Here is a 116,991-nt window from a genome sequence, read left to right as displayed (position 1 = left end):
AATTCCAAGAAATAACAAAATGCAATCAAAAGGTCAATTCAGCCTAGGACATATTCCTGTTGATTCATGGCCAATATTCCCATTTTGTATCGAAACCGTTCAATCCAAACAGTCATGACTCGACGTCAGTCGTGAGTTAATCGTTTGAATGGTGTTGTGTGTCTGATCGGCATACATATATCTAAAGTTCAATGAACTACTTTCAGGTTTTTTGTACATGAGGTCTGAATGCTTGGCGTTCAGCTGGTGAACACAACCTTATCTGGTATGAGGCTCTATTGTCAGATTTAATTGTTGACTAGAATTAATCGATTTACAATAGCAACGCACATTGGACGAAGTACAGGAAGTTGGCCAGATTGGTATTTCTTTTTTTAACATACTTTAAGGAAAGAAAAAAGTGAACTCGTTTTCAGCATTGCCCCTCTAGTATACTGTAAGGCTATCGGCTGCCAGTAGTCGTTGGTATTATAAATGGCCATTTTCGCGACGCTTACAGATACGCAGTGTTCGATGTTAAACCATGGACGGTTCCCTATAATAAGCCATTATATTAGCATCCTCAAATAATGTTATTAAATACGATTTGCATAAATTAATACGTTCACAACCAAGTCAGCAACAGCGAGACACGAATTTAACTGTCAGTATCATTAGAACGCGCCTGGGGGACAGATGTTTGGACTCTTAAACTTTACATTTCTTTTCTGATCCATCACTTATGGGGGCTCATTTTAAAGTCCATGGTGCAAGAAAAGTTTTCACTGTCTTAATGTTTCGAAAATCGAAAATTTAATTATTCTTCACAGGGATAGCGACCATTTTGAATTTCAAATATCGTTAAATCTTTGGTAATTTGTTTCTGTACTATCAAAATTTGCACGGTGACCCCCAAGTTTTATTCTTGATTTGAATGAGTAAATTCGTTGAGGAAAGTTTAAGCAAAAGTTTGAAGTCTTTCACTTTCGAGGCGCATACTACCTAAATTTCACCCTTTGATGATCAACACCAAGACCAAACTAAACGTTATTGAAAAATGTGTTAGCCCTACTACAGCATTTAGTTATACTACTTAAAAGATTAATTTACGCAGGTAAACATTGGCATCATTTGTATGCCTGCATGCTTACAGGCATGTTTATTTCGATATCGTAAAGCCTCTTCCACTCCTTACTTTAATCTAAGCTCTCGACGGCTAAGATCAGCAGCGTGTGCAAGAAAGCCTCTTGTCGGCAAGACCACACTGTTAGTGCCTTCAGAAAAATTCATGCTTCAAAACTTACAGACGGGTGTCGACCTAAACTAAGAATATGACAATTTGTTGTTCTTCTTAATTTTTGTAACTTTGTTTCTCATGACGTCCAGTATTCGACCACTTTTCTAGGGGCTGGTGGTGGTACGATAGAGTTAGACATGTACAATCCGTGCAACAATATTACGTTCATATGAAGGTTACATATATTGTGTTGTCTCCACACTATTTCACATGTACTTTCTTCCATCAAGTGAACGTCCTTCAGTGAACACGTAGATTTGGCAGTCATATTCCCCAGATTAACTTTCAGTGACGTCATCTGTTACTCCTAGTCAAATAAATCTGTCGATAAATCTGTTCGATAATAGTCACCATGCTAGTAACAGCGTCTGTCCCTGTGTTCTCTCTGTCTGTCTGTCTGTCTGTCTGTCTGTCTGTCTGTCTGTCTCTCTCTCTCTCTCTCTCTCTCTCTCTGTCTGTCTGTCTGTCTCTCTCTCTCTCTCACACACACACACACACACACACAAACACACACACACACACACGATAATGCTTGGTATGCTTCTATGACTAGGTCGTCGTTTTTTGCGTAGGACACGCATGCCTGCAACCTGTACGGTCAAATATCCAACAAGGACACACGATAAATTTCATTGAATCATTCTTTAAAATGCAGATGTATATCAAGCTTAACAGCCTCCTCCCATAATTTATCGTGATTCATAGTCATAATGACTCGGCACTATATATCGGTCATATGAGGTAAAACAGGAGCAAGGTCAAGCCTCGCTTCAGGCTTTTTGAGAACAGTTGACCACCGAGTATACTCAGTGTTTAATAAGGACGCTGTGACCTAAATACAGTTTGACTGTAAGCACTGTAATTCCGCTTGTGGTGTCGATAACAAAGGTTGATCTATAGTATTTAATAGGTCCAACATAATTTCAATGTAAGTCATAGCTTGTGTTCTAAAGTCCACATGCAGTTTACGTTACAAAAGCTTTGATGAGAACCCTGGATGAGATAAACAGGTCAACATGTGAAAGACGGCAAAGAGGGGACTTCACCTGGTTGCCTAATGATGGATATCTGTCTTTCATAGCTTTCAGTCAGAGAAAACCAGTCAGTATGACGCAGCAAATACGGTTTGGCAATAGAAGGAATGACAATTGTTTTGCCAGTGATTTATCCCACGATGTTTACTAGAGTTAGATAAAGAATAGTGGCAAATATCTAGGCGTTATGTTTGAAAGTTAGGTTATACATGGAGTGGTATCCTTAGCATTGTTTTAACAATGTTCAGAAGCGAACTTGCTGATCAGTTTTGATATTGGAAAAATCATAACCAGGTTACAGTGCATATTCAAGTTAACAAAGCGGAAAAGAAGCGAAGCAGGACAAACTGCTAAGTGGCAGGAGCCTGATATAATGATCCCTATTCAATACTGAAGTTGGACCTCTTTACTTTGTAGGGAAGCGGGAGGTTTACGTTTGTGAGCGTTTCATAGACAACGGTTGGACATGGCGAGAGAAGCTATTGGAAGATATTTCATCGTTTGATCACGTAGGTCCAAGACAATTGGGATATGTAAAGTTTGCAAGGGGAAGGATCTAATGAAATCCTGATCCCGAATAATTTACGATAACCTCACGACTAATAGACTTTGTCACCATACCGAAAATATAAGAGAGCCGGAGCAAAAGTTCGTTGACATATTTAAACAATTAGAAAAACAGAATACGTACTATGAACTTAGTGAACTGCTCGTTTCATAGTTTTTGCAATGAATTGCGTCTTCCGGTTTTCATCATGATGTTTGTCGTATTATATTTGCCGATTAAATAAAATCATCTTTTGATAATTTTATATTAAAAAGGGTTGACTATTGGTTTCATGAATGCAAACTTGTCGCTATTGGTTCCAGATATTTCATTCGTCCACACAAAGTTCGACAGATGTGAAACGTTGTACATTTCAATGCACAATATCACATTACTCCATTTACCATAAACTACTGCATGGAAAATGGAATAAACTTGACTATAACATAATTATTTCGGCCAAAAAAAGAAGACGAACACTTTAAAGTTATTTTGGGGGATGCAACGTTACTGTTATAGTTGCACAAACTTACTTCAGAGCTAATCAAGTTAAATTACATGCTCTTGGTAGAGCAGTTTGTGTATAACTATAAAAAGAAATGTATAGAACATTTATGGTAGTCAAACAAAAAATAAAAATATTGCCTATAAAACACTACGATTGGAAAGTGCTAGAGTTGATGTTGGACTGTCGTTCATGCAATTTAGAAAATGGAATAAAATAATCGACACAGTGATATACTGTGCAAAGCGTTATTCAAGTCATTTGTTTATATTTGTTCTGGGAACGGTGCTTTCTTGGAATTGCAAGCTGCGTAAAGAGTAATACAAATATCCTCACGTTAGACTATTTAGCTCTAGGGTCAGCGCCATCTTTACACCCGAGAAGTACACATACATGTTGTTGCTTTGATATTTCTTAGTCACTATATATAGTATGCAGGAGTTTAGTTTCTTGTTATTCATATTCAAGTATAATGTCTGAAAAGCATTGCTATCTGTCGGCCTTACTCTGTCTTTCTTTGTGACGTAGAGCGTGCTGCAGCATAGAGCGTTCTGTCGAGATACTGTATTACTTGACATGGGCATACCGTAAGAGGCACATAACCATAATGCCAAAACATCGCGTCATTATTATATAATTACAACTATCAACTACACACAGCAGAGTCAAAATAGATTGGGTGCTCTTGGTATGCAAATTCAGGCCTCATTTTTTGTCTTTTATTTTGTGAAGAATATCCCTTTGGTCAACTGTGCTTAGAAACTAATGGCGAAATGCTAGGCAAGTAAAGAGCTGTCGCCCGTTATCTTGCAAACGTATATGGTAAGTGACTTGCGTTATATTTATAGAAGGTATTATAAAATTATATGTGTACGTGCGCTTTGAAACTCGACACTTGAAGAAAACTGTCAAACAGCTTGTCGTTTATCATAAACTATCGAGAACGTATGCATCTATTACAGCAGCCGTAATTTTGTATGTCTCGACTCACATAACATAGCAACATAGACGGATGGACAGCTAGCTATGTAAGCAACTACATGCAAGTATATAAAAACGAATACCCCAAATGAAGACACGTTTACATGACCGATTAGCATGTTTACCCCTAGTCAAGTAATATTATTACACCTCCCGAATAATTAGATTATTGTGACCTGCTTACACTTAGCCACGTGGCATATCCATGCAGAGCCGCCTACACTCATCGGGTGGCTCATAGCCATCCGATGAGAGAAGGCGGCTCTGCAGCCTATACGAAACAAATTTGTAGTGGAAATGTAATATTTTAGATTATCCTGATCGACTCAGTTGTGTATTTAGCTCTACTCTAGTATTGAGCATTCTACTCCAGCTGATCTTGAACTAAACAAGTATATATATATATATATATATATATATATATATATATATATATATATATATATATATATATATAATATGTATATATAATACCATTAACTCATCCTGATCAATGTTGTGTTACTTTATCTGTTGCATCATGAAAAGTATCTGGTTGATAGTTTATTTCGTTTACATATAATAAAGGTCTGGCGGGAAAAACTAACCTTGACAAAGCCAATGTAGACATGTTGAATAGTTCACTTTTTCAGATCTGCTGCAGGTAATGGCAAAAATACATTTCAAGAAAGATGAGACAAGGAAGGCAAGCACGGACGTCAAATAGTGCGCGGACATATGCGAATTTAGTTTGTAAGTAGCCACGACATTAGCATTGCTTGAGAAGATGTTCATTGCCAATAATGGAGGCGATGGATTCCTCGTTGGAGATGGGGTAAGTGATATGATTTCACATATCCATCTGCCTCAAAGGAATGTGTTAAAGGGACGATAACGATAACTTTGCTTGGCATTGTTGTTATTTTCTCTCGACATTATGTCGAGACTAGAAGTATAAAAGAGGCCCAAAAATTCTGTAGTGTTGGTTTTGCCAAAAAGCAGCATTTTGTCAAATATGCACTTAAATGTTAATATTGATAAAGGATTTAAAGAATTCATTCGCCAACAACCAAATATTGCGTGTTGCTATGTTGAGTACTTGACTTATCCACATGACTTAGAGAGTGGCACAAGAAGCATATTGTCGGTTCAATCATAGTGCAGAGCATGTAAGTAGGCAGAATGATGAATCAAGGAAATGTCTACGTGACTCACCACAGAGGGCGCCGTCATACTGTCATTGACAAGGAGTCGAGCGTATAATGGGCCACTTCCATGTTCCATTACATGTAATACAATGAATACACGAAACTCGGTAAGTACTCGTACTTTTTCAAACACCTTCCTCTCGCGGATGAGTAATTCTAGGAGGTAGAATAAAGTCAAGCCTTGACATTTTAATTTAATTCTGTACTGTCTTCGATACAGTATCTTCAAGTCATACAATCTCTAGTCCACCTGTCTATTAGTATCTCTAGGTCCAAACTCACCCAAAGTCACCTCCAACGCATACAAAGAACAACAATATGACATTTTTCGATCTTTATAAGCTTAGCTTTCGTTGGTTTTGTTCGACAATTGCGCCTGCTTTATGTTCATGATAATTGTTACTGCAATTTCAATTTCATTTCTGCTTTTCTACTTCCGCAAGCGAACGGAGGTCTGTGCAAGATTGTAATCGTTAACAACGAACAGCCTCCAGGCAAGACACGACAAGAAAACTTCCTTCAGTGTTTGTAGAAGTAGCGCCACATCTTGTCGATGCATGTAGACTCAACAACAGCTTGAGTGATCTATCCAGTTTATCATATAATATCTCACAAGTGACCATTACGCAATCCTAAGAAAGTTAAGCTTGTACTTATTTTATGCATTTAAGAAAAGAAAGGAGTTGGTTACATAGGGCTGGAGGCCTACAGTGCAAGTGGATAAACTATTACTACTATATTACTCAATTTTACGATTTTGTACACAAAATGAGCTAAATTACCCCTGTCTTTGCTATTTTAGGCAAATAACAAAGCCGTAATAGCCGGAAAGTTCTTCTTTAGTTTCAAAAACATGTATTCGTTAATGCAAGTCTAAGGCCTGCTCTGTATTAGGATTGAATAAAACTGACGACTGTTTCAGTAGGTCACATCACGGTCTGTATAATTCTACAAGCGACCTAACGGCCGGTATAGCTCCGCTGTGTTTATGTAGAGAATAACTATTGTGACACATGTTGTTGAAGAAGGTGGAAATCTTTGATAGCTTATTTCAGAGGCCAGAAAAAGGTAGTGGCTAAAATAACTGCAAAAACACACGATTGAAGATTTGAATATATAACACATTGGATCATCCCTAAGAACATATCAACCAAAGCTATCTGACAAAAATGGCAAAAGTTGCCAGAAGAAATAAAAATTGCAGATTTCACCATAATTTCAATAAATCATATATTAAAATAATCACTTGGAACCTGTATACCAAATATCAAAGCTATCAGACTTGCAGTTTTTGAGAAAAAATTTTTGACCAAAAATGGCAAAAATTGCCCTAAAAATACAAAATTGCAGATTTCATCATAATTTCAATATATCTTATTTAGTTTATTTGTAGGAACCTGCATATCGAATTTCAAAGCTATCAGACCAGTAATTTTGGAGAAATACATTTTTTCACCAAAAATGGCAAAAATTGCCCAAAACACAAAATTGCAGATTTCATCATAATTTCAATACATATCATAAAGTTTATCTGTAAGAACCAGTGTACCAAATTTCAAAGCTATCAGATGAATAGTTTTTGAAATACCCATTTTTTGATCAAAAATGGTAAAAATTGCCCCAAAGTTACAGAATTACAGATTTCTCCAGAAAATTAATATAATTTATTATATTACTTTTAGTTTATCTGTAGAAACCTGTATACCAAATTTCAAAGCTATCAGACCAGTCCTACTTGAGAAACACTTTTTTACCAAAGTGGCAAAAATTGCTCCCAAAATACAAATTTGCATATTTCTGCATGATTTTTAAAGAGTTTTGACCAAAGACGACAAAAATTGCCATAAAAATACAAATATGCAAATTTCACCACGATTTGAACGAACATAACTGAAGTCACCCTAAGTAAACTGCATATCAAATTTCAAAGCAATCGAACGAGCGGTTTCAGAGAAGAAGATATTTTTACCAAAAACAGCAAAAAATGCCCCAAAAATACAAATATGCCAAATTCACCACGATTTGAACAAACTGAAGTGAGGTCAGCCCAAGTGAACTGCACATGAAATTTCAAAACAATCGGACTTGCGATTTCAGAGGAGAAGGCAATTGTTGACGGACAAGAGACGACGGACGGACGATGGACGCCGATGGAAAATCAACCTATTTGATAAGCTCCGCATCGCCGACAGCGGAGCTAAAAATACCTGTAGCCAAATATCTTTGTCACCTCGCATCTCATTGAAGCGGTCAAAGTCCTGACTTCGTACCATCAATACCGGCTAGCCAACAACCGGTACTAGGTACCTAATGTTGTTGAAATTTAAAAATTGCAGTAATATGTTTATTTTTCAGCTTATCACTACTTTTTTCATTCCAACGTTGTTACTTTATTTCCCCACGTCTGGTAGCCGACGTTTTGTGTTTTTGTTTCAATCTCCACATTGGGGAACTATGATCTCTGTAATAAACAGCCAAACAATCTTTAAATTGTGCCAATGAATGCCGTTCATTTATGGGCATGTTGAATGCACGCCTGTTCTTTTTATCATTATATTTTCTTTGTAAACGATTCTTTCTTGGAATGAACTTCTGCTTGAGGTGATAGAAAGTCCCTGAATTTGGCTGTCTAGCTCAAAGGTCAATGGTCGAAAGGTAATTTCTAAGGTTGAATGTCTTGCTACAAGTTCCAAGTAAGGTTGGACAAAGGCTGTATCTTTGACCCTTCGTATGCGTGGGCCATTCTACCCTTGGAAGGGTATAGCGTGCTCTTATGAACATTTCATCATTATATATCATCATTAAAACGTTGCGTCTCATGAATATTTAAATTCAACGTCACACAAAAAGCCATTGCATGCATTGACCAACAATCCCCACCATTCACTCTGTCCTGGGTCTTTGCAGTCGAGACACCATAACTGTAGTGCTTGAGACGCTCGTAAAATAATCACAATGCCAAAACATCGCGTCATTTATTTCGATGCAAGGGGAAGAGCAGAACCATCCCGATTGGTCCTTTCTGCTGCTGGAGTTGAATTTGAGGATGTCCGTGTCACTGATGAAGAGTGGCCGAAGGAAAAAGCAACGGGGAGTAAGTGTTTGGTTAATGTCTGATTGCCACACGTGCACACCCCTGTCTGAACGCTATACTTAAGCTAGAATTACCATTGGGTATCGAACATGGGTATCATTACGACCTTCGTTTGCAGCAAATCTTTGTAGCCGCTTACAGTTTTATGCCCTTGTTAAACATGTATTTCCCATGCGTAGGTTTTTAACATCCGGGAATGCCAGTGCAATTGCACGTTTACCTCGAGAGTATGTTGTTGTTACCAGGCACCAGACTCGACAGCTGTTCATTCGGCGCTAGGGAAAAGCAATTTCAACTCTATGAAAGGTCGCTTGCAAGGCCCACAATGCAATGGTATGTCAAGGACAGTGTGGCCTGACAATCACATGACTGTTGGGCGATTATACAATCTTTTTGCGTGTATTCTTTCTAACTATGTCAACACTGGGCTGTGTATAGAACACACTCATGTATGTTTGCTTCGTGATATTGCTGGCAGCCCTGTATGCGTTTAAAGGTTAAAAGTTTGATCTGCTTGTAGAAAAACTACATTTCATTCTAATGAGAACGCGATGCTTCGATAACCGCAACGTTAACTGGACATGATAACCTTTAACCCTCAGTAGTAAAATTATATCCCGCGTGAACAAGGCATCCAGTCCGGTCGCCTTGCGGTCAATATGTGTGTGGAGCCGGGGGCGATAGGAAGGTGGTCTTACCGGAAATTTCTCAAGTTTGACCATAGACCTTCGAAAATCGAGGATCTAAGGTCCATGGCACTATTCTGCTATTGTTCACCAGTGTTTGTCTGATCTATATACATGTATGTTTTATGATGGCAATGTTGCCACTTTAAATCCCCCTCCTCTTCAAGTTCAACGACACAGCCTGAGCGTTCCATAGGCCCATTCAAGTTGTTTTCTTCAGTCGCCAGTCAGCGTGGTTCCTTGAAGTTCCCGACAGACTGCTTTCCTTTAGATCCCCTGTGTAGCTACAATTTCTGTGAGCATTATATTCTTCACAATCGTCCAATTTATGAAGAAGTTTTCTTCTTGCACTCTTAATAATGCTTGGTGACCTACGAGGAGAAAAATGACACTTGAAGCCAATCGTGAAAATTCCTTTTTTACACTTCCGTGAGCGGAGAGTATCCTTGAAAATTTTGATTGTGATAAAAAGGTAATGTTAGAATGTTTATCCGTCAGACAACAAATGTAGAAATTGCTTTGCTACTAGTTTACTGTTTTCTTACTGAGAAGCATGCATTGTAATTGTATTTAGAGAATACTATAAACAATAATTCCATCAATGGATCCAATTTTATTCGTTTTGCAGCAATGTTCGCTGCGAGGTCATAAAAGAATTTCAAAGTTTATTCCGCCGCAGTCGTTAGCTCTAAGGCCACTTACAGTACCAGCGATTTTGTCTCCCCTGAGGATTAGACAAAACAATGCCTGGAAAACGTATCTCTATGGTCGTTATGTCGTGCATTTTCTCATAATAGGCTCAAATATCGATAAATCGACACTGCACGGTGCTGTCACTGTTCTTGATTAAGAGACAAACCTATCTTACCATTGTGCCTGTGGCAAAACCATCAATGGAAAAAATCAGCATTTTATTTTATCATCCGAGTAGCTTCATATTATATTAAAATGGCATAGTGATCGCTGTAGCTATATTTTATTAAGAGTTCATTGAGAATTTACAAAGTTTAATCTTGAGCTCCATTATGCAAAGGAAATGTGACTGTTAACTTTAAATGCATAAGCCACGGTCTTGAACTCCATTATGCAAAGGAAATGTGACTGTTAACTTTAAATGCATAAGCCACGGACTATCTCCTTACTGGTGTTAACACGCACCACGCCATTTCCGAACTCGATGTCTCCGTTATGCGTAGTTTCTTTTACCGATGGAGGGACTATTCTACTGTTGAGACACTCTATTTAGTCGCCAGCATTTTCAAATCCTCCGCCTCCACCCCTGCGACAATGAAAGGTTCAATCTTTATAGATTCTACTGAGAATGGTCAAGTCCAAGAGAGTCGGCAAAATGACTCATACAGCATCTTATAGGTGTATTGTATGATCACATATTGACAAAAACAACACCTTAGAGAACAAACATATGGGAATAGGAATCCTTTGTAAAATATCAGTATTGACTACAGATCAAAGTATGAGGTATTAGTAAATTATGAATTATAATAGCGTTTGCTGTCAAGACGCTGTCAACTACGGTGAAATATTCATCTCCGTTGATCTTCAACAAGAACTTCGTATGGTTTAATGTATCGCTGGAACCATGTCTGCTTAGACCTTGTATTTTGAACTTTTATTGTCTTCTCAAAAGTTTATTTTCATGTGAAGGAAGGCAGAAATGATTAACAGGATAAAAGTTATAATACGAGCATTATCCTGACCTGGTCGGCTCTTTGAGTTAAGTCAAGGTGATAAATTAGAACTGACGATAAATAGTTATGCCAAATATACACCGCACAAACGTCGCGAAAAAGCAATGGTTTTTACTGCTATGCTACAAACTCCATTTGTGATCTCTTTGTTTTCTTTGTTTTGCTTTTTATTTTTAAAGAGTATCCCTTCGGACAAATGCCGTGCTTGGAAACTGACGGCGTAATGCTAAGCCAATCAAGAGCTATCGCCCGTTACCTTGCCAACGAATATGGTGAGTAAATTAATATCTACAAAGGTTGATAGTTTACGCCAGGTAAGTTTGAGCAAATATCCGAAAGTATATCTGAAAGTTATGTTTGTCGCGTATCTGAAATTCTCGATAAAATAACACATTCTTGATTTTACATTCTTGACGCTGCCGATGTTCGTGTATACATGCCAGAATGACATTGTAAGATTATAGTCAGTTGAAAAGGTAAAATCGGGTACGGAGAAAAGCGAGACTCCTAAATGACGTCAAGTTTCAGGTCATACCCTTGTCCAAACAAAATCGTCTCACGTGGTGATCCATGCAGAGATATGCTCTTATCGTTTTCAATGACGGACATCGAACACATAACAGTGAATGTGAGGGTCCTGGTCGAAGTGACACCACAACCGAAGTGAAATGGACAACAATAGCAAATGCGTATCTTACTCTTAGGTTTTATCGCGAACAGTGTTGAGTCGTCTGAACAATTACATTACGAAATGTAGGTCAAATCAGTCTCATGGCCTATTTCTCCAACACAATCAAGGTTTGGCAGGGAAAACTAACCTGGACAAAGCTAAAGTTGACATGGTAACAGACGCATGTGAAGATCTTCACCAGGGAATGGCAAAAATCTATTTCGAGAAAGATGAAGCAAAGAAGGTAACCACGTCAAGTAGTGCAATGACCTCTGTAACTTTGCCTCGAAAAGTTATTTGTATGTTCGTTACCTTAAACGGTTTTATTAAAGGACCAGTAGCTGTAACTTTCGATGATCTTTCACTATTTTCTTTTTAATGTGACCTACAGTTCTCACTCTCATACTCTTTAAAGCATGTTTAGGCTCGCGTTGTTTAGCTTGTAATGTCAGCATATATAGATGTGTAAACTGCATTGTTGTTTTTTGTAACATAATCAAAGTTTACAGCTATTGGCTCTTTAATACATGTATTCTACGTTGTGGCTCAGTGAACATATCCAGCATGCTATCACTCGTTATCCTGAAATACTTAATCAATCACTTATACAAATTATTCATATTCCGTGCTGTATGTCTAGAGTGTTACAGTTTGACATTGCAATAGGGCAGCAAGTGAAGTTACATTTTATTAGTGTCTGGACGTTTCGCATTTGATAATGCAATCATAGCAAAGTATTGTGTCTGGATAGGCTAACAATAGATGACTAGATATGTCATACCAAGGTAAGGACGCGTTAATACAAGCACTGCAGCAGCAAAGTAATAAGTGACTATTTCAACCATTATTTTATTCTGCTTTTCAACTTACAGAAAGAACTGCAGACAGAGTATGGCAAAAAGATAGCCACAACATTAGCAGCGCTTGAGAAGATACTCACCGCAAACAATGGAGGCGATGGATTCTTTGTTGGAGATGGAGTATGTGTCAAATATTCCTTTGTGTAAATGAACTCTTTTAAAAGGACGATAGCTGTAACTTTGTGTGGTATTGTTTATTGCGTTTGATCTCAAACTTATTTTGAAATACAAGGGCCTTGCCAACTTATATCAAATTGTTAAATATGAAGCGTTATTCTGACTGCCAAATACAAGAATTCATTCTCCGACATGCACGCTAGACACGGTGGTAATTGAATACTAGGCATTTCCGCATTATTTGGAGAGTTGAACAGTTAAGAACTTTATGATCCAATCATTACAACAATACTGTAAGATACGTCGTAGGTACCGGAACTGTGGGGAAGCTTCACATACCTTTAAGATGACATTACGGATCTGTGGATGGAAGTATTTTATAAGACATTCATAAGAAAAGCAGAGTCTCATGGTAAAAAACAACACAATATCGTTGTTATGAAATATTTCATTCCCAAGAGAAATTTTTTCTGACACTAATAGACTGTTTTCATAGAATGGCAAGTTTCATAATTGCTGTATCAGTATTTCCAGGGACACACTTCAATTATTCATGAGTTTGGACAGCTAGATTATGTTAGGTCTTCTCTAGAACTGTGCATGTAGTTTACTTTATATACAATCGATCATTCAAGTCAAATATTTTTTATATTCATCCGTGAGCGTTGTTGAATAACGTTTATTATCGCCATTCTTTTTTCTAGGTAACAGTGGCTGATCTTTCATTTTTTGCCCAGATGGAATACAACTTATCGTCTGCCGCCGATCTGTTGGATAGCTATCCCAAGTTGAAGGCGCTCAATGCACGTGTAGCTGCACTTCCCAACATTGCAGCATGGCTTGAGAAACGACCGAAAACACAGTTCTAACTTGCATGTCTTCGACATCGTCACTCCTCCGATATTCTTTCAGAATTTCGTGCCATAAATATCGCTTTAACTCATAGAATGCTACAGCAGTGTCAGACAGCCTCAGTAATTTGAAAAGCTGGCCAATGTATTTTTATAGTCTCCTTACATTACACATGACATGTAAATACTAAATGGCTCAAGTAGTGGGTTGTCCATATTCTTTCGACGAAGCTTAAAAATAAATTTACGTAACATCTTCACAAATATATCATCGTTTTGTTTAATTGACATGCATACAAATTCGGAAACATAATCATATGCATTATGTGATTTTGATAGGTATGAATTAAGGGGACAATAGACATCAAATCAGGTCCAATAATCGTTATCATTCAAGGTAACTAAGAAATTTACCAGGCCCAAGGAACATATTGAAAATGACAAAGGCAATGGGGTCATCTTGAACCACAAAATAGTGGTGGTACCAGGTGTCCGGAATGGGTAAGCGTACCCTGCCAGCTAGCCGCACCCGTCAAGATTGACCCAAAGCGACAAATCCATTGTTATTTGGTGAATTCACCAAATTACTTTTGTGAGTCAAAATTTGGTATGCTGTCACTCATCATTTGAGTAACAGACAGGTCATATTTTGATACAACATCTCCGTATCTACCGTAGAACTTCTTAAATGATTTTACTAATTTACTTTCTGACTTTGATTGTGTATTTTATTTTGGCGTGGTAACAATTCTCAATATTGGAAATGAATTGAGAGCTGATGAGTTTTTTAAAAGTGTGGTCGACTATAGGAGCAAGTTTTCCTCAATATGCCAAAACGACGATTCTAATGGTTCATAGTCGTAATGTCGACAGCGTGTACGTTCATACCAGACATTTATGTCAAGTTTTTTATCAAATCACATTTTCTAACTCTGATCTTCTCTTAATATCACGTACATGTCATCAAATAGAATTCTAAGAAATAACAAAATGCAATCAAAGGGCCAATTCAGCCTAGGACATATTGTTGTTGATTCATGGCCAATATTCTAATTTTGTATTGAAACCGTTCAATCTCAAGTCATGACACGCGATGTCAGTCGTGGATTAATCGTTTGAATTGTGCAGTGTGTCTGATAGGCATACATATATCAACAGTTCAATGAAATACTTTTAGTGTTTTCATTCTCAAATACATAAGGTCTGAATGCCCGGTGTTCAGCTGGTTAACACAACCTTATTTGGTATGGGGCGCTATTGTCTTCAAATTTAATTGTTGACTAGAATTGATTTGTGATAGCATCGCACATTGGACGAAGCATCGTCCCTCTAATACTGTAAGTATAGAAAAGAAAAAGATCGTTGGTATTATAAATGGTCATTTTCGCAAGCCCTATAGATACATAGCGCTCGATGTTTTTAAGCAATGGAGGGTTTTCTATAATAGGCCATTATATTTGCATTCTCAAACAATGTTATTAAATACGATTTGCATAAATTAATACGTTCACAACCAAGTCAGCAACAGCGAGACACGAATTTAACTGTCAGTGTCATTAGAACGCGCCTGCGGGACAGCTGTTTGGACTCTAAAACTTTTACATTTCTTTTCTGATCCATCACTTTTGGGGCTCATTTTAAATCCTCTGGTGTAAGAAAAGTTTTCACTGTCTTAATTTATCGAAAATCGAAAATTTAATTATTCTTCACAGGGATAGCGACCAATTTGAATTTCAAATATCGTTAAATCTTTGGTAATTTGTTTCTGTACGATCAAAACTTGTACGGTGTCACCCGATTTTTATTCTTGAGTTTGAATGACTATAGTTGAAAGATTCGTTGAGGAAAGTTAAAGCAAAATGTTAAGTCTTTCATTTTTGAGGCGCATACTACCTCAAATTCACCCTTTGATGATCACACCAAGACCATACTAAATGTGATTGAAAAATATGTTAGCCATACTATAGCACATAGCTATTCTACCTTAAAGATTAATTTACGTAGATAAACATTGAAATCATTTGTATGCCTGCATGCTTATAGGCATGTTTATTTCAATTTTTAAAGCCTCTCCAGCTCACTGCTTTAATCTGAGCCCTCGACGACTAAGATCAGCAGCGTTTGCAAGGAAGTATCTTGTCGACAAGATCACATTGTCAGAAAAACCCATGCTTCAAAACATACAGAGAGGATGTCGACCTAAATTAAGAATTTGACAATTTGCTGTTCTTCTCGATATCTGTAACTTCGTCTCTCCTGACGCCTGGTAGTGGACCAGTATATTACGCGCATATAAAGATGGCATATATTGTGTTCTCTCTACACTATATGTCTCACATCTACTTACTGTCATCAAGTAAACGTCCTTGAGTGAACACGCAGACTTTAAAGCCACATTCCGCAGATAACTATCAATGACGTCATTTGTTGCTTTTAGTCGAATAAAGCATCTGTTCTATAATAGTCACCATGCTAGAAACAGCGTCTGTCCCCGTGCGCTCTCTCTCTCTCTCTCTCTCTCTCTCTCTCTCTCTCTCTCTCTCTCTCTCTCTCTCTCTCACACACACACACACACACACACTCAGCAGCATAATGCTTGGCATGCTTCTATTACAGGGTCGCAGTTTTTTGCGTAGGTCACGCATGCCTGCAACCTCTCCAAGTTTACAACTAGGGCACACGACAAATTTCATTGAACTATTTGTTGAAAATGAAGAGATATAGGTTAACAGTCTCCTCCCATAATATTTCTCGTGATACATAGTCATAATGACTCGGCACTATATATCGGTCATATGAGGTAAAACAGGAGCAAGGTCGAGCCTCGCTTCAGGCTTTTTTGAGAACCGTTGACCATTGAGTATACTCAATGTATACTTACGGCCGCTGTGACCTAAATACAGTGTGTAAGCGCTCTAACTCGGCTTGTGGTGTCGATAAGAAAGGTTCATCTATAGTATTAGGGCCAACATAATTCCACTGTAAATCATACTTTGTGTTCGAAAGTCCATATACAGTCCATATACTTTGCAAAAGCTTTGATGAGAACCCTGGACGAGACAAAACGGGTCAACATATGAAAGACTGCAAAGCAAAGCATGATAAATTCTTCAACTCATGTTGATATATATCAGCCTATACGTGCGAAAGAGGGGATTTCACCTAGTTGTCTAACGATGGATATCTGTCTTTCATAGCTTCCAGTCAGAGAAAGCAGGTCAGTATGACGCAGCAAATATGACTTGTCAGAAGAAGAAGACATGACAACTTGTTTGCCAGTGATTTATCACACGATGTTTCCCAGAGTTAGGTGAAGAGTAGCGGCAAATATCTAGGCGTTATATTGGAAAATTGGGTTATACACGGAGTTGCATCGTCAGCATTGTTTTTAACAATGTTTAGAAGCGAACTTGCTGATCATTTTTGATATCGGAAAAATCATAACCAGGCTAGATCGCATATCAAATTTACAACTCGGAAAAGAGGTGAAGAGGACAAACTGTTTTGCAACTGAAGCCTGATATAATGACCCCAATTTAATACTGAAGTTGGACCTCTTTACTTTGTAGAGGAGAGGGGGGTAACGTTTGTGAGTATTTCACAGACAACGGTTGGACATGGCGAGAGAAGGTATTGGAAGATATTTCATCGTTTGTTCATTTAGATCCAGTCTACAAGATAAGTGAGATATGTTAAGGGGACAGAACTAATGAAATCTTGATCGCGTATAATTCACGCTCACCTCCAAGATTAACGAACTTTGTCACCATACCGAAAAAATAAGAGAGTCAGAGCAAAAGTTCGTTGACATATTTAAACTATGAGAAACAGAATACGTACTATGAACTTTGTTTACTGTTCGTTTCACAGTTTTTGCATTGAATAGCGTCTCCCGGTTTTCATGTTTGTCGTGTAGTTTACTTTATTTGCCGATGAAATAAATCATTTTATGATAATTTTATGTTAAAAAGGATTAATTGTTGGTTATGTGAATGCAAAGTTGTCGCTATTGACTCCAGTTATTTCATTCATTCACACAAAGTTGGACGGATGTGAAACGATGTAAATTCCAATGCACAATATGACACGACTCCATTACCACATACTACTGGATGGAAAAATGGAATAAACTTGCCTATAACATAATTATTTCGGCCAAAAAAGAAGACAAACACTTTAAATTTTGTTTTGTGATTACAACTCTGAGAAAAGATTTGTACGCAACTTTAAAGTTATAGTTGCAAAAATTTACTTCAGAGCTAGTCAAGCTAAGCAACGAGAATATAATTTAGAAATTACATGTTCTTGGTAGAGTAGTTCGTGTATAACTATAGACAAGAAATATATAGAACATTTATGGTGGTCAAACAAGAAAGGAAAACATCGCATATAAAAGAGTACGGTTGGAAAGTACTAGAGTCGATGTTTGACTGTCGTTAATTCCATTTACAAAATAGAGTAAAATAATAGGCATAATGATAAAGTGTGCCAAGCATTATTCATTTTTTTATACTTAGTCAGGGAACGATGCGTTCTTGGAATTGCAAGCTGCGTAAAGAGTAATACAAAGGTCCTCACGTTACACTATCTAGCGCTAGGGTCAGACAAAGAGCGCCATCTTTACACCCGAGAAGTACATATACATGCAGTTGCATAAGTATTTCTTAGTCCCTCTTGAGTTACGCTAGAGTTACTCTGAATTATAGAGTAACCTTTGTTTGTGTATAGTTTCTTTGAGTCACATATGCCATTTGTAGGTTAGTCATGGAGATTAAAATTTTCTTCGCATTGTGACGAGAATGTGATGTTGTTTCCCAACTTCGCAACTTTTCCATATTGTTTATGAATACGGCCTTTGATGACTTATATAACAAAGCATAATCCAAAAACACACACAACGCAAAGAAAAAAAACCCATCAATCTCAACAATAGGGATCATACACCCGTAAGGCACGGTACCTGCCAAGTTCATTTTAACGAGAATTAAGAGAAATTCGTCAGAATGTTATTGTAAACAAGTGACCCCTAAAACTTTCAACAGAAATTGGGTCAAATATTTGAGATACATTCAAAAGGATAAATTCACAGTAATATAACATAATATAATGTAATTATACCAACTACACACAGCATGGTCAAAATAAATGGGGTGTTCTTGGTATACAATGTCAGGACTGAATTTTGTCTGTTATTTTGTAAAGAATATCCCATTGGACAACTGCCGTGCCTGGAAACTGATGGCGCGAAATGCTAAGCCAGTCAAGAGCTATCACTTGTTACCTTGCCAACGAATATGGTAAGTGACTTGTGTTGCATTTAAAGAAGGTATTATAAAATTATATATGCATGTGTGTTGGAAAAAAGTAATAGACACTTCAAGCAAACTGTCAAGGAGTTCGTGGTTTATCCTAAACTATCGAGAACTTATGCAGCCACTACAGAAGCCGTGATTTTGTACGTCAAGACTCACAGAACATAGCAAGATAGACGAATGGACAGCCATGCAAACAACCACATGCAATTATATGGAACACGAGTACCCCAAATGAACTCACCGTGACGTTAACATAACTGTTTAGTATGTATACCCCTGGTCAAGTAATATTATTACCGTCCCGCATACGTGTACACTCGACAACGGGTTGCGCGATCTATTATAGTATCTCCAAGTTCCACTCTCTCACATCCCCTCTGCGGCTATACCTCAGACCATAATACCGCCCTCGGCAATTGAGCCGAGCGAATCTTGACTCTGCGAGCCAGTGAAGCCGGCGAGGCTACGCTAGAGCCCGGCACAGTCCCTCCATGGATAGAGGAACTGTGAGCCCCGCTTGCTAGAAAGACCGTTTAGGGCGCGTCGCCATATGGTTGAGGATAGAGATGCTTTGCGAAGGAAGGGCTGTGAGAGAGTCGGCTCCCAGGTGACCATTACTCAATCTTAGGTTCAGGTACACATAAGAAGCTAAATTACCTCTCTCTCTGCTATTTTAGGCAAATCAAGCCGGAATAGCCGGAGAGTTACTTTTAGTTCCAAAAATGTATTCGTAAAAATTCTCAGGGTTGCTCTACGTTAGGGATTCACTAAAATTGACGACTGTCAAAGAAAGCGTTTATGTTTGGCCGTCTAGGTAAAAGGTCAATGGTCGAAAGGTAATTTCTAAAATTGAATGGTCAAGTTAGAAGGTCTATGGTTGGAAAAAGGCGTTATCTTTGCGTCTTAGAGTGTGTGAGCCCTTCTACCCTTGGAAGAGTTTGGCTTCCTGCTATGATATAATATGTAACGGCAGAAAAACGTGTGTGTTTTTAAACCTGTAAACTATCGATTGACCTTGAGTTCCATTACTCACCCCGACACCAGGGTTTGCTGACAAGGTTCTGTACCCAGTATGTAAAACATCGCGTCACATGATATTCAAATATAACGGCAGAAAGACATTGTTTCGTCATTCTATACGCTGTGAGTGACCTTTACACTTCATTCTGGCCTAATTCTGACCCTTGGCTTGGCTCTGATTGTATCTTCAGCCAAACAGAATAATGTAATGTAAAGTGGGAGACTAGTTGCACCTGTTTTATGAAACGAAGGGATATTGACTTTTTCCAAACAGAAAGACAAAATAAATTTGCACACTAAGTTTTCTCAGAGAATGACCCTTTTAGTTTGTCATAACTTGCTGCCTAAAAGTTTGGTATTTGCAGTACCTGCAGAATGTGACTTTTACGTTTATTTAATGGTTTCTTTGCAATTTATATTGAAAGATCTAATCGAAATTTCAATAGATATAAGTAATCAAGTATCTAGAGGTTTTATATTATTGCTTTCAGTCAGTACTGAAAAAGTTATAAAAACGTAAATGTTGTGTGTACAAAGCAAACTGAATTGTGGGTAATTTATTGTACTGTGTACCGTAATTGTTCATCAAATCACATTTGCTAACTCTGATCTTCTCTTAAATCATGAACATGTCATCAAAATAGACTTCCAGTCTAAGAAAAAACAAAATGCAATCAAAGGGCTAATTCAGCCGAAGGCACGTTCTTGTTGATTCATGGCCAATATTCTCATTTTGTATCGAAACCGTTCAATCCAAACAGTCATGACTCGACGTCAGTCGTAGGTTTAATCGCTGGAATGGTGTAGTGTGTCTCATTGGCATACATATATCTAAAGTTCAATTAACCACTTTCAGTGTTTTATGAGGTATGGATGCCTGGTGTTGAACTGGCAAACACAACCTTATTTCGTATGAGGCGCTATTGTCGACAACAAAGTTAATTTTTGACTAGAATTAATTGATTGACAATAGAGCAATGGAGCAAGCATAAGAAGATGGCGGGATTGGTATTTCAATTTTCAACATACTTTAAGGAAAGGAAAACATGAACTCGTTTTCTGCATCGTCCCTCTAATACGGTTAGGCTATTAAATGCCAGATGTGTAAATAGAAAGGTCCTTTGTCTTATCATTGCTCATTTTTGCGACCCATACATATACATAGCGTTGCATGTTAAGCCATTGAGGGTCCAACATGATAACCTATTATATTTGCATTGTCAAATAATACCATTTAATACAATTCAGAGATTGAGCATTTGATGATCCCTGCAATATATTGGACACAACCAAGTCAGCAACAGCAAGACAGGAATAGCATCGCTTGATGACACACAAACCACAGACACAGCATAATGCTATGATTCTATGACAGGGTCGTAGTTGTTTGTGTAGGTCAACCTCTACGGTCATGTATTCAACTTGGGCACACGATAAATTTAATTGAACTATTTGTTGAAAATGTAGAAATATATTAAGGTTAACAGCCCCCTCCCATAATATTTCTCGTGATAGCTTGAACAGCTCCTGTATAACTATAGACAAGAAATGTATAGTAAATTTATTCGTTATGGTGGTCAAACAAGAAAGGAAAATATAGCATATAAAACTCTACGATTGGAAAGCGCTAGAGTCGATGTTGACTGTCTTTAATCTCATTTGCAAAATAGAGTAAAATAATAGACACAATGATAAACTGTGCAAAGCATTATTCAAGTCATTTGTTTATATTTGTTCTGGAACGGTGCTTTCTTGGAATTGCAAGCTGCGTAAAGAGTAATACAAATGTCCTCACGTTACACTATCTAGCTCTGGGGTCAGACAAAGAGCGCCATCTTTTTACAAGTACACATACATGTAGTTGCTTGGGTATTTCTTAGTCACTCTATATTGTATGCAGGAGTTTAGTTTCTTGTTATTCATATTCAAATATAACGTCTGAAAGGCATTGCTATCTGTCGGCCTTACTCTGTCTTTCTTTGTGACGTAGTGCGTGCAGCAGCATAGTGCATTCTGTCGAGATACTGTACTGCCTGACGTGGGCATACCTTAACAGAGAAAAACCATCATGCCAAAACATCGCGTTATTTATTTCAATGCTCGAGGAGGAGCAGAACCGTCCCGTTTGGTTCTTTCTGCTGCTGGAGTAGACTTTGAGGATGTCCGTTTTACAAGGGAAGAATGGGAGATTGAAAAACGAACCGGAAGTAAGTGTGTGATGTGAATCGTTGTCGGATTGCCACACCACTGTCTGAACGCTAGAGTTACGCTTGAGTTACGCTAGAGTTACAGAGTAACCTTTGTTTGTGTATAGTTTCTTTGGGTCAAACTGTGTACCCTTTATCAACACATATGCCATGCGTAGGTTAGTCACTGGGAGTAAATTTCTTCGCATTGTGACGAGAACGTGATGTTGTTTCGCAACTTCGCAACTCTTCCATATTGTTCAATATGATTATGGCTTTTGTTGACTTAATTGCAAAGGGTAATCTAAAACACAAATGCAAAGAAACAAAACTAATCTCAACAATATGGATCATACACCCGTAAAACACGGTCTCGAGTTTAAAGCACATAGGCATAACTTGCGTCCTGTTTGTTGCAACTTTACCCACCCTTACCGCATAGACAAGGCATCTCCTGTAGGTAGTTGTCAACCCATCGAAGGTCGGTCACTCTTACCGGATATTGGGTGGCTCAATTCCTGCAATCTCTGTCGAGGACAAATAGTTTACAGAATTCAGTGAGTTGGAGAACGTGGTGACTTCCATGCCATTTATAGTGGTATTGTATGATCAAGCCTTCACATAATTCACACTTTAGACACAAAACAGTGTGAAATGCTTTGAAATCCATTATTTATGTATTAAAATTAAACGTGGTGGTAATATGGTGGCGTTACGTGAAAGTATTGTGTAATTTAAACTGTTGATTCAGAATGATTTTCGTATGATTATAACAGTTACATCTCCGGTTTTTAGATTCCATTTGATGGAGGGCAAACAAGAACTGGCCCCATGATGATCACAAATAATTACTTGAGCTTAACGTGCCAAGATCGTTAAGAGAAATTCATCAGACTGTAATTGTAAACAAGTGACCACGAAAATTTACATGAGCCAACAGAATTTGGACAAATATTTGAGACACATTTAATGGATAAATTTACAGTAATATAACATAATATAATGATACCAACTACTCATAAGAGTAAGACAAATGAAATGTCCTGGTGTTCAAATTAAGGACTGAATTTTTTTGTCTGTTATTTTGTAAAGAATATCCCTTTGGACAACTGCCGTGCTTAGACACTGATGGCGAAATGCTAAGCCAGTCAAGAGCTATCGCCCGTTACCTTGCCAACGAATATGGTAAGTGACTTGCGTTGCATTCAAAGAAGGAATTATATCATTATATATGCACGAGTGTTGGGAAAACTGACACTTAAAGAAAACTGTCAGAGGCCTTTTTCAAGATAGACGGATGGACAGCTCTGCAAACAACGACATGCAAGTATACAGAAAACAAGTACCAAGATGAAGTAAAATTTATATGGCCGATCAGCATGTATACCCCTAGTCAAGTAATATTATTACACCTCCCGCATTATTAGACTATCATGACTCGCTCGCCACGTGGCGTATTAAAAGAAGTAACACGGTTAAGACACTCTTACCTGCTCGGTGAGGTGATTTCGACCACTGCGGACTACCTGAATCTTTCACGCACTGAACTAGGTGTCGTGGACTAGTTCCGTGGCTCGGCCACCGACGTTTTGTTCGGTTTAATAAAATATGACATTTGTGATTCTTTGGTACGCTCTTGCCGTATTCAGCGATCAAAAACAAAAACCTAACGGTGCTTTGTCCATGGGTTGAAACGGACACCACAGCTCAATGTGAAGTGAACGTTCAACAGTGTCACTTGTATATATAATATCGAAGGTATACTCGTCCTGATCAACGTTGTGTTACCTTATCTGCTACATCATAAACTTATCTGGCTGATAGTTTATTTCTTTTACTTATAATTAAGGTCTGGCTGGAAAAACTAATCTTGAAAAAGCCAAGGTAGACATGCTGAACGACACTTTTGGAGATCTGCTACAGGGAATAGCAAAAATACATTTCGAGAAAGATGAGGGGAAGAAGGTAAGCACGTCAAATAGTGCGCAAACATCTGCAAAATTAGTTAGCTTTGTTACAAGTGACACGAATACTAAACAGTGCCTAATTAATATCCATTCATGGTATATTGAGGCTGAAGGAGCAATTCATGAAGCAATCGTTCGTAACTTTTCAAAGTTCTTTAATCACTTGCAAAGGTTAATCACATTCAATGCTGTTTACCTACAGTTCTCTAACCTAATACTGCAAATCACTAATCGAATACCTATGCAGAAGCAGCAAATATTATTTGTTCAGATCATGTATTCACAATTTGATTTGGTGGGTACGAATATTGAGGTATTTACCATGTATGATAATACCACCGCAGCAAAGTGTTACTTCTCGAAATATTTACATAAGTCAAACTAAATTTGCCGTACTTATACTGATACATTGATGCAAAAATCGTAGTCTAAGAGTTATTGGTCATTATTTCAACCACTGCATGATTTGCAGGCAGAATTGCAGTTAGAATACGACAAGAAAGTAGCCACAACATTAGCAGCGCTTGAGAAGATGCTCATTGCCAATAATGGAGGCGATGGATTCCTCGTTGGAGATGGGGTAAGCGATATGATGTCACATTTCCATTTTCCTCAAAGGAATATGTTAAAGAGACGATAGTGATAACTTGTGTGTCATTGTTGTTAATCACTCTCAACATTATGTTGACTCAAGAAGTATCTGCCTCTGCCAACAATTAGCATGTCAAAGATGCACTGTAATGTTAATATTCACAAAGTAATTAAAAGAATTAAATTCATTTGCTAACAACCACATATCCACATGATTTGGAGAGTGGAACAAGAATTATATGGTCCAAACATAGTAAAAAATACTGAGAAATTACCTCTTCGCTTATAGACAATAAGGCTGTAAAGAAGCTTCCCAATTGGCTAGCATACTGAAGACATCACATATTTAAAGATCTCGAAGAAAAGTACATGACATATGTTAGAAAATCAAGTCTCGCGATAAAAAATACGGTATTGTGAGTTTTCATGTTACAGTAATCAAAGAAATAATTTGACTGTTAAAGGGACTTTCTCGACAACACAACAGTGGGCGAGTTTCTTAGATTATATTCACCTTTCGTATTTCAAAGGAATACATTTAAAATAATCGTCAGACCAGAATATCATACGCAGTCTTCTCTTGTCCCGTCTTTGCTCGTTTTGAATGACGTATATTTTCGACATTCTCTTATCCAGGTATCATTGGCTGATCTTGCATTTTTTGCTCAGATGGAATGCAACTTATCGTCTGCCGCCGATCTGCTGGACACTTATCCCAAGTTGAAGGCACTCAATGCACGTGTAGCGGGCTCCCAACATTGCAGCATGGCTTGAGAAACGACCGAAGACAGAGTTCTAACTCGCATGTCTTCGACAGCGTCATTACTACGATTTTCTTTCATAATAATTTTGGAATTTTTGATGCAAAATATCATTTTAACTCACAAAATGCTTCGATGGCATCAGTAATTTGAAACATTTTCCAATATATTGTAGCTTTTACATTTCGTACTAAAGGGCTGAAGTAATGGGTTGTTCATATTTGGCAAATCTTACAGAAATAATATCATATTGCATCCCACTTTTAATCATAATTTTATGACAATTTGCACAAATTCAGGAACAAATAATTTATTAGCTGTGTGATTTTTAGAGATGTCATAGTAGGGACAACACATGATTTTGATTGTATATAACTGCTAATTACGATTCTCAATATTTCACACATTCTCACACAGAGTGAACAACATATATTTTAAGTTGTTGAAGGCTACACAGACGAGCTGTAATCAAATGAGCAGCGAAACGAAGTCTCTAATGATTTAAAATCAACACATTTGCATTGTACTTTTGCATTTGACACAAAGTACGTTCATGTGTTTTTATCTTCTTTGTATATCAAATTTTCTGATCGATAATGAAATATATCATCGGTGAACTTACCATCACAGTAGGCTACCAAAAATAAAAAAAGTCGAAAGTTTAATTTTATTGAAGATTTGATTTTCTCTTGTCCTGTTGATTTATGTCAAATATTTTATTGGTGATTTCACATCTAACCCGCTCTTTTCAAATAATCATTGTTCTTCCCAATATGGTTAGACTTTATAGTCTTGTGTCTTGTTAGACAGTCGTGAGTAATTTGTTGCAATGGCTTCTTGAAACTGACACAATGACACAATGATTGACATATCTTCGGGCGGACATCCTAACTTGACTACCTGTTGGAAAAAGACAAATCGATGTTTACATCCCTTTGCATGGCATTTCTCCTTAGACGTAGTCACAATTATTCAGTTGATGTTTAGATAGGCCAGATACGGTCAAACGAAAGAAATGTCATGCGCAATTTCATGGGGAATTAGGCCAAATTTGGCCCTAAAATATCCACAACGATCATTAGACAGCGTTATGACTGAATATATGTCAGCCAACTAACAAGGCTTGCGGTAGCGATATTATAGGGTTATTCACAAAATACGCCCTGTATGGACGAGGGCTCAGTGAGTGACTTATTGGACGAGCCGAAGGCGAGTCCTACACGTCACTCACTGAGCCCGAGTCCATACAGGGCCGTATTTTGTGTATAATCCTATTATTATACAAATCCCTCTAAAACTAATTCTATGGTAAATTTTGAGGGATGCGGCACGCACGATCTACTGCTCCGTAGTACAAGTCCCTTGCGTTGGCACGAAGCCAATTAATTTTCAGTGCAGTACAAGCAAACTTCGCTGAATGTTTTCAATTTAATTAGTTTTTTAAAATAAAAATCAATTGCATTTAGACTCAGTTTTGTGTTTAGCGTGTTTTTAACCTTATACTACGAATACATTTTGGTGGAAGTTGTTATTATGTCTATAACTCACCGTTATTATTATGTCTATAACTCACCGTAAAATAGTTTGTTTACATCCGATAATCGCTAGGTCAAAGGTCAAACAGGCGCGTCGCGCGTCTCCCGTATTCGGGACTCCGCGTACTATACAAAATACGGAAAGTTATTGGACGGTCAAACTCCCATAGGTTACGGCAGTAGGTGTATAATAATGTTGGATATTATAGTCTGGCATCACATGTATATAATTCAAATATAAATGGGAGCTTGTGTTCCAAAGTCCAGACGCTATTCCGTGAGCAAAAACTTTGACAACAGTGTAGGCGCAGGTCAACACCTAGACCTTATCGTATACTATACTTTACGTGACAGAGAACAAACAAAGGCATATATTGTATAACCCACTATTTCAACTAAAGTCAAATTAGGTCAGCCAACAGGCATAAAAGCAGGGGCTTTACCTGGATGCCGAACATCTGATATCTCTGATTCAAAGCTTTTAATAACAGAAAGCAAGGCGGTATGACGAGCAAATACGACCTGTCAACAGAATCATTGACAAACTGACAAGGTAATCGTCACACTATGTTAAGGAGAACAAAGTACAGAATGGCGAAGAATTTGCAGGCATTATCGTAGAAAGCTGGATTCAACACGCGGAGGTTACTTCTAATCAATAATGTTTGTGTACGCCATCTGAAGGAGTTAGAGTCTAATAAATGTTTAAATTTCAAAAAACATCACGAGTATAAAACTGTTGCATTTCATTCGAACGAAGGAAAGAGGATAACCGGCACTCCTCTAATCTAGCTGAAGCCTGATACAGCGAACCCTATTCAATACTGAGTTTGGACCTCTTCACTTTGTAGAGGAGTGTAAGGGTTTTGCTACCGAGCATTTTATGGTCAATGGTTGTACGTAGAAGGAGAAATTTGTGAACAATATCTCACCATTCGATCTTACGAATCCAGTTTGCTTTACAAGACAAATGCAACGCTTTTAAAGTTTTCAATTGGGAGAGGCATTCCTAATTCCGTATCGCTTGTGTTAAAACTCATGTTTTCAACCTAACAAGAACATTACAGAATGGGAGCGTAAGTTTGTTGACGTAATACAAAGTAAGAGGAGCAGAATGCGACCTTAATCTGAATTTTGAATAGACAAAAGGCTGACCCCACTGTAGTGATTCTATGAAGCACCTCACATATTTGCAAAAATTTGAAAATATTTCAAAAAGTCGCAAAGTTACTTTGGACAATGGCACACGCAAAATGTTGTACCTCATCTCTCAATAACAAGTCAAACCGGCACATCACGACTGAGATATCAAAGTAAAACTACATTTACAAAATAGAGCAAACTCTTTACACGCGAGAATATAACATAGCCTTCAACACATGTAAAAAGTTACTGACATCTTCCAATTAATTGTCAAAGATTATTTCATTTTCACGTTTTCTTTTTTCTTTCCCCGGAACCGTAAAAAATAATGCCTGGCATTGATGCAACACGTATCTTCATACGTTGAGCTGTTCAACGGTTTCTCACCAGTTTGAATGGTATATGTACTAAAGTCAGTCGCCAGTGTAGCTGTACTGGAATGTTGCTCTCCACATTAAATAAAAGTGTGACTATACTGATTGAGAAAAAATCAAAATGAGCAAAAAGCAAAATAGATAAACGGGTGCCAAGCGTAATTTCAATTGGCTTATAAGACAGATGATGAAGGTTAGTCATATAGTGTTTTAAAGAATAAGTTAACTGACCATTTTGAAAAACATACTGAATATTTTTTGATATTGCCACGTTAGCTACCATGGGTACCAGAGTACACGAGAATTTCTTCCTTGATACCGGTATTATACAAGGAGCGACAATTCAGTTGGTTCAACACTATGAAAGACGCCCCATTTGACTAGATTTATAAAACAGTCTTTTCTCAAAGGTTGTACGGTGACAGTTGAAACACAAACAGTCAAATATGACATGCTCTCTTTCGGGGTTGCCTCCGTTTTTCTGGATACCATGTTGTTAACTAACCAAGTGACCATGTGCATTATACTTACAATCTACTCCATGCAAAGACTATGATCTGTTAAAGTAGCAGCCAGGTAATATTAATTTGAAATCATTCATAATTATTCATAAATTATTCATCTTTCATCTGTATATATACTTTATAAATTTGCCGGGGACAAAATATAGGAAGCTTTGAAGCACTTATTTGCCCGATCAAATAATAATCAGGTGTTTTAAAACAGTGTTAAGCATTGGATATCTGATCTATTTTTTAATAATTTTGCTATTGGTCTAAGGATGGTACCTTCTTAGAATTACAAACTGCATAAACATCCAGGTTTGAACATCTCGTTTTAGGGTCTGCGTGGGACTAAGAACGCCATCTTTACACACGACTAGACATAGGCCTGGAGCTTGAGTATTTCTTAGTCATTCTACCTATGCAGGAGTTTTGTTGAGCACTAATACTTAAATATGACCTCAGAGAGGCATTGTGTTCTGCATACCTGTAGAGTGACCCTAATCTTTCTTTTCTGTGACCTAGAGTTTGCCGTCGAGGCACTTTAGTACGAGACGTGAAACGTTCGCAAAATAACCACCATGCCAAAACATCGCATCATTTATTTCAATGCAAGGGGAAGAGCAGAACCATCCCGATTGGTCCTTTCTGCTGCTGGAGTGGAATTTGAGGACATTCGTTTTACCAGTGAAGAGTGGGAGACTGAAAAAGCAACTGGGAGTAAGTTTTTCAGGTTGAATTACTGTCCTATTGGTGAAACGCAAGACTTGCGCTAGAATTACCTTGAAGCATAGAACATGGGGTAACACAACTACCTTTTCAGTTAATGCTTAGAAATATGCGTATACCCTACTTCCACGCATCAGATCGGACACTGGAAGGCAACAGCAATGCGTTTTTTCTTCATGTTATGTTATCTTTATGTTATCATACATGTTGACGAGAATGTGATGTTGTTTTGCAAAACCTCACTTTACAACCCTAGTATAGTCTACATGATTATGCCTTTCATGAAAATCAAAGCATGAAACCAACATTGCGATGAAAAAAACATTACTTTCAACTTTCTGTATCATACATGATTAAGCCACGGTGCCATACAGGATCCCTGTCTAGCGTTCAATGCTTAGCGGAATGTTCAACGTCTCTATCACGCGAACTTCACCTCTCTTCCTGTGTAGACAAAGTGTCTTATGTATGTAATGTTAAAGTTTGAGTATTTGAAAAGTCACCCCAGACCCCGTGGCATTGAAGGGCCCAACCCTCGCCGTTCTGACTCAACAAAGAGAGTCGGATGACGTTTTGACTTTCTTAGTCTTTCTAGATGTTTTGTACGCCTCAAAGAACAAACATTTGAAAATAGCATTGTTTAGAGATCAAAATATAACGTGCCAGTAAATATGCAATATTGTGGTGGAATTGTACCAAGGCCTTTAAAGATAGAGACAATTACGACATCGTTGATCTTCAGTAAGGTGTTCGTGCGATCATAACTGTTACATCTCTGGACCCGCTTAAAACGTTTGCAATTTATTTGAATTTTTATGTCAGTTTATGTGAAGAACGGCAAAGAAAGACTGGTCATGATAAAATTAATTTAAACGCAGATTCTGATAGAATTACCGAAGTAATCAATTTAAAGATAACTGAAAGAAATTATTACATGGCTAATTAACACTTAAATGATCCCAGGACTCATGGCATGTGTAGGTTATAATGTCGTGATGATAAATCCGAATTCCCAAGTTATAGTTGTGCCAGGCCTACAACATGAACATGTTGAAAAAATAGGTAACGTTGTGTTCTTGTTCTGCTATGAGCTGTAGTACTGAATTTTTTGTTTTGTTTGTTATGTGTTTTATGTAAAGAATATCACTTTGGACAACTGCCATGCATGGAAACTGACGGTGTTATGCTAAGCCAGTCAAGAGCTATTGCCCGTTACCTTGCCAACGAATATGGTAAGAGACTAAAATATCAACGAACAAAGGCACCAGTGTAGTGAAAAGTAATTGACTCTGTATGAAAATTTCATAGAATTTGTCAATGATGATAAATTCCAGAAAGAGACAAGCCCCCTATCCCAAGCAGACGTTATATTACTTATGTTATTACTTGTGAGATTGACCGCTATCCAAACAATCACAGGCAAGAACAGGAAAAGAACGACCCCGGATGAACTCATGGTTTCAGGTCGTCTTGCATGTATGCCCCTGGCCAAGAAATACTATCACATTAAATTTGTTCTTGAGTTTTCTCTCATCGTATTCACCGAAGGACAGTGGACACTAAACTGTGATTTTTAAATACAGCCTACTGCTCGAAACGACACCACAGATTATGTGCAATTGCATACAACTGAGTATGCATATCTCAATGTATTTTCTCATCATGAACAATCAAACAGCTAGATCATGAAAGTTATGTCAACATTTGGATGATAGCCTGTCCTTTTTACACGTTATTCAGGTTTTGCGGGAAGGACAAACCTAGAAAAAGCCAAGGTAGACATAGTTATGGACACATGTGAAGATCTTCTTCAAGGAATGATAAAAATACATTTCGAGAAAGATGACGCAAAGAAGGTAATGGTGATAAGTGCTAGGCTGAACTTTGTAAACTTGCGTTAAACAAACTTGTGCGATTAATTTTGAAAGAGATATATATATATATATATATATATATATATATATATATATATATATATATATATATATATATATATAATAATATATATAAAATATATATATAATATATATATATATATATAAATAATATATATATATATATATATATATATATATATATATATATATATATATATATATATATATATATATATATACACCACTTGTTAAAAGTATTCACGTTGTGGTTTTAGTGTTACGTTTGAATTTTCGCTGATGATATTAGTGAGAAAGATATTTCGTGTTGTCTTTTATTCATGTTGCGATGTCTGACTTACAATATTATAACCATTGTGAATTATTGATTATGAAAATATTAAACTAAATGTGTCATCACATGTAGAGACACGATCATATATGCACAAAAGTAGGAGAGTAATTAGCACTTAATTAACCACTATTCTGTTCTTCTCTTTCAACGTACAGGCAGAATTGACTACACAGTACGACAAGAAAGTAGCCACAACCTTAGCATCACTTGAGAAGATGCTAACCGACAACAATGGAGGCGACGGATTCCTTGTCGGAGATGGAGTAAGGATGTCATGCATTCCTTTGGTGCACTGTTTTTCTTCTCCTCCAATCTTATAAAATTTTTCGCATGTCCCAGTGATCTTTGCGCGCTGTTAAATGACGTATATTTTCATTATTCTTCTTTCCAGGTGTCCTTGGCTGATCTTTCGTTTTATTCACAGATGGAATACAACTTATCATCTCCGATCTTATCGTCTCCGAATTTGCTGGATAGTTATCCCAAGTTGAAGGCGCTCAATGCACGTGTAGCTGCACTTCCAAACATTGCAGCATGGCTTGAGAAACGACCAAAAACAGAGTTCTAACACACGTGTTTTGCCCGGCTTCGTCAGAGTTCTGCTCTTCCCTGAAAATTGCGTTTGCGCCAAAAGGGTAAAACATTGAATGCTACAATAATAGTCATATAAAGGCATTTTCATTTCACATCGCAAAAATGTCGAATGCTGAAGTTTTGAATTGTTAATATTCCTTCAATTAATCTTGTGAAAAATCAAATAATTTCACTGTAACAGCTAAGTTCCTTTTATACTGTCTATGGACAAACATTCACAAATGCACAAAATATCAAATCAAGTGACTGTAATCGAAAGAAGGACAGCCAATGACTTTCATCGTATTTACTTCATCGGATGTTATGATCATTCTCAACATTACACATTTTTATTAACCGAGAACCAATAAAAGTGAGTAAAAATGTCTTACTTTTGTCCTTTGAATGTTTCCGTACAATCACTTGACAGTTACAGTATGTACCAAATGAAATGTTTTTCATAGTACAGGAGGCCACTTTTGCTACTATTACCTGAAAAAGGAGAGTCGCGTACAGTCAAGTTGGTAATGGCGCACAGTTCATTAAACACAAGAACTTAACTTTCGGCATTTAACCATGTCACGACTTGAAATTACTATTAGATAGCCACCACAAATATGTCCTTGGTACTCTACTAAAACCCAGGTATTTTTAATTACACATCAAACATGAATTCACTGAAATCAGAGTTATATTGTCAACCTGCATTTTTAGGTATGTTATTTTTGTACTGTAAACGCCTTTCTTTCCTTTGTCAGTCTAAGCTTTTCATGATCGAAGTATAGTAACGCGTGTAATTGGGAAATCCCTTCCATATCACAGACCACACCAGTGATGCCTCAAAGAGAATTCAAGCTTCACTAAATAATGCAGGGCGTCGACCGACAACTGCAGATGAAACATATAACTTCGTCGATCTTGAAGCCTGATAGTCGGTCACCATGCGAGGTGCCGGTGACGGTGCCGCAGAGCCAAATTTGTATAATTCGTGCAACAATATCACATGAGTATAATGAAGACAAATTGACTAAAAGTGCACTATGCTTGGCTTCCTTGGTCACACATCCCTACAACCACTTTGGGCAAGTATCAATCTAAGACCTACGATAAATTTAATTGAAGTATTTGTTAAAATGCAGAGATAAATCAACGTTCGCAGCCCCTCTCATGACACTTCTCGTGAAACATAGCCATAATCGTGACAGGTCAGAAAGGACATTTAAGGTCAAATGTCATGCGCACTGAATGGGGCATTTGATGGCAGATATCCTCTGTATGACCACAATGGTATTCAAACGAGATATAACCGTAATGAGCGATAACTATTTCACCTTGCTTGGAATATCGAGATAAAACTTTAATGCCCGTGTTCGAAAGTCCAGTGGCCGTCTACTTTGCAAAGCTTTGATGCCAGCCCTGGACGAGTTCAAAGGACGAATGAGGCTGCATAGCATGCACCTTATTATGTACTACGCTACCTGTGAAAGAGACCGAACACAGAAAGTACATCGCACTCGTTAAAACGAGGTTAGAATTAACCTGACCTGCATGACAGCTGACCAAACGTGAAAGAGGGAACGAGTCGGGCTTTTCAACTGTGCGTATCGGTCGCTCATTGCTTTCACCAGAAGAAAGCCACTTAGTATGACGTAGCAAATAATGCATGTCACTAGGCTAGCGTCAATGACAGATGGTATACATGTTAGTTATCACTCAAAGTATAGAGAATTATGATCACCATATTTGAAAGCTGAGTGATCATAGAGGGGTGCAATGTTTGTGTAGAGTTTAGCACTATTTAGAGAAGTCAACTTAATGATAACCTTTAAAATTTGAAACATTAGGTCATCTGATATTAGCTTGAGTCAGTAGGCTTGACGCAATAGCCGTCAAATTCAGCCAAAGTGAAGCAACGGTGTCAGCAGTGAGACGACTAACTTAGTACAACAGTGATTGTGGCACAGCAAAGATAACAGGCATATATGGTAAGAATGACATTTACATTAACAACGATGGGGAGAGAGACAGAAGACCCTTTCCCCCGAGCATTTTATTTCCACTGTCTTATGCTTTACCTATGAATGCCTCACTTGTTGATATCATACCTGTGCTGAAGCCGAATCGATGCTGATTGGTACCTATGGAGACCAACAACATGACATACGCATTTAATTGTGCGAAGGTTAGAGTTTGTTCTTCCGTCGCAACATATTTTCATTCTAATTCATCTGGCATGGAGTATTAGACGAAATTTATTGAAACACATCGCATCGTCCACTGATTGTATTCGCGGCTCGCATTGGCTACCCACGCTGACATTCAATGACGTTGTTGATTTACAACCAATCCCGTTCCATGTTATAAAGCTTTAAGTGACAAACAATATACTGAATAATATGACCTCCTCAGTCAGTGCTGTGGTCTTACTTTGCGAGGACAGGTCAACAAGTGCATAATTCAAGTCTTATCGAACGCAATATTACTTATCAAGATGCCTCAGTATCGTCTAACGTATTTCAATGCTCGGGCAGGTGCCGAAACCTCTCGTATGATCTTTGCAGCGGCTGGTGTGGAGTATGAAGACGTTAGAGTAGCCACAGAGCAATGGCCAGCTGAGAAAGCTAGTGGCAGTAAGTCTGCAATACTCACAAAATCATATTTGTGTGAGAGATTATTGCATGCATACAACTCGACAGCCTCTACACGGTGTCATTTTAATCATATGGTCATAATGTTCCGAACATGTAAACATCGTCAAGCCGAGGCAAAGGTACTTCTTCATGAATAGCATAATTGTGGCCAGACACTGAACCATTTTACAAGTCAAGATGTGACCAGAGTAAGGAATGTCTTTGTAATGTGTCTGCGCGTAGGTTTACATTGTTGACGATAGCCTTTTGCAAAGCAAAGCCATGTCTTCATGTTGCAAGAAAATGCCTCTTCGTAACAGTTATAATACAAACAGAGAATCACGTGGTGAAGTGAAATTGTTTACCTTGAAAGCATATATTTATAGGTATGGAAAAATTAAGGTGGTATGACAAAATTAAACTGTAAAATAATGACACGCTGTGTTAATTATTTTAGCCGCGTAAGTGACGACCTTTTCTGCATTTTGAATTGATGCAAAACAAAACATTTTCTTATTCTGGCCCTATGCATGTGAGGGTCATGTAGGTTGAACCATGTTAGTAAACGTAAACAACATTTGCTGCTATAAATTATGAAAACATACGGCAAATAAAAAAAATGACGCCTATTATAGTCTATTTGGGATATTTGTACCCTGCCGTAGCTCATTCATTCATTCATTTATTATCAACTGTGGCGTTTGTTTCAGTCTCTTGAATAATTTCGCCTGTGCCGCTGCCTCATGTGACAAGCTCTCTGTGTTCATGCATGACCAAATTTGGCCTTTCATTGAATACAGTTGCTGATTGTTCTGTCTGTATAGGAAACTAAAATTAGCCATCTGGCCTATTATACCTTTTGCACTCACTACATTCTTACCAAGAAGCTTTGTTGACTGACCCTGTTGATATGCTTGGCTTCCCGATGTCATATGGTCCTTCCGTCTGCGTTTCAATCTGTCTGTCTATCTGTCTGTCTGTGTGTCTGTCTGTCTATCTGTCTGTCTGTGTGTCTGCCTGTCTATCTATCTGTCGTTTTACTATGGTGCAACTTTGATTGCAGAGGATCCAGTTTTTTATAAAAATTCTTTACAAACATCAACACCCGAGTGGAATATGTGTGAAAAGTTTTATCACACGCACACCTTTGCATACAAATGCAATTTTCACTTATTGCGATTGTATCCCATTGTTTGTGTTATCAAGAGTACCCCTTTGGTCAAATGCCGTGCCTGGAAATCGATGGAAAGTTCACGCTTGCACAGTCACGGGCCATCGGTCGTTATCTTGCCAACGAACATGGTAAGTAGCCATAGGATTCGGATTGTCAACGTTTTGAAAGCATCTCATTTGATTTTTCTTTACATCAGGAAAGAGTTTCACAGACTTCTACTTACCTCGAGCTGTAACATTCCCTAAGACTTCGATTATTTTGTGTTATTAAGGACAAAAGTCTTCTTCTTCTCCATAAAGTGCTGAAATACAAATTATTGATGATAAGATTTTTTCATTTATTTCTTCTATGGAGGCTTTTACAACGTCATGAATAAATTGAATATTATATCAGACCCGTATATTGATGACAAAAATAAAGTGATCTGCCGAAACGTGAAAATAGACGTCTGCTATATAGCACCGTTGTAACGAAAGTGAGCTTACAGCCGGAGAAAAACATCGTTTTTTGACGTTTCACGCCAGAATTTCAATGTAGTGTAATGATATAATAAAAATAAACTGAAAAGGACTTGCATTTGACCGGTTCACTGCAGGTAGGCACTCGCTATCGCTCGGGCATATATGTCGCGAACTGGTCAACATCTCGTGGTAAACCGTCGTTCAGTGTGGTTTATTGCTTAAATAATATAAAAATAATAAATAGCATTTAAACACAATACACCATGCAGTAAATATTTCAATTTATTTCCGACAAAAGCATTTTGATCCGCAGCAATATTCGGCTGTAAGCAATATAACATTCGACATTACATCGGGGCCACATTACACAAAGACCAAATGATGGGTTGAGGGTGTTTCTACATATATTTGTGGAGGCAAACAAGAATGTGTATTACACACAAACTGAACCAAAATAACGGAAAGGACCTCAGAGAGTACAGGTAATGGAGCTTTAACATATTGATGCGCAAACGTTGTAGCCAGATCTAGTCTGAATCTTAATCACCAGGACTCTAACTAATGGAATGAATGTTTGAATACGTTATACAGTTTGATGATATTTTTTACTTTGAGAATTCGTGTTTTTTCCTTTGACAAAAATTTATTTTCCTTGCGATTTTCGACTGTAAAAATATTTCTGCAAATATAAGGCATGGAATTCCTATTCAGGAGTCCTTCCATCATTTTAAAAGACTTCTGGTACTGCGCAGTTTATCACTGATTCCGTTTATTTTATTTGCGCAGGTTTGGCAGGAAAAGATAATCTTGAGAAGGCAAAAGTTGACATGGTGGTTGATGTATGTGACGACATTAATGTTGGCGTCGTCAGGAATATATTCTTAGAAAAAGATGAGACGAAGAAGGTGATTAGCTTATGCATGCGTTAAACTGATCAAAACCAGCTAGCCACCTATTTTCGAACCGACTATCTTAAATGCACATCCTTTCCAAATGACAGTACTCAGATTCGAATTTTGCAGATGGTATGACCGCAGCGGGTTTCATTTTCATTTACGTTGAAACTGCAATACGGAAGACAGGTGCAGTGGGTAGGTCAGTCGACGATTTGTTTGCGGATGATAACGAAGATTTGAATTTTGACAAAACAACTGAGAAAATTAGCAGACTTCAGAAAGAATACAGCCGAACAGATGCTATTAAATATTCAGCGCAAAGATGTCGAAACATTTCACTCTCCTTAGCTTCATGCCTTGCTTTTCCCCTATGATTCTCGGCAATAATTTGAAGTGGGAAAATAAAGTTGACAACACCGCAAAGAAATCGAGAACTTGTATTTTCTGCCTGCGTCGTTGAAGAAAGTTTGTAGAGTGAACAAAGCAAAATCCCTAACCCTAACCCATCTTCCCCAACATATTGAATTCCGATTTGGTTCAGTAGATTGCCTTAAATTAACCAGAATAGTCATAATGGAGCAACACCTGTACTGTTGACACTGTGACCTTCAATTTCTTCACTAACCTTTTAAATCCTGTTCCATTGAAAAGTTACAATGTACTCTTTCTGCGTCAACCATCCTGTACATGATTTGTTTGGGGTGCTACTATCGTGCAGCCACTGGGGAACACTTAGAACAAGAACAAATCGTTCCAAAAGCAGGTCTTATCCTGCATCTGTTCGAATTTTTAAACGAAAAGTAGCCTCCAGTGATATTTTGTTTTGTTTTGGTACGTTGCTGCGTATGTAACTACCGGTGCAATATCTTCAAACTTATTATGTTTCAATCAGATTTAATGTGAGCAATAGTCTCATTGAGTTTCATATTATGTCTTCATATATATGTCAAATTCAATAATTATTATTTTAATGTAAGTGGACGATACAAAGATAAAAAAAAATTATAAACATCGTTGATAATATGACCTGCTTTTCTTCCGATTATTATTAGTTGCATCACGTCAAATTATTAAAGGAACATGATCATGCGTTTTGCAGAAAACTTACATGCAAATATGCGACGGCGATGTATTGAAACTACAGGTTCGAAGATTTTCAAACACAGGAAATACATCGATAAGATGGTCTCTTTCAGAAGCAATACCTTTCGTACAGAGTTGACTTTTGAGTCCTATGCGTTATTATTCAAGGTGCAACCTGCAACTATAAGAGAATCATTCCTTTCTGTGAGGGATGGACACTCTGTCATGAATTAGTTTAAGGTAGCGGTAAAGGCTATTTTTGCACCAATTCTTTTCTCAGAGTTAATGTCAAGTTTCAAGTGTTAGAATCAAGATATTTAGTTCAAATTTTCAGGATAACTCCCTCAGTTAATACTTTCTCCAAAGAATATAAAAATTGTATGTTTGTAGCCATGATTTTGAAATATGACACCAATCAATATTAAAATTTAATTTTTCATATTTTTTTACATCTTTGAATTTAATAATAAATTAATATTACCAAATTAGTTATAAATATGTTGACACTATTAATTGTAAGATTTGTACGGCAGGATTTGTAAATAAAATTTGTTTTTATGATTTTACATGGGTTTACATATCAAAAAATTATTAAAAATTCTTTCAAATTTCAAAATGTGATTTTTCAAAAAGTACTTCAAATACAGGAAAATTATGCCGTACAAATCTTATCTGTAACCTTGTTAATAGGCTGTAAAAATTCCATGTCCATATCTCATTTCAAAGGTTGGATTTAATTGGTATAAAATTATGTAGGAAAACTGTTATTCTGTCAAAATTGTTGAAAACAAGCCATATTTGCACCCCTCTTTTGAAGTCAAAGAGCAGTCTTTTTGGTTAATCTCACTTTTGACACCTCTTTGACACTCAAAGAATCTAAAAATGCATTTATAATAGCAGTCACGCATTCTGAATGCAAGCACTGCCTTGTCAAACTTTCCTAAAAAACAGTAAAAAATGACTTTCCCTTTTCAAACATTTTTTAAAAGCTAGGGGACCTCTACCATACTTAATACACTAAGGACTCTCCAACTTCCTCTTATTTGGTCAGTTTTTCAGAAGTTTCAATGGGCTATAACTCTGCAATGCTTATGACCCCAAATGTCTAGTTTTTTTTATTCCACAGAGAATGTTGACTTCTTTCATGTTTTAATAGTTTTATTGAAGTTTATAACTGACGCTCTAGCCTTTACCGCTACCTTAAACAAACTGCCACTCAATGTAGCTGGTCATTGATCGTATATAATTCAAGTATTTGAGTATCGACAAATAGAGATGCATTTTATAAATGTACTGTGTGTGGTTTCCACAGGCTCAAATGAAAGCAGAATTCATTGTGAAGGCGGATTCTATATTGGCAGCTCTTGAAAAATTCTTCATCACCAATAACGGAGGCAATGGATTCCTCGTTGGAGATTCGGTAAATACAAGTTGGTTGATTATATTGACGTCATTTGTATCCACCGCAACGAGGATGCTGTAGACTGAAAATTTGAACTAAATTACATGTGAAATGAAATATTAAGAATAGTTTCTGTCAGTTGGTTACAGTAGAATCGTGTAATAGTAAACAAAACCCTAGAATTTTTCATTGAAGAAGCGAGCCTGTAATTTTCGCTGTGTAAATTAACTCTCTCTCTCTCTCTCTCTCTCTCTCTCTCTCTCTCTCTCTCTCTCTCTCTCTCGTCTTAATGATCATAAATCATTTACTGTTAGCTGACATGGGCTGACTTAGAGTTTTTCATGCGAATGGAATATGCCCCAATCTATGACGCCGCCATATTGGATCGATACCCTAAACTGAAGGCGTTGGTAGAACGTGTATCTTCCATTCCAGGAATTACAACTTGGCTGAAGAAACGACCGAAGACGGAATTCTAAATCTCTCGATCGCTAATTTGTTATCATGAAGTGTAACGCCCTCTCTTGTAAACATTTAGGCTAAGAAGTTGCTAAAGTCTAGTGATGCCTATTGGTTTGTGCTATGGTTACCCAAAGCCTTTGACCATGTTAGCAGGATACACTAAACACATTACATCCCCTATAAAGTAATAGTAATGGGCATACACAATAAGTGTCATATTGAGAATTTGTTTATGTATTTGGTAAGGGAAACATAAATGCATTGAAAATTTGATGAGAATTTGATAAGTAATTTCGTCTGCCTTAAATCCATTAGACTTACGTTCTATTGACATAGTTTACGGCTCCCCTGGTAACACTCTCATGTTCTGACGGTGATATAGTCCCTATCATCGAACAAATTATAGCTTGTTAATCCGTGAAACGAAAGAATATCACAACGGCGGAGGACACAAAATACCGATAGAAGGTATATGCAATTTTCACATACCTATTCGACTGTCATTGCTGTCCTTGCCAGTCAGTTCAAATATGAATATAGACACTCACGCCTGGGGTCAAAGGGCACAAAGAACATAGCGACAAACAAACGTCCAAACACCATAAAGACAAAAGGAGAGATTAATTATAAAAAGAAAGCAACGTAGCACAGATATTGTAAACGATAAATGAATAACATGTGCAGGAGAGTAATAGCTATAATTCTAATCAACATACTTATTCACAAAAGTATGACATGTTCGTCCGCGCTCTCACAGTACATGCATTGCCCTAGACTAGAACTAAACTAGAGATAAGAAGCCTTTCTCGATCTGTTTTTTCATGTGTATTCTTTGACCAACATTTTACTTGTCCATCTGATTGTTACTTTTGTTAATGTGTATGTTCTGTGTTGACTAGTTTGGCATTGAGCTTGAGGCCCCTATGATAAGATATATTAGAGTTAGAAACATATACAGATAAAGTCTCACGTTACACATCGTAGAAGTTACTTGTCCCTCTAGAAAGTCGTCGACCCTAACAATCGTACAGGTATAACAGCATACTAGTACTTTGCAAGTTAGATAGTGAGAATTACTATTCTGAATCAATCAATAACATGACAAGCTGAATTCGTTGTCGTTACTCTGGACTTTATTTTCACAATAAAGAAACATCATTACACTCAGGATATCAACAGTCATCCAAATCATAGTTCGACTCTTTCTCTTGTGCAGCGCTATATCAGATGTAGAGTACGGCGACGTCTATACTCTTGCTGTCGCCTCTCACTGGCGACAGCACGAGAATACCGCGTAAGTATAGACGTCGCTGTACTCTACATTTGATTTTAGTCAGATTGGCATGGATGTTAACGTCTGCATATTGTCTGTCCTCATCTACAGGTATACATATTACCGTCCATATAAAGTATCTTAAATATGATTCAATTTTTGCGTTCATTGATAATGCTGCAAATCAGAAAGACATAACTGAACTGTTTCATTGCATTTAATTAATTTCAATTATTAAAACATCAAGACAACGAATCTCGTATGATTAATTTTTTTTTAAATTACATTCAGCTGACAAGTTTTTTCTGTCCCGTTACGGTTGTAATCTCTGATTTTGTTTTGTACATATTTCCTAAGTTTGGGTCATGGACTAGAATACTCGTAGTAGACAAATCCATATTCCTCACCCGAAATGCTAAAATTAATGCATTATAACACTGTTTACAAGTTTTGTTAAAGTAAAAAGACCAGCAGTTGTTAGTTTTTGCCACTTTCCGGTGAAATAATAATGACTATTTCCTTGCCCTACAAAATGTCTCATCAGCCAGGGTTTATTGCTGACTATTGATGCTGCACCTTAGTCTTATCTTGTACTACATAGAAACGCTTTATGCATATTATTATTGCTACAACTTTTTTTATTAAGTGTTTACAAAATTTATGATTATAGTTTTATTGAATATATGAATCCATTGAATGCATTCATGACATAAACACAGAGATTCACTGGTCATTCTAGGCTGGTATATTTGGACTTTGTTTATCAACAATCATGAATTACCAATGATAATGATTTTGAAAGTCATGAGAAGTCATTCTTTATCTTGATGAATATTTCGCTGGAAAGGATAACACAGGAAGAGAATGAATGTTACAACAATCTCATTTTGTGAAGAATTGTTTGAGAAATTTGGCCGCCACACTTTGCACAGGCAAAATATATCCGCAGTTACAGTACCAGATAAATGCCTGAAGGAGGGAGGGGTTTCTCAGGCGAAACATAAGCAGCCAGTGTACATTTAAGTTGTACTTTAACTGCTGCCATTATCGAAACATTATTCATATCAAATTTGTTTGTCCGTTTGTAAGAATAGTTACGATACAATTGTATTTTAAATCGACAGAGGTTTAGGAATGAGATTACACAGTTCATGTACAATATTGTATTACAGATAGAATAACCACTAAACACCAGTGATCTTCGTCATGTTATCGTGATATACTGGTCACAAACTATTCGTAATAGGATCCAAATTCTAAGAGCATTGTGCAAAATTTTGTCTAGGTTCAGGTCCGGTTGAAATGCCATTAATTATAGTACTGGTAAAAGGGCAAATAAGCGTACGTACTAAAATCAAGCGAATAAATAATAAAAAAATTGTTCATCGACACTCGTTTCATATATTCAAAAAATAATGCTGTAATCCCTACATAGTGTTGTCGGGTATTTGACTTGAATTTAGATATGGCAGTCCCTTCAACTATTTTATTTTCGTAAATCTTACGCAGTGCACATATATGACAATACTGTACACCCTAGCATCTACTGAACTAGGAAAACTTACCGCTAACAAATGCAGTTCTTTAACATGAATCATTAAATAATTTTTCAAACTCTTATGAAACATTGTCGGTGTACTTGACCAGTCGTGTTGTCTTCCTTATGTAGGTTATCACTCATGATTATGTGAAGATAGTATTTTAATATAATATAACGAACTAATAGTAATTTTTTCGTACGTAGTTTCTGATCTTGTATTCTTCCGCTTCTTCTGCTTGGCATTTAACTGTATACGGCACGATTTCCGTCTGCAATTTACAGTTATTAAGTTTTTTTAATTCCAAAGGGATATTGACGAGTTTGGAAAACTAATTTTATCGGGATTTGATAACAACGGGCACCAGGGAGCGATGAAGAAATCAATAAGCGCGGCAAAGATGGGACGTACCACATAGCTAATAGCTTTCTTGCAAATTCGATTGTTTCATACAATATTTGCACATCTGATGATATTTGCGCTCAGTCCATATACAATTATTGTGTTATTTAACATTTCAGAGAAAGTGAACTGCTGAAGAGGGTTTAAACTTTAGTTTCGTCATGGCCATTTTCGCATTTTGTCTCTTTTTATATATTGCAGCCAAAATAACCTATATCACGTGGCCTCATATGGACGAATCGGGATGGATTTATCAGGGTTATACAAGTTATATTATATGCCCGATGGAAGATTAATATGTAATTGATGTAATATTTTTGCACATCTTTGATCATGAAAGTTATATTACAAGTTCGCCAGAGGTCAGACATGATATTCTTGTGCATTAATATTTCTATGATATTATTTGTTTCATACCTCGGCATCCATCTCTCATTCCATTCAAATTCACAATAACAACGCCCCCTCGCTTACTTTAAAATAGTGTAAGACTCGTTCTCGCTTCAACATTCAGTAAATTACACATTCAACAAATCATGTGTATACTGTCCTTTACTTGTAAAATAAAATCTGTTTGACATATGGACAGATTAGGTATTTACTATCATAATGTGATATGCCTACTCTTCTGAAAAATTACCAGCCTGCACGAGTTTAATAATTTTCTCAGATCAGACCATGTACTAGTACTTTGGAAGTTCAACCGCGTGACTATATAGATTTAGAATAGATCAATTACGTAAGAAGCTGATTTAATTACATTTTAGTCAGAACAATTAATCATGCATTATGAATAAATGTAATGAATGTCCATGTCTGAGCCGAGAGCGGCTGTGTGTTCATGAAGTTGAGCACCTATATATTGTTTTTCCTCCAAATCAAAAAAAGTATAAATAATCGTCTGTATAAAACAAGCATTAATAACTATTTCCTTAATGGTGTATCTGTCAATCGAAAATGTCGAATATCCGGAAAGACCGTTGTTTGTATGTGGTATGTTATTCACTTCATTGCCAAACATTTAGTTTCTGACAACGTGGTCCAGTGCGACTATACCTTTCCTATCTCGAGACCAACATTGCCTCCCTGAAGCAGTAACTTGAAACTTTGGTTACACTATCAACTTTGTCCCATATGTTTGAAAACGATTTTTTGTGAACGATTGCGTAGGTGAATAAGATGAAAATCAATCCCTTCTATCATTAGATCATATACTGCGTAGAATAAAAGAGCCCATTTTCAATGGCCATAAATTGATTTTATTACTGGTCGATTGGTATCACAGCTATAGTTGTATTTGTTATTACATGTTAGTAAATGAGTTATTGCAATCTGCCCAGTTTTTATGGTTTCTTTTTATCTCATTTATGGACAATATTACAACTATCTTTGCATTTTATTAAGAGAATGGTTGGTGTTCCATTTATTGACGTCACTCACGTTGAGATAGGAAAGAGACGGTAGATTGAAGTATTCAATAGCGACAACAATGGGTGATTTGGAACATATTTCATATTAGTTAAAGTAAGTAGACTTGAAGCAATAGCATACGAACTCAGCAAAGTCTAAACAACGGTGTCAACCTTTAGACCACCGATAAAGTACACAATTGATGTTGGCACAGCAAAGACAAAAGTAGTGGAAGAGATGAAATTTGCGTTACCTGTGATGGGGAGAGAGACACTGCCCTTTATCCAAAAGCATTTTATTTCCACTGTCTCCTGCTTAATTTAGAAATACCCCACTAGTTGATGGCATACCTGTGCACGTGCTAAACCCCATGCTGGTAGGTGCCTACGGTGACAAACAACAAGTTTACGTATGTAATTGTGCAAACTTTAGGGTTTGTTTTTCCGCAACTACATATTTTCTGTCTGGTTTATCATGGTTGAATAGTGGGTCGGAATTTACTGAAACACATTTACTACCAGTACCAGTACTACTCATTATTACCAGCATCGACCACTGATTGTGTTCACGCTGACATCAAGCGTTATTGTCGATTTTAAACCAATCCCAATCCATGATACAACACTTTGAGTGACTAACAAAATACTCAATACCCTGACCTCGATCAGTGCTTTGGGTGCACTTGGCAAGAATAGGCCAACAAATGTGTCATTCAAATCTTACCGATCGTAACATTGCTTATTTTCAGGATGCCTCAGTATCGTCTTGTGTATTTCAACATTCGGGCGCGAGCCGAAACCTCTCGCATGATCTTTGCAGACGCCGGGGTGGAGTACGAAGATGTTAGAGTAGCCACAGAGCAATGGCCAGCTGAAAAAGCTAGCGGCAGTAAGTCAGTACTCACGAAATCATATTTGTATAGAAATTATTACATGCATACAAATCGTCAACCTCTACACTATGTCATTTTTATTCGTATCTCATTAATGTTCACAACTTGGAAATATAGTCAAGCTAGGGCAAGGGTACCTGTTCATAAATAGCGTGACCAGGGCATGAACGATTTTGCAAGTCATGATAAGGCTACAGTAGGCAAAGTCTTTGTCTTGCGTCTGCGGGCGCGTAGGTTTTCGGACTGTCTTTTATTGAGGTTAAAACACCAATCTTACAGCAGTTTACATTGCTGGCGATATTGTTTCTAAAATCAAAGCGATGACTTTTGTATTGCAACAAAATACATCTTCACAAGAGTGATATAAAACAAACAACATGGTGAAATAAAATGATATAGGATTACGCAAAAGCATATATTTATAGGAATTAGCAGATTTGTGAGAAACTGTCAAACAAACTGTAAAATAATTTCATGCTGATTTTCTGTTAATTATTTTGTTGTTTGGCAGCCTACCCGGCGACATAAGAAGTTTGAATGGACGCAAAACAAAAAAAGATCTACTTATGTGGCCTTATTCATGTGAGGGTCATGTGGGTTAAGTTATGTTAGCACACGAAAACAACATTGCCTGCTATGAGAAAACACAACGGCAAATTAACAGTAAAGGGCGGCTACTATATTTCATGTGGGATATTTATACTCTACCGCAGCTCATTCATTCACTCATTACTGCGGTGGATGTTTCAGTCTTCTGAGAAATAGCGGCTCTGTCGCTGGCTCACATTCAGTGTTTAGGCGTGGCCAAAATATGACCTTCGCTGAATACAGTTGTTTCTGTTCTGTCTGTAGCCAGCTAAAATTAGCCATCAATGTAAGAGGTTTTAATGATATATCATAGCATTTGTGACCGTTGGTTACCAATCACGTTAACTGATAAGCTTAGCTTTTTATATCATATGGCGAGAGCGGGAGGATACACTCGTCTGCCTCTCGGGCTCTCTGTCTGTCTGTCTGTCTGTCTGTTAACCTGCCTGTTTATCTAGCAAGCTGTTCCTTGTCTGTAGTGCAAATTCCATCACATAGGATCAAGGCTGTCTAAAACGTAGGTGTTCTATACAATAGTTAACGCCAATTAAAATATTAGTGAAGTGTTATATCACATTATTTATACAACTGCGATTTTCCACTCATGGCAAATGCATCCAATTGTTTGTTTTATGCCTAAGAGTACCCCTTTGGCCAAATGCCGTGCCTGGAAATCGATGGAAAGTTCACGCTTGCACAGTCACGGGCCATCGGTCGTTATCTGGCCAACGAATATGGTAAGTAGGATTCAGATTGTCAAAGTTTGAAAAATCATCCCCTCACCAAGAAAGAGTTTCATAGACTACTAATTGCAGGAACGATAGCTGTAACTTTCCGAACGACTTTCATTATTTTTGTTATGAACAATAAGACTTTCTGAAGTTTTTAAATACGAAGTGTTGGCGACATATTTTTCTACTCAGTTCTAGGGACGCTTTTACCAGGTCTTGAATAAATTGAATGATACTAATTATATAAATACAGTAATTATTATTTAAACACGATAAAGCGTGCATAAAACATTTTATTTTATTTCCGACAAAAGTATTTCGGTCCGGAGCAAGATTCAGTTGTAAGCGATACAGCTTTCCAAATAAAAACAAGGCCACACTACGCAGTGACCCATAGAAGAGTTGACGGTGTTTCGACATAAATATGTGGAGCGAAAAGCGAACTGAACTAATACACCGGAAAGGGCAACAGAAAATACAGTCAATGGAGCTTTAACATATTGATGCGCAAACTATGTAACTAAACCTAATCGAAATCATAATCACCGGGTTTTAAGGTGAAGTATGCCGAATTACGTCAAAATGCGTTATGGTGTCATTTTCTTGAAACTTTGCACGAATATACTTGGAAGTTGTGCAAGTGCAAAAATGAAATAAAAAAATTGGGGTCACCAAGCTCGTGTCCATGGAAACGGACGTTAAAATGGCGTCGTTAGAAATAAATAAAAATGATATAATTCACTTAAACTAAAGAAATCAATTACAAAACGCTAATTACCAAGATTTAAGATCCATATCTATCGAACGTATAGTTTTCATGTTGTTTGTAAAGAAATTTTAACATGAGTATCGATTACAAAATGCCGATATCGAAATTATATCGCTACATAATTTTCGAACTTTCTTCCTGTCGCTTTGAATGGTGTCATTTTGACCAAACTTGGCGAATAAAATCCAGACATAAACCATTTAGTTTACACTTTTAATAAAAGGGTGTCATCACGCTTCTTTTAACAATATCTCCAGGTGAATGGGTAATTTGCGCCATGTAAATGGGTGAGAAATGTTAATATTTCGCTCATATTGAATAAAAACCAGCTTCCTAGGGGGTCAAAATATGACAAGGTTATAGGTCACATGTATTTCCAAGAGACTGGGTCAAAAAATTAGGCAAAAGCGCAATTTCAACAATGACAGGTGATGTTAAATACATGCTACAAAATAACCCATTTGCCGCAGGCTAGAGTTAAATCTTCGCAGAAACGTTCTAAAGCGCGTGCGCGTCCGAATTCGTCGCACTTTACCTTAAATAATCTTCGGATGAATATTTGAATATATCATACTATTCTAAGATTTTTACTATTCTTTACTTGTGATGTTCGATGATAAATTATGTCGTCAAATTTAAGGCACGGAATTCTTATTCAAGAGCCTTCCCGTCATTTTATTTTCATTCTACTATTGCCACCATTAATTGCTGATTTCGTTTTGTCTTGGATTTCCGCAGGTTTTGCTGGAAAAGATAATCTTGAGAAGGCAAAAGTTGACATGGTGATTGATGTATTTGAAGACATTTATGTTGGCGTCAAGAATATAATCTTTGAAAAAGATGAGACGAAGAAGGTGATTGGCTTATACATGCATTTAATTGATCAAGCCCTTGCCACCTATTTCAAAGCCAATCATATCAAATACGCGTTGTCCCTATCATGAAGATAGACGTCTCCTTCCAAAATGTTTTATACTTTCATGACACACAACGGTGTACACCCAATTACAGCTCTCAGATTCTAAATTTGCAAAGGACATAGCTTTGACGGTTTTCATTTTCATTTACGGTGACACTGCATGCCGAAGACAGGTGGGTGCTAGTTAAGTAGTGTGTGCATGATAACGATGATTTGAATATTGACAAAACAACTGAGACACTTAGCAGACTTTGGAAAGAAAACAACACAATAGACACTGTTGAGAATAGATGGCTTAGATGTCGAAACCGTTCATTTTGATGCTTCTTTGTTTGTTTCTCACGTATGTTTTCTGCCGCTTACAGTAATTTGAAGAGGAAAATAATGTTGACAATTTTGAAGAAAGCACCAATATGCATTTTCAGTGGGTGTCATTGAAGAAAGTTTTTGGTCAACAAAGCAAAATACTTAACCCTTCACCCTAATATGTTCAATTGCGATGTGGTTTGGCAGCACTGATCGGAGAGATCCCTCTAAATCTAACAAAAAGTCACGACAGTGCAAAACATGAACTTGAATCCATCCACTGACAAATCCTGTATTACGAAAAAGTTTAAATCTGCTTATAACTGTGCCAACAATCTTTTTATATAATTTTCTTGAGTTCCTGCTGTTGCGTAGCCACTGCGGAACACTTAGAGAGCCTACAACGTTTTTGTACGTGGCTGTGTATGCACCTAACAGTGAAACGTTGTCCAACCTATTCATGTTCTAATAGATTTTACTAGAGTATAGTTTATGTCTTTATAGCCACATTGAGTCCACTGTATGTTTTCAGGCACACGACAAATCTCCTGCATTACTTATTCAAGCTGGCAGCAGTAACTATTGTAGAATGATTCCCTTTGATGGGATGTACTGTACAACTTGTTACTCAGTGCAGCGTGTAATTGCCTTATAGAATTCATTTTGGTAACGACAAATTTAGAAGCTGTTTTTAAAACTAATCTATGTTTTCTACAGGTTCAAATAAAAGCAGAATTTGTTGTGAAGGCGGATTCTATATTAACAGCTCTTGAAAAACTCCTCATCGCCAATAATGGAGGCAATGGATTCCTTGTTGGAGATTCGGTAAAAGACAAGTTGAATAATATATTGACGCCCTTGTAGCCACTTCTACAAAGATGCCGTAGACTGAACATTTAAACTAAAAATTACATGTCTTATGAAATCTAAGAAGTAATTATTGGTTGTAAGATACAACAAATCTTGTGAGAGCAAACAAAACGTTCGCGTATTTCTTTGAAAAAGTGAGGCCTGTAATGTTAGCTTTGTAGAGTAAATATCTCTCTCTCTCCCTCTCTCTCTCTCTCTTTCTCTCTCTTTCTCTCTCTCTCTCTCTCTCTCTCTCTCTCTCTCTCTCTCTCTCTTTCTCTCTCTCTCTCTCTCTCTCTCTCTCTCTCTCTCTCTCTGATCTACGTGATTCCGATTCCTTTACTGTCAGGTAACGTGGGCCGACTTTGAGCTTTTCGTGCGGATGGAATATGCCCCACTCTATGACGCCGCAATATTGGATCGATACCCTAAACTAAAGGCGTTGGTAAAACGTGTATCTTCTATTCCTGAGATTGCAGCTTGGCTGACGAAACGACCGAAGACGGAATTCTAATTCTCTCGATCGCAGATTTGTTATCATGAAGTGTAACGCCCTCTCTTGAAAATTTTTTGCCACAGAAGTTGCTAAAGTCTAGTGATGCCTATTGGTCTTTGCTATGGTTACCCTAAGCCTTTGACCATGTTATCAGGATACACCAAACACATCACATCACCCTAAGGTTATAAATGTCCACCATCTTCTCGTTCTCGACATAACCTCACCTTTCAGACAAATAATAAAGCTTTGTATTTTACAATGATTTCTACTACATTTTTGTTTTAACCAGGCGTTGTGGCTGAATTTTAAGTTTGTAACTCGATGTATTTTTTAGCGTTTTATTAGTATATTAGATGCCTTTTTGCTAGTTTATATTATATATTCGATTGTCAAAAGTTGCCTGTGTCATTGCTGTCCTTGTCAGTCAGTGCAGTTTGAACGTTTCACACAAAATATATGTGTACTGCCTGCGTAGATGTCTCATGCCTTCGGCACTCGCCCTCGAGGCTTCAGCAGTGAGGAAAGCCTATTCCAGAGCACTTGCTACATGAGTATTTTTGACAAAGAAGGCACGAGCAACTGTCGACAGTCTAATACTGGTACAGTATTGGAGTAAGCATATAGTCCCTTTGCTCATCTTTGGACACCACACTGATATTACAATTCTTTTCCCGTCGAATATGATACTCTGATGTCCAATTCAGACCACATCAGCATATGAACTGATATTTCTATGATGTCACTTTTTATATATATTTTTTAATTTCTCATCAGTGCGCCACATATTATTTCAATAACAACGGTCTCGCCATAACAAGAGAACATCGATCGACACGTTAACACATTCAATGCAGTCCCGAAAACACAAATACCTCCGAATACAGACACTCACGCCTGAGGTCAAAGGACACAAAAGCACAGCGCCAAACACACGTCCAGACACCACAATGACAAAATGAGAAGCATATTATAAGAGAAAGCAAAATAGCACAAAACCAAACAGATTGCAAATAAAAAATGAAAAATATGTACAATAGAGCAATAGTTAGAAATCTAATCAACACACATATTCACAATAGTATGACATGTTCCTCCTTGCTCTAACAGTGCATACATTGCCCCAACTAGAGATAGGAAGCCTTTCTCGAACTGTTATTTCATATGTATTCTTTGACCAACATTTTAATTTTCCCTCTGTTTTGTTCATGGGCATTTTTTATGTTGAATTATTCGGCATAGAGCTTGAGGCCCCTGTGATACGATATATCAAACATATACAGATAATGTATCGTGTTATATATCATAGCCGTTACTTGTCCTTCTAGAAAGTTGTCAGCCCTCACAATTTTACAGGTATGACAGTATACTTTTACTTTTCAAGTTAGACTGTGAGAATTACTATTAAGAATAAATCAATAACATGACAAGTTGAATGTTATGTAGTTACTCTTTATTTCACAATAATGGAACATCAAGGCACCCATAGCTCAAAGGGCTATGCAAGTTATACCATACACCCAATGGAAGATCAATATGTAATTTAAGTAATATTTTTGCACATCTTTGATCACGAAACTTACGTTACAATTTCACCAGAGGGCAGTCATGATATTCTGTCACGCACCTGAGACCGAATTCGCTTGTGCATTGATATTTCTATGATTTTATTTGTTTAGTACCTCGTCATTCATCTCTCATTTCATATACATTCACAACAACACCGCTCCCTCGCTCACCTTTTAACAGAGTAAGACTCGCTATCGCTACAACATTCAGTAGATAACAAAACCAAATGATGTATGTACAGTCCTTTAATTGTAAAATAAAATGCGTGTTTGACATTTGCCCAGATCATTAGGTAGCTAATATCATGTAAGTAACTTTCACAATATGCCTACCCTTTTGGAAATTTGCCAGCCTGCATGACTTTAATATTTTTCTCAGATCAGACCATGTGCTAGTACATTGGAATTCAATCGCATGACTATATATTTAGAAAAGTTTTATTACTTGACAAGCTGCTGTAGTTACACTTTTAATCAGAACAATTACTGGTTTATTATCTGGCTCTTAGAATGTCAATGTCTGAGCCAATAACGGCTGTATGTTCATGGAGTTGAGCACCTATACATTATCTTTCCTCCAAACCAAAAAAGTATAAATAATCTTCAGTATAAAATAAGCATTAATAATTTTTTTCTGAATGGTGTATCCGTCAATCGAAAATGTCGAACATCCGGAAAGATCGTTGTCTGTATGTTGTATGTTATTCACTTCATTGTCAAACATTAATATTCTGACACCGTCGTCTAGTATGACTTAATTTTTGCTATCCCAAGACCAACAGTACCTGTTTCGAGCCTGTGGGTTAGCAGTAACTTGAAACTTTGGTGGCACTATCAATTGTGTCCTTTATGAAATGATTCTTCTCTGTGAACGATGGCGTAGGTGAATAAGATGAAAACGAGTCCCTACTATCATTAGGTCATATTTTGCAGAGATTTTAAGCCCATTTTCAATGGCCATTGATAGTTTTGTATTTATGTTGATTTGTATCACAATTATAGTCGTGTTTGTTATTACATGGTAGTAACTAGGTTATTGCATTGTGCTTGGCTTTTTTATGGTTTTTTTATATATGTCATTCATTGACAACCTTACGACCATCTTTGCATTTTATTGAAAGAATGGTTGGTGTCACATTTATGGACGTTATACACGATGAGATAAGAAAGAGACGGTAGATAGAAGTATTGAATAGCGACGACAACGGTTGACTTGGAACAGATGTCGTTTCATATTAGTTGAAGACAGTAGACTTGAAGCAATAGCATACAAACTCAGCAAAGGTTAAACAACGGAGTCTACATTTAGACCACCGACACAGTATACCACACAGTAATGGAAAAGATGAAATTTGCGTCACCTGCGATGGGGAGAGAGACACTACCCTTTACTCAAAAACATTTTATTTCCACTGTCTTCTGCTTAATTTATAAATGCCACACTCGTTGATGTCATACCTGTACACGTGCTAAACCCGATGCTGGTAGGTGACTATGGTGACAAACAGCACGTACGTATATAATTGTGCAAACATTACAGTTTGTTCTCCCCCCCCCCACTACATATTTTCTGTCTGGTTTATCATGGTTGAACTAGTGGGTCGAAATGTACTGAAACTCATTTACTACCAGTAGCAGAGTACCAGTACTACTCATTTACTACCAGCATCGACCACTGATTGTATTCGGGGCTCGCACTGGGTTTTCACGCTGACATCAAGCCTCATTGATGATTTACAACCAATCCCAATCCTTGATATGAAGCTCTGAGTGACAAACAAAACGTTGAATAACCTGACCTCGATCAGTGCTTTGGGTGCACTTGGCTAGGACAGGTCAACAAGTGTGTCACTGAAGTCTTACCGATCGTAATATTGCTTATTTTCAGGATGCCTCAGTATCGTCTTATGTATTTCAACATTCGGGCACGTGCCGAAACCTCTCGAATGATCTTTGCAGCGGCTGGTGTGGAGTATGAAGACGTTAGAGTAGCAAGAGAGCAATGGCCAGCTGAAAAAGCTAGTGGCAGTAAGTCTGTAGTACTCACGAAATCATATTTGTATGGAGATTATTGCATGCATACAAATCGTCAGCCTCTACACGATGTCACTTTGTAATCATATCTTATTAATGTTCACAACTTGGAAATATAGTCAAGCCGATGAAAGGGTACCTGTTCATTAATAGCGTGACCAGGGCATGAACAATTTTGCAAGTCATGATAAGGCTAGAGTCGGCAAAGTCTTTGTTTTGCGTCTGCATGCGTGTTGGTTTTTGGACTTTTTTTTTAAATTCAGGATGAAACACCATTCTTGCAGTAATTTACATTGCTTACGAAATTGTTTGGCAAATCAAAGTCATGACTTTCATATTCCAACAAAATACCTCTTCACAAGAGTAATATAAAACGACAACATAGTGAAGTGAATAATATATCCAAAAGCATATATTTATAGGAATCAGCAGATTTGTGAGAAACTGTCAAATAAACAGTCAAGTAATGGCATGCGGATTTTCTGTTAATTAATTTGTTCATTAGCAACCTACCCTGCGACATTCTCAGAAGTTTGAATGGACGCAAAGCAAAAAGATTTTCTTATGTGGCCTTATTCATGCGAGGGTCATGCGGGTTAAGTCATGTTGGTACACGAAAACAACATAGGCTGCCATGAAAAAGACATAATGGCAAATTAAAAGTGAGTGACGCCCACTATAGTCCATGTGGAATATTTATATACTGCCGTAGCTCATTCATTCATTCATTCAATTATAATCTACTGCGGTATTTGTTTCACCTGTTGATCAATGGCGGCTGTGCCGCTGGCTCACATTCGGTGTTTATGCGTGGCCAAAATATGACCTTCACTAAAAACAGTTCTTCCTGTTCTCACTGTATACAGCTAAAATTAGCCATCATGTAAGACGCTTTCAATGATATAACATTTATGAGCGTTGTTTACTATCCGGTTAATTGATAAGCTTAGCTTTCTTATGTCATAAGGCAATTTCAGGGATGGAGGATACATCTGTCTGCCTCTCGGCCTGTCTGTCTCTCTCTGTCTGTCTCCCTGATTATCTAGCTATCTGTCCTTTGTCTTTAGTGCCACTTTCATCGCACAGGATCAAGGCTGTCTAAAATTAAGTGTTCTTTACTATCGTCAACGCCCCATTAAAATACTTTTGAAGTGTTATATCACAAGCACACCAATTTATACAACTGCGATTTTCTACTCATGGCAATTGCATCCAATTGTTTGTTTTATACTTAAGAGTACCCTTTTGGTCAAATGCCGTGCCTGGAAATCGATGGAAAGTTCACGCTTGCACAGTCACGAGCCATCGGTCGTTATCTTGCAAACGAATATGGTAAGTAGGATTCAGATTGTCAAAGTCTGAAAAATAATCTCTTCACAAGGAAGAGTTTCATTGACTCCTAATTGCGGGAACAATAGCTATAACTTTCTGAACGACTTTGATTATTTTTGCTATGAACGACAAGACTTTCTGACGTTCTTTACTACAAATTGTTAGTGACAGATTATAAATACATTGAATAATAATGATAATAATAATATAAATACAATAATTATTCTTAAAAATACGTCATACTTTAACCATTTTATTTTATCTCCGACAAAAGCATTTTATACCAGAGCAAATAAATTGTAAGAAAAACAACTTTCGAAATGACAACAAGCCCACGTTACACAATGACCAATTGAAGAGTTGACGGCGTTTCGAGATAAATTTGTGGAGCGAAAGGCGAACTGAACTAATACAACGGAAAGGGCAACAGAAAACACAGTCAATGGAGCTTTAACTTATTGATGCAAAAACTATGTAGCTGAACCTAATCGACATCCTAATCACGGGGATTTAGAAAATCGTCGATTGAATATTTGAATATATCATACTGTTAAAGGATTTTTACCATTATTTCCTTGTGATGTTCGATGATAAAATATGTCGTAAAATTTAAGGCATGTAATTCTTATTCAAGAGCCCCTTCAGTCATTTTATTTTTATTCTATTACTGCCATCATTTATTGATGATTTCGTTGTGTCTTGGATTTCTACAGGTTTGGCTGGAAAAGATAATCTTGAGAAGGCAAAAGTCGACATGGTGATTTATGTATGTGAAGACATTTATGTGGGCGTCAGGAATATCTTCTTTGAAAAAGATGAGACGAAGAAGGTGATTAGCATATGCATGCATTTAACTGATCAAACCCTTGCCACCTATTTCAAAGCCAATCATATCAAATAAGTGTTGTCCCTTGTCATGACGATAGACGTCTCCCTCCAATTCGTTTTATACTTATATGACACACAACGGGGTACACCCAATTACAGCTCTCAGATTATAAATTTGCAGATGGCATGGCTTTAATGTTTTTCATTTTCATTTTCGGTGACACTGCATGCCGAAGACAGGTGGGTACTAGTTAATTAGTGTGTGCATGATAACGATGATTTGAATTTTGACAAAACAACTGAGACAATTAGCAGACTTAAGAAAGAAAACAACAGAACAGACACTGTTAAGAATACATAGCTTAGATGACGAAACCGTTTACTTTGATGCTTCTTTGTTTGTTTCTCTCGTATGTTTTCTGCTGCTTCCAATAATTTGAAGTGGAAAATATGTTAAACATCGAGAAGAAAGCACCAAAATGTATCTTCAGTTTGCGTCATTAAAGAAAGTTTCGGGTATACAAAGCAAATCCCTTTCCCCAACCCTAACCCCTCGCCCTAACATTTTGAATTGCGATTTGGTTTGGCAGCAGTAATTGCAGAGATCCCCCTAAATCTAACAAAACGTCATGACAGTGCGGAATATGAACATGAATCCATCCATTCACCAAATTTTAAATCCTGTATTACAAAAAAGTTTAAAATAACAGTGCCAACCGTCTTTTGTATGTGATTTGCGAGAGTTCCTGCTATCGTGTAACCACTGCGGAACATTTGGGGAACTTACAAGGTGATTTTGTAAGTGGCTGTGTATGCACCTAACAGTGTAACGTTGTCCAAGCTATTCATGTTCCAGTGTATTTTACTAGAGTTTATTTGAGCTTTTTATTGTCACAGTGAAGTCCACTGTATGTTTTCAGGCACATGACGAACAGATTAAAGTGTAATTATTGCAATATATGTGAGACTATGCAAACTTTGAATATAAACAACACGGCTGATCGCATGACTTGATTTAACTTCTTGTTAACTTAGCCACATCGCGTCAAATTATTAAAGGTAGAAGGTGCCTCGGCGACAGATATTCGGACTCTCAAACTTTTTAAATTCTTCTCTGATGTACCGCTTGTGGGGGTTCAGTTTGAAGCGTTTTGAGTAAATAAAGCTTTCACCGCCTTAGTTTTATGCAAATCGAAAATGTTATTTTTCCTCATAGAGTTAACAAAGGGACGGCGGCCAGTGTGATTTTCAAATATTGGTAAATCGTTGGTATCGGAATTTGTTTCTCTAGTATCAAATTTGTACGGTGATCCCCAATTTTATTCTTGATTTGAAAGTGACTGATTTGAAGATTCCATGAGGAAAACTTGAGCAAAAGTTTAAGTCTTTTACTTTCGAGACGCATACTACCGTAAACGAAAAACATTTTACAGAAATCAACATGACCGCAATGAATGGTGTGTTGATTAAAAATGAGTTACGAGGACAACATACACATATAAATATGCGATGGTGATGTATTAAAACCGCAGGTCCAAGATTTGAAATTACAGCAGAGAAAGGGATACGCGAGTCTACATAAGAAGCAATATCTATCATACAGAGTTGGCTTTTAAATCTCATTTATTACTTATTCAAGATGGCACCAGTAGCTATCGTAGAATGATTCATTTTGGTGGAATTTACTGTCTTTCATGAGTGAGTTGAAACAACTTGTTACTCAGTGCAGCGGGTCATTGACCTTATAGAATTCATTTGGTATCGACAAATTGAGATGCGCTTTTTATAACTACTGTATGTTTTCCACAGGCTGAAATGAAAGCAGACTTTGTTGTGAAGGCGGATTCTATATTAGCAGCTCTCGAAAAACTCCTCATCGCCAATAACGGAGGCAATGGATACCTTGTTGGAGATTCGGTAAATAATAAGTGGAATAATTATATGAACACCCTTTGTAGCCACTTCTACAAAGATGCCACAGACTAAACATTGAAACTAAATTACATGTCTTTTGAAATCTTAGAGGTAGTTTCTCGTTGTCAATTACAAACGATCTTGTGATAGCAAAGAAAACGTTCATGTCTTTCTTTGAAGAAGCGAGTCCTGTAATATTGGCTTTGTAGAGTAACTCTCTCTTTTTTGAAGAAGCGAGACCTGTAATATTGGCTTTGTAGAGTAACTCTCTCTTCTCTCTCTCTCTCTCTCTCTCTCTCTCTCTCTCTCTCTCTCTGATCTCCATGATTCTAATTCATTTACTGTTAGCTAACGTGGGCGGACTTAGAGTTTTTCGTGCGGATGGAATATGCCCCATTCTATGACGCCGCCATATTGGACCGATACCCTAAACTGAAGGCGTTGGTAGAACGTGTATCTTCTATTCCTGGAATTGCGTCTTGGCTGAAGAAAAGACCGAAAACAGATTTCTGATTTGTTCGACCACTTATTTGTTTTCTCGGAGCACTGCTTTAGCTTCTTCACAGGCAACTGAGATAATGAACGAAATTTGGAAAGCTAAATAAATAACAATTTGGGCATGGATTTTAACATCTGCAAATTTTATGCCCTCATCAGTAGGTATACATAACCACCCGCATGAAATATATTAAATTTCATTAAATTGATCCGTTCATTGAAAAAGTCGCAAATCAGAAAGACTCAACGTAGGCTGTCATATTGCATTTAATTCATTTCAATCATTAAAACTGTCGCGACAACAGATCTGGAATATTTTCACTCCCTACATAAAGCTACACGAACTAATGTCGGTTTATTCGACAAATGTAAGCTCATCTGCTTCCCTCTTTAAGCAATGCCCTTGTTTTCACGAGTAAATTGTAATATAGCAACATTCAGCTATAAGGTTAAAACACTTTTGAGAAATTTTGAAAATATAAAGATCCAATTATCCCAAATTAGTTCCAATCGTGTTCTTTACACAGTGGTCATTTCGACACAGCCAATACAACAGTTTTGCAGATTTGGCAGTAACATTATGTACGACGAGAGAGACAGAAGAGATGTCCCCGAAAGTTTTTTATTCAAACCGTCTTGTGCTTAGTTTATTAATGCCTCGCTTAATAACATCATACCTGTAAAACCAACTGTCGGTTCAGTTTGATGTCCATGACAACAAACAACATACGCTTATCGGATTGTTAAGCGATAAGTGTTACCATGTTAAGTGAAAGACTTAAACCTTTGCTAAAACTTTCCTTGGGGAATCATCTAACTATTCTCTTACAAAATGAATAATACACATAGGAGGTACCTGGTCAAACTTTGGTACTAAGAAACAAATAACCCATGGTTTACGTATATTTGAAATTCAAAATGGCCGTCAAAAATTCTTACACTAAGAGCTTTAAAACGAACCCCAACATGTGGTATATCAGAAAAGAATTGTAAAAGTTTGAGACTCCGAATATCTGTCCCCGAGGCGCGTTCTACCTTAAATGCTGAGTCCAGACTGGATGGCAGACGAGTACTTATACATTAACAAATTAAGGTGATCTTCACAGATTGGGGAATTCAGTAGACTTGAACATAAGTAAAAGGTAACAGGAATCAAGCAATCTCTCTTTATTAAATTTTATTTTCAGTCTCACAAGAATCTAATGCCTTGCAATACCTGTACAATGTATCGTAAAACGTTTGCCAATACACTGTTACCCAACCTAAACCGTAATAATTCATTACTTAGTGTCGTTAGGTTCTTGATCGTGAACGTATACCTTTTACAATAAACCAAATAGTTGCGTCATGTAGCTGTAAAAATTAGATGATATTAAACAATCACTCAAATTGCTGATTGAGACTACGATTATCCAGTGGCTGTAAATCAAAATATGACTTCAATATAACTTTGATTGGCTATTCATGCTGAAATTAACTTCATTGGTAATCTCCTGTACAGTAAACTATGTCAGTGCAGCGCTGTGGATTCATTTGGCGAGTAAAGCTAGTTTAACAAGTGTGCATCTCAAGGCTTGCCGATCGCAGCATTGCTTATTTCCAGGATGCCTTTGTATCGTTTTCCATATTACGACATGCGCGTACGTGGAGAAACCTGCCGCATGATCTTTGCAGCCGCAGGGGTAGAGAATGAAGACGTTAGGCTTACGAGAGAGCAATGGAACAATGAAAAGGCCAGAGAGCAATGGGACAATGAAAAGGCCAGTGGCAGTAAGTCTGCTTACTCACGAAATCATTTTTTTATGAAAGGTTCGTGCATGCAGGTCGACGACGTGAATACAATGTCATTTTCAAATGTTCACAACATAAAAAGGACTGAATAATCCGTTTGATCAGTTGCCACAAAGCCATAAGTAGCATAAATAGATTTTCGATATTCAAACTCACAACGTATGGCACCAAGTCGCCTGATATCAAAGTCAAAACCGCTCGGCAAAATCCCCACTCTTACAAAAGAGTGATTCAATATAACCAAGCGAAGTTGTTACAAACTTCGAACCCTCTACACGCGCATGCCGTTGAGTTCATGAAGCACTGACAATCATATTACATGACCATGAACAATTTTGAATGACGCGATTGTGCGAGTGTAAGAAAATTATTTGTTTTACGTCCGTTACGCCCGTTAAATATTCGGGTTTTTTTCTTAGATGGAAATCCACAAACTCATTTATCATTTTTTCATTGCTGTCGAGTTGTGTATTCTAAAGCAAAACAAAGCGATGACCTTTATACCGCTACAAAATACATATTCACACAGTGTGTGAAGTAAGTGAGCTCTCTAGAAGCATATAGCTACAAGTATTATCAGGATGTATGAGAAAACTGTGAAACAACTGCATATTCGTTTTGGATTATTGTTTGCACACGTTAAACCGCTAAACATTCAGGATTTTTGAATGGACGCTTATATCAATCCGCTAATGAGAAGAAACGCTTGAAATAGGGCCTCCACATTTGTCATTGAAAAAGGATAATTGTTAGTTAATAGCTTTCGAAGGCGCTGCGCTTGAAAGTGTTTTAAATTGTTAATTCGTCTATTCACTTAAGTTTTACAGTTACTTTTAAACTAGTCACAGTCATTTCGAAAACAGGTCAAACATGACATGCTCTTGATAAAAGAGGTCTAAAATTGGTTTGACGGCATTTCATAAATCTTTCTCGGGTTTGCTTGTCGGCCAGGTCACATATAAGAGTCACCGTCTAAGTGGGCGTTTTCATGTGACTCAGGTTATGTAATCGTTTTGTTCTTCACTTGTATATTTTATGCGGCAATGTAATCGCTGTTAAGTAGCTTATAATGTCTGAAGGTAAGGTAACGACGGAGAACACCGGCACCGCCGACTGCATTGTACAATCCTCGTTAATGCCTTTGTTGTTGTCTATAGTGTCTTTGTTGTTAACGCCTTGTTGTTTTCTATAGTTCACAGAGCTATCATTATTGAAACATTATTGAAGAAATTGTTTGCCATTTTACAAAAATTGTCATTTGTCTCACAGATTAAAAGGATAATTTTTTACGAATGTGTTATTGCAAAAATATGACATGAAATGATATTATACCAGTTGTCTTAATGGCATATTTAGATCCTGATCACCCATTAGATGCCAATACTCTGTAACTGTAACAGAATCAAGTAATTGTACATTCACAAAGTAAAGCAAACCTTAACACTATGAATCATTACATAGGATTCAAAATATGTTAAAGGTCACAAGTCTAGCAATCTCTGGTTATTTCATTTTCAGTGAATTCATTACTTATCGGTTTCTTTCCAACTCGTTGGTACATTATATATCCTAATCGTTAATGAGATATCGCAACCGTCCTAAAATGCAATGTATTATAGCTGTGAATGTAACTCAATCGTTTGTCTATGTACAGTTCTTTTAACATTAAATCAATTACCTGCATTACGTGGTCATAAATCAGGCAATGCCAAACATAGAGTAGATTATTTGCTGGTACAGCAAGCGAATAGCCCTGAAAAATAAACGCGGTCATTCAACCAAAATCAAATTAAGCTATACCATCGTAGTAAACTAAACATTACTACACATCCATAAATTAAACAAAAAATCGATCAGCTCAGTCCATTAGATATGTTAATAAAAACATAAGAATAAATCAGTCTATATTTATTCTACCATTTATCGCAAACATATGTCGTCCGTATATTTTTTCTGGTTCTTCGTGACGAGAATTTTTGGTAAACATACATTTGAACACATTTACTACCAGTATCGTTTTCATCGTTTTTGACAATTGTATTTATGAACAGCTTCGCACGAGGTTCCGATTGGCTGTTTATGCTGTTAGCTGATCCTGACAATCCAATCAAACCACGATTTAAGAGAAAAAGATATATTCCGTAACACGTACAATGATATTGATCACCGCCGTGGTTCACTTGATGAAGATAGTTAAACACGGAAGCTGACCCATTAAAACACTGCTTATGTCCATGATGTCACAGTATCGTCTCATGTGTTTCAACATTTGAGCACGTGCAGAAACCTCTCGCATGATCTTTGCAGCCCCTGGGATGGGTATGAAGACGTCAGGTGGCATCTGTGGAAATAGGAAAACTTACCGTCAACGAATGTAGTCCGTTGACTTGAATCATCGTGTAATTTCTTTAAACTCATATGAAACATTGTCTGTGTATTTGACCGATTACAATAGCAAAAGAGCTTCTCGTCTTTTCTTCCTTATGTAGTTAATCGCCCATGAATATTTGAACATGGTATTTTAATATAATACAAATAACTATTATTAGTAATTTTTCATGTGTAGTTTCTGATCTTGTATTCTTCCGCTTCTTCCGCTTGGCATTTAACTATATACGGCACAATTTCGTTCTATAATTCATAGTTGTAAATTTGTTTAATTCCAGATGGATATTGACGAGTTTGGGAAATTAGTGTTATCGGGCCTGGATAACAATAGGCAGAAGGGAATGATAAAGAACTCGATAGGCGCAGCAAAGATGACAAGCACTACATAGCGAATACCTCCATTGCAAATTTGATTGTTTTATGCGATGTTTGCACATCTAATATCTGCGCGCAGTTCATATAAAATTATTCTGTTCTTTTAATGTTTCAGAGAAAGTTAGCTGCTGAAGGGGAAGTTAAACTTTACCTTTGCAATGGCCTTTTCGCTATCTAACGAGAAATTGTCTCTTTGTATGTATTCCAGCCACAATAACCTATATCACGTGGCCTCATATGGACGAATAGTGATTGACCTACCCGGGCTATGCAAGTTATATTATATACCCAATGGAAGATTAATATTATATAGGGCTCAGCCCTTGGTGTCGCGCCAGGGGTTAAGATTGGCAATGTTATTTGTATTGATTCATGATAAACTGTAATTGTTACTTCATAAACGTTTATACGACAACTATGCCCAGTTTCCCTCTGAAGAAAGCAGTTCACGTTCTTACACGACGTCAAACCCTGCAGCAGGGCAGGTATAGATTTTCTGTAACGTGTAAAAATTTTGGACAAAAATTGGCAATTTTTACAATGATAACAGTCTATGGCGTTAAACAAGGGACGTATTATGCAATAATTATCATTGCAATGGTAACCGCACTGCCCACCTTCCACTTGCAAGCTGAAAACTATAGCGTTCCGTCTAAAAACTTGCAATTTTTGAATCTAATTATTGACACAGGGGGCGCACTTCTATAATTCAATCCCAGCATTCTTTGCGTATGCCCCCGTTCATATGCACGACAGTTTTCTCCGTTTATCTATATCAACGATACTTTGTATCAGCGACAAGGTGTATAATAACATTTACTGGCTAATTAAAGAGGTATATTTTATAAAAGGCATGTTATATCATCGTAATTTGTTTCGTATTTGTTTATTTACGAGTACTCAAAAAAAAAACATGGCGGCGCCCATCTTGAGAAAGAAGGGTACACTTCCGGTTACTCGCATAGTATATTATGAATAAGCGCATGCGTAGTCAGTAAGCCGCTGGCGCGACTAATATGTAATTGATGTAATATTTTTGCACAACTTTGATCACAACACTTACATTACAATTTCGCCAGAAGTCAGACATGATATTCTGTAATACACCTGAGTTCGAATTCGCTTGTGCATTGATATTTCTATGATGTTATTTGTTCACACCTCGGCATCCGTCTCTCATTTCTAACATTCACAACTACACCGCTCCCTCGCTTACTTCTTAACAGCGTAAGCCTCGCTCTCGCTCCAACATTCAGTACCTCACAAAACCAACAAATAAAATAAAATCCGTGTTTCACATTGGGCACATTAGGTATCGATTATCATATGGCGGTAACTTTCACAATATGCCTACCCTTTGGGAGCTTTCTGTAATTACAGGGGGGTAGGCCAGGGAATTTCGCGCACACCTGTACCGTAAAATGTGACCCTCCCCCTATATCCCCCTGTCTAAAATGTGACCCTCCCCCTTGTCCGACATTCTAAAACTTGACCCTCCCCAAACCACTGCGGTATTCTCCCCAGGAATAACTGAAACAATATCAGCCAATTACATAACAATTGGTCCAATTGTTATGTTAAGGACAAATTACAGAGCGGAGGGCTGGTGTTTTTGGAGGGACAGTCGCAATTTATCACGCAAGAATTTTTGAAGAGATATGGTATTTCATACATTTGAGGGAGGGTCACAATATTTTGTGCAACTATAATAAGGCAAGATGTGGCTGATTTAGTTCTTCATCCAAAAATATCAAATCATAATACATGGAGTCTATCAGGCAAATTATTGACAATTTTCCCCAACAAAACATGCTATATCTGTATATTATATATGTTTGATAATGTATTTAAATGTACTTTACTTGAATTGGGAAGTAAAATGTGCATTCGTGTAGGAGAAATGGATTTCTGAATTTCATTGTGGATAATGTGTTCGTATTTTGTAGGTGATTTCCTATTCAGGATATACCACACGGACAATCAAAGTTTTGGCCGTAAAATCAGCTTCTATCAAAAATGACCCTCGCCCCAAGATAGGTTTATAAAAAGTGACCCTCCCCCTTGAGCTGTTTTCTAAAAAGTGACCCTCCCCCAATTCCCCCGGCCCAAACCCCCTTTAATTACTGAAAGCTACCTTATGGAAAGTTGCCAGCCTGCATGACTTTAATATTTTTCTCAGATTAAACCATTTTGCTAGCACTTTGGAAGTTCAACCGCATTACTATATATTTAGAATAGATTCAATTATACGTGACAAGCTGTTGCAGTGTTGTTAGGCTTTTAACCAGAGCAATTACTGGTTTATTATCTGGCTCTTACAATGTCAATGTCTGAGCCAAGAGCGGCTGTATGTTCAGGGAGTTGGGCGCCTATATTGTCTTTCCTCGAAATCAAAAAAGTGTAAAAAACCGTCGGTATAAAATAAGCATTTATAATTACTTCTCAATGGTGTATCCGTCAATTAATTCATTTTCGCGATGGTTTCATGTATCGTGTCTACAACCGGGGTCGAATATATGCATAGTCATCCATTCATTCAGTATCTTTCAATATGTCAAAAAATTTTAGTAGTATCTTGCATCAAACAAAATTCATAAAAAAATGGCCGACTTTGTCCCTTTAAGACCACGACATAGTACAGCATTGATGTTGGCACAGCTAAGACAACAGTCATGGGAGAGATGACATTTGCGTTACCTTCGATTTGAGCGAGATAGGCGACCCTTCACTTAAAAGCATTTTATTTCCACTGCCTTCTGCTTAATCTATAAATATCTCACTCATTGATGTCTTACCTGTGCTAAACCTTATGCTGGTCGGTGCTCATTGTGACAAACAACACATACGTATTTAATTTTGCAAAGATTATAGTTTTTCCCCATCACTACATATTTTCTGTCTTGTTCATCATGATTGTAGTGGGCCGAAATTAACTGAAACACAATTACTACCAGTACCTTTGCATCGCATCGGCCTTAGATTATATTCGTGGCTCGCACTGTGTTCACGCTGACATCAAGCCTCATTGTTTGTTTACAACCAATCCCGTTCCATGATATAAAGCTTTGAATAACCTGACCTCGATCAGCGCAGCGGGTTCACTTTCCGAGGATAGACCAACGACTGTGAAACTCAAGTCTTACCGGACGCAACATTGCTTGTATTCAGGATGCCTCAGTATCGTCTTATGTATTTCAACCTTCGCGCACGTGCCGAAACCTCTCGCATGATCTTTGCAGCGGCTGGTGTGGAGTATGAAGACGTTAGAGTTGCCAGAGAGAAATGGCCAACTGAGAAAACTAGTGGCAGTAAGTCTGCAGTACTCACACAGTCATATTTGTATAAAAATTATTGCATGTATAAAATCGTCAGCCTCTAACGATGTCATTTTGTTATCATATCGCAATAATGTCCATAACATTGAATATCGTCACGCCGAGGAAAGGGTACTTGACCCCGAATAGCGAGACCAGAATGTGAATGATTTTTGCAAGTCATTGTAAGGCAAGAGTAAGTAAGTCCTTGTTTTACGTCCACGCGTGTGAACGTTTTTGTTTTTTGTTTTAAATCCAGGATAAAAACACCATTCTTGCAGCAATTTATATCGTTGATGATATTTTCTGGGAGATCAAAGCCATGACATTTGTACTGCAAAAAAACTGCGACTGCGCAGCAGTTATATTATGAACCATTTAACAACGTGTTGATGTGAAATCCTGCACCCTGAAAGCATACAATTTTTCGAATGAGCAGATTATATGAGAGGCTGTCAAATAAACTTTCAAACAATGGCATATTGATTTTGTGTTAATTATTGTATTTGCTTTTAGCAGCCTACCCCGCGCATTTTCATAATTTTTAATGGACGCATAACAAAGACTTTACTTATGCTGGCCTTATGCATGTGAGGGTCATGTAGGTTAAATGATGTTAGTACACGAAAACAACATGAGCCACTATTAATGAGGAAAACATAAGGGCCAATTAACAGCAAATGGCGCCAATTATAGTCTATTTAGGATATTTATACCCTGTCGTACATCATTCATTCATTCAACTATCATCTACTGCGGTGTTTGTTTCAGTGTGTTGAACAATAAAGCCTACGCCGCTGGCTCACGTGACAAGCTCTCCGTGTGACCTTTCGCTGAATACAATTGCTCAATCTTCTGTCTAGGTCTGTAAACAAGCTGAAATTCATCATCATGCAACACGTTTCTAATGACATACTATAGCATTTGGACTTACTATATTTTTACCCGGACGCTTTGTTGGCTGACCCTGTTGATATGCTTAGCTCTCCGACGTCACATGGCCCATCCGTGTGCCTCTCGGTCTGTCTGTCTATCTATATGTCTGCCTGTTTGTCTCTTTGTCTGCCATTTAATGTAGCTCAATTTCATCGCAAATCATAAAGCCTGTATAGAAATTAAGTGTTTTAACTACCGTCAACACACAAAACATTGCATAGAACGGAAGTTTTATACATTCATTTCAATTGCATCCAATTGTTTATTTATGCTTAAGAGTACCCCTTTGGTCAAATGCCGTGCCTGGAAATCGACGGAACGTTCACGCTTGCACAGTCACGGGCCATCGGTCGCTATCTTGCCAACGAATATGGTAAGTACGACTGAGATTCCCAAGGTTTGAAAAATCATTTGTACATAAGAAAGTGTTTCACAGACGCTAATTAGATACGAAACCGTAACTTTCCGAACGACTATGATTATTTTTGTTATGAAGGACAATAAATTGAATTGAATAACATAAATAAATTGAATAACATTAATAACAATATAAATTCAATAATTAGTATTGAAAATACAATACGCCGTGCAGTAACTATCTGATTTTATCTTCCAAAAAGCATTTAGTTGGCAGCAAGATTCAGCTTTACTTCGACATTACATCAAGGCCACATTGAACACAGAACCATTGACGGGGTGAGGGTGTTTCGACATAAATTTGTGGAGGGATACAAGAACGAGTATCACACAAACTGATCTAATATAATGGTAAAGTCACAGAAAGCACAGTCAGTGGAGCTTGAACATATTGATGCGCAAACTATATAGCTAAACCTAATCGAAATAATTATCATCGGGACTAAAATAATCCTCGAATGAATATTGTATATATCATACTGTTCGAACGTTTTTACTATTAGAATCTTCGATCTTTTCTATCATGAATATTTATTTCCTTGTGTTTTTGACAATAAAATATGTCGTCAGATTTAAGGCATGGAATTGTTATCACGAGCCCTTCCATCATTGTACAATAATTCTATTACTGCAATCATTTATCGTTAATTTCGTTTTGTTTTGAAATTTTGCAGGTTTAGCTGGTAAAGATAATCTTGAGAAGGCAAAAGTTGACATGGTGGTTGATGTGTGTGATGACATCCATGTTGGCGCCAGGAATATATTCTTTGAAAAAGATGAGACGAAGAAGGTGATTTGCATTTGCATGCATTAAACTGATCAAAACTCGGCCCCCCTTTCAGAACCAATCATTATAATAACACGTCCTTCCCAAATTTTTTATACTGTACCCATATTTCAAATTCGCAGATTGCATGTCTTGACCGGGTTTAAGTTTCATTTACTATGACACTGTGAATCGAAAACTGGTGGGTACTATTTCAGTAGTTTGCGCATGATAAGGAGGAGTAGAAGTTGACAAAACAACTGAGAAAATAAGCAGACTTCGGAAAGAGTACATCTCAAAGAGTACATCTCAAAGCTGTCGAAACAGTTCACTTTTGAGCTTCTTTACTTGCCGCTCTCATATGTTTCCCTGCCGCATCTAATGGTTTGAAGTGGCAAATAACATTGAACATTGAGAAGCAATATATTTTACTAGAGTTTATTTGAGCTCTTATAGCCACATCGAAATCCACTTTATGTTTTCATACACATAACAAAGAAATTCAAGTGGTATTATTTTAATATGTGTGGAACTATGCAAACTTTTAATATTAACAACACTGTCGATCACATGACTTGCTTTCTTCTAGTTAACCTAGTTGCGTCGCGTAAAATTATTAAAGGAGAAATACTTTACAGAAATCAACATTGACCGCAATGAATGGTGTGATTGAAAAAAAGATTTTACGCTGGCAACGTAGACATGTATATATGCGATGTTGATGTATTGAAATGAAATTACAGCAGAGAAAGGAATAAGCAAGCCTCCATAAGAAGCAATATCTATCACACAAAGTTGGCTTTTAAATCTCGTGCATTGCTTATTCAAGATTGCACCATTAACTATTGTAGAATGAGTGCTTTTGGTGAGATTTACTGTCAGCCATGAGTAAGTTGAAAAAACTTGTTACTCAGTGAAGCGGGTCATTGACCCTATTATTCATATGGGATCGGCAAATTGCAATGCGCTATTTAAAAGTACTCTATGTTTTCCACAGGCTCAATTGAAAGCAGACTTTGTTGTGAAGGCTGAGTCTATTCTGGCGGCTTTAGAAAAACTCCTCAGCGCCAATAACGGAGGCAATGGATACCTTGTTGGAGATTCGGTAACTAATAAAAGGGTTAATTATATTGACGCTTTTTGTAACCACAAGGGTGCAGTAGACTGAACATTTACACTAAATTATTGTGAAGTCTCTGAGGTAGTTTCAGCAATCACTTACAATACAATCCTGTGGTAGCACATAAAACGCTCTTGTCTTTTTTTCGAAGATGAGCACTGTAAAGTTGACTTCGTAGAGTAACTCTCTCTCTCTCTCTCTCTCTCTCTCTCTCTCTCTCTCTCTCTCTCTCTCTCTCTCTGATCCACGTGATCCTTATTCATTTACTGATAGCTAACGTGGGCTGACTTAGAGTTTTTCGTGCGAATGGAATATGCCCCATTCTTCAACGCCGCCATATTGGATCAATACCCTAAACTGAAAGCGTTGGCAGAACGTGTATCTTCTGTCCCTGAGATTGCAGCTTGGCTGAAGAAAAGACCGAAAACAGATTTCTAATTCTTTCGATCACTTATTTGTTTTCCTGAAGCATTGCTTTAGTGTAACAAACTTTTCATCGCCGCTTCTTCACTGGCAACTGGGATAATGAGCGAAATGCGGAAAGCCTAATAACGACTTGTGCAAGAATTTCAACATCTGCAAATTGTATGTTCTCGTCAACAGGTATATATTACCACCCGCATAAAATATAACAAATATCATTCATTTTATCCTTTCATTGAAAAAGTAGGAAATCAGAAAGACTTAACGTAGGCTTTCATATATAGTATGTATTCATGTTAATCATTAAAAATTTCCTGACACCAACTCTGAAATATTTCAAAACCCGACACAAAACTACTCGTCAAGGGATCGTGGGAGGCTAGTAATTTTAAACACTATTATTGATACTATACCTTATTATTTTAATCTTATAGTGCATAGGAAGACTTTTGTCTATCATTAATGGTATGACAAATATATTGGCATTAAATGGTTATAAAATTTATTATTGTAGTTGTGTTGAATTCATGAATAGATTTCATGTATTTATGGCATTGATAAATAAATTCATTTGTCATTCCAGGTAGTTGTTGAAACGCAGCTGTCTGTGGCATCGGCAGGCTGCGTCATCACAAGGTCAACCCTGTCCATGGCGGGGTTGACCTTTTGATGACCCTTATAGACGCAGGCTACCCCGCCACAGACAACTGCGTTGCCACAGTTACCATTTTAGGCAATACATTTGCACTTAGTTAATCAATTGCCAACATTATTGATTCTGAAAGTCACAATACGTCATTCTCTATCTTGATGAATGTCTTATTGGAAAGGAGAACACAGGAAGAGAACAAATCTTATATCAACCCTTCCGTGAACAAGTGTTTGAGAAACCGTGGTCGCCACATTTTGCACAGGCACAATATATCCATTGTTACAGTAGCATCAGAATGCCTGAAGGAGGGAGGAGTACGCAGGCAGAACATACTCAAGCATTTAGGCCGAGTTCACAAATAACGATGGGGGTGGGGTGGGGTGGGGTGGGGGGCTGGAGGAATCGCGATTGAAATCTTATATTTTTTCAGATCCCCCTCAATACCTTCAAGAAATTTCAAATCCCCCTCTTTATAATCAAAATTTTTCAAGTGTACCCCAAACAATTACAATCCCGCATATTTGTAAGGGCTGTGCGCGCAGAAAATATAAACGTGTATCGCACTGTTCTGCTAGCAGATGTTCACCAGTATATCTGTTTGAAGAGTCATATCTTGCAAGTTATTAGTTTGATTCATTTTTAAACGCATCAGTGAACTTTTGGATTTATCATTCTAAGTCGACTTGGGTTAATCCAATTCTGGCGAGGTCAATGTCACCTGCTGAAGAGCACACAAAATGACTATCATGAGAGTATGCAAATTGTGAATTCCTGGCTAATCGCCAAATTGTAAAAAAAAAACTTAGCACAGTAACCTACTAAAACTTTGTTTCTTAAGTACAAGACATGCTACTCAAAATTGACAATACTGGAAGGTTAAAATATTCAATCAAATAAAGGTTTTCAAATCTCAGAAATTTTGGGTGTAATGATGACAAATTTTGGTTATGAAAAATAAATCCGTTTATTCACACGTTTTTAAATTTAAATTAGTCTTTACTGTTCAAAGTTTACTTTTGTATTATTTCTTGATGAGAATGTGAAAATTTAGAAAATCAAGCATGGTGACCCCATCTTATTTCTTTTATATTTGATATTCTCATAATTCGAAAATTTCCGAGAGCTTTTCAACTCTCCAGGTCTTCAATGTCGTGCTCTCTGGCCTGATCTTGTGTACAAGTATGTTTCACCGTCATGAGCGTCGTTTCATCCAAACTCTTCTTCAACTACCATGTACATCAGAATCAGAGCTATCTCTGTCACTGCTCAGGCATACAGTGACAGTGACACTGCAGTAGCAAGGCAGTACCTTGACCGAAGGCAGTAGCTGTACTAACTTTGATAGTTTTGACAATTTTTTTTGTTAAGTTCATGCAACTGCGTTCTTGTTCTACTCACTTCAGCATGGTGAACTGTCCAGTATTGAGCTTACCACCACTGCCCGTGTATGTGTACCATGCATTTATATCATTGACAAAATTACTTTCAGCCTGGACTCTAATTTTATTACAACCCAATACATTTTTATATATACAGGCTTTGTCGACAAACTGAGTGCTGTGTCTTTCTGCATACTGTAGGAGATAGCAAGAAAGAGTAGTTGATATATTGCATAGAAATATTGTAAAATCATCAACAGTTGCAGCTTCTGCCCAATTACAAGGCCATAGTTTGATTCTTTTACGACAACTCATACATGTTTAGATTTTTAGAGATAAATTTCATTAAATGTAACAAAATGGTTCTAGACTCTGTTTAATTATTACAAACATTAGAACAATTGAATGACATTCATTTTTATTGGAAAATCCATCAAACCTTGGAATCGTAAAACAATGGAACGTAAAAGAATTTCAGGTCCCCCTACAGGTATAGCAAAACTTTCGTTCCCCCTCTACTACCCCCACAATTTTGGAATCAACCCAGAATTCCCCTAGTCCCCCTAACGGAGTTTTTGGTGAATGCAGCCTATAATGTAAGTGAAAGTCGTTGCACACCATTTCAAAAGTACTGTCATTATTGTCATATCTTACCATTTTAGGAAAACAGCCATGATTAAATCATATTTTAAAATGACAGAGGTTTAGGAATGTCATTGCACGTATGGTTCACATAAAATGACCGTTAAATGCCAGCAATCTTTGTCATGTAATTATGGTGAAGAGATAACAAGCCATTTGTAACTGTGTTTAACAGTTTCTGGATTCTAATTAAACCATTGTGCTACATTTGTTCAGGTTTGAGTGTGGTTGAAATTTCATAATTTTTAGCACTAATGAAAGGTAAGTAAACTGTAGTGCTAAGATCGAGTGAGAAAAACACTAAAACAAATTGTGTACACTGATATGAAAAAAATATAATGCAATAGGCCTAATTATAAATGTAAAATGTCGGGCATGTGACTTCCGTTTTGATATGGCAGTCCCTTACAAACTGAAACACACTGTCTATACTGGTCCGAGACTACCGGGTAAATCAAATAGTACCAAAATATTGGATAATTCACAACTTTTGTTCATGACAGTACCTTCAACTATTTCCCTCTTAATCCTGTATATATGACAGCTGGTAGACAAAAGTTGCGACTGGCGACTACAACCATTTACTTATAAGAGGTCTTCAGAGAGAAAGAGAGAGAGAGAGAGAGAGAGAGAGAGAGAGAGAGAGAGAGCTGGCTTATCTGATTGTACGTTTAAAAGTTTGTTCCCCCGGCACACACCTGTTAAGATGACATGGTTTGAACATGTTAACATTTTGTGGCCGTACCTTACGAACATCGTAAATCAGAGTCTAAACACGATAAAAGAGAGTGATTAAATTTTTTCACAATAAATCAACTATTTTCATTACAATGCTCTCAAAATCAGACGATTTGAAGCAACCACTCAAACTGTCTATTGAAACTATGATTGTCTTTTGACAGTAAATTGAAACATTACATCGATATGACTCGGATTGGCTATTCATGCTGACATTAACTTTATTTTTAATCTCCAACCAATCCCGTTCCATGGTACAGTTTTAATAACAAACAGGTAAATCGGTCAGCGCTGCGTTTTGGTTCACTTGGCGAGGATAGCTAGTCTAACAAGTGTCTCACTCAAGTCTTACTAGTCTAAGCATCGCTTATTTGCAGGATGCCTCAGTATCGTTTTCTGTATTTCGACATGCGCGTACGTGGAGAAACCTGCCGCATGATCTTTGCAGCCGCTGGGGTAGAGTATGAAGACGTTAGAGTAGCCAGAGAGCAATGGCCAGCTGAGAAAGCTAGTGGCAGTAAGTATGCGGTACTCACGAAGTCATATTTGTGTGAAAGATTCTTGCATGCAGGACGACAACATGAGGAAAATGTCTATCTTAAACGTTCATAACAAACAATACATAGATAAATCTGTCAGATCGATGGCCGCAAGGCCAGGGGAAAGTGTACTCGTTCATGAACAGTACAGATATTACTAGAAAATTAACGATTTGCATGACATGATCAGGCGAGTGTGAGAAAATTCGTTTTGCGTTCGTTCATGCGTCTAGATTTTTTTTATATTTTTTTCTCAGAGCAAACCTAAACTTATTGATCATTTTTCATCCTTGACGATTTTCTATTGGAAAGCAAATTTTATCTTGTAACAAATACCTCTGCACGTCAGTGTATTGTAACCATTAACCATGGGGTCCGGATCCTCTAGAAGCATATACATTTACAGGAATCAACATAATTTATGAGAAAATTGTAAAGGAATGGATATTTATTTTGTCTTTTTTTTGCATTCTTAAACCGCTTTGTATTCAGCTTTTTCGAGTGGACGCAAAACAAAGAATTTACCTTTTCTGGCCTTATGTTTACAATGATCATTTACGATTAGTTATAGTAGACTAAACACATTTGATAATCATTGGCTGGTACAACTGATATATGTGAAGCGGCAGATACAAATAAATAACACCTATTACTGGCCATTTGGTACGTACACAGTTTTGAATCGTTAATCATCTACCCTGGTGATTGTTTATGTTTGTGGAATGATAACTGGCGTTATACTCGCCCATATACACGCATTCGAAGCATGGCCATAACATGGCCTGAATGCAGTCTCTCCTGGTTCCGTCTGTAGCCAGAGAAATTAGTCATTTCGTAATATTTAACGACACGTTAAAGTATATATTGCATTCCTATCGAGCATTACATTGACTGACCTGTCGACATACTTAGCTACACCATGCCACGTGTCTTCTCTGTCTTTGTCTGTCTGTCTGTCTTTCTGTCTGCCTGGCTTTCTGTCTGTCCTTCCACTACAACGGCACTTTACTCCCAAATATGCGACCTTTCTAGCAAAAAAGTGTCCTGGCTATCATCATTACACTGAGTGGATTGTTTTATCATAGTGCCTCACACATTGATTTATACAAAAGCAAGTTGTCCTTGATCATTACATTTGCATCTTATCGTTGGTTTGTATTCAAGAGTATCCGTTTGGTCAAGTGCCGTGCTTGGAAATCGATGGAAAGTTCATGCTCGCACAGTCAAGGTCCATTGGCCGTTATCTTGCAAACGAATTTGGTAAGTAGCATTTAGATTGGCGAAGTTTGGAAATCATATTATTTGCCCTATTTTGCGTCTGGAAAGAATTTCAAAAATCCTATGTACGGGGTCAGTAGCGGTCAACTTCAACGAGACTTTCATTTTGTTTTAGAAAGCCACTATGTTTTGTCCTTCTTGTCCCTAAAGTGGTGAAAACAAAGTATTATTTCTTTACTTGACATTTCTTAGTTCTACGGAGGGTTTAACCATGGCTGAATAAATTTAATGATAACGATGGTGATTTCATGTAAACACAAAATATCGTACAGAGATAAACATGTTATTTTTTATCTACGAGAGATGTTTGGTCCGGAAAATGATTAGGCTGTTTACGGTATAGTATTCCGAAATACATAAGGGCAGTGTTGTTTTTCGAGACATGTAGTTGGAGTTAAATAAGAACACCAACAGAAATAGGGTAGTGTGTGCCTCGAAAGTGAAAGACTGAAACCTTTGCTCAAACTATCCTCAGGGAATCTTTCGATCACTCTCTTTCATAATCAAGCATAAAAATAGGGGTTAACCTCGTACATTTTTTTACTAGAGAAACAAATCACCAAAGATATTACCGATATTTTTTGAAATTCACAATGGCCGCCATCATTCTGTTGAATCTTTTGAAATAAAATAAAATTATCGATTTTCGAAAAACTAAGAAGGTAAATATTTTTTACACCAAGAGCTTTAAAATGAACCCCCACACGTGGTAGATCAGAAAAGAATTGAAAAAGTCTGAGAGTCCTTATATGTGTCCCCGAGGCGCATTCTACCTTAAGAAGATGACAAAAATGCCAGAACGCATCGCCGATTAGGCTTTAACGCATCAATTATTGCGTAATAGTTGTAACAAAACCTTGTCGAATGCATAAATGCCGGGTTTGAAACTATCACGGAGTGAATGTTTGAATTTATCAAACTAATGGAGAACTTTCGTCTGTTACAATGTGTGTCTTTTCTACGACTTTTCCTGATAAGTTTTCGATGATAAAATATTTCGTTGAACTAAATCCATTGAATTTTTAATCCAAGTCAGATTTCTATTACAATATTACTTGCATCATTTCTTGGTGATTTCATGTCGATGTTCTTTTGGCTTTCCGCAGGTTTGGCTGGAAAAGATAATCTTGAGAAGGCAAAAGTCGATATGGTGATTGATGTATGTGAAGACATTCAGCTGGGATTAAGCAAATTTTTTCTTGAAAAGGATGAGACGAGGAAGGTAATTAGCCCATGCATACATTAGACTATTTACAAGCGGGCCATCTTTTTCAGAGCCAATCATTTCATATACATGTGCTCCAAAGGAAGGTGTCCTTTCAAATCATTAACTCTATCATGACAAATTATCATGACAAATTACTACGTTAACGATAGATGTGTATGCTAATCGATAACTTTACTAATGATGATGATGTGGTCTTGTCCCCTTGGGCAAGGAACTTCACTCCTCAGTGCTCCATTGGGGTTAGTGGGTTATGTGTACCTCATCCTGTGATTGGACTAACGCACGTTCGATGAGGGACAAACAAAAAACAACTGAGAAGGTTAGCTAATCGATTAGTTTGCGTATAATAACTTTGAATAGTGTCTCAACAATTAGGAAGATTAGCATACTTCAGAGAGAATAGAGAACCGAACATTCCCTGGAGTATTTATCACAAAGATGTCGAAACAGACCATTTAATCAAACATCTTAGCTTGCTTCTCTCTAATGTTTAACTGTTACTTCTGAAAGGCTGCACATTAGCCAATAATCTGGGGTGGGACAATAGTGTCGACAACAATGCAAAGAAAGCACAGCAATGCATTTTCTATCCGCGTCGATAAAGAATGCTTGCATCAACAAAACAACCCTCATTAGATTCTGTCCATCTGTATCCGAGGATGATCTAACCTCATAAATTGCGATTTGGCAATACTCTGACAGCTTGCACTAAAATGGTCAAAAAATCAAAAGTCTGCCGTTTATGGTCGAAATTGAACGTCAAGCTCTCCGTTTACTTTTTAAGTCGTTAAAAATCATTTTGAAATAAACTGTATATTTTCCACAGGCTGAATTCAAGGCGGACTTGGTTGTGAAGGCGGACTCTTTGCTAGCAGGTCTAGAAAAAATGTTAATCAAAAACAACGGAGGCAATGGATTCTTCGTCGGAGATTCGGTAAATACATCATAAATAATTATATTGACACATTTTGTAGTTATGGCAACGATTTTAAAAGATACTGTAGACTTCACAAGAACATAGAATACATTAATAATCATCCTATTGTGTGATAGCAAACACTCTTTGAAGAAACAAATCGTGTAATGTTGGTGTTGTAAGTGCTCTCTCTCTCTCTCTCTCTCTCTCTCTCTCTCTCTCTCTCTCAACTCGATAATCATAACGGTTAGCTAACGTGGGCTGACTTAGAGTTTATGGTGCGGATGGAATTCGCCCCACTCTACGACGCCACCCTATTGGATCGATACCCTAAACTGAAGGCGTTGGTAGACCGTGTGTCGTCGGTCCCCAATATTTCTGCTTGGCTGAAGAAAAGACCAAAAACAGAATTCTGATTCATTCGCGTCTTTGTTTTCATAAATCAATAATGTACTGTATCAAAATATTAATCAGTGCGAAATAAATGTGGGAGGTTGCTTACTACTATACTATACTATACTATACTATACTATACTATACTATACTATACTATACTACACTATACTATACTATACTATACTATACTATACTATACTATACTATACTATACTATACTATACTATACTATACTATACTATACTATACTATACTATACTATACTATACTATACTATACTATACTATACTATACTATACTATACTATACTATACTATACTATACTATACTATACTATACTATACTATACTTACAAATAACTGTCAATATAAGCTAAATCCTGAATGTAAAGATGTGCAATATTCTTACACAAGTATTGTGATACAAGTAAAACTTAATGGAAATACATATCGACTCTCATTTATGAATTTGAAAATTCCTGACTCTGGCATGGACTTTTACAAACACACTCAAGACACACGTATCCAGGTCTATGGACCCGTCCAATTCCTGATTAAACTACTTACAGCAGGTGGTAGTCAGACAGAATCGGATATATTCTTTACTGTCAACCAGTACCAGCCATTTTGCCCCTGACACATATATTTTCCCTTGGGTGCCTGAGGGAACAACGTTAATTAACACTACCACGGATGGTGCAAAATAAATACAGGGGCTTTACAAGTTTCCACTTTACCTCATTGACCATGTCATTGGTTTTTACGTAATCAGTAATTCAGCTTAATGTCACAAAAGTGCTGCCCTTAGCATGTCTTCGTTCGACACGCTTAGACATCTTATCCAGTCCAAACACACATATCATCTCTATATAAATACTAACGTGTGGTGTCAAAGTGGATCAGACTGATTAACAAATAAGTATATAAAATAACAAGAATATAAAATAAACAGACGGTCTTATAGCATATAAAGAAGTGAAAGGAAAATATCTGATGAAAAGACAACAAACGAAGAAATAAGTAAATTAGCAACAAACAAGCAAAGTAACAAACAAGCACAAAAACAAAGTTAAATTCATATTTACCATGCATGTTCATCCAGACTCTAACATTGTATACCTTGTCGCAACTAGAAGTCATTCCGGGTATTTTATCTCATTTAATAATCTTTCAACTGCATGGTGTTCATCCTTATATTTGATTGTGTGCATATTTAAGTCTACTAGTTTTGAATTCAACTAGAGACCCCACTTGTAAGATATGTAAGATATTTTCCTTTCAATCGAACGGTATACATTGCTACTGGAATAACATATAATGCAATATTTGTTTATCCATTCATTGTCAGAAATGCAGAAAAACAAACCTGATATGTGTCGTTCAATTAATGTTGTTGCATATATCCTCACCCAGCAAAAAGCTGTCCTAGATTGACTTAAGGATAGGTAATAATTCTTTAAATTCTAATTATCATAGATACTTTTCAAAAGTATTATCTTACAGGCCGTGAGAAACTCTTGAACTGTGCATTTGTTTATGGTCAATTTTACAGAAAATACTGAATGTGAGGGCGCTTTCTCCAATACACTTACACAAGGATGCAATCGCGATAGATAATAAACCTCATAGAGAACTTGTGCATGTTAAACTTTGCCTTAGGAATACTATTTCAGAAATAATGAAATACACGAATGGCATTTACATATCATCGATCTTCTCGATGTTCTTGCATCAAGGTATTTGTTCCGGTATTTATTTTAGATAACAGTGACGTATGACTGTATGAAGGATGTATTAACTTTACAGGCATGGGTTGAATGGGGAACATGTGCAGTCTTTCCGTGAATACTTAAAACAACGTTTGATTTTTGGAAGATGGAGTCAATGAGTAAAATGAAAATGATCTCTTATTAACAGGGTCATATTTCGCATTTCGTGTACGAAGTCTTCATGTACTGAGCGCTGACACACTTTTGTGTTCTATGCACCGATAAATCACCACATAAGCTCTGACGTCGCCCATCGACAGTTTCAAAATGCTAAGAATATCGTGCAAAAGTTGGTATTGGTTCCAAGCTGCTCGAAATATCTGTTGAACACTTACGCAAGGTCAGATAAACTTAAATATTGAAATCGAATGAGAAAACACACCAAAAACAAATATTCAGTTTAACTTGGTATGAGGTGTATGTTCAAAAGTACCTTGAATAAGCGAACCAGATGCAAAAAATATTACAAATAAGTTAAATCGGGTCAATACCTTCAACTCTTTGACGTTATTCATGTATGTCTGTATAGTGATATTGATACGACTAATCGCAGACGACAGAAGTATTTATTGACGACTACCGAAAAATGACTGAGATTGTATCTCGACACTTGGAACATTGCCTTAAATCTAATGTAGTATGAATAAATAAAGCAATAGCTGGCAATCTCAGCACATGTTTCAAGAAAAGTGTCATTGGCAGTGACTAAGTTCATAAAGAACACTCCTTTCGTGAATATATCGTTTCGCAGTTGGTGCTTTAAACGTCTCAATGTAAGTTTTGCAAACTGTTGTGCGTTTGTTTGACAGCTTCCAAACTCTTTAAGATAAAATGGCTATTTTAGGGATAAATTCTTCAAAAAGTAGACACTCTGGTTTTGTTGCTCGAATCATGATAGTTTCTTCAAAGTATTATGAACAAGTCTTGTGTAGATGGCCATTAAAAACACCAGTGAAAGTTGGTTTTACTCTTTTGATTAAAGTACTTTACTAACTATGAATTAATGTATTTGATACTTTTATATGTTGGGCAAAAATCTTTTTTCGTGCATATAGTTTCTGATTTAGTTTATTTTTTCTTCGGCTAAACACTGCACAATTTATATCACAACGTTGTCTTTCAGATAGTTGTGAGGTTGTTTTTTGTTAAATATCAGCGGGTACTTGACGAGATTGGGAATTCGAAGCGATTTAATCAGACTAGGGGTCTCGGAGACGATCAGTAGCAGAATGAACATCTCAATAGGTTACGTTTAGAAGCTAATACCTTCACTGCATGGTCAATCTGACTACTTTGTGTAATATTTGTGTAATATTTGTATATCTGCTTACATCTACGCCCACGTTCTGTAAATATGTTTTATTTACTACTTTAAAGAAAGGAGACTGCTTTTTAGTGATTTACCTATCGCCCTAGTTTTACTCTGTCTTAAACGTTAGCTGTCTCTTTGCATGTAATATTGTCAAAATGAGGCATACCACGTGATTATCATAGACGAATGACGATAGAGATTTTGAATGACGTTCTTTACAGTTGCAAATGTCATTTACCAAATGTCTCAATAACAAATCTGACTCAAAATCACTCGTTAGAGTTAATACACGGTAGCAGAAACCAAGCAATTTTACATTCACAAAGTAAAGGAAAACTCGACACTCTGAAACATTTCATAGGACTCAACATACGTAAAAGGTCACCGACATCTCGCAATCTCTGGTTATTTCATTTTCAGTAAGTGACTCCTTTCGGTCATGGAGTATTTCCAACTCGCAAGTACATTCTCCAAAAATTTATTGAGACGTAACCAGCCCTTAAAATGTAATGTTATTTCTTTGACTGTAAATCAATCGTTCGTTTGTCCATGTACAGTTTGTAACAAAAAATCAATTACTTGTATTATATTTTCGTAAATCAGATAATGCCAAACGCATAGTAGATAATTTGCTGGTACCGCAGGCGAATAGCTCTGAAAAATAAACACGGCCATCCAACCACATTCGTAGCTTTTTAGTCAATTAAAAAAATTAATGCATTCAAAACAAATTTCAACCAACCTGTATCCATCAAAGATATGAATGAAAACTCTAAAATGAACCAGCCTATACATCTATGCTACCACATATGGAAAATACATTATATATTTTTTCTGCTTCATGTTGACCGGGCTTTTGGGTAGACATACAATTGAACACATTGACTACCAGTATCTTTCTCGTAGATTTTGACAATTACATTATTGAATAGCTTTGCTCAAGGTTCCGATTGGCTGTCTATGCCGTCAGCTGACGACTTCTTTGATTTCCGACCAATCCAGTCCAATCACACCAAGGTTTGAGTGACAAATCTGTATTGTAAAACAGGTACAATGATATCAATTAGTGCCGTGGTTCACTTTGATAAGGATACTTAAACACGAAATCTGACCCATTACAACACTACTTATGTCCACAATGCCACAGTATCGTCTGATATATTTTAATGCTCGCGCACGTGCAGAAACCTCTCGCATGATCTTCGCCGCTGCTGGAGTTGAGTATGAAGACGTCAGAATAACCAAAGAACAATGGAGAACTGAAAAATCAAGTGGAAGTAAGTCTGCAATACTCACAAAATCATTGGTTGTGTTTAATATCATTGCATGCATGCACATTGCGTTTAGAGTGCCATTCATTAATTTTGTCATATTAATGTCCGCAACATTTAATGCCGATTTTAGTAAACTATTAGATTAGATGCCACTTTAAAAGCCATGGCAAAGGACACTTTCTGAAAGAAGTACAAATGACTTGATCCTGGACTGTTCGACAGATTTTACGATCGATGGTCGGAATACATTTGCAGCTTGCTCCGTCTACAGCCAGCAGAAATCAATGGTTTAGTTATAGACAGTTGGAAGACATGCCTCAGCTCGATCGATTATGACTGTGTAACACGTTCTTATGATACATTATATAGCTTAAATATGTATCGCCTTTTTAACCAGTGGCTGTGTTGACGATCGCTTTTGATATATCTTTTACGAGTATAGTATCATATGTCTATCTTTCTATAATTATGGCAAGGAATGAAGTTTTCTTGAAAAGAGTGGCCTCCTTATATCATGTTATATTGTATCGTATGTTTATTTCATCAGATGACGAAAACGAGACAAATAACAAAAAAAATAAAAAATGAAAAATCTCTGCAATCTGATCGGTTCTCAAAAATAGTTCTATCTGAACTCATCGAATCCTTGACCCGAGAATATAGAACATCACAATGAGACTGTGGAAATGCAAATCTGTGTTAAGTATTGATGGTTTGAATCACAACAGATGCGAAATGGGCACGTTAGAAATTCGTAAATGTTTTGGATGAAAATCTACACAGATAATAGTGAGAAATTAAAAAACGTATTAATATTAATACGTGATTGGACAAAATCTACACATTATTAGCTGATAAAGAGATAGAAAAGTATTGAAAAAACGCATGTTTAGCTAGAAAAAAATATCATAGGACATCTCTATAAAGTCGACGAAATAATTTACAAACAATGTTTATGCTATCTGCTATTTATACATCAAATGCGAGAGTGATAGTTTTTATTTGAATGGCAGAAAACTCCAGCTGTTGGTTGCAGCATATCTTATGAGTTAATTTTGTAATAAAGTACATTTGATGCATATAAATTATTTTCGGTTAAAAAAATCAGTGGGATAGTCATGCGGCGTTGTACGAAAGTTGCGATGTTCGCCGTGAGCACACTGGCTATCTAGCGAATAGAAAACATAAAAGACAAGTGTAATATTTACACTTGTTATGAACATCTAATATGTCTGGTTGTCCAAACAAAATGGCAGTGCGGTCACGAAATTTGGAAAATTGCTAAAGATCTCAATGCGGTATGAGTTACTTGGAAGGATTGTGTGGTCGCACCGAGCGAAATGTTTGCGAAATGTTTTTATCACAAACGCAGTTCAGTGCACACAACAGCTATTATCCTGCACGACGATAACACCCCGCTCTGGGCTTTTTTATTTAAGAATATCCGTTTGATCAAGTGCCATGCTTGGAAATCGATGGAAAGTTCGTACTTGCACAGTCAAGGGCCATTGGCCGTTATCTTGCTAACGAATATGGTAAGTTAAATTCAGATTGCCAATGGTCTTCTTCGTATCAGAAAAGAGTTTTAAAGAATTATACCTTAGATAGAATATATCTCAGATACAGTTTTTTTTCACTTCCAGATTCAAACAGCATTCTTCCGATGTAAATCAATTTTAATTTTAAAATTTTGGTAGGTTTCGGCAATTCGTTTCTTGTTTTCTCGAGGGTGTCTGAATAAACCGGGAATGTGTATAGTACAAACACAACCAAAATAATGAAAAATTTATCAGAATTAATTGCCGATTAACATTCCGCTAATCGATGCACAACCGTTGCTACTCAGAGTACTCAAAATCACAAGCATGAGGTTTGAAAATAGTAAATTAGGTTAAGTATATATCAGGGAAATCATTTCTTATTAGAATATATACTTTTACCGTAATAGATATTAATTGCTCCTTTCTCCAATATTTCGTGCAAATCAAGGCATATCATTCTTTTGAGGAGTCCTATCGTAATTTTATTAATATTTTATCATTGCCAATTTGTCGTTGATTTCTTTTTTTTCTTCATCTGGAGGTTTCGCTGGAAGAAGTAATCTTGAGAAGGCAAAAATTGACATGATAATTGATGTATGCGAAGAGCTTTATGTTGGTGTCAGACAGATCTTCTTTGAGAAAGATGAAACGAAGAAGGTAATTGGCTGAAGGATAAAATAAAAATTAATATGAAAATATGGGGAATGTGCGAACGTAACTGTCTAATTTGCAAACACTTTTAATCATATGACATAATTTTAGTTTCCATGAATCAATACTAATTTACGTTTTCGAATGATATAACAAATACAATTATCACGCGACTGATATTTTCAGACCCTGTGATTCTGAAGAATGTCAGTGATGTGCAAAAATAATTTATAATGTAGTCAACATTAAACCATAAATGTGAAATGAAGTGTATAAAAACTGCAATCCGACTAATTGTAAATTGTACAGACTCACAGGAGAAAACGTGATGACGTTTTCGTTTTTTGCAAGCAAACATTTGCCTACAGCATTGCCTTTACAATCTCTGCAATATTTGTCCAATGAGTGACCAGCATCTGTGACAGAGTGATTCATTTCGGTGGCTGTACCCTGTCTAACGAATTGGATTAACCACCCTGCTTTACAATCATTTCAAGTACTCCTTGAACTGTTACAGTGAATCGATGATATCCAGTATTTTAGTGTAGACAATTTGAGATGCACACTTTAAATACACTATTTACATTTTTCCATAGGCTGAACACAAGGCTGACTTTGTAGTGAAGGCGGATTCTATATTAGCAGCTCTAGAAAAAATTCATGTCGCAAACAATGGAGGAAGTGGATTCTTTGTCGGAAATTTGGTAAATGAAAAATTGCTAAATTATACTGACATCTTGTGTAGCCATTTCAACGTCTGCTAACGTCTGCATTATAACGTCTGCTTTGTTAACTAAATCTCTCTCTCTCTCTCTCTCTCTCTCTCTCTCTCTCTCTCTGATCATTTATTCATTTTAGCCTACGTGGGCTGACTTCGAGTTTTTCGTGCGGATGGAATATGCCCCATTCTTCGACGTCGCCATATTGGATCGATATCCTAAACTGAAGGCGTTGGTTGAACGTACATCTTCGATCCCGCAAATCGCTGCTTGGCTCAAGAAACGACCGAAAACAGAGTTTTAACTCTTAAAATTTTAGTATAGCACTGTTTTACTTTGGCAAACAAGAAACAACATGAAGTTAATATTGGTAAGCTACAAAAATAAAAAGCGTACTATTAGATTTGCTATGGTTTTCTTGCGAACGTTTCTGGTAGAAGTAAACATGGGAATAAATGTTATCTCAAAATTTTGATAATGTTTCAAGTGCCTGAAATGACAGATTTAAATGTTTAATGACAATGTTTGTGTGACAGTTTGTTTGTGTCTTTGCTTGAGTGCGTTTTTGTCTTTATTGTGTTTGTATAACGATTGCATAACGCTAATATGTGTGTGTGTGTATATATGATTGCTAGGTGTGTGTAACATATTGGATAGTACAACAATAGCCTCTCTTGAATGAATAAATACAGCAGAATCACAAAAATGATTCAATTTTATTTAATTATTCAAGCAATACACTGCTTTGGACCGAGTCAAAACTTAAACAACAACGCATGAATAGACAATAAAGTAATTATTGTTGCATAAATATTTGATAAATGTGATTTATTTCTTAGTTCATCAGCATCTAAAATCGGTATTTAATCCACAGGAAAAGTTTCTCATTCGTTGCGCGATCAATTGATATGATACATTCATTAGTTGGAGAAATCAAAGTGGAAGTGCCATGCCATAGCGACGATAACTTATAAAACGATAATGCCTCCATTCAGGATAAACCGTAAGCGATTTACAGTGAATCTCTTACAACTAACAGTTGTATAGTCCTTTTCCCGGTTATCCCACAATGCATTGCTGTGGCTGTATCTAACATCGTGCTCAAGCTCAAAACAACAAAAGCAAACTGACTTTGTGTTGTGCAACGGTTTGTTACACAATAATTACACAAATTTGCAATGTCGAAAAACGACTTGTGCATTTTTATCCACAAAAAAGTAGGTCAGGGTGTAACCTACCTAGCCTACCGATGGCTAAAACGTTTTATGAGTAACTTACGCTTTGTTATACCGTAGCGCGCGCTGCATCATGGAACCGGGAAAAGAACTATTTGGCCAAAACGTCCTTCGCACAATGCGTCGCTTTCTTCATCTACACATGATTCAAACAATTGATAGTAACGTAGCTGTTACGGCATAGGTCAGAACATCAACAATCTTATATGAGCTGACGATAACCATCGTCCTTTATAAAAACAACACATAAATAAACCTCTAGATTTACATTTCTTTATATAAAATAAACCAATATGAATTGTTTGAGATAATAAGCACTGGATAAGGTCGTTGACGTCATCCACGAATACCCTTTACACGGTATGACGTCATAGATATTTGCACAGTCAAAATTATGTGCACAATTAAAAACAATATGTTGATATAACTGTCCTAAAAACATCATTTTGGTTAACCATGTCGATATTATGTTCGCTGAGGTCTTGCTATCAACCTCAATAACTCAAGGTAAAACGAAATACTGGGTCAATGTAACTGTAAGACTTTAATATTGTACCATGTTTTACGGCACAAAATTTCATGTGTCGGAAATGAATTTGCTGAAAAGAGAGCAAATATGATACTACTGTTGACTTAGATCCTCGTTACGATGAAAGATTGAATGAAATGCCTCTTGTGACTCTCACGTTTAAACGGATATGTCAATAAAGTCTAATAGCTCATATTAGATATGAATAAATATTAAGCAATAACCCCAACCTCAGGCCGGTAAACATGAGATTTTGCACTCGCTTTGGTGACCAGTGCTATATGGAGTGAATTTTACCCAAATCGAGTGTATGTCTCTCTCCCCCCTTCAAATGGGGTTTTTGCTGTTACATTGTGTTTGTGGCGTTAAAATTGGTAGGAAAAGGGCGGAGAAGGCAGAATTATATTTTGTGCAATTGTCGTCAAACAGAAATTCAGCGTCAGGGATCGATTATTGTTGATTCGAAGGATACATAGCATGCACCTTCGGCTATTACAGAGGAATGCTCACTGTCTCTGCTTCATAAGCGTCTGTGCTAGTTGAGGGTGCGCTTTACCAAGGCTGGCGAGACTTCTTGTTCAATCGTAACTGACACGCTCATATAATATACCAATGAATAACAAGCCTCCGGCGACTTTTACATCTATAGGCGTGCAAATTATAATAACTGCACTGGGGATAATCAATCAGTGTCCTTTACACGTTAAACAGAAGCGACTTTGAATGACAGTGTTTGACAGTGGTTGGCATAAATCTACAGTTACTTTGGGTCAACTAATGGTTGCCATTTTGTCCTCAAATCTTTGAACAAAAATTACTGCTTAGTTAGATCTTCACTTCTGAAAAAAGCCTGGATATCGTGCTTTGGTGGATTGTACTAGTATGATACTATAGTTACATATTATGTTCGATGTAGTTTACATCCTTTTTCAAAAAAATTATTGCCGGTCAATACTATGCCAATAATTGCAATATCATGACAATCAGCGGTGTTAAGCGAACTTAGCCAAGGAGAATGGATCTACTCAGCGAACTTAGCCAAGGAGAATGGATCTACTCGTTACGTATCGTTGAGATTTTGGCAGACACTGTAGCATCGACGTAATGTCAGGAATCATATGCATAACTTAGCTACAAGTTTCATACTGACTGCTATACCCATCTATATCATTAAACATTTTTTTCCATTGTGATAAAGAACTCCTTTTCATTACGAAACGGTCAACATTATGTTATACAAGTACGCTTTAAAGAAAGCCTTTCACACATGGATGATAATTGTGATAGGTCCCTGAGGACTTTGGACGGAAATACCCGTACCACACGCCCAGACTTTATATGACTGGTTTAACGCAGCGCGTTTCGTGTGCACTACAGTCTCTTCAGCGATATGATTTAAGTCACACATCCACCGGTGCAGGTCTTCCTGCCGTGAAGCGTACGATGTGTTCACTTGTTTGTCTATTTCTTGGTCTGTTTGAATACATCACCGCCATCAGAACCAATCCTATCAAGAGAATTCCACTAAACACTGCTAATGCAAAAACCAATATTAAAGTAGAGGACACTCCCGTTTCGGCAACGTTATTGTTTCGTCTCATAACGCCCTCATAAGGATTTACTGTCGAGACAGATAGGAAACCATCGGAAGTAGAAGTCTTTCCGTCTGTAAATCGCTTCTTGCTCGGTTTCGTGGTCTCGATGAAGCCTTGTTAAAAAAAATAAAAACAAACTATGCACAATTTAAAGGGCAGTAATATACTTCACTACTCATACTTTCTGAGGCAGCTTTTATCAAAGTTTGTCGGTGATTTTCTCATGAGACGTATACCAAAGAAATAGAAGTATGAATAGGCCAGCATGCAGATTGTGGCTTCGTCATCATCATCACCATATCCCAATTATTACATTATGCTTCTTTTTTCAGTTCTCCTTCATCATTAGATTGAAGTTAAGAGCATCTTACACAACTGATACAACAATGAAATCTACTAACGTCTGTGTGTTGATACTGTAGGGATAATGGCACCTTCTAAGCTCTCAGAAACTAAAGTGGGGCGGGTTGGGACATGTTCTTCCTTGGGCACGCATCGGATTTCATTGGTTGTGGCTAACGAGAGAAAATAGAAAGATAATTGGTCAGATAAGCACCCACAAAACTGCGCATAAAAAGACAAATGCGAAGAGTAGGCTTTGCAATAAACTCTGTTGATATAGCGAAGCTGAAGGCCAGGATAGGTAATCTAATTAAAGCTGCAAGCATCGCAATCTAGGCCAAAGCATGACTGAACTGTGCAACAAAAGAAAAATTTAGTCAGATTTGTAAGCAGAGAAAGTCTTGTATGTCCAAACTGCTCTGTATGAAAGTAGAACAATTTGTTTAACCCTTTTAGGCTCAAATTAGGTGTGCGCATAATTAATGAGGTTTTAGAGTGGTTAGCTTGAATTGCTGACCCATATCTTATCATACCATACCCGTATCTGTTGCATTGCAGAGATACAGGAAAGTAGGTCAAAGGTCGTTCAAGCATTTTGAGGAAATATTTTATCTGCATAAAGGTCAATATAAGTATCCAAACTTATAGCTCTTGCTGTTGCTGACATACGTGACAGTAGATCAAATTTCATCCACGGATCATCCCTAATATTGAAGATATGAAAATCATTTATCTGGTATTGGAAGTCATCAAACAAAATTAAAATTCAAGCCCTTATTGCTATTGAGCTACTTGAAAGAAGGTCAAAGGTCATACGTCATCCTACAAGTTTTTCGCAATATTTCATTTTCGTAATTTCGAGTTAAGATACAAAAAAAAGATGTCTAGCCTTGCAGTTACTAAAATACATCAAAATTAGATCAAAGGTCAACTGAGGTCATCCACAACTTTTAGAAAAAGCATTCTGTTACTGATCATAATCCTAAAATTAAAACTCTAGCCCTTATGAGATAGTGAAATATAGTCACTTTGGAACGGTCTTTTTGAAACAGTTGCGACGTTTCGATCCGACTACAACGGAGCTTGATCACGCAATGATGTTAATTATTCAGCGTTAATATGTCTCTGTAACTGGCGGAATAATATGTCCGTAAATTGATGGTAATTGGTATCCTTGGTCTCTATTCATGATTGGCCTCCGTTGTTTTATGTAGATGGCTTCTTTTACTTTACGTTTCAACCAGTCCTGTTCCCTGGCTAGGACCTTGGTATTATGCCAGGAAACGCTATGACCAGTGGCTTTGCAGTGCTCCCCAATTCCAGTAGTCTTTTCCCTGTTGGTGTGTTCTTTAAAACGGACACACAATGGACGTTTTGACTCTCCAATGTATGTGTGACTACTGTCCTGGTCACAGGTGATGTGGTATATTGTACCACATAGTTTTTCCTTCGGTGTTTTGTCTTTGGGATGCACCAGGATACTGCGCATGGTATTGCTAGGTTGGTGGTACAAGTTAACGCCATATGACTGGAATACCCTGAACAGATGTTCCGATAACCCACTTAGGTATGGTAGGCCAACTGAGATGCGGGTAGCTGGATTGCCATCACGGTTTATATTTGAATTCTTAGCTGGAGTTCTGTTCTTATTAGTAGGTATGTCAAGTGCCCACTCCTCGTAACCATTGGCTCTCAGAGCGTCATGGATATGTTGCAGTTCAGCTCTTTTATCGTCAGATGTAGTGACGTACTGGAGTGCGCGGTTGGTCAGCGTGCGGACCACAGATCTCTTGTGGATCAGGGGATGATGGGACTGAAAGTTCAAATATTGGTCGGTGTGGGTTGGTTTTCTGTATATCGTAATTTTGGTGGAAGTGTCATCATTTACATTAATACAGAGGTCGAGGAAAGGAAGTTTGTGGTCTGATTCCGGCTCTATGGTGAATTGAATATGTGGATCTATGCTGTTTATATGTTGTGTCAGTGAGTCTACAGCTGTTTCTTCTGTGTTCACAAATGTGTTGTTACAGATACATATTAACGCTGAATAATTAACATCATTGCGTGATCAAGCTCCGTTGTAGTCGGATCGAAACGTCGCAACTGTTTCAAAAAGACCGTTCCAAAGTGACTATATTTCACTATCTCCTTTGATTCTTGGAACCATGAACAATATATTTTCCATTCTAGCCCTTCTAGTTACTGAAATATGTGAGATTATTTTAATCGTCATCCAAGGTCAAAAAGTTGGGAAATGATTTCTTTGGACACTTTTCACTATTCATAAGAAACTAAACTTCTAGCCCTCTATTCTGCTTGGATGTAAGACATTAGGTCAAAAGTCACGGAAATGTTTGGAGAATAATGTGGTTATTCTGACTGATATATTGCCAAATAATTAAGGAAATATTCATCATTTTAACATTGCATATTACATGTGAGTGGATTTTAATGAAGTTTTTCAAAGGTGAATGATATCAATCAAAGTAAGTTATTGACGACAATGGTGTTTCATACAACAAAAGAGGATGAGTGCAATTTTCCTAAATATTGAAGGAAGGTCTGAAAAATAATCCCATGTACCGAGATGGAATGTCTCACATTCTTTGGGGGAATTCTGTCTCAGGTCGCGTGCAGGTTGTTTGAGGAAGAAAATCACCAAATCATGTGAAACATTCCATATCAGTCCATTGGTTTGTGGAATTCTATTAGTCTCATACTCTTCATCATCATACAAAATCGAAAACTCTAACCCTCATAGGTGCTGAGATGCATACAAATAAGGCAAAGGTCATTCAAGGTCATCTCAAAACCTTGAAACGTCTTTGTTGCATACTTGTCAATATTATCTCTGGTATATCTAGTTACGTGGCGTAATATAAAAGATCATCCAAGGTCTTCTAAAATTTTAAAGAAAAACATTCTGACTCATACTAATTAACATTTTATAAAAACAAACGTCTAGTCCTTGCAATTACTGCGCTTTGTGAAAATAAACCAGAAGCAATCCAAGTTCGTCCTAAAATATCAAAAAAAACAAACTATAGAGCCGAACTCTTCAATATTGTCTGCAATGACATGTGTTTTCTTCTGGTCAAAAAGATTGAAATTTTATTTCCTTTTTATTGGATTTTGTTCGTAAATGACAATATAGCTGCAAACGCCCGACCGACGTGAACGTCTTAAGGTCCATTGGTTTAGAAAAAACTGCTTTACATTGATTGAAGTTTTTCAAAATTAATATTTTTATTCAATATGCTGGCCAAGGTCACCTGACGGCATTTCCTTTTATTTGCAAATTCTAATAATTTAGTAGGAAGGATTCAAAACAGGAAAATGATAGTTTCTTAGACTTCTGAGCGACAAGGAATTTACGATTGCAACGAATACGTGCAAATGTCAAGTTGGCTTGAGTCCATAATTATAATTACTGGCACGGGGACTCGTCTCTGGTCATAAAACTTACCCTGACTTGAACGACTCCCTTCCTTAACGTTCAGAACCGTCTCTGTTTTACACTGCTTCTTGAGTACTTTCGGTGTTGTTGTCTGTTTGTCGTTGACCTGATCTGTCCTGTGTTCTTTCTGTTCTTCGTTGACCCGGACTTCAGTCCGGAAAGTGCCAGAGTAATTTCTCCTACAATCTTCCTGCTTGAAAGTGAGACTTAGTGCACTGCAACCTACCTCCTTGATTATCACAAGCGAACGTCCCTGCCTAAGGGTCTCAGCTTCACCATACGATTGAAGAACCATTCTCTCACTGCTCGGTCCATCATGTCCCAATTGATAGACATCGATTTCCAGTGTCCAATTCCATTGGAAGGGACTTGAAAGGTCTACCATGTATTTCATTCCTATGGTACCTCCTTCGTCCACACTCACATTCTTTGAATTCTGTATAATTTTACAATACTTCTCGTCCGCTTGACCATCCGCGATTGACAGTAATACTGAAACGAAATAGAAATGAGACCTACAGTACTGTACCCCAAAGTGAGATCAATTTCACTTAAGAACGCTTCTTTACTAATATCATGACACAGCGTTTGCATTACAGTCAAGAATTGCCGTGATACATACGTTACACCTTAAAGGAGCCGTCATTGTTTACGACCTAGGGGTCGGAGCAATGTGAGGCGGGTTACTCAATTGTTGGTGCAAAATAATTTGAAACACCTCTCAGATCGCACAATTGCAATTTCTAAAAAAAATGTGTATGCGAGTGGGGACACCCTCTCTCAACTGTTGTGAATTCATCATTTATTATTAGAGAAATATGTATTTTAATTCACTGCAGGCTTTTCATTGGAAGCTGGCAGATGGAGAAATGACTCAAGAAGGTAACGGATTATCCATTCCTGCATATTCTTTGGTCTTCAATTTCTGGCAAACAGAGAACTGTTTTTACAAATTGTATTGTCATCTTTTGGTTGTTGAACATTGTGACTCAAACACTGATCATGCAAAATGTCATAAAAATAGTGTGTTCAATGTCATTTTTTAACAATGTATGTATGTATGTATGTATATATGTATGTGTGTATGTATGTATGTATGTATGTATGTATGTATGTATGTATGTATGTATGTATGTATGTATGTATGCACATGGTATGTTCTCAACGACGAAAACTCTTAAATCTCTTGTTGTGGGAAAGTACATTTTAATTTCAAGAAAATTTAAGAGTCAAAAACATGCATGTCTCTTCTTCAGCCCAGAATGCTCATTCATGGGCCCTACGTCAACTTTGTATGCTAGGGCATGAGTGGTTTTCACTGTAATTTTGAAATCCCCTATGACGTCATGTTACTAATCATAGTATCGGCAAATGCCCTATGTTGGTTGCCATGAAATATAGAAAATTAGCATAATAATTGACATGAGTTAAAAGCAGCCTGTCGGATCTAGAATTTGTCTGTCTTCTGTAGCGAGTCGATGCGGAAGTTGACTCACTTCGTTGAAAAAGTGGAAAAAACCTAGCGACGACAGCGACGAATAGTACCATAGAGTCGCCGGCAAACGTAATCCATAGCTAAGTACGATGAGTTACGGTACAAACATTTGAAAAATTACCATTTTATCATCTAGAATTGTCACTTACCGAAGACAAAGGTGACAAACTGACCATCGACAAGTTGAAAATGTGGCATAATGTCCAAGAGGGCTTTGTTTGTATCGTATGCTTTCAGTTCTTGTGAAAGGGTAAGTCCAGTTGCTGGTTAAGTATGTCAAACGCTTACAATGTTAATGCATTGTTTGGCGCCACCACACGGAACCTTCGCATGCAAAGCGTATTTCATCGAGATCTTTACTTGTCTAGAAAATATTCACAGTAAAGTTAAGGTGGCGCGTTGCACTTACCATATGATTACAAAGTAACGTTTCTTATCAATTCATCATAGATAAAATAAAAAAAACCTCATATAAAATACATTCAATAAGCCGGGAATCATAAGTTTTGTATGGTGGCAAAAGTCTGCTCAAAGAATGAAATGGTTACATATTGCAGGTTGTAGAAAAAACGACAATTTTGTTTTGCACTATGTATATATCATGAGGCAAAGGATGAAAGACTGACCGGAAGTCGGATTATCTGGATTCCCTTGCAAACACATACACATCTTTTTCACCAAATTTACGATTGCTGGTATTACTTAATGGTGAATCCAAATAACTTTTAATCTTCGGTTAACAAATTAATATAAATTGAATGATTGTTTGATAAAAATAGATTCTGTATAATGCGCAACGCCATCTTAACGAGTAACTTTTTTAGAAAAAAAAGCATTTTATTACTGCGTGTGTATCACACACAAGTCAATGTTCGAAAAGACAGCAGCAGTTTTTTCAACACATAATCATTAATGAAGAATACTTTTGATTACGGAAAGTTATAAATAAATAGAAAAAATAATCAAGGTGCTTGTTATTGATGACGATTTGTCATCTTCTGTGTACACGTGATTGAAATGAGACGTACTGGAGTTTGAGCGAAAAAATTACTGTGAAATAAGCAAGTCGGTTTATTCGCCCAACTCAATCGCAAACATTATTTGGAAAACCGAATTGAGGAGCCTCGTTGGCAGAAAATTCTCCCACTCAGACGATTATTTGCAAGAAGACAGGGATGGAAAACAGTGGAACGACCGTGGCAGAATCACATCAGATGTTAAAATTAGGAAAGCACCAAAGGAAGAAGTGAAGATTTTACTAGGGAAAATGAGTATGCTTTATTCTGCATTAAGTCTTTGTTATTTACAATAAAACAAAGTTTTTATACCCATGAACGTCTCCTCTGTGATGTAATCCTTATAATAAACGTTTATCCCTTGTCATGGCAGAGCCTAAAACCTGGACTAAACACGTAAACTTGATCAATGGACAAGTCGCATGCTAAAAAACCACTAAATATATCATCATAACGAATATAATGCATATGCTTGGTTCTGCATGTTTAGTCTAAGATCCTTCAATCAAATTATGAATCTACAAACCGTCCATCTGTACTTGAAACACAAATTACAATCATCTGTGACTGTTCCACACACTGCAGTGGGCATAACCTACACACAAATATTTCAAGGCACGCACCAGAATTATATAATGTATTCGATATAGAGTCATGCTAACACTGATTCTCACTAGCAGAGTCTGTGCTCTGAAGTTCAGTGGATCGATGGTACATCGTTGCGTAAGACGGTTCAGAGTATTTGTAGGTCGTATAAGTAAGCGTATTCTCCAAAACTTGAGTTGAAATACGAGCCTGCCTGACTAGTGCTGTTGCCGCAAAATACATTAAACCATTGAATCAATATCAGAGCACACTGACAAGGTAGTGTTGATTAGGTATGGGCATTACTTGTTGTTAACACTATGATAACAACATGTGCACATGGCAGTTTTGTGTGTGAATGACTAACTTCAAAGCTGTTTGATGATCTGCCTAGTGCCGGTGGTTGTGGCTTTTGATGATACTTTTAAGTATATTTGTTTTTAATACCAGCTACAATTTCTTGTTCCACTCAAAAAAGCATGTTGCGATACACTGACAGTATTGAGCCTTTCAAGTCGGCATGCACATGTGTAAACTGAATTAGCATTACTTACTTGTGGTGAATTCTTGTCAGGACAAGAATTCAAATTAAGACAATGATAGTGCATTTTACACGTGTAGACCTCGTGTTCAACACGTGTCAGGGAGGAGAACAAGGATTTGCAATTTACTTACGAAACCAAAACTCTCAATAGATAAGCAACTGGCCAAATAACAGTGTTGTGATATGTCACGTGTCTTACACTAATTTCTTGCTGCGCGTCGCGGCGTTTCGCTCAAGTTCGACTGTTAAACCAATTCCGATGTAGTTTGGTTTGGCTGTGACTTAGGACGTCCATATTAAATGAAAATCCACAAAGTTTAATGATGTAGATCCACGTTACACACATTGCAACTTCATGTTTACCCAGTCCATTGCAACAGGTGTCTCACTACAACAATGACTCAATACTTGGATCCTTATGTTCTAGAAGGCGCTTTCTACTGTGAAGAAAGCGTTCGCTTGATCACTTGACTGATTTTTTACTTTCAATATTTCAAGTCACGTGCATCACGCGTACTCGCATAAGGGCGCTTACGTTCACAGCATGCATGCACAAAAACCATGACCTCCTTTTGGTTGTAGTCTGACCATACTAATTTATTGGCTTGAGACCGTTGTTAGAAAATCGTATATTTCGCAAAATGTACATATAACAGACAAAAATGAGGTTATTCAACCGGCCATACGCTGAGTAATTCTGTTTGGATATGTGCTCAAGTATACAGGTTGAGACGAATATTGTTTAATTTCACCTAAAATACTACATGAACAGTGGTTTGCGTTGAATGGTGAGCATTATGGGAACTAGACTGTCTTAATTTAGCTGTTGCCAATATTGTTAGGTGTAACTAACATCTCGCGGTGATATCAGTCGATCGCAAAGAAATCAACTCTGTGAGTGTTGGAACATAGGTTGTTTGCTATAATGAGGTCAGAAGTAGTTAAACAACTTTAAAAATATTAAACTGTTGAGTTAGGTGGTATCATCATTGAAAAAACAATAGCCGCAGATAATGATAGATCGGCTGTATATTCTCTGCCCCGACATAAGTCGCAGTAACGATTTTGAATTTGTCCCTACTCGTATGATGATGTTTTGTCTTAAAGCGCGGTGCGGACTTAATCCAAAGATCTAGCAACATATTTATATACGATTGCAATTTCAAAGGAGAACAAAAGACAGAAACACCTTATAATCTTCCTAACACCATGATTAATCTCCGAGTCGATCCCGGGCCTCTTCGACCTGGGGTTTAAGCCGTTTACGGAACCCACATTAATGGATGCACCAAATAATTTTTGGAGGAATCGGTCATGGTGCTAACATGCAATCTTTTAATGTTCCCAAATTTAAAAAAATAACGCTCTTTAGAAGTTTGTGCAGCATGCATATTCCTCTAAATATGATCCCGTTTTATACTTTACCTTCACATACATGTTAATATCCATAGCAATTTGTACCCTGCGAAATTTCTGTTTCATTTTTTCTGTCTAAGTCTAGACTTCAACTATTTACTAGGGAAACTAGGGAGAGACCTGCACATATTGTTCGGTTATTAGTTTGACATCGCAGTACTAAATCAACATACTGCAATGCCGCTTCCCTTCTTATACAAGTTCAACAATTACCAACAGCCTGTATTAGGAAGATGAAAGATATTGACGACATTCTCTCATCGGCTAACCCCCAGGAACTACTGTAACTGATCTGATTATATCAGTTGATTCTATGTACAACCGCTCACAATAATTAGATATTGTGTGGTCTGATCACGGCGTATGACCCATTTTTGGTGTTTGACGCACAATTCACTTCACTTTCAGTCGTTCATTGCGCAGTACTCTGTAGTTTAATTTCTTATGCGAAAGATGGTTTTAGAATCTTTAAAGGGCCATTATTTGTAACTGTTGACCATTTTTACCTCGGAAAATTCCATGTTGGAGGCTCATATTTGTTGCAAAATGTTGTTTTACGAAGAAACAAACATGATTAGTGATGTTATAGCCACATAAAACTGGTAATTTTGTTCAAACGTGTTGCCCTTCCGAGCTCGTTTGTTGACGTCTGGCATGCTCAGCGTGCTGGGGAGAACAAAGATAATGTTGACGCCGCGATCACGCGATATGTACAAGTTCACGTTTATTGTGGGATCAAAACAACATTGCGTCGTGGATTGCCAGACATCTGGCTACGCAACGTGCTCGGACAATGGACTACGACGAAGTAATGAATATTTATTTTGAAATTGCTGTTAATGGCTCGCGCAGGTGCAGAAGAATGCCTATGTTGCAATCCGCGTGTCAACAGAGTTTGTATTTCTGTCCGGACAAAAATTGAAATTTTCGTTGTAAAATCACATGTTATTTAGTTGTAGGGCATGTAATGTTTCCGAACAATATGCGATTCTATGCTATTCAACATGAGCCAGTGATCATTTCAATCAAAACTAACGGAAAAATCTCCAGAAGATACAGCTAATGGAACTTTAATGGTTCTCTTCCAAGATAAATGATTCATGAGCGAAGAAAAATAATCGCAATCATACCAATCCATAATCCAATAACACTAGGTCAAAATTTGTAAGACAATAGTTGTAAACATAGACACAAAACAGCACAGAACAGACAGTAAATAGACGGTACACAAACAAAGTCAAATTCATGAAAGAAAGATATATGGACCTCTGGCCAAAAGACCAAGAAGTGATGTCAGGTGTTTCAAAACATTAAAGTGATGTGATAATATAGGAAATAACATTCTCCGGGTTGTGTTTAATGTCAGTCTTCTATCTTCCATGAGTTATTACATTATTTTTTCCTGTCCAAGTGTCATGACTGGTAGTGACAGAGATGTATGGCATATGCATGGCTAAAGTCAACCGAGGAATGCGGTATCTGCCATGCTTGTGCAAACATTAGTGAACTGAGTCTCGTCTCGCGGCTGCGATGTATGAAGCTACGTGAAGAACAAAATATGGTCAGCTTGGTGTGGAGAGCATTCTAGAATTCAAGGATAGATTCGGGAAAAATGTATATTAACATGGTGATTGCACCAAGAAGAAATCAGTCCGCGCTAACGTTGATAATGCAACCAGCCAACCGACCGACTAACAAACCATAAACAGTACAAGCGAGACTACTGTCTATGAAGAAAGCAACCATTTCGCTGCATTGCAATTGGCGTCTTTAAATCATACTGTGACGTCAAAGATCTCACTCAACGTGATCTGCAAAATGAAACCTCTTATATTTTATCTCAATTTAATATATTATCTGAGTGTATTTCAGTCGTACCCTATCACCAAATCCTCACTGCTGTTATATGATGAGTGATTGATTCACTCATAGACTTGAGATTTGCAAACAATAATACCTAAACATCATTGAAATATGAACTGTTTATATTATCTCCTTTACAAAGACAAAGTTTTCTTCCGTCTTGAACTGTTGTTCTAAGTTTTCAGTTTCCAGTGTTTCTATCTTAAAGCTACTTTTTTTTTCTCGCAGGCTCCCTCTTATGTCTCGATCCGACACTCATCCTTACTTTATTGCAAAAATAACATGTCAAGGCTTCTTAATGCCTTTCTCCGGTTACGATTTACATTGCTCGCTTTTCTTGCGTCTGTTTCGTGTTCAAAACCACTTGGTTCACATTCTTCACGTCTACCATTCAGAGTTCCTCTTTTTCATTCAGTGTTTCAAGTGGTTTTCTTAATCTTTGCTTAACTGTGATAGTGACGTCCTGATCTTGAACGCTTATCTTCACCTTGTATAAATTCAGAAAGTTTTATGTTGTCAAGTGTACTGCTAATCTTATGAGAGCTTGATAAATCAGAGTTGGGCAGTCGCGTTTTCGAATGCTTTGTGTTTGAAATGTTTCAAGAATATAGTTGCCATATTCTCTGGACTTCATTGATCATGATCTACTTTCACTTTATCTCGTTTTGGTTTGTCGTTTGGTTTGATGTTTTGATAGGTTAGAGGAAAGCATCTGTAAAGTCAATATTTAGAACACTGGTCAACAGAATTCAGACAAACAAATCTTTCATTGACTTCGATTTGTAAAACAAGACAAATCGCTCCTTACGTCAGCATCACGTACTGGAAATTTATGCCACGATGTTTACAATCGAGACCGAAAGCAACTACCCTCACACGAAGACAACGAATGATCTCTGTCTTAGCAATACTACGTGTTTATTCACCAGTCGTGGTGTATTTTTTTGTCGTTTAAAGCTGAACACCAGATTTCGATCCTTTATGCTACACTTCAAAAAAACATTATCACTCACCGCTTAAAGATTTGATGAGTAAAATTATTCTCAAAAGATACTGGGCCACATGCTATTCTCACTTTCGCCATTACGTATGTATATGACATATTAAGTGGTAGGAGGCTTGGCAATATAAATTTTCCCGTACACAAAAGCTGCGTTGTTGGTTGATTGTGTTACCAGATTGGCGAGACTGTAGGACTCAAAATTTCATCAAGTACCGTGGCCGAAAACGACACAAACCCTCTTCAGTTTGTAATTGCGTCGTTCTGTTTGAGCTGCGTCGTTCTGTTTGACCACAGTCCCTCCTTTGATGGAGGGACTGTGGTTTGACTCTGCACTCTTCAGTTTGTAATTGCGTCGTTCTGTTTTGAACTGCACTCTTCAGTTTGTAATTGCGTCGTTCTGTTTGAGCTGCGTCGTTCTGTTTTGAACTGTACTCTTCAGTTTGTAATTGCGTCGTTCTGTTTGAGCTGCGTCGTTCTGTTTTAATCTGCATTCTTCAGTTTGTAATTTCGTCGTTCTGTTTGAGCTGCGCCGTTCTGTTTGACTCCGCGCTCTTCAGTTTGTTTTGAGCATAACACGGAAGTACTGGAGCAAATATTTTGCAACAAACATTGAACGGTCCTTTAGAGAATACCATAGCAACGTGGCATCGTGCGCGTGGAGTCATAGTTAGTAGAGGGAGAGCAACTCCACACATCGTTCATATAGGCCTATTGGTTGTTTGCTTTTATTCATTAGTGTGTATTTTTTGTTTCACTATCTTGTGTACAGAACTAAATTGATACGGCGAGACATAGCCCTGCGTACAGGTCTGTGCGTTCCCGGCGTTATACGGCCTCCACCACAGGAGGCCGCATAACGCCGGGAACACACAGACCTGTTCGCAGGGCTAGGCGAGACACAGCTGTATCAGGAATGTCAGTGCAGTCTGCACTACAGAGTCACAGAGTAGAGAGATGGCGTACAACACAACTACCTTTTAACGCTATATTTTGAAAGTTTGCCAGACTTTCTTCATCAGTCGCCTAAAGTTCAGGTTCAGTGGATAAAATGCGTGGTATTATGGCATATTGTACATATTTCTATATTGTCCCACGGGAAGTTTGTTCTTTCATTCTGGAAGCTAGGACGTCTAATTTTGTTCCATTGTGTTCATGGTGGTGTTCGTATTGTATTCAATACTAGATTGAGAGAGATATACATGTGGTCGTCAACATTATATTAATGTGTGTATAGACTATCTCTCTTACTAACTAACCATAGTGCTTCACTCTTTTCCTTGTTCATCTTCTGGCCGGGGATGTTGCCGAATGAGTCAACCATTCTAAGAAATTCTTTGACAGATTTCACATCTGATAACATTCCAGTGGTGTCATCTGCATACTGTGCAATTTTGTCCGATTTGAATCCCCGCAATTCTTTTGTTGTGACGAATGGCGATGGACTAATTTTCTAAATCAACTAAAAACAAATAAGTTGAAAGAGGATTACCTTGTCTTGAACCTCTGCTAACTTAAAAGTAATCAGACGTGAAATAATATTGTAGTATGAAACTTTGACCCATTGAATAAAAGATTCACCAAAATTAAATATCTTCAAAGCAAAATAAAGGAAAGACCACTCGATAGAGTCAAATGTATCGGCAAAATAAATAAAAAGTAGATACCAGGAATAGCATCGTTTTCTCTTGTAAAGTGCATTGAGTCTAAAATCTTGCGAACAGTGTCGCCCATGTAGTGACCTTTTACATAACCAGCTTGATTTGGGTGAATTATTTCCGGTAAAACTTTGAAATTCGAATTGAAAGGGCCTTGGCAACAATTTTTATAATCAACATTTAAAAGAGAAATAGGTTTCCAATTTTTCAGCTGCACACGATCTTTTCCTGTTTTATCAATCAAAGTAATGATTGCTTGTCTCTGGGAAACTAACACTGACAACTCTCCATGTACATATAGTTGAAACTCACTACAATTAAATTACCAAACCAGGGCCAGAAACGCCATTCCCCGGGCTTTTATTACTAGACATGCATGTTTTTCGAAGCTTGGTAGCACTCTCTGAAACTCAATAACCTTCACAAATATTTTTCTATATTATGCTGACAGTATAGGAATATGCAAATCGCCAGTGAACTCTTCTGCTTTTTCTTCGGGAAAACAATGTGTAGTCTGGTATAAATTTCGATAAAACTCTTTCTGTGTATTTAAAATTTCATTTAAATGTGAAGTAACAGTACCAGTAGATGTTTGAATTTACGAATGTGCTTTTTGTAATGATTCCTCTTTTCAAGCTTCAAAAAATAAGCATTGCTTCTTTCACCAAGATCATGCCATTGTCTGGCACTTTGAATAATATAACGTTATTCCCAAAATACTGGGATTTAAGTCCGAGTAGGCCTACATCGTGCAGCGGAGGTATTGTCTAAGACGCGTCGCGTCGAGGACAATACCGAAGCGTACGATGTACGGTATTTTTGGTATTTTGGGAATAACCTTATTATTATACACCTTTTTAGTCCAACTTTACAAGAAAAAAGTCGACATTAAAAGTATACAGTCACTTGTAATCTAAATATGCCCATATACGGTCAAAGGGTTGTTTCTTGGTATTCCAAATGCTTATATGAGGGCGCTGTTTTTAAAAAGCGGCCACTCTCTTAAAATCTGTAATTGGTTAGATTTTCTCTTTCCATGGTAACTGTTACAAAATTGGATCAGGTGACAGTATACCTTTAAGGCATCTTTTGGATGCTCGTCGCGCACTATACTGAGCTCGCAGAACGAAATTTCAACACGCCCTCCGCAGTGCACATGGTGGAATTGTACGTCAGCAGCATAATTTCACTTGAATTCACAGGGTTTGGACTGACCGAGATTTTATTTGGGAAGTACTGAATGCTAAGAAGTATATATTTTTGTAAAAATATAAAAGTTTCTCTTCTTTTTCTCCGTGTTGACGTAAAGGTGTTTCAGGTCAAAGGTCAAATAGCGTCCAATAACACCTAAAGTTCTGATACCGAAACTTACTGTACGACGAAATTCCATAGGTTACAGACGCAGGTGTATAATAGTACCTTGTGTTTTGACTTTTTAAATATAATCTAAAGCTCTCTGAACTTCATCAATGTCTTTCCTTGTTTTCTCTATTTCACTTTCTAAATTTCGAGGTCCTTTTTTGTTGCTCTAGCTTTTTTCCTTGTCTCTTTGACACTTAGCCCGTTTTTGCTCTATTTACTATAAATATCCCTGACTTTATACTATTTAAGCCTTGGATCAAGAACGTCGGTGAAATTTTGTCCCAAATATATTTTTCATGCTGCAAGCCTTTGATGACATCTTCCTCTTCCAACTTAGTAAAGAGTTAATTTTCAAATATCCCCTGCCTCTTTCATCACATTCAAACTTAGATGAACGGCACACAGAGAGATTTCCCATAATGCATCATGATTTGTACCAACGTAGATTCCCCTGTGAAGTTTACCATGTCTCCCATGTGTAGATAAATTCCTTGACTATTTGTAAAAATTCTGAAAACGTACTTTTAAGGACACTTTTCTTCTCAATTCCCATTATAAAGGATTAAGAAAATTGTGCTTGATTGAGAGAAGAGATAGCATTTTCGTAAATTTTCCACTGATTGCGTCCTCAGCCATACAGAATAAAGTGATAGAAAGTAGGGAGACTACTTGCACCTGTTTTATGAAACAAAAGGATATTGATTTTTTCCAAATAGAAAAAACAAAAGAAATTTACATTCTAACCTTTTTCAGAGAATGAACCCTTCAGTTTGTCATAACTTGCACTGATTTTCAACTGAGACACAGCTCGTTGGCATCAAAATTACTGAGACAAGGATACACAACAAAAAGACTCGTTAGGACTTTCAAAAAGTTCTACGGTCGATATGACGACATTGTGGCCAAATATGACACCTCGGTCACACAAATGATTAACGACAGCATTCCCGGCTTTGACTTATTACAGTGATTCATATCCTGTATCTTTTCATACAATATTTAGACAATTTTGGGACCAATCCTGACGGGTGTAGCATGCTAGCAGGGTACGCTTACCCATTCCGGACACCTGGTACCACCACTAATTATCAGTGGTTCAGGATGGTCCTACTTAAATTTGTAAATCACAATTGTCCCATGGACCTGGTAATATTATTCATATATTACCTTGAATGGAAATGATTATTGGACCAGTTTAATGTCATATTGCTTCCCAAAACTGTGACATTTGTAGTACCTGCAGAATGTGACTTTTATGGTTATTTAATGGGTTCTTTGAAATTTATACTACAATATTTCAACGTACTTTTGATAAATATAATTAATCAATTATCGTGAGACTTCACATCATTGCTTTTATACAGAACTGAAAAAGTTATAAGAAAACTAACGTCGTTGGTACAAATCAAACAGCATTGTAGGTAATTCATTGTACTGTGCGGCAGAGTGGTCACACTTGATGGACGCATCAATATAAATATGTGAAACGAAGTCATGCAGTGAATCGGATACCAACCTATAGTCAATTCTGTTCTGGATCAAGGGTTCCCCCTCCAAGTAAAACGCAATTTGTTGGGATTCTTAATTCTCCAGATATCACTGATACTTAATCTGTTTATCATATCATCTACAATTTTTACAACTTTTTCTTTTACCCGATAGTTCCCAACTTTCCTGTCAAGATGTTCGTCAAACGCTGCATTGAATTCCCGCCAATCAGAATATTATCGCTAAAGTCAATACTCAACTATTCATAATACTGATAAGATTCCTATAATAAAAAGCTTATCAATTCTCGTGATTTGTAGCATAAATATTGAAATGAAAAAGACCGACTCACTCAATCTGTTCGGATAATTTCAAGCTCGCCATCAATATGATTTTAGCAAGAATCGAAACACCTCGGCTGTTACTGGTTCCATGACAATACATTACACATCGAAACGACAAGAATCAAACAAGACGTAATAGAAAGCTGGAGTGAACTTGAAAAAGACGAAGCACTAAAAAAACATGTTCCAAAAGCAACCAATAGGCCTCATCGCATACAGAAGGAACAGAAGTATGCGATACACTTATAAATGCCAGACTTTACAAATTTAAAGCTACAATAGCTCGCACTCTGATTCACATGAGCATACACAAACACAGCAAGACCAAACCGTAGACGTACCTTCCCTACTTGAACCACAAACTTCAGTGGAGCAACATATTAGCACATACAGTCATTCAACACGTCTTATCAATAAAAAATGAATTTTAAGCAAATGATGAAGAAAACTCTGTTTTCGAAACGTAACTTCAAAGGATCGCAGGGGTAACGTTAGTCTCTCCGCTCAATGCAGATTAACAGCAAGACACGTAAATTACGGGTACGTCTCGCCATGGCTAATCAACCCTTTATACATAAAACAGCTAAACATGATACACACATGCAAACAATTCAGGTATGAACGATGTTTGGAGTTGCTTTTCCCATATTACTTTCGCTAAGGCTAATCAACACTTTACATAAAACAAAATCAAACATGATACACACTCACAATATACACAATAATTAGAGGTTATTACCCATTATGTTACCATGCCCTGCCCGTCGCATTTTGATTGGTCCAGCTGAACCACGTGACGGACTACAAATACACAGTAATGGTTTGTTCAAATGCCCGTGAATATGAATAATAAGATTAACAACTCAAACTATCGCGACTTTACAGCTGAAACGTAAATTATAATCAATCACAAAATAAAATTGAGCACTTGTAGGTCGAGTTGAGATACTTTTTTCTGAAAACATACCCGGATTTACCAATTTTTTACAGCGGGCGTGACAGTGCGTCGCGTATTGCTCAGTTTCTGGGGCCCAGTTGTCGTTCGCTTCTGAAATTTTAGGAAATTTTGACGGTTTTCTCAGGTTCGTTGGTAATATAATGGAAATAACAGACTCGCACGTTGCAATGGTCTTCTCCAAATGACCGTTCAATGTTTGTTACAAAAATGTTTGCTCCAGTACTTCCGTGTTATTTTCAAAACAAACTGAAGAGCGCAGAGTCAAACAGAACGACGCAACTCAAACAGAACGCCGCAATTACAAACTGAAGACTCAGAAGAGTGCAGATCAAAACAGAACGACGCAGCTCAAACAGAACGACGCAATTACAATCTGAAGAGTGCAGGTCAAAACAGAACGAAGCAGCTCAAACAGAACGACGCAATTTATACAGACTGAAGAGTGCAGCTCAAACAGAACGACGCAATTACAAACTGAGTCTGAAGAGTGCAGGTCAAAATAGAACGAAGCAGCTCAAACAGAACGACGCAATAACAAACTGAAGAGTGCAGGTCAAACAGAACGACGCAGCTCAAACAGAACGACGCAATTACAAACTGAAGAGGGTTTGTGTCGTTTTCGGCCACGTTAATCAAGAGATACTATTTGTTTATTTAAGCAATAACCCCCGCCGCAGGAGGGTATACACGAGATTTTGGTACAATGCGCGACATATAGCACGAGCCGATAGGCGAGTGCTATATGGAGCGAATTGTACCAAAATCGAGTGTATACCCGACTGCGAAGGGGGTTATTGCTATTATATTATAATATATATCAACTTGCGTGTATTTTCATCACTCTAAGCGCCAAATACAGAAAACGGACGTCTGAGAGATCGAACGTCGGAAATTCTGCGCCCGAGACCGAGCATTTTTATAAGTTGGGATTCCGTACAGGAACACAGTATCCTACGATAAATACGCATTACGTCCATATCGACATTGCATTTTATTCGCATGCAACACGAACGATACTTGTCAAAAATACCTGCTGCACTCACACAGAAAATCGGGTCAAGAGTTCAAATCAAAAGAAAAAAGTAACAATTTTTTTCGTAAATTTACATAAGAACAATAGTCCTGGCTTTTTTGACATACTAAAAATAGATTTGTCTCATTCTGTACCGCATACCGTCGCGACATTCAGTGGTGGCACAGTGAAGTTACAGGATCTATTTTTGATGGATAATTTGGACGTTAATTGTACCAGAAAACAAGCAGTTTTAAATTAATCCAGACTTGCGATGACTGCAACTGTGATGAACAGTTGTGCAGATACTGAGTGTGTTGCCCGATGCAGGGAGAGCTGGATGCTGACACTGCCGTTGCATTTGATGTCAAATATCGTCGCAGTCGCCATGAGTCATCCCATTGTTATTTTGAACTTCTTGGTCTACATCGTTAGGACATCCCGATCTGTTATAGTCCAAACTTTGGTAAATAATTTCTGACATACTGTTACTGTGAGGAAGTGTCAATTTATTTGTGTATGAACGAATACTATCTTCATTTTAAAGAGCGGTACTAGGATATATCGCGTCTCGATTCCCGCAATATCAAGCAAAGTGCACGGTGCGCTGTCGCCCTAATACCGGTATTTGTGTGCATCACACCCCAAACGTGCTGCTTCAGAGATGTCTTTCATCATCGATCCCAACTTATTTACACCAAGAGGTGAGATACAGACCCATACTTTATCTTTGTATCAAAATTCGGTCTTCGGTCTTAGCAACAAAGTGGACTGTTTCGGTCTTTCTCGAGGGTCTATGGTTTAGATAGGTACGTTCAAATGCACCTACCGGGCAATTTTCGAAAATGCTGGTTTAGGGGCAGCACTGCTATCAGTGCTAAAACAGTATTTTAGCATCGGTGGAATGAGCTCTCGTCCAATCAGAATGGTGCATGGTAGCATGATATAATATAATTTTCTTTTGAGAAAAATGGCCCTTCGATGATTAGGCAATCTCGGGGTCATGCTTAATTGCACCAGTCAAACATTAAGCTATAACCCGCTTACCGCATTTATTTCTTAAAGAGAGTCTTAGCTCAAAGGAAACATCGAAGAAAATTCATATGCCGATGAAACATGTTTCAGCGATACCAACGGTTGCAAGGACTGTTGATATTATACTCAGGTAATGGCATACAGACGAAGTTGACCAAGGTAATGACAGTAAACGACAAAATAATTATATTGTTATATGCTTCATGCAAATGAAATATTTTACTCTTCATTATGAAAAGAAACAGCGGTTAGTTATTTGTTTCGGAACCGACGTGTAACTCGCGTAACTTGGAACGAAATGGGATTAGTGAACTTTATCGCGACCGGTTCAATTCGTGCCCTTTTCACGCACTGCTATGTTAACAAGAGCCTATTACTTTCCGGTTGTTCGGTACCAGAAGAAAGGAATCTCAACAAAAATAACCGTATTGTAAACAGACAGAAAGATAAACTCTTAATTCGTTTCAAAACTGACGTAAAATATCACGCGCGTACTTTGAAATCCGAAAAAAACGTGAAATGTAAAAGTCGGGCCGGGTGAACTCACGTTGTGTTTATGCATTACTGGGTATTCAGGGTATTGATAAGACCGTGCTGGGGTTTTCCCGGGGTTCGGTACCAGATGCTCACAAACACATCTGCATAAACAAGGCTGCACCAAGACGTTCGGCATGATAACATACAAAGAGAAAAGTCACGATGAAAGTCGTAGGCGACACCTTTGTTCTGTGAAGTGTTTCGTGAAAAAGACAGACAGTATACGTCACGATATATGAGTCGCACTAATCAGACTCTACATCGAAAACAAAAGTAAACACCGTGACGCTGTTTAATATTTTCAAGAAGACTGTCACGTGACTTATTTGAGTTTTACTGCTTCCGGACTTGTACATCAAAAAGGAGTCTTCAACATCACTTACCATGTCATAAAAAGACACTGGTTTTGGTTGCACACCAACGTTCAACACTCAAGTGATACCTCTAAATTTATCATGACTAAACATCAAGAAAGTATTCCTAATTTACAGCAGGCATGTTCAAACGAATATGCGTGTGTGATATAGTATTCGACTTGAACATCACACTTGACAGGGGGTTCACTCTGATAAAATCATCGATATTTCGAATTCATTTATGTCTCCTGTTTCACTTTTGAGTAACCCATTTTCCCACGCCAATTGTAATCCCGTCATGTGACACATTGAGGCCAATCAAATGGCCATTGGGCGGTTGTCGATTTTTTTTTGCTGTTCTTAAATGTCATCAATATGTTGATATGTTCATGTTCTATTTTGGACGTTCTCAAACAGAAAAGTTACAGTTTACGTCAGCGGCTATTCAATAATTGTGTTATAGCGTTTGGCATCCATATGCAGGATCACAAAATTGCCTCTCAATCGCACACTGCTTTACTGACGTTACCAAATAAAAGTCTGATTATATCGTACTCAGCGTAAATAAAGTAAGCTAATGGCCTTAGTCGGCCTCGATCGGCAACAGGTAGTTGTTGAGCACGAACTTTGGACAACAAATGTATGTATCTCTCATCACATTAACAAAGGGACGGCCCCCGGCTTTGACTTAAATGAAGGACGTACCGCTGATCAATGGAAGTTTTATTTTTGCTGTTCACTGTGTTGCGAGTTTCAATATCTGAATGCAAGCGAAAAACACCACAAAGCAGAACAAGAAATCTCGTTATTCAAATAAAATTTTCCATTATTAAATCTGCCCATAGTTTCTTTACAATTTGTAAATTCTAAGTAGTATTAGTGTATGAGAGAAATATATCCTGTTCTTTCAAGTTATCCCACTGTAGGGATAGTATAACAGTACCATTTACAGCAAAAACGTTCAATCCTGCTATTGGCCCTGTATAGTTCCTGTCAGAACCCTGGTGTGAAGGTACACGTCTATGTCAGTTCATAATTGGTAGAACATCTCTGCAATAGCCACCACCTGAACACTGTTGGGTGCATTCCTTGTACAGAAGAGTGTCTCACACGACCTTAAATTTCTGTATTTAACAGTACTGTATATACAGGACTGTATTTACATGTAGTGCTGTGTACAAAGTTATACGACTTGAAATTTCTATACGCAATAGTATATATTTCTACAAGACTGTATATAGCGCTTCGTGCACAGTTACAGGGCCTGAAATTCCTGCAGCACCTGTATGTCTACAGAACTATATACCTTGCTGTGTACACTGTGCTTGCTATAGGATATAAAATTTATTTGTGTAACAGTACCAGTATCGATCTGCAGGAATGTGTAGTGCAGTGGACACTGATATGTGGCTTGTATACACATATCTACGTGCATCTGTACTATGAATGTACCCTTAAATTGAGCACATTCATGGAAAAATACACAGGAAAATAACATCTGCCTTTGCAGTTGTTATGTCAGAACTAGCAAAATAGATAGTGATGTATTCACCGCTAACCGTGCACCAGTGTTTCTTGCCTGTGTTTACAGCACTGGATAAAATCAGGAATTACACTATTGTATCCTTACGTACTCATCCCATTAAAATCAGTTAAACTTTAAATCCTCAGGGGATGTATCTCAGTGTCTGTCATAGCTACTAATCAGGCTCTGTTACAGATATGAAATTATACGTTTTATCTTTCTAGCTGTGTCTCGATATAACTAAGACGTAAAGAATGTGGTAGCTACTTTTTGCGAATGTGTATTGCTCTAAGTTAAATTCATTTTAAATAATGTCGTATAAACATTGACAATTAATTTATTTTTGTTTGTGGGCAGGCAGTCTAGGGCCAATAATGTTTATGGTCCTATTTTTATGGACCACACTTATTCAAGTATATTCTGTTAACTGTTTAACAGAAAAGTTAAATGTCTAGACAACGACCATCTCTCAGTCCTGCTCCTTAACCGATATATCTTTGACGTGGAAACCCTATTAATACAGCCAAAGGTAAGTTTACGCCTAATCACCGTCCCTTCACGGTGGCCTAATGAAGGAGTTCTACTAGCAATGAAAATATTTTCTCTTAAAAATTGAAGGACTGTCTGATTTAAATGCCAGTATGATTTTGATTAGTTTTTCACTGTTTCTATTTCTTGTTCTACTCGCCAAAGCATGTTGAGATACAGCGTCCTTTTGGGCTTGTCAACTCAGCCTTTACATGTGTAGACTGCATTGCCATTGTTCTCAAGTGACTTTTGTCCGGACGATAATTCAAATGAAACCTATAACAGCGCATTTTACACGTGTATGAGCTGTGTTGACAAGGTAAACTATGTTATGTCGACATGCTTTGGGAGAAAAACGACAAACTAGAGTTGATATCAGAAACAAAAATAATGGGGAAAAATCATCAAAAGTTACAGTTACTAGCCCCTTTTATTTACTTTCGTTTCTGTGTTTGTTCGCTCGCTTGCTTATTTACTTAATATATTTGATTACTAGGGGCAGATATACAATTATCCAAAAGGTTCCCTGTCCATTCGTAGACCAGCTGTTCCATTTCACATAGGTGACAAAAACACGTGAAGTGTTGAGGGAAAATGCTATCGACATATCAGCGCTATCACAAGTCTGATAAGGTTGTTTATTTTGTTTTTTGAACTCTTTTTGTCACGTTTAATTTATTTAATGTAGAATGCACCTCGGGGACAGATATTAGAACACTAAACATATTCACCAGTCTACCTCTTTTTGGGACTCATTTTAAAGCTGATGGAGTAAGAACAAAATTCCATCTTCTTAGTTTTTGGAAAAGTAAAGTGTTACTTTCCTCACAGAGTTAAGACGGGCATGGCGGTCATTCTGAATTTAAGTGTTGGTAAATGCCAGGTAATTTATTTCTCTCGTAGGCTACCAAATTCTGCAGTCAATGACTTTTTATAATTGATTTGATAAGAGTAATTTTGGAAGTCTCGCTGAGGAAAAGTTTGAGCAAAAGGCTACGTCTTTCACTTTCAAGGCGCATACTACAATCAACTAAACTGACTTTTTCAGCATGAACGTTCACTTTCTTCGAGGAATCTAGGGCGATTGTGGTCATTTTGGTGAGTGAGTGAGATCTCCTGTGATTGGCACAAGTAAGTACGACCGCGTCCTGTTTTGGTCCATAGATTGCCTGAATGGAACGACTCTCTTTCGAGTTTGGTTTGCCAAGCCCTCACCACAGTGACTCAAAAAACATTTGAAATTATCGTTGCATTGGTCTAACCACGAATAATGCGTTGTGAAATTGACAAAAATAAGATCAAGCAACAAGGTACACGTGCGCACATGTCTTGTTTTGACCAACAGCTCATTCAGTAACACAATTATATGCTGCATTCTTATCAAAACGATCTACGCGGCGATCGAGCACACCAGCTGTGTGAACATGTTCAGACAATGGAGGTAATACGTCTGTTCATAGCCCAGCCAACTGGACGATACTCCGTAATGAAAGTGAAAAGCTGACTTACCGATGAGCAGGCCCAATGTCACGATATGCCTGCTGAAGGTTTCATACATCCCCATGGCTTTGAACCAGGTTTTGGAAAAGTTATATAAGTTCTCAGACACACTAATTCCCAACTCCCCTCTGGTCTTGTTTCGCGTAACGAGTTCAGTGGAGGCAAGTTAAAATGTTACTTACGCGGCTCTTCCAACTATCTAACATCTCCCCATGCATGCTCCATCACGCGAGGGGTAACTGGGGAGGGATTGGATGCCCGTCAGTGAACGAATCGGTTGTCAAACACACTGAAATAACATCAGGTGTTTAGCTTGTCCGTGAAATTTTTTTGACGCTTTATTCGGTTTTGAATCATTCATACGCCAGTATCACAAAGCGAAATCTGTCAGGATACGCCTGCAATGTTGCGATGAAATGTTCAAGCGCTCTCCAAGGATTGATCAAAGTTTCTGAAGATATTTATTGTGGAGCCAAGCAAACCCGTGATGTCAATGAAATAAATGATTTTCCATGCTTCATGTTCACCCATCTCCCATGTTCTGTCTACAATTCATGGAGACCTTCTGCTCGACTCCACTCTCGGCTAAAAGGATACCAGGATCACAGTGCATTACCCCGCAGAGTTACTTAACACAAATATTTGTCAACCATTTTAAACACATATGTTTAGAGAAGACAACATTCCAAGAATGATCGCGTTTAAAACGAGTAATTTGATCATCAAACTCTCAGAATAATAGAGCTTTCCAAGAAGTAGTAAAAGTACACCAAGCTGCGTAACGGTCTCTCCAATATATACATATACTTTCAAATGTAAATGAAATACATTCACTGGTAAGTTACTGCAATGTTTTGTGATTAAAGAAAATGTCTAAATTTTCTGTCGCCACATAGAGTCTCTGATTTATATCTACGGGCGTTTTTGAAAATCTGAATCGTACTAGCTCGGTTTTGATTTATAACTGTGAGGACTTGTCTGTTTTATTGTGTAAATACAACGTCCAACGAGGGACAAAGGTTAGATTTTTTATCAACATGTCACCCTCATTAATAAAAGTTTGTCGGACACCGAGTTAAACAAAATTGACAATGTATTGAAAAATTCAAACAAGTATTCAAATGTAATTGTAACGCACATTGTTGATATCGTACCATAATTATCAAGAAACAGTGACGTCACTGTTATCAGCGAGCGGGTATACGTAGACGTATCTATAAATCTTATTGGTTCTCGCTTTTGTGTCGGTCTCCTTTTAAGAGGAAATTTAACATCTGGGCTCTTTCTTCAGCTGGTTTATCTATGCATGACCTGGCTTGCCAAGCCGTTATCAATCGAAATCTATAAAAAGTTTGCAAGATCTTAATCTATTTTAAAGTACCTTACAGTGAGTAGCTAGCAATAAAACGTATGTGCAAAAGTAATTCATCCATAATATAATCCGTTTATGCTTACCCAAAGCTAGGCCACCGTGGTCAGCAAAATTACATGTTGTATAATACTGAACACAAATTCGGACCCAATGAAACGATGTGTGTTTCCGGTAAACCTGCAGACCCTGTACACCCATTTCCAAAGCAAATTGAATAAATTCTCTCAATTTCCTATCTTTTATGGATCCCAACCGACAAAAAATAAATATAATAAATTACCCCGACCTACCTACCATAATTTTTGGAGGCATATTACCTTAAAACACATTTTTCATTTCGCCTTCATCCTATGCAACCTTAAATTAATATTCGATTTCTTCACCACCTTGGACTTTAAAGCCCCAATGGTGAGTACATTAGCGCAATCATAACTAAAAACTAAGATCTGCATGAAGCATTAAAGCTAGAATAACGTCATAATATTAACTCTGTACGTCACAGTTTGCAAAAAGAGTGGCACGGGGTTCATTAAAACATACAGCCACGGGCTGGCAATATCAAGTTAGCTTAGAATCATTTGCAACCAAAACATTTCATAGCAGCGTTACTGCTATTCTCAGAGAAACACGAATGCCTCGGTGTAATGCTACCGATGTTTGTTACATTACTGATGTACTGAACAATCGCCATACTGATCACTTTAATGAAATGTTATCGTCTACGCAAATATACTGTGTTTATTCATGATTTATCTGACACAGACCTCTGTCGCGGCATTCATAGTGTTCCCGGACACGTATTCTACATGGAACTTTTCGAACTAAATTGATAACTCTGTTTCACAGATGCTAACGTTGTAATAAGTCATTTAAACTATGGAAGACTTTTCACACGACGGTTCAATAGTTATCCAGCGTCATGGAAGTTTGTAAGCGTGTCACACAAACAAATTGTGGCAACTATGATGATATTGAAAAAATTATGTTTTGTTCACGTCTACGCCACCATGGCTACGTGAAAAACAAAATCTCACTAACTGCCCCCCCCCCATCCATATTCATTTTACTATCACCAAGTCACGAAGATAACGAAGACATGTCCAAAACCTGTGATAAATGTATTGAAATAATTCCGCTAAACTACCACTTATTCATGTGCGCAGGTTTAGTTTTCGTTCTCTAGGCTCGTTCTCTAGGCTGAGACGCGGTCCGAGATTGCTCGCGATCGTACAGTGTCCATTGCCAGGTTTCAAACACTCTATGTCAAACTTTGCTTGCACAAGAAAGATTTTCTGACTTTCTATCCCGGGACATATCGAAAACTGTCTCACGTACCGCTTCTGGCGTATGTACACCTCTTTTCCCGCGGGTCATGATTTTTTTTTTGCCAAAGAACTTCACACAATGCAAAGGCAACAAAAGTTTGATGAAAACTCAACTCTGACTCGGCTTTGATAAAATGTAACTTATTAGGGCGGCAGTAATGAGTGTAATATGAATTTGTGTATGTGAAGTGCTCCTGGCGTGTATTTAATATGGATCCATAAAATCAAAGCTCTTGATTTTCACCCAGGTACTTAGTCATTGCGACTATTCGGCAAATTTTGGAACAGCTTTACAAATCAATAACACAAGTGTAAAAACCGGTTTTGACACTAGAATATTCTGAGTATTTGTAAATAATTATCGCTAGAATATGCCACACTTAAATCTTACCGGCCTTCGCAGCGCGATAAACCTTCAACTGGACGACTTCCCTGGCCTATCTTCATGTAAATATTATGACCTATGCAAATCAGATGCCCCAGGCCTATCCACAATAGACTTACTCAGTACATGGCAGAAGGTGGCCAGCCTATCCACAAATACATGTAAACGGTATGGAGATGACCCGGGCTTATCCACAACGCCAATATATGCACGGTAAGCTTATGAAAGATGACAAAGGCCCATACACAATACGTGTATATTGGAAAGGCCCGATTCACCTTCCATTTTATGTACGGTACATACAATAGAAGATGACCCAGGCCAATTCAAAATACATATACATGCACACAGTATGGAAGATGACTCAGGCCTATCTAGAATCTACATGAGTACATTATGTAAGATGACCAGGCCCATCATCAATACAAACAGTCTGTACATGTGTTTGTATTCTGGATAGGCCTGGTCATCTTCCATAGTGTGTACTTGTATTTGTATTCTCAGTGGATAGGCCTGGGCCATCTTCCATAGTGGTACCTGTGTTTGTATTCTGCATAGGCCTTGGTCATCTTCCATAGTGTGTACAATCATGTATTTGTATTGAGGATATGCCTTGGTCATCTTTAATAATCTGCACATGTATTGTATTGAGGATAGTCCTGGGTCATCTTCAATACCGTGTACCTGTATTTGTATTGAGGATAGGCCTAGGTCATCTTATTTACATAGGTCATAACATTTACATGAAGATAGGCGCGCCAGGGACGTCGTACAGTTGAAGGTTTACCGCGCTGCCCTACAGGGACACACTAACAATGAGGGAAACTGTTTCAGAGATTTCAAAAATATCAATAAAATGCATAGGTTGGATCCGAGACAAGACACCAGAACCACAGGGAATGGTGCGAAATTCTCATATCCTTTTGATGATATCATGATATTTCCAAGAGCAATTTGTATTCTGCATATGTCGTCTCCTCGCCCGTAAATGAGCATTTTCATAGCAGTCTGTGATCACGTGACCAAACACTACTGATAGTCGATCAACACTATTCAATCAGCTACAAG

The 116,991-nt window shown here is 37.4% G+C and overlaps 8 protein-coding genes across 11 annotated transcripts; 7 read left to right on the top strand and 1 right to left on the bottom strand.

Annotated features, from left to right (window-relative positions):
* Positions 1–8,394: 8,394 nt before the first annotated feature.
* On the top strand, positions 8,395–13,783 carry LOC139126365 (glutathione S-transferase-like). Its single transcript, XM_070692435.1, has 5 exons — positions 8,395–8,624; positions 11,199–11,291; positions 11,818–11,933; positions 12,562–12,669; positions 13,371–13,783. Exons 1-5 carry the CDS (start codon positions 8,486–8,488, stop codon positions 13,533–13,535), a joined length of 621 nt encoding a protein of 206 aa, XP_070548536.1. The 5' UTR covers positions 8,395–8,485; the 3' UTR covers positions 13,536–13,783.
* Positions 13,784–21,807: 8,024 nt separating this feature from the next.
* LOC139126350 (S-crystallin SL11-like) lies at positions 21,808–26,038 on the top strand. The gene is made up of 5 exons (XM_070692418.1): positions 21,808–22,059; positions 23,131–23,223; positions 23,888–24,003; positions 24,478–24,585; positions 25,233–26,038. The coding sequence occupies exons 1-5, from the start codon at positions 21,921–21,923 to the stop codon at positions 25,368–25,370; spliced, it is 594 nt and encodes a 197-aa protein (XP_070548519.1). The 5' UTR covers positions 21,808–21,920; the 3' UTR covers positions 25,371–26,038.
* A 2,115-nt stretch (positions 26,039–28,153) lies between these two features.
* LOC139126364 (glutathione S-transferase-like) lies at positions 28,154–32,829 on the top strand. The gene is made up of 5 exons (XM_070692434.1): positions 28,154–29,632; positions 30,781–30,873; positions 31,382–31,497; positions 32,026–32,133; positions 32,262–32,829. The coding sequence occupies exons 1-5, from the start codon at positions 29,494–29,496 to the stop codon at positions 32,436–32,438; spliced, it is 633 nt and encodes a 210-aa protein (XP_070548535.1). The 5' UTR covers positions 28,154–29,493; the 3' UTR covers positions 32,439–32,829.
* A 1,998-nt stretch (positions 32,830–34,827) lies between these two features.
* On the top strand, positions 34,828–41,587 carry LOC139126418 (hematopoietic prostaglandin D synthase-like). The gene is made up of 5 exons (XM_070692479.1): positions 34,828–35,073; positions 36,280–36,375; positions 37,495–37,613; positions 40,000–40,107; positions 40,404–41,587. The coding sequence occupies exons 1-5, from the start codon at positions 34,935–34,937 to the stop codon at positions 40,566–40,568; spliced, it is 627 nt and encodes a 208-aa protein (XP_070548580.1). The 5' UTR covers positions 34,828–34,934; the 3' UTR covers positions 40,569–41,587.
* A 3,412-nt stretch (positions 41,588–44,999) lies between these two features.
* Positions 45,000–52,152, top strand: LOC139126419 (S-crystallin 4-like). The gene is made up of 6 exons (XM_070692480.1): positions 45,000–45,288; positions 45,923–46,062; positions 47,296–47,391; positions 48,893–49,008; positions 50,097–50,204; positions 50,578–52,152. Exons 2-6 carry the CDS (start codon positions 45,924–45,926, stop codon positions 50,740–50,742), a joined length of 624 nt encoding a protein of 207 aa, XP_070548581.1. The 5' UTR covers positions 45,000–45,288; position 45,923; the 3' UTR covers positions 50,743–52,152.
* A 1,716-nt stretch (positions 52,153–53,868) lies between these two features.
* On the top strand, positions 53,869–78,337 carry LOC139126416 (hematopoietic prostaglandin D synthase-like). Of its 4 annotated transcripts, none has more exons than XM_070692478.1 (5): positions 53,869–54,320; positions 75,543–75,638; positions 76,763–76,878; positions 77,711–77,818; positions 78,052–78,337. In XM_070692478.1, exons 1-5 carry the CDS (start codon positions 54,182–54,184, stop codon positions 78,214–78,216), a joined length of 624 nt encoding a protein of 207 aa, XP_070548579.1. In that variant the 5' UTR covers positions 53,869–54,181; the 3' UTR covers positions 78,217–78,337. The 4 variants fall into 4 exon arrangements, with proteins under 4 accessions (XP_070548579.1, XP_070548577.1, XP_070548578.1 ...); XM_070692476.1 differs by lacking the exons at positions 75,543–75,638; positions 76,763–76,878; positions 77,711–77,818; positions 78,052–78,337 and adding exons at positions 55,563–55,658; positions 56,372–56,487; positions 58,296–58,403; positions 58,749–59,398 and having other exon boundaries at positions 54,062–54,320; XM_070692477.1 differs by lacking the exons at positions 75,543–75,638; positions 76,763–76,878; positions 77,711–77,818; positions 78,052–78,337 and adding exons at positions 55,563–55,658; positions 56,372–56,487; positions 58,296–58,403; positions 70,279–70,933 and having other exon boundaries at positions 54,093–54,320.
* Positions 78,338–82,331: 3,994 nt separating this feature from the next.
* LOC139126431 (S-crystallin SL11-like) lies at positions 82,332–85,864 on the top strand. The gene is made up of 5 exons (XM_070692491.1): positions 82,332–82,553; positions 83,990–84,085; positions 84,633–84,748; positions 85,339–85,446; positions 85,601–85,864. The coding sequence occupies exons 1-5, from the start codon at positions 82,406–82,408 to the stop codon at positions 85,763–85,765; spliced, it is 633 nt and encodes a 210-aa protein (XP_070548592.1). The 5' UTR covers positions 82,332–82,405; the 3' UTR covers positions 85,766–85,864.
* A 295-nt stretch (positions 85,865–86,159) lies between these two features.
* LOC139126401 (uncharacterized) lies at positions 86,160–101,862 on the bottom strand. The gene is made up of 4 exons (XM_070692465.1): positions 101,790–101,862; positions 92,629–93,111; positions 89,222–89,335; positions 86,160–88,933 (listed from the first exon to the last, which is right to left on the bottom strand). Exons 1-4 carry the CDS (start codon positions 101,860–101,862, stop codon positions 88,626–88,628), a joined length of 978 nt encoding a protein of 325 aa, XP_070548566.1. The 3' UTR covers positions 86,160–88,625.
* Between the last annotated feature and the right edge of the window lie 15,129 nt (positions 101,863–116,991).

The sequence above is a fragment of the Ptychodera flava genome (assembly GCF_041260155.1).
Source record: "Ptychodera flava strain L36383 chromosome 3 unlocalized genomic scaffold, AS_Pfla_20210202 Scaffold_27__1_contigs__length_13241970_pilon, whole genome shotgun sequence".
Taxonomy (NCBI): Eukaryota; Metazoa; Hemichordata; class Enteropneusta; family Ptychoderidae; genus Ptychodera; species Ptychodera flava.
The sequence above is the reverse complement of the archived record's forward strand: the minus strand, read 5'-3'. Positions and strand labels throughout refer to the sequence as shown.

Bases quoted from the DNA above. Each gene is read 5' to 3' on its own strand.
- LOC139126364 (XM_070692434.1), top strand. From the start codon at position 29,494: ATGCCAAAACATCGCATCATTTATTTCAATGCAAGGGGAAGAGCAGAA. The intron at 29,633-30,780 runs GTAAGTTTTTCA...TTTTATGTAAAG, and splicing joins GACTGAAAAAGCAACTGGGA to AATATCACTTTGGACAACTG. The intron at 30,874-31,381 runs GTAAGAGACTAA...CACGTTATTCAG, and splicing joins TTACCTTGCCAACGAATATG to GTTTTGCGGGAAGGACAAAC.
- LOC139126419 (XM_070692480.1), top strand. From the start codon at position 45,924: ATGCCTCAGTATCGTCTTGTGTATTTCAACATTCGGGCGCGAGCCGAA. The intron at 46,063-47,295 runs GTAAGTCAGTAC...TTTATGCCTAAG, and splicing joins AGCTGAAAAAGCTAGCGGCA to AGTACCCCTTTGGCCAAATG. The intron at 50,205-50,577 runs GTAAAAGACAAG...CTTTACTGTCAG, and splicing joins GATTCCTTGTTGGAGATTCG to GTAACGTGGGCCGACTTTGA.
- LOC139126418 (XM_070692479.1), top strand. From the start codon at position 34,935: ATGCCTCAGTATCGTCTAACGTATTTCAATGCTCGGGCAGGTGCCGAA. The intron at 36,376-37,494 runs GTAAGTAGCCAT...TTATTTGCGCAG, and splicing joins TTATCTTGCCAACGAACATG to GTTTGGCAGGAAAAGATAAT. The intron at 37,614-39,999 runs GTGATTAGCTTA...TGGTTTCCACAG, and splicing joins AAAAAGATGAGACGAAGAAG to GCTCAAATGAAAGCAGAATT.
- LOC139126431 (XM_070692491.1), top strand. From the start codon at position 82,406: ATGTCCACAATGCCACAGTATCGTCTGATATATTTTAATGCTCGCGCA. The intron at 82,554-83,989 runs GTAAGTCTGCAA...TTTTTATTTAAG, and splicing joins AACTGAAAAATCAAGTGGAA to AATATCCGTTTGATCAAGTG. The intron at 85,447-85,600 runs GTAAATGAAAAA...TATTCATTTTAG, and splicing joins GATTCTTTGTCGGAAATTTG to CCTACGTGGGCTGACTTCGA.
- LOC139126365 (XM_070692435.1), top strand. From the start codon at position 8,486: ATGCCAAAACATCGCGTCATTTATTTCGATGCAAGGGGAAGAGCAGAA. The intron at 8,625-11,198 runs GTAAGTGTTTGG...TTATTTTTAAAG, and splicing joins GAAGGAAAAAGCAACGGGGA to AGTATCCCTTCGGACAAATG. The intron at 12,670-13,370 runs GTATGTGTCAAA...TCTTTTTTCTAG, and splicing joins GATTCTTTGTTGGAGATGGA to GTAACAGTGGCTGATCTTTC.
- LOC139126350 (XM_070692418.1), top strand. From the start codon at position 21,921: ATGCCAAAACATCGCGTTATTTATTTCAATGCTCGAGGAGGAGCAGAA. The intron at 22,060-23,130 runs GTAAGTGTGTGA...TATTTTGTAAAG, and splicing joins GATTGAAAAACGAACCGGAA to AATATCCCTTTGGACAACTG. The intron at 23,224-23,887 runs GTAAGTGACTTG...CTTATAATTAAG, and splicing joins TTACCTTGCCAACGAATATG to GTCTGGCTGGAAAAACTAAT.
- LOC139126401 (XM_070692465.1), bottom strand. From the start codon at position 101,862: ATGGTTGACTCATTCGGCAACATCCCCGGCCAGAAGATGAACAAGGAA. The intron at 89,336-92,628 runs GTAAGTTTTATG...TTCTCTCGTTAG, and splicing joins AGGGAGTCGTTCAAGTCAGG to CCACAACCAATGAAATCCGA. The intron at 88,934-89,221 runs GTTAGTAGATTT...TTTTTTAACAAG, and splicing joins TACAGTATCAACACACAGAC to GCTTCATCGAGACCACGAAA.
- LOC139126416 (XM_070692478.1), top strand. From the start codon at position 54,182: ATGCCTCAGTATCGTCTTATGTATTTCAACATTCGGGCACGTGCCGAA. The intron at 54,321-75,542 runs GTAAGTCTGTAG...TTTGTATTCAAG, and splicing joins AGCTGAAAAAGCTAGTGGCA to AGTATCCGTTTGGTCAAGTG. The intron at 76,879-77,710 runs GTAATTAGCCCA...TATTTTCCACAG, and splicing joins AAAAGGATGAGACGAGGAAG to GCTGAATTCAAGGCGGACTT.